Source organism: Gobius niger, assembly GCF_951799975.1.
Source record: "Gobius niger genome assembly, chromosome: 2".
Taxonomy (NCBI): domain Eukaryota; kingdom Metazoa; phylum Chordata; class Actinopteri; order Gobiiformes; family Gobiidae; genus Gobius; species Gobius niger.
In genome coordinates, this window is record NC_136853.1 from 41,841,302 (window position 1) to 41,985,480 (window position 144,179).

The window sequence follows — 144,179 nt, forward strand, 5'->3', positions numbered from 1 at the left end:
GTTTGAACACCTGTGTGTCACCACTGTTCTCTGGCCTCATGGAGAGACCTCTAAGGCTCTCTCAGACCCTCCACCAGGGCCTCAGCTAGCGGGGATTGTGTGCTCCCAAAGACAGTCTAGCTTCTTCTTCAGACGGGCTACACCAGGGGTCACCAACCTTATTTCAGCTGAGGGCTACTTTAAGAGCATTAAGTTGTTCGAGGGCTACCAAGTAAAAACAAATCCTAAAGACTTAAACGTACACTGTTCACTGATAGGATATTGACTCCATTTTATATTAAAATAGCTTTATTTTAAACTCATACCGAGTCACAAGAACCGAAATAACTGTAATTTTAAGAATTAGATTCAAGAAAATTAAGTCTTTTACACTTTAGAAAAAGTCCCAAGGGCTACTGGACATGCCCCAAAGGGCCCCTGGGTGCCCACGGGCACCACGTTGGTGACCCCTGGGCTACACTGTGGAACTCTCTCCCTACTGGACTAAAACGGCAGAGTAATTTTAACATCTTTGCCCGATTTAAGCCACTGTTTGAGCTGGAAGAGTTGTTCCTGTGTTAGAGTGTGTCTTGCTTGTTTAATAATGTGTATTTATTGTAACCTTAAAGCCCCCTAAGGACAGGTGTTGAAAATTTCACTTTGAAAATAACACTTTAAACAATGGATCTGGTTCGTCCAGTGTTATTGCTTTGTCCATTTTAAATAAATAAATGAAATGAAAATTAGTTCTTGTTCTAACTAAACAAATGTTGTAAAACACTTGCTTTTTTAAGAAAGGTGTGTCTTCATACTTTTTTTTTCACAATAGAGACAATCAACACCACATCGCTTTCTTTTGATTGTTTGATGATATTGGCCTGTTGCAAAAAACACAAGAATAGAACAGACAATAAGATACTTCAAGACAAGGGTTTTCATTTAATGCATGTATGATTATTGTGGGATGTTCTGATGCTGAGCTATGGAAGAACAGAACAGCAGAAACAGTCAATAAACAAGAAAACAAAACACAAAATGACAACTGAACAAAAACAAAATTGTATGTGCCATATTATATTTTTTGTTGTTTTGACCGGGCTGTATTATCGTGACATTGTTATGAAGCACATTCTCCCGTGCGTAATTCCCCCACCATTACGCAGTGGCGGTACGCGGTAGGGGCGGGCCGGAGCGCAGAGAGGCGGGAGAGTGGCTGCAACCTGTGGGAGGAGCTTCTCGCGGCGCTGGCTGCTGCAGCGGCTCCCCTCCACTCCTTCGCAGTTCATTCACAGACGCACACTGCTCCTTTCTGCCCGCGAGTGTGATTGTGCGTCTGTCGCCGCTGGTGTCCTTGCGCTCTTTCCACCGGCATCCCTTCACCTTCCCCCGCCGCCTCCTCGCGCCATGGCTCGGGAGAACGGAGACGTCGGCAGAGGGGAGACGTGGAAGAAGCAAGTCGATGACATTAAGAAGATATTTGATTTTAAAGAAGTCCTGGGCACGTGAGTGTACAATTCGCACTGGCTTGAACTTCGCTCTGCACTTGATCACAATTAGACACCGCATGGTTCAGCGCGCACGCGGGGCTGCGGGTTGATCCTCATCAGTGATCACAAAAAAATGTTCCTTATCAATGACACAAGACCTATCCAGTTGCTATCATTTGATTTTGCCTTTCGCTGTCTCTTAATACAAGCATTAACCACAGAGGAATTCGCCTATTCTTTTGCCACTTGTTCTTTGATACAAGTTCTGGAGAAATGCAGGAAAGAATGAGAATTGTGTACTGGGATGTCTGGTCAATGTATTTTCTCTTCTATTTTGTCATGATCAAGCTATGTAGACAAAAAAGTGTGTGTGCTTGGCCAACTTTAGGCTATCCCTGTGAGTGTCTATCTATTTACCTAGCCTATTTTTAATATCACAACAGCAGCAGTTGCCTTACTGGGCTTTCCATATTTTGCTGATTTGATCAAACACACTTTAGAATCTCTCTCGTTTGTGATTTTCAGACTGTTAAGCAAATGTCCAACAGTTGACAGTGAAGCAGCAGGTCCCTTGGTGCCTCATGTCTTTATACCTTCCTTCACGGCAAGGAAAAACAAAAAAGAAACATTGAGAACATTGCAGGAGAGACCCACTCATGGATGGACAAGAGGCTAGATGTGCCCAAAACCTCCAAATATGTGGCACAGCTTGGCATCAGTAAAGGCCATTCCTAATCCAAAATGGGACATCGCTATTGTGGGAAAGAGCAAGCTTAATCAGCTTTTAAGACATCGGAATATGATTATTCCTAATTCCAATCCACATGTTTTTTATGGATGGAGGTAGTGCAGCAATCTTGGCAATCATCGGACATTGTGTAAAACAGGGGTCACCAACCTTATTTCAGCTGAGGGCTACTTTAAGAGCATTAAGTTGTTCGAGGGCTACCAGTTAAAAACAAATCCTAAAGACTTAAACGTTCACTGTTCACTTACAGGATATTGACCCCATATTATATTAAAATAGCTTTATCTTAAACTCATGCTGAGTCACAAGAATTGAAATAACTGTAATTTTAAGAATTAGAATCAAGAAAATGAAGTGCTTTACACTTTAGAAAAAGTCCCAAGGGCTACTGGACATGACCCAAAGGGCCCCTGGGTGCTCGCGGGCACCACGTTGGTGACCCCCTGGTGTAAAACATGCCCAGTCCACTTACGGTAATGGCAGGTTGTGACAGGGAGGGCATCCGGTGGGGAAAATCTGCCAAATCGCCAAGTGGCTGCTCCATCGCGCGCACACCCCTGCTGCACAAGGGAACAGCTCATGACAACAAAGAATGCGTTGGGTTAGAAACATGTATCTAATGGAGTATGGCTTGTTTAAGACCTATAGCTGCAACTGGAGAGTCCCTGGATGAGTGCTTTGGGTGTGTGAAAGTTTTTGATAATGTTTTTTACCTCTAGAGGGATTGCTGCTGGTGGTGTTTGTTAAACCCCCCTGCTATGAGAGCGAGAGAGCAGCAAAGCTCTGTGCCAGATGCAAGGGAACATTAATAAAGTTCAAACAGTCCCAGTAGAATGTTTGCTGTAGGGAGTTGGCCATGTAACTTGGTCAAGGTGGAAAGGGCGCGAGAAGAGGCACAGTTTCTCGTCTCTTTATTTATGACAAGGGTGGATGCTTTAGAAATGAGTCCGTAGTTGGGGCAGCTCATGTGTTTTAGAAATAAATGTGTTCAGATTGAGATGGACATGTACAGAGGAGGGACATGGGGGATAGTCTTTACTTTTGCGTGTAATAAAATCGACAGAAAGGCTGTAGCTTGTGATGAACTCCCAGCATTTCCAACCCTTTCCAAGAAGCTCACCAAAGACTTTCTGTATTCCTACATGTGCTTGCATTAACTTGTATTTTTAGGTGCATTTTTGTTCTGAAGAAGTTGAAAGAGCAATGTGCTATTTCGGCCCAAATATAGAAAAGTATAAAGATGACAGTCATGTAGTTGTTTTCAAAAATCATCTTGGCCTCTCTCTGCTCGGTAAACGTAATGTAGTCTTCAAAGTATAAGCTATCTGCCACTTTTGTCAAGTAGAAGTAAGGTTAAGAAAAGGTCTCGGGGTAGAAGGCACTGCTGTAAGAGCTCAAGTCTAATGGAAGACCATTGTGGAGCTGTATGGATGTAGTGAAAGCGGAGTTACTTGGTGCGAGAGAAGATGCAGAGAGTAGGGCTTGATCGATGTGAATACATATATATGTTGTGACTAGCCTAGAGGCTGATGGGACTGATATTTGGGGATTTTACAGTTTCAGATATTGGCCAATCTAGCGCCGGAAAAAGCCGATATTTCCGGGACCAGAAATGATAGAGACTTACTTGGAAAGAGCAACGTCAGGGCTTTAAAACAAGTCCTCCCACGCCTTGTGTCATGTCATTTTGAAGTGCCGAATCTGTAAAATTCAATCGCTGAGTTAGTTTAACCTTCGCGATTGTATTTTTGGTCGCTACGCAAAATGCTGCGGCTAGTAACAATATGCTAATGCTAACGACAACTAATCAAAGCTGGGACAGAAACTATGATTGGATCACCTAAAGTAATACAGTAATCCAGTGCTGTAGCGGCCAAGTATTTGTTTTTACAGGAGACAGTTGAGAAATCGGTCAAAAATATTGGCTGAGAATATCTGCATTGGCCAATTAACATCTCAAAATATCGGCCTTAGAAAAACCTGTATCGGTCGGCCTCTAGACTAGCCATCAATTCTCCCATTAATTTAGCTATTCACTCCAAGCCGCCTGGTAGTAATTGAAATGTTTCTATTGAATGTAAGACTCCGGGGCGCTATTTTTTGCCCTATCATTTTCCTACGGGAACAGCATGAATCTGCGATATCAATTCTAGTCTGTCTGTCTGTAATAGGCTGCATGAGAGCTCTTGTAATCACTTCGCTAAGTGTCAACATGTCCTGCCGTTAGTGCGGGCTTAATAAGCACTTATGGAGCTGAGTGTACTTGTTTGTACGCTAGCTCATCTTAGTAATTCATATGTAATGGGGTCTTGTATGTGAGTGTAACAAAGCGTGGTCCGGTTCGTGGGGTTACACACACAATTGTATTTGATGCTATAAGGGAATAATTCAATTCACCCCTTATAGCATCACATACAATTGTCATAATTGTTCATTGCTATTGTTGACATATGTTAAATAACTGGAGTGTGTGGGTCAGTAGGGAGGGAAGGATTGGAATGAGGCCATTGCTCACGTCACCTTAATGTTTTGGAGTTTTTGTAGCTTTTTCAACAGCGAGAACATGGCTTGGAGATCTACAGCTTGGGGAAATGGATAGAAGAACAAAACCTCCCCTATCATCCATCATGTTCAAAACTTACTAACCCCATAGTAGGGCTGGATGATATAGCAAGAAACATATCACGATTTTCTTCCTCATATTTATCGATCTTTATTTTCGATTCGATTTTATCATTTCATAATAACAATTAATACATGTGGCTGATTCATGACATAATCTTCTATACAAACCTCAACTCAAACAATAACAAATTCTTTCCTCCAGTTTCATTTAACACGGAAATTGTCTCGAAATGGCTGTAAACCTGTCGATTATAAAGACCCCTGGCGATAATCGAGATTGAACCAAGTAGAGATTGCGAGTTTGATTAGATTTCGAGTTTAGCGCCGTACATGCAGGAGAATGAGAATGAGAATGAGAAAACTTTATTACTGTAATCCCGTGAAGGGCAATTCTTTCCAACAGCGACCCGACCGTACATACACACAGAACAAACATAATAATATATACAGTATGTGCCACAACGGGTTCACAAGGGTCACAACACAAACTCTATCAGTTCATATTTCAGTCTTCCCTCAGTATCTAACTTTGCTTTTCTATCGTGCCAGGCCAGAATGATGCAAGCCCTAATGGTGGGCGAAGTGTCCTGCTGTCTTTGTGGAGCAGATCAGCAGTTTCTCAAATCTTCAATCCAGCTCATCCTATATCAAGAATTTTACATACTCTGCGATGTTCATTTACACACAAGTGCCTGATTATGGCCTGCTGTCACCAAACTCCATCAGTAATGTGACAGAACGAGCTAAAAATACAGCCGTTATACTCTCACCTGTCTCAGCGTAAAGCCGCACACTCGTTCTGTGGAGGAAAGTGGGGACTTTGCCGCAGATGTGTTGCATGAGCTAATCCCTAAGCCTCTGATGGTAAATGAAGCAACATTATGGGCTGGGGTTTGAAGTTGAGTTTGGACTGTGGGGGAGTGAAACGCTACTTTTTTCATGGTGTTGCATCGAAATAATTAATTTGTTGCTTAGGATGAGGTTAATTTAAAATGTCTATCTTGACTATTGTTTATATCCTAGGGAAGAGCAGGGTGGGTTGGGTCCCATAAGACATTCATTCCCAATAGACATTCATTCTTAACTTTACTGCCAAGGCTTTCAAAGTGTTCCCACAATGAGACCCGTCTAAAATCATGTGGCTTTAATATTCAATAGAAACAGAATGATGCCAATTTTGGGTAAAGTGAGTCCTTCATATAGAAAACCTTTTAGAAACAGAAAATGGTAAACCGTAGTGTTGGTTATTATTTATCTTGAATTACTGCCATTGATAACCACTAAGATCTACAGGAAGCATAATAGATGGAGGAAACCTGTCAGCACCTCCTGCAGATAAAGGGAACTGCTTGAGAACAACAGTCTCCAAGTTCTGATATTGTTGTCCTTGTTTACAAAAAAACAGAAGATCCACAAAAACAGACCAGCCACCCCTCCTTCAATCACTCCTCAGAGGCACTTCCCCAAAACATGTATAACAGGTGTCAAGGATGAAAGACTTGGGACATCAATGTTACATTTACTCAAGTACTTTAAGTAACTTTTTGAATTTATTGTACTTCTTGGAGTAGTCTTAAAGCAGAACTAAGTAATGTGTTTACCTTAATAAATCCTTTTTGTAGTCCCTGTGGGGGTAATACAAGTGTTTATGGGATGATTGGAGGGTCTTTCATCTCCCCCTGGTGTCTCTGGCCAGAAAAACATGTTTGCAACTTGTCTGCCACCGGACCGGAGCCACCAATACACAATAATGGAATCACGAAGAAGAAGCTAACATGCTAACATGTCTACTCTACTCACCTCTGCCTTTGTGTGACTCAACCCCAACACAATTTGACCTAATGCCATTTGAGTTGTTTTCACCTACAGCCAAAACACATGGCATTTAGTCAATGATTAAGAACATAATTGGTCTTTAGATTAGTATTTTTCGTCATGGAAATTATGATCAATGAAAGTCAAGGTGTTCAGTGTGAAAGCTGACTCACACTTGACAACCAAAGCTTTGAAAAGTTTGTAGTTTTTTGCTCTCGTTTGCTCACCTTCAGGCAACTGCCATCGAGCATTCATAAACCGTAAGTGACAACACACTCAGTGACCATGACCTCTCAGTTTAGCCCGGTGTCTCTTTTTAGCACTAAAACACTGCGAGCCCTAACCCTCCCCGCTCTCTACTGTCCATCAACCTTGGACCAATAGACAAACCTATCCCCCGTGTTCTCAAAGCACTGCCTCTATGTCTTCCTGATGTCCTCTCAGTGTGTGGGCTCCCTCCAGTCATTTATCTGTCCGGTGTGAGTCTGTGGAGGAGGCAGGTGTCCGGTTTTCTCCTCCCGATGTGAGTGTGCAGTCTGTGTCTGTGTCTGTGTGTCGCCGCTCAATAATTCAGGAGCGACAGCCTGTGCTCTGAGAAGGGTCAGGTGAGCTCCGGTTCTCAGCGGGGGACCGGACTGTCGGGACAAGTGCAGGAGGAACTACGAGCTCGGCCCCGTAGAAAGGGGAGAGACTTGTGATTGTTTGAAAAGCTGCTGTATATGATTGACTTCCAGATGTTGAAGGGTTAATGAAAAAAAGGGGGAAAAAAACCTATATTATTCTTTCTTTTGACTTTTGTTTTTGCAGACATGCTTGTGTTTCAAAGAGGTTAAGGTGGGTGGTTGCGAGATCTTAGACGTAGTTGTGATCGACTATAATAAGGTGCGCTTGACCTCAGTTGTAAATATCCTCCTATAACCTTTTACTCTTCACAAGTGATTTAAATGGGAGCCATTTCAGATTTTAAAAGCAAGGGAGACATGCACGTAAACACTCTACACATTGTAATCGTAGTCATGGGCTAATTTGATATCACTAATATAATGAATCATAATAGGAGAATATCTTATGATATCAGAAGAGAAGAGGCAGAGTGCTCACTGGATCACCGCTTAGTAAAGTAAATTTGCTAAAAGGAAATGGCAAACAAACTTACAAATCAGGTGCTCAGCTCATCCTCATATCTTTTGATATCAATTTGACCTTGGCTAATCTAATACTTTTATTTGTACCAAAACTTAAAGTAGAACAGTAAGCAAGTGTTCGAATAGTGTCTTATGTCAGAGCAGTAGATCTTGGTGTTTTTGTACTTGAAAATCTCATTATCTAATATTTATATTATAAAATTCAGTGGCTCTTCTTTTCCAAAAACTACCACCTCAGAAAATAATTCATGTCTGTCTACACCAAGACGGACTAATGACTGTCTGAACCAGGTCATTTTTAAACTAAAACCAAGTTCAAAACGCTGCTTAAAGCTGTACTAAGGATATGGTACATCAAATTACACAAAGTTGATAATGTTTTTCACTTAAACTTCGCTGTAAATACTGTTTAAGTGGCGCTAGCCCGCATTTAGCTTTGCCCTTTAGCCTGATAGTGTGTATTTGGGGCCTAAAACCCGGAGGCAGCGAAGTTGCAATTGTGGTTTTCTGGCCAGAGAAACCAGGGGGGAAAAGGACCCCCCCAATCAAATCATTAACACTAGTATTACCCCCAGAGGCACTACGGAAAGGATTTATTAAGGTAAACAAGTTCCTTTGTACTTTAAACCAAGTTCAAGTATGGGACTTACAACACTGCAACAGTTCCAATAACGGTTCTAGGACAATCGGGGAAAACACTCCAGAGTCCCATAGAGGCAGCTTGTGTAATGTACCACCACCAGTATCCATAATGACGATCCATAATAATCCTTCTAACTATTGGCAAGTTCACATTCGTTCCCCCTGCTGGAAAGCATAGCTCTGATGTACTGTGGGACATGACGGTACCTTTGAGGTTACTCTGCCCTTAATTGATGCTCCACTTCTTCTGTTTTGCTCTGCTCCTTCTTTTACTGCTTGGCTTTGCGGCTTGCTGTTTTGGGGACCTTCTGTCCCACTGTATGTTCACCAAGATGTCCCTCCTGTCCCTCCTGCTCTTGTGTTTTACTGAATTTGAAGCCCAAAACCTACCAAATTTGCAAACAATGCTTTATTCACTCATTTTTATGTTTCTTACTATTTTCACTACTTCTGCTTTACAGTCAGACTTAGAGGTGGATTTATGTTTTTATAAATTAATGAGAATAAAATATGAAGTGGATATGTTCTAGATGACTGTGAAAGTGTTTGCTTGCGCTTGTTTTGATCCATGTTATAAATACCGTCCTAGTCACAGACAAAAGGATTTTATTTGTTGAGATCAAAGCAGCTTCGGCGAAAGTCCCGGTTTTTGCTGTCAGCTGTTAGCGACACTTTTATCACTGCTCGGTCTGTTGTTGCAGCTTGTGAATTCATGCATCATCTACATCCTTAGTCTGTGTATTGATCTTCTTGTCCAGCTTTTTTTTTATATCCGAGAATGTAAATTCCTGATCACGGCGTCAGCGATAGACCATACAACCGTTCTGTGTGCAGTGTGGTTGTTCTCCCGGTGCCTGTGTGGGTTCCCATCACTAGCACACACACACACACACACACAATGACTAATCCTCCAGCTATAGGTGCTCCCAAATATGGAGATCAATCAATAAAGTTGTTTTGTATAATCCAATATCACAACAGGGCTGCACAAGCATTAGCAGAATGAAACAAAAACAGAACAATTTAAAGATGGGCCCTCCAATGCTCCAAAACTGAAATCTCAAAATGCAGTGGGCACATTTCCCTAAAACAACAATAAAGCTTTATACTGTGCACCTCAGACTTCAGAGCAAAATAGAGCATAGTTGGACAGTCACAGTGTGCAAAGTCAAACAGTCCCATCTGCAATACCAGCTTTACAAATACAGTATTGAGCAGTGGGGGCTGGTGATGGACTGGTTATATCAGATCTTCTAAATGCATTTACCACCACTTGTCAGACTAAAATTAAGCATCTGACCACATATCAGCAAATACCAACGGAACAGGCAATACAGACAACTCTTATTCTCAAAGCATCAGACCAACAAGGCAAAAGTTTTCTCTATAGACGGCAGTCAAACAGCTCCAAAACATAATTTAAACAGCAGACTACTGAACAGTAGATTATCTGACGATGCATTTACTCTCAATAAATGATATGAGAGCCATGTATTTCCTAAAGTTAACAACAGCACTGAACCCGGACGCAAAAATATCTTTCCTTGGATAGTTGGAAGATCGGCCAGTCACTAGTCATGAGAGTGAAACGTCATACATATATCAACCATCTTACAGGGATATTTCAGGATTTTTGACATAGGGGCTCATTTTTAGTTATTCAGAGTGTTGTTGATTTCTGTAGATATTTTTTTTTGTAATTCATGCAGTTCTTATATTTGAAGATTTACGTGGCGCTAGGCTAGTGCTAGGCTAGCGCATTTCTGTGGTATCAGCTACACTGCATTAAAAAACAGTCTGACTCCACAATGCACCTGAGGCAAATCACTTGTAACTCCAGACTAACAAATAAATGTCTGTGTCAATAGAATAATTTTTGGAATACAGCTGACCTTGCATCACATGAATAATCGCATTTTGAGGGACTATTTTCTAGCAGATCACTCCGCCGCCGCGTAGCTTATACAACCACGAAGCTGATGCTGCTCAAATATAAGGTATTTTAAATGCAAAATGGTTAAAATTACTCTATCGACACAGACATTTATATGGTTAGTCTGGCGTTATAAGTGATTTGCCTCAGGTGCACTGTGGAGTTGGTCAGACTGTTTTTAATGCAGGCTAGCTGATATCATAGAAATGCTCTAGCCTTGCACTAGCCTAGCGCCACGTAAATCTTCAAATATAAGAACTGCATAAATTACAAAAAAAAATCTCCAGAAATTAGCAACACTCTGGATAACTACAAAATGAGACCCTATGTCAAAAATCCTGAAATATCCCTTTAAGTGAAAGAGGCCAATGAGGAGTCTTCAGCGGGGTGTGCGTGCTCTGTGATTGGGTCCAGGGCTAAATCCGGCTCAGTCCCAGAGCCAAGTGCATGTATGTGCTGGAGGCGGGACCTGCGGCGATCGATCAGTCATATTCATGTGCGTTCTCGGGACTAATCAGAACCAGCCCTTTCTTTTTGTTTTTGTGGTAACAATCGTGATCAGATGTATAAAACTACAATGGCTATGATACAAAATTAACTATAATGAATGAAAAATACAACTTATTCTTTCTCTTGTCAAAAAAATGACAGGAGGGGCTTAGCTCACCTAGCCCATTGATACCAGCCTTCCCTGGTATTGAGTATGTTTATTTCCAGAATTAAAGGCACCTTTTCCCAACACATTTACATAATTACAAACACATTCAATATATTAACCTATTGAAGAATTGCAAAGACACTACCTGAACCTGTTAACATGGCAGTTATTGAGTTGTTTTGATCTTGAATTCAGTTTTATGGGCCTATTCAATGCTTAAATCCACAATATCGTGAAATAAAGTATTTGACATTATATATAACTGATTTAATGCTTATTTGTGTTGCTTTGTATAATTAAGGTGACGGTGAGTCCCAACACCACGGTAACAGATGAGAATCATTGGTTTAAACTACCTTGAATGACATAAATGACTCAAACAATTGTAACCTTTTACGATTTGTGCAAATGATAACTTGGAGTTGACTGTGATCGATCTTACCGCCCTGTAGCAGGAGCGAGGTGATATCATATCTGAGAGTGACACGTGCTGCCGCTGTGGAGTATTAATGATCATAAACCTGAGTCCATTAAGGGATCAGACCTATTTTAAGCCCCAAGGCCCTGGGCTCAGAGGCTACAGTGGCGCACGTGCTGCAGCTGTGGTCATTTTCAAAACACACCCTCTGTCCTCGCCACCCCTCCACCCTCCAATAACATCAGCGGCATCAGCAGCCGGACAGTGAAGGTGACTCAGGGAAACACTGATGGGATGGGAGGAAATGCCCTTGTTGCAGTTTTATCCTGTTAGAGAGCATTTGTGTACGTTATCCCTGTGACTCACGACAGGAAATAACCAAGTAAATTTACTGTGTTGAAACACTTGATTCAAGGCATAGTTGAGGTTAAGGTTAAAAGATTGTGAATTTGAAAAATATTTAAGATATTTAGGTCTGCTGAAAGCAACCAAAAAGCTGGCCCTATAGGAATTTAGCAAAATCTTTCCAAATGTATTACTTTACTAGTTCATTTGTAGTTTTCTCAATAACATTATTCTTTACCACCCAGCCTTAACAGAGCACATTTTCTCCAGCTTGCTTTTACCCAAATCTAGCTCAAAAGCTTCTCGACTGGAGTTCCTGGCCTATGTGCCCATTTGAAAGCTAAGGCTGTGCTGTTACCGCGTCGTAATTTTTTTGCTGTGTATTTGTCGCGATTTTGTTCCATTCTCACATTTGTGTCACGTTTTTTGTCACGTTTTTGCAAAGCGACGTTTTTGTCGCTTTGCCTTTTCATTAGGCCTACAACTAACGATTATATTGATAATTGATTAATCTACCGAATATTTTTATGATTAATCGGTTGACTGTGAATGGTGTATGAAAATTATATTTTGCTTTTTTTTTTTTATCACATAATTTAGCAGCTTGAGGACATGCTGATGGAGTAAACTTAAAGTGAGTGTTTCAATTCTGATTTCTAATTGGATGAGTCAGATATTTATGAAATGTTCAATGTACAAAACACTACATACCCTAACTACAAAAACAAAGATAAAAATGTTCATGTCATTTTTTGTCTGTTTACTAGAAAACGCTTAGTCGATCGCTAAAATAGTTAGTCAGCCCTAGTTTTCATCCCTGTTTACGTCTCCTTTTCGTCACTATTTTGATGCTTATTTTCAAGATTGTTCATGATCATTGGCACACATTTCTCTTCTTTCTCATTGAATATGGGCCGTTCTTTAATCAGCTGCATTAATAAAACAGCAGCGCAAATGCTGTACAATGCCATTCGATCACATTGGCTTCAGTGGTGCCCCTCAGAGCACAGCACGCTCTGAGTGTGTACGGAGCAATGGCAATGATCCTACAGCCTGCATTTGAGCGTCTGTTCACTATCACTGGGGCACCTTTCATAAGCAGTGGACAACTGTGGTGCAGAGCCCAAAAACCCAGGACCAAAAGGTGAAAAACATAGAAACGGTGAAAATCAATCACAAGTTTGTGCTTATTTTACACATTTTATGTTGTAGACCTTTGTGTATAATTTCGGAACAATATGAGAGAGAGACTTAGGTTTTTTTGTTTTGGAATCTACCCTGTTAGGCGAGCGTCCCCGCTGCCCAGGCCAGAGCATATCTAGGCTGACCAGGTACAAGTCTTGGGACTGACCTCCGGCTGTGGCCAAAGTGTGCTGAGCTGATATTAATGTGACGGGAACAGACACTGGCCTCTGATTGGCCAGAGGAGAGAGAGGACAGCCCTCACTTACACATCGTAACACTGTTGAAAAAGGTGACTTTGCTGATCATAGCATTTAGCCACAACTTTAGCTGGTTTAGCATAGCATTAGCATGTAGCTTACTTTCATTGTTGACTTTTAGCTGTTTCTTTTCTCTAGTATTTGCCTTGGCACCTCTGAATAATTCCATAGACCTCACCAAAAGGCAGCTTTTGTCCACATTGTTGTCATCGCAGCTTATAAAACTTTTCATCGCTGTTCTGTTTGTCCTTCAGTTTTGTGTTGGCTATTCTGGCGTGCACATCCGTTGTTGCGCCGCCCACAATGACCGCGGTCCATTATTAGCGGTCCATTATTTAGTGAAACTCTACTCAGTGCACGCAAGGGGCGTGTCCTGAGGAGAGTTTCACTTAATAACACGAGGGGCGTGTACTGAGTAGAGTTTATACGTGAGAAGCCGAGTATTTTGACCGAGCCGTACTGAATAGATGCCTGGCATTAGTGGACGTTCCTTTATTTTTCAGAATGACGTAATGGTGACAAAAACATGATGAGATGTTTATGAGTTATTGTTAACGAGACAAGGCACAGATGATAGAGTGATAGAAATGAAGTGGTTTGTCAGACATTCACAACCTAAATTCATTTGTTGAAATACTTTTTAATTTTTTTTTATGAAGCTGACTAAAAGCTTTTCAGTTTTCATTGCCTCAAACTGTGGACTACGGGCAATCACTAAATTGTGAACGCTATAACCTTATAAACATCTCCCGAGTTTAAGAACCATTTAATATAGTTTTATGAATGAGGCACTGCATTTATACAGCAATGTTTTACTCTCCTCTTTCGAATCATCCATGAGTCATATTTGAAGCAGCTCTAATTGCAGCGCAGGCATCACACACGAAAGCGTGATTCAGCAATTCCTCTCCCTGACCTTGGAGTTCCCTTCAACACACACAGTCTACCAGGGCTGACGTGAACACTAGACGTCTGGCCAAACACACGTTGATTGATGTCGGCCCGTGGCACAAGTAGGATTACAAGCCACTGTGAAATATTTACGTACAATTGAACTGCTTCATGTCTAACTGCAGAAGCATCTCTCTTGCTAAGCTTAGGCTTAAGTTATATTAATAGGTTGAGTTCATATTCAAATTTAGATACTGAGGGCAAGACTCCATGTTATTCTATGGGAGTGGCTTGTTTGTCCTTAATGTTTGTTATCAATTGGTTCGACAAACTTGATCCATTTGTAAAGACCTGAAGGACTTTCACCTGATCTAAATGTTTGTGATGCCAGTGTTTGTCTCTAAGTTCACTGGTGCCGACGGAAAATGTTGAACGGACACAGCGTTTACAGAGATACAGTGGAAGGAAAAAGTGAGTACTCTGTCTGGAATTTCTCACATTTCTTAAATTTGTCATAAAATGTGTGCTCTGATCTTTATGAAAATCCATCCATCCATCCATCTTCTTCCATTTGTCCGTTGCCGGGTCGTGGGGGCAGCTGTTGGAGCTGCCCAAATCACACTGCACCAGCCCCTTATGGCTCCTCCTGCAGGTGGTGGGTCCACAGAAGGACGGCCTCACGATTAACCGGGCCTGTTGGTCTCTCATAAGGGGCTTCTGAACCGCTGTTTGTCTGACCCGTCACCTAGGACCTGGTTGCTATGGGAGACCCTACCAGGGGCACGAAGCCCCCGACAACAGAGCTCCCAGGATCATTCGGGTGCTCAAACCCCTCCACCACGTTAAGGTGGCGGTTCCAGGAGGGGCTTTATGAATGAATGGAGTGGAATAAGCAAGTACACCGCCTGAACCTCACTGAACTGCAGCAGTTTTGTAAAGAGGAATGGTCAATGAAGATTCATCCTGATTGTTGTGAGCGTGGGGAAAGGCAGTTATTGCTGCAAAAGAAGGATCAGCCAGCTATTTGATACAGGGGTTCACTTACATATTTAACTTTGGGTTAATCAGTCCACAGTATATTTATCCAGTAGTTCTGTGGAGCTGTCTTTGTGCTGTCTTTGCAAAACTGCTGCAGTTCAGCGAGATTCAGGCGGTGTACTTGCTTATTCCTCCCTCTCCTGTGAATGTTTACATGTTATGGCCAATAAAAATATCATAAAATGGAAGTATTTGGGTGGTATTAGTTCAAGCAGACACTGTTTAATCATTCCTGTGATTTTCATAAAGATCAGGCCACATTTTATGACAAATTCAGGCAGAAATGTAAGAAATTCCGCACGGTGTACTCACTTTTTCCTCCCCACTGTGTTTAATATCTCTGTACTTAGTGTAAATATTAAACAGTTCATCTTGTGCCTACTTGCTAATTATTTTTAGTGACGAGTGAATAAAGTTGTTGCTGTCAAGCCGTCTGTGCTGCAGAAGTGTCATAGAACAGGTGAATCAGGCTGAACACACACGCGGCGTCAGCACAAGGGAGTCCCACCAGCTCCGAACATGCTGAGATCAGAGCTTGCACTGCACACTGCCCCCGGGGAGGAGCAGAGACGGATGGGCTGATGTCAGAGCAACCATTAGGCTAAACTGTAAAAAGACCGTTTGCAAATGGTTTACAAGGAATCAGCGTGGATTAGTGGGAAAAGATTATCAAACTAAACAAACAGAGAGGAGACCGCGCTATTTCTGTTGTGGGTCCAAAATCATGGAATGAACTGTCCAGGCAGCTTAAGCAGGTCGACTCATTGCCTGTTTTTAAGTCGGCTCTTAAGACACACCTTTTTTCCATGGCTTTTGATAGTGATTGACATTTGGCTTTGTAATGTTTTTCTTATTGGCTTTTGTATTTGTTTATGCCTATTGTGAGCTTTTTTCATTTTTTTTTTTCACCTTTTTAACTGTTTGCCCTGTTTGCCCTCACTGTTCTGTTTGTACTGCACTTTTTCTTTTTTGGCCCATCCCAAACCTCAAACATTTGACAAAAGAAAAAAAGATGACATTAACTGAGAAAGAGTAATGTCCAATAGTCTGACAGGTTGAACTAATAAATGTGAAGTATAGTTCAAATCAAGATACCAAATTTACTCACGAGGACTAACCTTAAGCTTAATATATCAAATAGTTTGGGTTTATGGATAATAGTAAAATATTTACATATAAGTACTCTTTCTAATATAATGGCATAATATTCCTATCTGAACACACCTAAACTAACATTTAATTTAATTTGTCATACCGCACATATCTTTGCAAACTCTCTCTTCTTTTCTTTGTGACACATAGTTTATACAGGTTTGCACATGTCGCAGACCAAGGGGCATGTCATGGGCAGATCTAGGGCTGGTGATGCCTCCTGTCAAGCTTCTGTCTTTTGTGTGAGGAGTTAGTCAGTCTTTTCATTTGAGCAGATGGCAATTTGTTCATTTGTTCATGCTTTATTAAAGGGATATTTTGGATTTTTGATATAGGGGCCTCATATCCTAGTTATCCAGAGTGTTGGTGATTTCTGGAGATAGATAGATATATTTTTTAATACATGCAGTCCTTATCTTTGAAGTGTTTTGTGGTGCTAGGCAAGTGCTAGTGCATGTCTATGGTAACTATAGCCTGCATTAAAAACCTCTTCAAAATCATGGGGTCGTCCTCCAAACGTTGCCATATCTGATTTGTTGAAAGCTCCTTTGTGAATTCCACGTGTAGTAATGCCGGCCGCAGGTAAACAAACTACTGTAGATCCGGTAACCGAGCAGATCACTCCACCGCTGCGTAGCGTACAACCAGGAAGCTGATGCTGCTGAAATATAAGTTCTTTTAATGCAAAATAGTTTTTTTTTTTTTTTTTATCAGTCAACACAGACATATAGGTAGTCTGGTGTTACAAGTGATTTGCCTCAGGTGCACTGTGCTTGGGTCAGACTGTTTTTAATGCAGGCTACTAGTTACCATAGACATGCACTAGCCTAGCACTAGCCTAGCACCACTAATCTCTTCAAATATTCCAGTAATCTACAACAATCTGGATAACTAGGAAGTGAGGCCCTATGTCAAAAATCCAGAAATATCCCTTTAAGGACACAGAATCCTGGGCCACAGTATTAAAAGAAAAATCAAATAATGGTAATAAAAGTTTTAAAAAAAAATTACATCATACATTATTTACACTTATAAGCAGGAGCGCCAGTGCTTCCAAATTCTTGACGTAAACCTGTCCAAGCTTTTCCTCGGGCAGACCAAAGCTTGTATAATACAGTTATTCTGATTAAGAACTCTACACATAATGGTAGACACAATGCCTGATGCCAACTGCACAGGATCCTATTCCACATTTGACAAACATCTCACTCGTACTGCTGTGCCTCGGTGCTTTCAATAGAATTCTCAAAGAGTCACTGTATGCCACGTTCAGAGCTTGCATGTACAATTGCAATACAATTTTGACATCGGTAGATATAGAAAACGATGCTAAAACAATATGTGATATTAAGCCTAGTTAATGATATAAAGGTGATGTGAGAGGTTAACTTAAAGGGCCTGTCACAATTGGCGCATTGACCGCAGCGAGTTTGTCCCCCATTTGCTCTGCGCCAAAATTTGAAGTTGCCATCAGCCGCAACGATCGCAAAGTAGACTTTTAAGAAATCGCAGTCACAGTCACAATAGAGTACGGGCTGCGACTGGATGCGGTTGATTTTGGATAGTGTTCAAATGCGAGTGGTGCAAGGAAGAAAGCGACTGGTGAGCGGCTGGGGAGAGGCTGGTGAGCGAGTGTTTCACGGGCCACAGACACTGAATGCGGACAGTGGTGCGGACTAGAAAGAACTTATTTTCGGGCTCGGAGGGATCAGCGCGTTTTAATTTGTGGAGCCTTTTGTTTGGACAGCGGTTGTGAACTGCAGGTCGAGCCAAGGGAAACAAGGTCGCAGGTAGCCGTTAAAACAACACAATTATTATTTTACCTTTGTAAATGAGCCAGATATACATTTTTGTAAACGTTTAGAACACCACATTGCACCACAAACTGCATTATATTGTTCTGCGTGAAGGTTTGCACCTGCTTCTCCCACGTATTCATTTCTTACGCAGTTTTACTTCACACAGTCGAGATAAATGCGACATTTCCCTGCCTCAAATTTTGCGCACTGCCTTCGTTTGCATATTCACGAGGACCCGTGCGTGAAGTTTGCTCCGCGCTCTTGACCAAACGGGGGAAGAGGAAACAGTATCTAGCCACATATCTACTGCAGAAATCGCACGAGACTGATAGTGGCGCTCACCAGTGTCTCACCAATATCTCACCATCTGCGCGGCTGACACGATATATCTCTCGCCATTCTCACGACAGTAGCGGCCTGCTGCGGCTTTATTCAGTCGCAATCGACCGCCACTGAATTTTGTGCATGCATGACATTTAGCTGCGCCACATACGCCAACTGCGATTCACACCTTTTCATGCGGTCAATAGCGGTCGCTCATGCAGACGCCCGTGCCCCAAAAGAGATTGTTCGCACAACCTTCATATTTTGAGGCCGCAATTATTGCATAGTGCCCGTACGCCAATTGTGACAGGCCCCTAAGGAACAAAATAACAAATACAAGTCAATTTTGCCACTATCATTTGTATTTATGCAACACGTACATCGTACATCATATCGCTATTGCAAGTATTGTTCTTAACCCCCGCCTAAGCAACTTGTTTATCTTAATACATCTTTTTCGTAGTCCCTCTGGGGATAATTCAAGTGTTAATGGGATGATTGGAGGGTCTTTCATCTCCCCCTGGTGTCTCTGGCCAGAAAACAACAATTGCAACTTCCACCGTTGGAGGCGCAATACACACTAATAGAATCACGAAGAAGAAGCTAACAGGCTAACGGGCAAAGCTAGCTGCGGGCTAGCGCCACATAAACAGTATTTACAGCCAAGTTTCAGTGAAACAAATGATCTCCATTGTGTAATTGGATGTACAATGTCCCTCTCTCCCTTTGTCTTTTCTGTCAGTGTAGAATCTACTCTCACGGACAACGAGTAAAAAAAACGTGCTACGACACCTGCAGTGGCGTATATGGCCTCTAGGGGCATGAGTACTACTTTAACCGAGTACATTTTCTCCAGTTCAACTTTACCTAAATCTAAAAGCCTGTAGGCCAGGATGACGCCTTATTTGAAAGCTAAGAACTACAAAACTGATCCTAACTGTTTTGTTGTGTTGTTGTCCCGTTTTTGTCCCGTTTTTGTAGGGTTTTTTATGCTTTTTTGTAGGATTTTTTGTCTAATTTTCACCCCTTTTTTGTCATGTTTTTGTCGCTTGTACATTGTGTTATCGCTGCTTTTTTGTCACTTTTTCGTCACTCTTTTTGTAAAACCGAACTGGAGAAAATGTGCTCGGTTCAGGTGGAGGTTAAGAGATTAATGGTATAAATGCAAGACAAGAATGGTTGAAAACTACTGTGCTACAGGGGGAACGGTGGATGTTTTTGGCAGAACGCATTTTGTTTTACTAGTTTCTTTCTCCTTAAGCTTCTAGCAGTCAACTTCCTCTTGCTGTAATACGATGTTTTTGTCCCAGTCCACAGGTGACAAAGCCTTTGCTCAGCTAAAAACAGGTGTTAGCCCGAGCGTAACACAATAGGTCGTTACTCATTAAACCGAATCTTGGCCCCATTCAGCAGGATTACACATTCATTTAATCAGCGCCGACGTCACGGCAGTCGAAGCTAGGCACACAGACAGACAAGGGAGCAAATATGAGCAGAAGGCAGAGCACACCTGTTTAAGAGCTGCACGAGCCCCACGCATGTCCTCGATGGAAAAGCAATGTCATGATGTCAGACGGAAGCGATTCAGGGGAAAAATAAGACGCACTTAATGGGTTTTGCGCAAGGATAGACATGACTGTGAGTGACGTGTTCTCTGCATTCGTGGCTTGTGAGTAACAAGTGAGGGGACGAGACAGTTTTCTTGTATACATTTTTATAGTGTTTTCATACAGCCTTGCAATTAAATGTCATCAAAATCAATCTCAATTATCATCATAAAGTTTTTTTGTTTTGTTATGTCAACCTGGCAATTCTGTAGAAGTACCAGCAGTACGTTTTTCCATACTGAGATATGTTCTTACCTGAGCTTTGACGAGTTGATGCGTGCGTACCTGTCTGGTCTTTGAGCGTGCCCGTGGAAGAGCTTGGTCGCTTCCTACTTCACCCCCGTTTGGAGCTATAGGAATATGCTGGAAGAGGCCAACATCTTTGGTTGTCTTGCGTGACTGAGCGCACACACAAAGACCAGATAGGTACGCATCAACTCGTCTAAGCTCAGGTAAGAACATATCTCAGTATTGAAAAACGGTGGCCTGTTCCTTTAACCCCTTAACTCCCACCTGAACCGAGCACATTTTCTCACAGTTTGGCATTACCCCAGTCCAAAAGCTTCTGGAAAAAAGCTGTGAAAATAGCAACAAAACTGAGACGAAAACAATGATGGTAATGTGACAAAAAAGTGAGAAAACATTGACAAAAAAGTGACGAAAATTTGACGAAAAAGTGGCAAAAATGTCACAAGAAATTGACAAAATATTGACGAAAAAATGACAAAAATGTGACAAAAAATTACAAAAAAATTACAAAAATGTAGCAAAACAATGACAAAAATTTGACAAAAAAAATGAAAAAAAAAAAGACAAAATGTGACAGAAAAAATTACAAAAATGTGATAAAAAATTGACAAAAAATGGGACAAAAATGTGATTAAAAAATGGACGAAAAAATGACAAAAATGTGACAAAAAAAAGAAAAAAAAAAGAAAAAATGTGACAGAAAAAATACAAAAATGTGATAAAAATTTGACAAAAAATGGGACAAAAATGTGATAAAAAATTGACAAAAAAGAAAAGAAAAAAAGAAAAATGATGGAAAAAAAATCTGTGAGGAAAAAGATCCTCTCGGTTCAGGCGGGAGTTAAGAGGTTAAAAGTCTTATCTCAGGGATGCGAGAAATATTCTTTTTTTTTTTTGCTATTACAAAATGTTGAACATTTATAGTACCAGATGAGGTTCCCAAATTGTGGGCAAAGATCTAAGATGGACCATGGCACTGATCTGTGGTTAGGAACTGATTTCAAGGCCCTGTATTTAAAACAAGACCATATATAATGTAGAACATATTTTTTATTGATTTAATATTTTAATATCACACATTATTTTAAAGTTTCAGTCATGTGTCCAACGTAATATATTGTTTTATAAGCAGCTATGGCGTAGGTGACAGCAAGACGACAACACCCTAAGGCGAGACAATGGCCTAGTAATTAGTTTCATTAGGTCTTCTCGTGGTGATACTATTATTGTATGTTCTTATAGCCTTTGTTGATTTCGTACCTGTTAGTTTCGGCTCCCACTGTGGCCTTCCTCAGAGGTTGTCACGTGGTGTTGCTCTGACATGTCTGGCCAGCTGATTTAAACAGTTTTTGACTCTGTCTTGTTGTAGTGTGGCTGTAGTAGCAGACTGACAGCGCCATCTGCAGTCCGACTTTTTCAGTACTATGTTCCAGTTCACAGTCATATTTACGTATGTTTTGCTCTCCACTCCAGTACCAGGACAAAAAAGTATTTTTAATCCTCCTCCTTAACGGGGTAAGTTTAGCGTTAACCCTGGTTTTGCTGCACTACAAAGATAACTTTCTATCGCGGTAGATCTCCATGGAAACATGACCTTTGCACAAAACCTGCTCTGGACCAGGTTTAGTTCTCAGCTTAGATAAGAAGACTACTTTTTGACCAATCAGAGGAAAGAATCCTCAGAGAAAGGAAAGGAGGAAGCTGTGGAGAGAGATGTCCTTTATTTGAGTGTGCATGGATTATATAAAGTAGCGACATCGTGTTGTAACTTTTCCTACACATGTGGCTGACGCAGATTTTAGATGACTACAAGATCGTTCACAGGATAATACGAGCGTTGAATTTCAGTTGTAAAGATTAACGCATGTGAACATTCTCCTTTATGCGCAGTTAAAATATTCGTCATGAAATTTGGGGATAGATTTTGATTCAAATGAGCTGTGGCTGTGTCTCTTCCGTGATTGGCTGTTTGGCGCTGACTCTTCCTGTTTCAGCGCGCTCACAAATCCTGAGAGAAACCCAGCCAGAGTTAACTAAACTGACTGATGACGCGCTTTGTAGTTACCAAAAGTACCAAAAGTGCCATGTCATGGTTTATCAACCCTGGTTAGAGGAACTCATCCAGGTTATGTTCAATCACCTCACTGAGGGCTAGTATAGGGCTAATATAGCCCCCAGTGTGGTTAATGGTTCTTAAGACCTTGTCTTATATTTTTCATATACTATATTTATTTATTTTGGAAAATTTAAAAAAAATCCATAATGTTTTATTTGGCCAGATACATCATGAGCATGAATCCATCTGTTGAGCATGACTTGTGAACTGGAGCAGAAAAGCAGCTACAGTAGAAACAGCAACACCTGTGAAAGTCTGATTTACACTTAGGCCTTAATAATTTTATTTTTAAATAATGTATCATTCATCATGAGTTAGAAATTTTAATGTTTTGGTCAATTTTGACTGATAATAATAATGATAAATCAATTAATTGTTTTGTATAGCTCAATATCACAACAGGAGCATCGCAGGGATGCACCAAACATTGAAAGACAATGAAACAAAACTATGTAATGTTGAAGCAATTGTAGTGTCCAGGCAGTGAAAAACATTTGCATATCGACTCTGATTGGTCAGATTTGGTCAGAGACGACTGAAAGACACCTTTTGTAAACGCCACTATCCTTAAGGTTAGGGCTTAGGTAAGGTTAGTTTGGATTAGTGTAAGCGTTGTTTTGTTGAGGTGATGTCATGGTTGGAGTTCCACTTTATATCGGCTGCCAGTGTCGGCGACCGGCCAATCAGGGAGCGACTGGCCTCTCCCAGCTGGGGGGAAAAAATGTTTTCCTCCATGCAGACATAATGTCCAACAGAGGTAACGTCCAAATAAGCAGTCAGCAGCAGATGGTGATGAGCCTCAGGGGCGTCCCCCGTCCTTTGACTCTCCTACACGCCAAGGATTATAAAACTGCATCATTTTGGTGCAAAAGCATTGAGGGGTTCCTGCCCTCTGTGCTTTCCCTCGCTTGCTCCAAGTGGTGGTCGGCATCAAACCAGTGAATACTTGCAAACTTTCTTGAAGGCAATATAAAGATACTGACAACACGGGCTAATGACAGCAAGAATGATTAAATTGGGGTGTTTTTTTGTGTGTCTGACGGAGTTGCCAATAATGATAATCAAATTTTAGGAACAAAAAAGTACAGCATGAATCCTGTACCTTTTAAAAACTTCCCATCGACAATATATTGCAAAAAATAAAATAAAAATAAATGTTTGTTGCAGCTGATTGAATCTGTGGTGTTCTTAATATTATAGCAGAGACTGTATTCCTGTCCCTGAATCCCGCTCTCTCCTACAGAGTGTGGGTGTATTTTTGCATCATTTATTGTGCAGGTCTATATTTCATGTGCGCTCAGCCTGCTCTGAATTACCTGTCCGAAAGATAGAGTGAGCGCGGACTTACAGCTTCTATTAAGAGCAGCCATCATTCACGGTTTGGCAGCTGACGGCTCAATGCAACAGTGTGAATCAGCTGGCTGTCTGCTGCTGTGTCCATGCTCTGCCAGTAACATAAAGGCACAACATACTACATTAGGCTTTTGATCAGAGCCAGCATTTTACAAGCTGTGAAAAGCATCAATTATCTATTTCCACAAGGTGAAAAGACTGACATATGGAAATGGAAGACATACGGAGTTCTCTTTTAGAACAGAGATGGAATAGAATAGAGATGGGTGTTGGAAGGAAAATTGCATGATTACGGCCATAAGCTTAATCCCATCCATTGTCCCTTTCACTCATTTGGCAAAAATGAATCCAAGACTTTTCTTCCTTTCTTTCGATCTCCATTTCCAATGCAATTCTTTCTTTTTTTTATTGATTTATTAATTTACTAATTTGATTAATGACATTGCCCCTGTCCAAATATACCTCAATTTAAAAACAAAATTCTCTGGTACCATTTCACCCAAAATGGTTTCCATTTTATTTCCACTGGAAACAATGAGCCGTTACTGCCACATGATTGACATTTTTGATTGGGGACCGTAGTGTTAATCAAGATATCATGATTAATTGCATGGCCCTCGTTCACAAGCTCACACTCATACATTAATGATGAAAATGGATTACACTTGTAGTACTGCACATTTTACATGCCTGTCAACAAGTTTCTGTAAGCGCCACTCAGTAGTCATTATCAGTGTTGGGAACGTTACTTTTAAAAAGTAATTAGTTATAGTTACTCACTACTTGTTCCAAAAAGTAACTGAGTTAGTAACTGAATTACTCTATAATAAAAGTAACTCGTTACCAGGGAAAGTAACTATTTGTGTTGCTATATGTCAAAGAATTTTGTTTTTTTGTTGTTGCTGTTTTCACAAGTCAATTGAAATGGTTAGAACAGACAGGTGTTCAAAGATGTTCAAAGATGTTCATAGTAACTGAATGAACTGAATGGGGGGTGAGTGGGGGAGGCCCCTGTGACTGAGTGGTATTGTATTTGCGCCGCTGTTTTATTAATGTAGGAATATGGCCGTATTCAAAGAGAATGGGGAGGAACAAGAGTAACATGTGCCAACGATCAGGGCAGACTTTACGCACAAGCATGATGTCTCTCCGTGAAACAATCGACAGCAAATATAAGTTTACATGCCCCAGAAGGTTAGTGGCCTTGCACTGTTCTATGGAGCGGAGAGCGGGGAGAGAGGAAGAAGAAAGGCGCTGAGGGAGAGAGGGAGAAAGACGTGTCTCCACCGCGTCCACTGCGTCTTTGGGTTAAAAATAAGTTCCAACACTACTGATCAATGATCACCAACTTGATTCTCCCCTGCGGCTGCACCGCGCTGTGGGGATGACAAGCCGCGGGTCGGGGACACAAGTAGTTTATGGAGCAGAGAGCGCGATGCAGTACTCTGCACGGACAGTCAGATGTGCGTGTTCTGCTCCGTCAGACTCCGCCCACCCTCTCCACTGCTCTCCCCATGCTGACACCGCGGCGCTTCATTCAGCCCAATTGTAACGTGCCACTTTGTTTACCCAGTAACGATAACGGCGTTGTAACGACGAGGAGAGTAATGAATTAGATTACTCCGTTACTGAAAAAATAACGCCGTTACCTAACGCCGTTCTTTTAAACGGCGTTATTCCAAACACTGGTCATTATTAATTCAAGCCATACTCTGTGGTGGTAAGCTACTACTGAAGCCACAGACGCCTCTGGGGCAGACTCACAGAAGCGAGGCTGCCAATCTGCCACATCCGCCCCCTGACCACGCACGCACACACTTTCATTTATCCTGGTCTATTGTTCATGTTCTTAGTAGTAGGGGAAACCGGTGTGCCGGGATGAAACCTACGCAGGCACAGGTAGAACTTTCAAACTCCATCCCGTCCTTTCCGGGGATTGAACCCAAAACCATTTGCTGTGAAGCACTTTAAAGTGGACACATCATACAAACTTTTCTTTAGCTTGCGACATCACTATAACTTATTTCCTTGTCAAAAAAACGACCTGTAGTATTTTGCATAATTTTTTTTGCATAGTATTTTGCATAAACTGAATAATCCTATTTACTTTTTTTGTTCGGCTGAAACGCTATTTTATTCATGCAGTCCTTATATTTGAAGAGTGTAGTGGTGCTAGGCTAGTGCTAGGCTAGTGCATGTCTATGGTAACTAGTAGCCTGCATTTAAAACAGTCTGACCCAACCACCTGAGGCAAATCACTTATAAAACCAGACTACCGATATAAATGTCTGTGTTGACTGAATATTTTTTTTAAATATAACCATTTTGCATTTAAAATAACTTATATTTGAGCAGCATCAGCTTCCTGGTTGTAGCTACGCAGCGGTGGAGTGATCTGCTCGGTTACCGGATCTACAGTAGTTTGTTTACCTGCGGCCGGCATTACTACACGTGGAATTCACAAAGGAGCTTCTACAAATCAGATATGACAACGTTTGGAGGACGACCCCATGATTTTATAGAGGTTTATAATGCAGGCTACTAGTTACCATAGACATGCAGCCTAGCACTAGCCTAGCACTAGCCTAGCACTAGCCTAGCACTAGCCTAGCACTAGCCTAGCACTAGCCTAGCCTAACACTAGCCTAGCTCTAGCCTAGCACTAGCCTTGCACTAGCCTAGCACTAGCCTAGCACTAGCCTAGCACCGCTGAACTCTTCAAATATAAGGACTGCATTAATAAAAAAAGGGAAAAAAAATTTCCAGAAATCAACAACACTCTGGATAACTAGGAAATTAGGCCCCATGTCAAAAATCCTGAAATATCCCTTTAAAGGGAGCAGGGTAAGGAACCTCTGGGTGCCTCACGGTTTGATACAATCCGTCATCCATGGCTCACAATTCCCTTCTCGAAATACCGAATGCTGTTACTTAAGCGAATATATTGCCATAGCACAACGGTATCATGTGTGTCCAGTTGACTTAAAGGGGCTAGATGCAAGTTAGCCATTTTATACTCACTACTGCCACCTCAGGTCATACATGTAACTGCACATTCTATATAAAGCTCGTGCATGACGGCACTTCGGACCCGAATTAACACCTTTTTGAGTGACAGTGCAGGATTTTAGAGGCAGTTGTGGTGAATAGTTCTGGGCTCATTCTACACATTAGGACATTGTTGGAACATGTAGGGGGAGGAAAATACATTATTTTGACATTTTTAAGCTCTGTATAATCCCTTTAAGAGTTTGCAACGTCATAATTAAATAATGAAAACTAATTATTCCTGTTCTGCTTGACTCATATTTGCATCTGTAAATTCATAAGAGTGCCAATATGTATTCATCTTTTATTCATGTTGCATTTTGCCTTTTAATCGCCCTTGCCTTCCATCGCACATAAACCACACTATCATAATACTGGATATGTTACTTTATACCCATTGAATCGAAGGTCACAATAGCCACACTCGCCACCAACCTCGGGCATGTTTCTCCTCAGTGACAGTCTTATGGATCTCTCGAGCATTTCAATGTTTTCCTTAAGGCCTTGTGCGTGCCCCACATACCCCCACCCCGACACTTTCAATATCAATTCCAATTCCCGCTCCCCTCGCGCCTCCTCCCCCCTCTTCTCTCTCTCCTTTCTCAATATTTTGGTACATTTTGCCGTAGCGCTCAGTAGGAAGCAGCCGAGCCTCTGGGGAAATATGCTAAGCCGCTTTGAGACTTTGTGCTATTTTGTTCTGTGTTGCCTCTGAACAAAATCTGTCAGCAGGTATCGCAAGGCATCACTATTTTGTTTTTCTTCTTGCGCGGCGAATAGAAATAACTACTGACCTGGCACATCATCAGACAAGTACAAGCGCTTTGTCCCCCGTCTATTTTGCAAACAGATTAAAGTCGATGGAGAGATTTAAAAGTGCACACAGGATGCTCGGTGTGGTCTGAGGACAAGCTGGAAGAAAATAAACTATACTGTTTGCTTTTGCATAAGTGATTGATTGATAGTAATGGCTTGAATGATACGAAGGAAAGAGCTATCATACAAACACTAAATACAACCTGATGTAAACTGGTGGTGGTAGTATATTCAGTTTCACAGTGGTTTGTTTTTATTTGAAAACAGTCTGGTATTGTTTTTAGCCAAACCGAGCCCGATCTTGCGTTTTTAAACAGAATGTGGACTTTTGCTCTGCAATGTTCAGCTCCATACCTGGCACAGTAAGTAGCTGGACAGATGCCCATGGCGAGATTATGCACAGCAGTGACCCCCTCCCCAAGCTTTCCCTTCAATACTAGCACTACAGCGGGACCCATCAATATATTCTCTCTCGGGACAGTAACTCAGTGGGAGAAATAGATGTCATGCAAAAGCTTAATAACACACGCGAGGCTGCACGTGATGTTAATGTAAGAGGAGAGGGAAGGGAATGCAGCAAATGCTCAATAACTGTGTGGCACGGCGCCAGCACTGCCTCCTGCCGAAGGAGCCTGCAGCGCATTGTGAGAGCAGCAGAGAAGATCTGCGGAGCCCCTCTCCCCTCTATTAAGGAGATGTACTCCACCCGTCTCACCCGTAACGCCGTCAAAATCGCCAGGAACCCTTCGCACCAATCACACAGTCTCTTCAAGGTTATGCCTTCAGGGAGGAGACTGCGGAATCTACGGGTCAGTTCGGGAACAGTTTCGTACACAGGGCCATCGGGAAGCTGAACTCCCTGCCCTCCCTGCAATCCCTCCCACCCCTCTTCCCCCTCCCCCCGCTCCACAATCAAGGATGAGAGAAACATAATTTCAAACACATGGTTTGACAAATTCAAAAATCTTGAATCTTGAATCTTGTAGTCAGACTCGGCACTGCTTGTAGTGCACCCCTCAGCCGACCCCTTTTTTCGCCAAGTGACACCTCAGGTTACTGGCGAAAGCACTGGCGCACTACTGTTTGTACGCAGGGTATCGACTTCGCCTTTAGCAACACTGACTGTTGTGCCATGCAGAGGTTCGAGCCCCCGGACTTTGTTAAGGGCAGGGGTCCACTGTAGCTAAAAGTATTTGTTAAAAAAAAGGAAGTAAAAACATAATTGGCCTGATACATTATATTGTATTTATTGTGGGAAAACCCTCCTGCAAAATTGTGCCAACATTACATTGTCTTTAGCCTGGCCTTAGCCATCTGTAAACTCCGGTCAATTATAATTTCCTACATGTATGTCTGGGTCTGATCTTACATCGGTTGAATTTCTACCTACCATCCAGTCAGTGGGGGAGGCGTGTGTTGTAGGTGACGTCAATTATTTGCGCCGGATTTGCTGGTTGTAGTTTAGCGATGACGGCAGAGACGAAAGTAAAGGAAGCTCTTCAATCCGTTCTAGCTCAGCTCCCAAATATCCAGAAATTGGAAATTAAAGCCTCGGCTGCCCCCAAGACTTATGATAGCTTAAGCTTGCTTCACTCACTGGGGCACATTACATACATCACGACCAAACGCTGGCGATTGGGTAAAATCAGATGCAATCGTTTCAAATTTTAACCACTTGACTGCCACCTTAGGGTTAGGGTTAGTTATTTACATCCAAATATCAAAGCGTATTGACCGGAGAGCTTACAGCCTATGTGTCAGAGTGATACCTAATTTGAAAGCCAAGGCCTTCTAGTTTCTAAAAATATGTGTGAGATACTTGTGTGAAGTTAGCCCCCCCATAGTGTCAGATTTGCTTTAAAATAGTGTCATTCGTTTGTGCTTCGTTTGTGCACACAAAATTAGTGTTTGTGCGCACTTAGTTTTTGAGGTATTGATCATTGATTGGTAATTGATCAGCCCCCCCATAGTGTCTGATTCACTCCAAATTAGTGTCATTGTTTAGCATTTCGTTTGTGCACGTTTGTGCACATAAAATTAGCATTTGTGCGTACTTCGTTTTTGAGGTATTGATCGTTGATTGGTAATTGGTAACTGAAACCTGCACCTGACGGTTATTTCTGTCTTGCCACTGAAAATTAGCCAGCAAGTAGCCCAATTCGTTTAAGAATGTGCACATTCAGAGAACCAGAGTTACTGTAAGCAACGGCGCATGAGAACCAAAAAAAAAGTGCTACTTTTATGTGCACAAACAAAGTGCTAAACAGTGACACTAGTTTGGAGTGAATCGGACACTATGGGGGGGGCTGATCAATTGCCAATCAATGATCAACACCTCAAAAACGAAGTGCGCACAAACGCTAATTTTGTGTGCACAAACGAAGCACAAACGAATGACACTAGTTTGAAGCAAATCTGACACTATGGGGGGGCTAACTTCACGCACATCAGATTGAAACTTGCCTACAAACAGAGAGCCAGGCCTGGCAACAAGATTTCTCTCTTTGAGTAAATCTAAATAACCGACAGTCAGTCTCGCTTCATGGTTTTACGTGGTTTAGTGTTTTGGAAATCATTGAAGTGAAGTGAATGCTTTGGGGCTTGTGGATAGTGTTAATTCTATAAATCAGTTACGAGCAGTTTGCAAATGGGAAATAAAGTCTGTAATTTGGTTAAGTTTATTGCATTTTACAGGTGAATCCAATGTCTCTGATCAGTCGTTCTAATTTCAGTTTTGGTAATGAGTGTAACGCATCAATGTTTCACAGAATATTGGTTCATATTGGTTCATATTGCTAAGGACTACGACCCAAGGACAGAGAGCAACATGTGCAGTTTATTTGCCCTGAGCTATAGGGAAGCATTTATAAACAACTTTAAATGGTAAACTACAGCGAAAGTTGGGAAAAGGGAATTATTATGAACCTACTAACTTAATCTTGGAAATCATTTTGAAAAGTCAAATTACTTTACTGTGACAATAAAATGCATTATTGAGTAATACAATCTGAAATCTGATGCCTTCTACAGCTTAAGCCCGTGACCCCACACAATCAACCCATTACGGCCGGCCTACGGAGTTTTAACTTGATCAAAACATGCCGTGTTTGTGTCCTTTGGCTTTGATTTTCTCTGGAGCAGCACATGTTGTTGTCCAGACAGTTCAAGATTGTGTAACAGGCTTGAAACGAAATCACGTGTCCAGGAGAAACAGGCTGGTGTACTATTGCGTGTCCAGTTTCACCACACTTTGCTTTGGGTAAACAAGCTTTACATCTAAATATGCATACAGTATGATATTTGGAAACGAAGATGCTGATGGTCTGGAGGATTCACCTATTTGAACCGGCGATCTTCCTATCACGAGACGACCCGCTCATGTTTGTAGAAAATGCTGTAGTTTTTTTAATTTGTTTTGGCTGGTATTGCTACATACAAAAAAAAAAAGCTCTATAAAGGAAAAAGGTTGATGAGATAAACCAGGCTTTAAGGGGCTAGATGCAAGTTAGCCATTTTATACTCACTACTGCCACCTCAGGTCAGACGTGTAGCTGCACCTTCTATATTAAGCTCATGCATGACGGCAATTCGGACCCGAAGTGACACCTTTTTGAGCGACAGTGCAGAATTTTAGAGGCTGTTGTGGTGAACAGATCAGGGCTCATTCTACACCTTAGGACATTGTTGAAACATTGAGGGGGAGGAAATTAGATAATTTTACCATTTTTAAACTCTGTATAGTCCCTTTAATAATCAATTAATGTCATTGAAGGTTTACTGTAGGTTGGGTTGAAAAAGACATAGTTGTAAATATTGTGAGGTTGAGAGAAGGCAGCCTTTTGCCACACTTTAAAGATGGAGACACAGCAGGAAGCAGTGGCACACGCCGACTGCTTCCTGCTGTTTGGTGGGAGACGACCTGACCTGACATTAGGGGATTTGTTTGGAATCTTGTAAACAAACATAAAAAAGATGTGATCAGGGCTTTACATTAACACCCGCCAACCCGCCAAATGTGGGTAGATTTTGACTTTGGCAGGTAAAGTCGTCTCCCTAGAGGCCTATTCATACTCCACAAGACGCAACAACTTTGTTCTTGTTCTTTTTGCCTCGAGAACAAAGTTTGTTTGGGCTCTGACATTTTTTTTTAATTAATTGATTGATTGATTGTTTATTCCGAGTTCATTGTACATTACATACACACGTTTTTTTACATCAACATGTGCATTGTGCAGCTTCTACGAAATTTTAACATGCTTTCATGACATTTCCACATGCTTCCATATATATATACATAATTGCTGGGTTGCAGGTGACATCACAGCGTTCTAAAGGCCTATACTATTATATGGAGGAAAAATTATTTTGTTTTTGATGAAATTTTTGGTCTTGTACAGAGAGATCATGGACCCGGTGATATTAATAATATTTTTTTTAATTCATATATTTTCTTTTCAGCTACGACTTGTGAAAGTGTAGTGTTGTTAATAGGGGGGTCTGATGACATCATTTTCTAGAACCTGCAACTCACCAATACTGTACAAAAACTCAAACACGTGGGAGGAAGTAAACTTACAAGCTCCCACCCCTGTAAGTATCATAATTTCATTAATGTGATTGGAGCCAGTAGCAGGGAAATGTACAACAACCTGATGGCAACAGCACGACCACGCAATGACACACCAGCAACACACCAAAGCCGGTGACGCACAAACCCCCCTCCAACAAGTGACAGGACGCCACTTTATTTTTTAATTTTTTTTAAAATTCTTTCTTTATAACATTATTCCAGTAATGCATATTGGCTTGTAGTAATCAACCAACTATGGGTGCAATACTTGAATTTGCGTTTTCTTTTCCAACCAAGTATGCCAATCACATTTTTTTTTTCACGAGGCAACATGTCAATATAGTGGTAGAAAGATACGGCGTCCCCCGCACAACGACCTCACTACATGACCGGCACGCCACCACGCCACCGTCCCACCACACCCACACCCAGACCCAGGACCATCACGCCACACCACCAGCTCCTTCAGTGGTTGCTTCCTCTCACAAAAACAGTTGATATACCAGATAAATCGTTTACATACGAGAAATGTACTTTAAAGGGGCTAGATGCAAGTTAGCAATTTTATACACACTACTGCCACCTCAGGCCATACGTATAACTGCAGCTTCTATACTAAGCTCGTGCATGACGGCACTTCGGACCCGAATTAACACCTTTTTGTGTGACAGTGCAGGATTTTAGAGGCAGTTGTGGTTAATATGTCTGGGCTCTTTCTACACCTTAGGACATTGTTGGAACATGTAGGGGGAGGAAAATACATAATTTTAACATTTTTAAACTCTGTATTGTCCCTTTAACACATCATATATACATATATATAAAAAAAATATGATGCCAACAATGGTAAGCAATCACAATCTATTGTCAAGCTCTTCTGTAAACATTTTTTTTTAAGTCAAGTCTTATACCAAGAACACCTCCTTCATTGTTCACCCAGATACACCTTTCCAAGTCTATAAAATATGTAAAAATTTTAAAAAGTAGTCCGTCAGTTGTTCACATTCCTCTTCATTTCCATACTACACTTCCGTAACATGTTCTCTTTATATTTCCTTTTGAACTTGTAAGTATTTGTGCCATGTTTTATATGGTTCCCCAAACCATTCCAGAGTATTATTTCATACTCCATTAGACGTGTTGCTGCCAAAATGCCACTCCCCCTGTTTCAGCAGCCAAAACAAACAAGAAATTACATAAATGAAACTAGCCATTTGAGCTTAAACTATTATGAAATGTATGGTGCATGATGTTTACAAATCTCATCAAAACCAACCAACATGGTTAGTAGGTTATAAACAAAGCTGCCCGGGCAGGGAGGAGGCCTGAAGCTGTGCATCCCCTGCCCAACCTTTGTCCTTTCTTTCAATAACCTGTACAATCCAGGTTTTAGCTGCTCTTGAACGGTCTGAACGTGCTTAGTGGCATGATCATATCTTTTTCTTTTTAAGTATTCTCTTAAAAAAGCTGATTTCATTGGTAACATTCAATTTATAACACTCAACATTCGACACCTTTGTTGCTTGTAAATGTGATGGGGTGGTAAGGGAGCACTAAATAAATGTGAAGGGACATTAAATGAGCTGTATGACCATTTATTTATTATTGAATTAACCCTACTACGCCGTTACTGAAACAATACCCTTTCATATTTGCTCACAGGGACAGTAGGAACAACCCTCTGACATCTCCATGGCGATTAATGTAAACCGAGTCCCCCCTCCTGCGGTTTGGCAGTGAATCCACGCCGCCGCCTCCCTCTGCCTCTGTGCAGTGAATCCTCTGGTTCAAGCATTCGCATTCTAGACACAATTCCCTGTAAAAAAAAAAAAAAAAGAAAAGAAAGAAAAACCTGTTTGTTATTTCCTGGTACTTTGGTAGTCACACTACGTTTCACTGGTGCTGGTGCTGCATGAGCTTTGGGGCATGAGTTCTGCGGTTCCTCGTTATAAAAGCTACCAGTGAATCTTGTACCTGGGTTATGTCGTGAATTTAAAACCGGCCAAAGCACGTTTCTGGTCAACTAAAGGGACTCGACGGAGTTTAAAAATGTTAAAAGTCTGTATTTTCCACCTCCCCACATGCTCCAGCAATGTCCTAGTGTTGCTGGAGCATGTAGTAGGCATCCATAAGCAGAGCAAACGGGAGGTAACTTTTCAACACTGAGGATGGATTCTGCGGAAACCAAGAAGAGACCGGCCTCGAGCACCGCTGAAACTCCATCACAAACCCCAAGAAAACACACAAAAATTTCGAGAGCAACTAAATGACAGACCGGTGCAGGTCAAAGACTAGAGTAAATATTGGAGTTACTTTTCAGCAACGGAGATCACTAAGAAGAGATGCTCTTGGTATGACATAAGGCCCACCTTTGGCTTTCTCTTTACTCGAAAAGTAAGACATAATTACAAGTTTATGTGAAAAATCAATGCTAATGAATGTAAAAGCTATCAAGGCATATGTTACATGAAGATAATGTTAGCTTCCTGGTTAGCATTGTTTTTTTTAAGTATTTATGGGCCGCTTTGCTCCTCTCCATGGTTTTTCCCTTCTTTGTTTTCCCCCACTGACTGCTTCAAGCATGACCACACATGGGCAATTCCAATGATGTCGTCTGTGTGTGATTCCTAATTCATTCTTACAAAGTGCATAACAAGTTAGAAGGCCTAATTCATGAACGATGTAGAGGTCAGCAACAAAGTGCTGGTTATATTTGCCTGTGGTTAATAAAGCCAATCCTGCTGTGAATCCACCGTTTAGTCTCGTACTCAGCTTTAATTCCAACATTACCCTCTGTGCTCCTTGTCTGTTTGTATCTTCTTGCAGTCCCTGTGGTCTGCATGCGTGGGCCCTTCATGTGTTTGTCTTCATGTTTTATTCGGTCCTGCCGCGCTGTGCTTGCCTCCTCCATCTGCTGTGCCATCACATGGGAAAACTGCCCATTCTTCCCGAGCCTCGGGGTGTTGGTCCTGGGATGGCAGAACTATTGAGCTTTTAAAGGAGAAAGTTTGAGTGGATTAAAATTTGCTGTATTCAGTATCATGGTAGACTGTTGTGAAACGCATTTTTCTCACAACAGTTACAGTAAATTTTGACTTTGACATCGACACTGGGCCCGGCATCTCGTGGACTCTCAGGCGCACAGTATACAGTCATCTTCCTTGTATGTTTTTTATCTTGTACGGTTGGATCCACAGTGAGAATATGGGCTATTATTGGATCCTAATTGCTGCCAAGGCAACAGTGCTATTTCAGCCTGTGACAATGGCATATAGGGCACGTTTGCAAGAACTCTCTCATCATGATCTAGTAGAGTTTATGAATGCTGTATTGTATGTTGAAAATGTTAAATTAGACCTTCACTATTGACTATCTTCACCACTGGTTTGTTAACATACTATTAAAGCATGTTTTGAGGGTTTATGGCTTATACGAAGTAGTTAAAGCTGGAGTACCTGATTTTTTCTGTGCAAACTGAAATGTGTTGTTTTGGTCTCTAGCTTTCGCAATCCCTCCATCTAAATTTTTCAAGCTAATTAATTATAATGCTTATTTCATACACGGTGGCGCAGCGGTTAGCGCTCGTGCCTCACAGCTCAAAGATCCCGGGTTCGATTCCCACCTGGACGGGGCCTTTCTGTGTGGAGTTTGCATGTTCTCCCCGTGTCTGCGTAGGTTAGTGGTAGATTATAAAAACATGTGCAGCCAGGTGTTTCTGACCACCAGCCTGGCTCCACATCATGGAGCAGGGTCCCCGAGCGCCGGCCCACGCTGGCAGCTCCCTGCTCCAATGCGACACTGAGGATGGGTCAAATGCAGAGAACTAATTTCTTTACAGATATTTCTCTACAGAGATTAATAACGTATAACTTAACATAGTTTCATGCCCGTCTACAGCTTTGAACGGTGGTGAAGTGAAGTAGTGGGGAGCACCCCAAAATAAAATGGCAAAAATAAATTTACTCTACCACAACAAGAAATCAGGTGCCCCAGCAGCTTTAAATAAATCATCAATGACTGCCGATGCACTGACATGCTTCAGTCACCTACCAGACCTACTACTTTATTCATGCGTTATTAACTTTTTTCATAATTTGTTTGCAAATCACAATCTCTCGTGTCACACTCTGAGTCCGAGCAAACCCTTGCAGAAACTGATATTGATCTGGCTTTATAGCCGCTTTAGTCCTGCAGCCGTTCACAAACACACTTTGGCTCAGAGCTCTGACGCAAACAGCACGTCCTGCTGCCAAACGTGGCACTGCATCTGACTGGACTTCTTTACAGTGACTCTCTTTGGAACCGAACATTTTCATGTTTTGTATTGGCTGCAGTTCCCATTGTGATTCACATGAGCAAGTTTTAGCCTTGCAAAAGTTGCAAAATTTGACAACAGACTGGTTTAGAAGATCTTAGGTTTACGCCGTCCCCCAGGATACAGCCGTATGGGTGAAACAGGACACGTGGTCATGGACTAGAACAATGTAGGCTCCTAAATTATCTCTGTAGATATCCTTTTTGAACCCAACCCTCCGTGCCTCCGGAGACGTTTGTCAGGACAAGTGGACTGCAATTTACTCTGTGTGGAGTGGACTCTTTAGTCAGAATTGTGGTCAAGACTACTTAGCTGAAACAGGGTGTTTGTTGTCCGTGCTTATGCTTGATGAGAGCAGTGGAGTTTGGGATCAAATGTTATAGATATATCGACAGAGACAAAGATTGTAAGTGACGAATAAAACCGGCAGTATATCAAACTGTTGAAAAGAGATTTGAGGAACAAATCCTTGGTACTTGGTCACTGGTGGTTTGTTAATTTTATGTGTTTATTTGGTCGGGATGGTGTATATTAATAAACACACAAGACTCATGCTTGCAAACATCAATTTTCTTTTTCTCTTTTACCAGCGTTATGGCTAAGATTTGTTGTGTGTGTTTCAGTAAACATTTCAACCTGACAAGTGAAACACTGCAACTCCGATAACATAACTTTCCTCGTCAAGAGTCTCACCTCTGAGGAAAACTATTGCAGCAGACGCTTTTTGTTGTTTGCGTTGCCATGGTGATGTGTGAGAGAATCCTCCTGCTGCAGGTTCATCTGTCTCGGTTCAATACTTTGGTTTATGCTCTCTCTGTATGAGCCAACAGCAGGAAACGGGAAAACAACAACACTGTAGTGCAGAGGAGTTGTGTCCTCAAATTATACCAAATTCTTGGCATATTGGCTCAGCAAAGTACAAAATACTGAACCAATGCCGATTTTAAGATGCAAACTAGTTATCATTCACTAAAGGTTTACGTACGCCATGAGTTTTATTACTTATACATCGTGTAAAATGTTCACTCTGAGCGCTTACTGATCTTATTACTCTCGTGTGAACAGGATGTGCGGGAGGGTCTGTGAGAACACGTTTGGGCAGCAGCTCGGAGATTTTACTACCTTCGACTTTTGCGGTTTGAAAACAGGATAATTCAGGTCGTGCACCTTTTTAAAGCATGAGACTTTATAGATGTGATGACTGAAGCACAGCTACTCTCAACTGCTGATAGTGTGAAGATGATCTGAAGCCTGTAAGAACCCAGTGAATATTATCTGTGCAGAAGTGAGATGTCACTTTTGCACCTTTCCCCCTGCTCCAGCGAACACACATGCTATTATTGAACATGGAAATGTCACAAGTCGTGGCCCAGGTGGCAGCGTTATTTATGCCACATACGGAGTTAACATTTCAAATTAAACTTTGAGGATTTTTTTTGTTTTGTTTGTTCATTATAGTGTGCTACTGTGGAAATTAGTGTTGTCATGGAGCAAACATTTCATACATTATTTTGAATCATGGGGGGGGGTCAATGTTTCATAGCCTGCTGATTTTGATACCATGATGCATATTATGAGGGAAATACATTTATGTTGTCCTAATCCAAGTTTGTGTCGTGGAGGGCTGATTCTCTTCTCCCCCAAAGCGCCAAGGGCCAAACCTCTGTCAGTGTTGTACTAGCCTGGCAGTACTAAAATATCACAAATTATATTTATACTGGTGGCCACCAATTCATTTTTTCGTAGGAGAGGTGTGGTTTACAATCGTCCATAGCCGTTTATTGGGCGCTATGAATGTCTATCATGCGTCTGCAGGTAGCCAATCGTATCCGATGACGTATGACATACCCGTTGCAAACTTTCGAGCTAAACTCGAAATGATTCGAGCGCACACAGCAGTTCTGGTATTCCCAGGCTAGTGTTGTACATCATTCATGACCTATAGATACAGATGGCATCTCTGGAATCGCCCATATATGGTCATGTTTGAATACAGTTAAAGGGGAAAACAATTAGGAGAAAAATCTAAGCTTTCTCTAATTATTCAAAAACTACTTTAACAAATTAGGAATACAGTTTTCTACTAAATAAAGATACAAAGACATGGAGAGGAGCAAAGTGGTTCCACGGCCCATACATACATAAATAACAGCGAGTGCTAACATGATGCTTCATGTTAGCATCGGGCTAATGCTATCGGTTAGCTAGCGCTAGCTACAGCTGCCGTTTTTTCACTTCTACTGAACAATCTGCTGTGAGAAAATATCCATATGGGCCCGATTTACACTTGACTTTATTTATGTGTGATATATAAGTTCATATGCCACCAGAAAATGGCTGTTTCTCCAAAGATTCTATTTTCCCCCTCGACGAGGCCACACCCCCTTCTATGACGAGATGCCGTCTGTATCTATTGGGATGTCTTTGCCAGGAAAATTTAAAGCTATCAACAGTATTTTTCATCTCTGATTTGTGTAATAATATTTCTCTAAATCATTTTGGGGGCGTGAGGTTGTATGCTGGAGGTAGTGATGGGCAAAAAACCCAGCACTCCGGAGCTTGTCAGAGCTGCTTCGGTAACAGCTGGTCACGTGACTCAAGTGTCCATTGTCTGGAAAAGTGCTTCACACCGTGAGTTGCGTATCAGTGTCTCGAAGCTTGTCATCGGCTCAGAACGTTTCACTGTGCTGCCTTGAGCGGCACAGTTGCTTGTCATTATTGTATTGCATGTAGCACTTGTAAGAGAGTGCACAGAACATGTCTGTAATGGATTCTATTAACAGTTCACACACCACTGACGGGCAGCATGGGTTTTTGTAAACTCTCATAAAACGCCAAACACAAACAGGCCAGCGATGCCAAACGTATTTGACAGTTAAACACAGATACTCTTTTTTTCTTTGTTGTTTTTGTTTTGTTTTTTTGCTGTGGGAAATGGAAGAGAGCCTAATGTATTTAAATTTCATTTAAACTGTTTAGTTACCTTAGGCAAAGCCAACCTGGTGGGAATCCTTGGCTGTCACAGACATTGGTTCAGGAGTAAAGATTTGATCCTTCCCGAAACATGTCAAGAAATGTCAAACTGGATTGATGGGTTACTTTATTTCAATACTCTTTGTACAAGCCCCAAGCGCAGTTCAAAATGAGGTTGGCAGATCTTCAGTAATGTGTGGCACATTACTGAAGAGTTGTGCTAGACCATTTGGTTCCATTTTTTGTTACATCTTCAATTTGCCTTTAACCGTGCAGATGGTACCTTAATTGTGGAAGGAAGCACTCATTGTACCTGTTTCTAAGCGAAGCCAACCCAAAATCCTTAATGACTTGGAGCCAGGAGCCAGTCTGAGCTTTTAAAGGAAACAGAACACCTCCTCGACCCATTGCAGATTGCCTGTTGGGCGCAAAGAGGTGTGGAGTGTGCTGTAATTACCCTTGTGAACTTTCTTTTTAAACATTTGGAAGGCAGAAAAACTCATTATCTCCAGTTTGACATTACCCAAATCTACAAGCAAGAAAGTGTCAAAAGAGCGACAAAAACATGCCGGAAAATCAACAATAATTAAGTGACAAAATCACACAACTATGGAGAGGAAGAAGTGACGAGAACACAATGAAAAAACAACATAAAAAACACAAAAAAGCGATTAGACGAGAACACAACAGAAAACGTTCCAAAATGTGACAAAAACACGGGAAAAGAGTGATGAAAAATCAACAAAAAATCAACAAGAATGCCACGAAAGAGCAACAAAACAGTGACAAAAAAAAACTACAAAAACACGACAAAAATGCTTGAAAAAATTTACGATTTGTTTTGTAGGTCTTAGCTTTCAAATGAGGCTTTACTCTGGCCTATACGCTGTAAGGTCCAGTCAGAAGGTTTTGGATTCGGGTAAAACCAACCGTCCATCCATCCATTTTCTTCCGATTTATCCGGGGCCGGGTCGCGGGGGCAGCAGTCTCAGCAGAGATGCCCAGACTTCCCGATCCACTCGCACCTCCTCCAGCTGTTCTGGGGGGACCCCGAGGCGACACCAGGCCAGCTTGGAGAAATAGCCCCACCAGCGTGTCCTGGGCCTTCCACCAGGCCTTGTCCCTCAAGGTGTCCAAGGCCTCGTGGAAAACCAACCGAATTGGAGAAAATTTGCTTGGTTAAGACGGGGGTTAAGAGGTTAACTCCATCCAACCTCACATCTTACCAATAATGTTGATGGAATATTTTAACCTAATTTAGTTGGTTGAAATCAGCAACACTCTGGGTAACTAGGAAATGAGGCCCTATGTCAAAAATCCTGAAATATCCCCTTAAACCTTGAACATGGAGGAGATAAAGCTACAAAGGGCTACTTAAACATTGCGATTATCAAACTGCCCACATATCCACCATTTATTTAGTGATTTTTTCTGAAATTTTCTCCCATCCTCTTTGTACCCATTCTCTAGCTGTCATCTCCTTTGTGCACGCCTCAGTATGTGACATTTTGCTGTAGACAGTGAAGCAGCATCTCTCGTCTGTGTATTGAGCCCAGCAGTGAAGGATGAGGTGGTGACGTTTGCGGGCGCCCGTTCCAATTGTCTCCGATGCCGCTGCTTTGTCTCTCTGGTGCGTGAGAGAGTTCAGGTTCAGGCCCAGCGGTTTCTATCAGTGATTACGCTCTTCATTATTGATTAGACACAGGATGACGTTATAGCATTGTGAAGCTCTGTGTGCGGTGTATGCATATCGTTTTGAAGGGTGCTATTTTTCTCTATTGATAAGAGAATAAATTCCACTCGCTGCACACAATGACCTTGCCTCAGCTGCCTGTTTGCTGAGGGTTATACTACGAAGCTGGTTGAACATGTCCTGGATTAGTTCCTTTAGCCCGGGTTGACAAGCCCAAACATGGAGCCTCCGTGTAAGTGATCCTACAAAACGCTGGGTTTCTCTGGGGATATTTGTGAGCGTGTTCATGTGAAACAGGAGGAGTCAGCGCCAAGCGGCCAATCACTGAAGAGATGGGCAGTTAATTTGAATATCAAAATCTATCACTAAACTCATGACGAATATGTTATACAGCGCCATGAACGACACGAGTCTGAACCAAGCAGCACATCATCAGCACATTAACATGCTAAAGGGACTAAATGCAAGTTGGCAATTTTTTACTCACTACTGCCACCTAAGGTCATACATGTAACTGCACCACCTATGTTAAGCTCGTGCATGACGGCAATTCGGACACGAAGTTACAACTTTTTGAGTGACAGTGCAGGAGTTTAGAGGCAGTTGTGGTGAACAGGTCTGGGCTCATTCTATACCTGCTTAGGACATTGCTGGAACATATTTTAACATTTTTAAACTCCGTATAGTCTCTTTAACAATCTTTATTAAAACTTAAAAACACTCTTAATATTGCTGTATGTGGACGAGAAATAAGCCTTGTACAATCATGTAGGTGTTGCCATCCCATTTTCTACACGTCTTTGCACAAAGTATTTAAGCACTTTACTTTTATTATTGTTGGAAAATGGTTCACTGTAAATAACAATATATTTATTCATTGTTTGCAAATGTAATACACTGCCTTTTAATTAGATTTTATATATTGAAACTGGAAGCACGATCACACGTGACTTGCTAAAGCTAGTTTAAAAAAGCTAGGCCCACAGCCTCAGAGTAGAAGCTGTGGCGCATGAGTCGGGCCGTGGCCAAACCCTTTTTACACCTGTGGGACGTGGGACCTATGTTTACCTTTTTTGTAATGTTTTGAGCTCAAAATAAACTTTGAAAAAGACATCTGATTCTCCCTGGTCATTCCGAGGGGGAAACATGGTTATGTACTTCGTCACCCACATATGTAATAAATGGTAAATGGACTTGTACAGCGCTTTTCTACCTTCACTGGGCCCAAAGAGCTTTACACCAAGGGCTTTGAACCCCCGACCTTCCGATCATGAGACGACCCTCTCTAACAACTGCGCTACCGTTGCCCCAACATCTAAAAGTTCCAACACAATGCTGCCACTTTATGAAATCCATCTGTGTGTTTATCAAGTGACCTTGACCTTTTTGAAATGTGTCCATTCAGGGTCAGTTTTATATAAACAAATCAATTGCTTTGCATTGTTGATTCTTTCAAAAGCAACCTTAAAGGGGCTGGAAGCAAGTTCGCCATTTTATACTCACTACTGCCACCTCAGGCCATATGTGTAACTGCACCTTCTATATTAAGCTTGTGCATGACGGCAATTCGGGCCGAAGTGACACATTTTTGAGTGACCGTACAGGATTTTAGAGGCAGTTGTGGTGAACAGGTCTGAGCTCATTCTACACATTAGGACATGGCTGGAACATGTGGGGGGAGGAAAATACTTAATTTTAACATTTTTAAACTCCTTATAGTCCCTTTAAGACACATTTATTTGTTCAAGCGTTTAATTAGCTACTTCTTGGCTGCTATGATTTCTGTGTTGTTTTGACCCCTTTTATATATTGTATGTAATTTCTGCTTTTAACTGTGTTGTGAAGCACTTTGTGGCCTTTGCCTGTGAAAGGTGCTATATAAATAAAGATTACTTACTTGCCCTTGAGGGATCAACAAAGCTTTCTGAATCTGAATCTGAATCCATGCTTGCTTTCAAATCACTTCTCTGCTGCTGCTCAAGGTGCTTCCTCCTCTTCCCTCTCTGCTCCTCACTCCCTCCAAGGTATATCCCGGGGTTTGTTTTTTGCAAGCGTATACCGTACATGTTGCTTGGAAACCAGACTCGCTGCTAAACCAGCGATTTGGTGACCGTCGCATCAACTACATTTCCACAGCGGTACATACACAAGCAAACAGGAAGCAGGGTAAACCAATCAGTGAAGGGCGGGCTTCTGCCGTTGATGCAGTGTTATTAGCGGGTCTGCGTTAATATTTGCACAGGATTATGAATCACGGAACTCTCCATCTGTTTACGTATTTTGGATTCCACCGATTGGAAAAAAAAACTCACTCTCTCGTTCGTAGATTGTTTTTGAGGGGACGTGACCACAAATAAACTAATCTGAATATATGGGCTCATTTGAGTTTTCCACTGCCGCCAATGATGGCGTTGGTCCCAGACTGATAACCCCCTGTATAAAAAAAAATAGAGGCATCATTCTTGTCTCGCCAACTACTGTACATGTGCATTCCAGGATAAGTCAGATGATACCTGGACTCTGAGAAGCTTGAATGGTGACTCTGCTCGCTGCTTGACCACTGACTTCATTCGGGGGAGGGTGTGGGATGTTTGGCTCTCGTCTGGCACTGAGGAGCTCCTTTGTCTTTGCCGCATTGACTGACAGTGAAAACCTTCTGACCCCACTCATCCGCAGAGCCCTCTGCATCAGGCCGGGCAGTGAGCCCATCGGGAGTCCAGTCAGTGTGAGGTCATCTGCATACTTCACTGGGAAAACAGAGGAAGGAAGACGACCAGGCTGTTGATACAAATAACAAAAAGTAAAGGTGACAGTAGCCCCCCCCCTGAGGGACACCTGCAGGAACAGCACAGGGTGATAAAAAAAAACAGGAGCCCCATTGCTAGGTTTGTTCTCTGTTACTCAGGTAGCTCTTCACTCCGAGCCATAGGGTGACGCCTCACCTGCATCTCTGCCAAAACCTTCAGTATCTGACCATGTTTTACTGTGTCAAAGGCACGAGAAAAATCCGCAAAAATTGCATGCACATCCATTTTGGGACTGTTGTTAAGAGCTTCATGTCATTAAAGCAGTACTAAGTAACGTACTGCTACCTTAATAAATCCTTTTCGTAGTCCCTGTGGGGGTAATACAAGTGTTTATGGGATGATTGGAGGGTCTTTCATCTCCCCCTGGTGTCTCTGGACAGAAAACCATGTTTGCAACTTGACTGCCACCGGACCGGAGAAAGCAATACACACTAATGGAATCACGAAGAAGAAGCTAACATGCTAACGCGCAAAGCTAACTGCGGGCTAACGTCACTTTAACCCTTGTGTCGTCCCTGGGGTCAATAATGACCCCAGGGCCACTTTGTCGATGCGTATCTCTGTCATAGTTTTATCAAATGGTCTGAATTTTCGGATATGCGTTAACATCCATGACTTTTACCAGTAATTTTTTTTTTACATTTTTTGATTCAGTGATTACAATGTTATGAGAAAGAGTTACACTCGTGGTCACCTGGGGTCATTTTTGACCCCATTTTGTTTCTCTAATATCTCAGCCATAAAATAACCTTTTTCAACAAGTTTGGGTTCTATCTTTAGTGTAGCTTCAGACTAATGGCCTGATACAAAACTTTTGTGTTTTTTATTTTTTTTCAGTTTGTAGGCCTCGTTTATGTAAAAAAACACCAAATCCTGAACAAACAACAGTCATAAAATATCAAAAATCGAATTCTGAGGATAACTCGGACTATCTGGTCAGTTTCCAAGTGGAAATAGTCAAACTTTTGTGTTAATGCAATTTTTGAATTTTCTCATACATTTGAATGAGAACAAATAGTTACACTCGTGGTCACCTGGGGTCATTTTTGACCCCATTTTGTTTCCCTAATATTTCACTCATAAAATAACATTTTGAAATAAATGTGGTTTCTATCTTTAGTTTGACTTCATAAAAATGCACTGATAGTAAATTTTCCAGTTTTTATTATTTTTTGGGTCGGTGGGACATGTTTATGTAAAACAAGTCAAATTTTGAGCCAAAAATGGCCCTGTAGCACTGAAAATCCTGAAGTGGATATAACTGGAAGTATTTGGTGAATTGGGCACTGGGAGAGGCTCAAAGGTAGAGCAGGTTCTGTTTTTGAAAAATGTTTCATTTTTGAATGAGAGCAAATAGTTACACTCGTGGTCTCTGGGGTCATTTATGACCCCGGCAAAACCCCATTCATTTCAATGGAGATGAGCCGATCCTCCATGTTTTCTGTCTTTGACCTTTTGTACCGACTTCATTTGTGCTTCAGATATGAAACCATTATTATGTTTCCATCCCAGAGGACCTCCTTGACATGCACATTCACCAGATTTTGAATTCACATATTTTTACAATAGTTACATGGCCTAAAGCCTGAAAACAGCAGCAGCTCTCCATTCATTTCAATGGCAGTGTCCTCCATGTCTGTGATTCCAGCTATATTTTTGACTTTTGCCTTTCATACCAACTTCATTTCAACTCCAAATCCATAACTTTTTTAAATATACACTCCACAGAGCCTCCACTACATGCACATGTGCCACATTTTGAATTCAGTCATTTTTTCATAGTTTTAGGACCCAAAAACCAGTGCTATAACCCAGTTTCGAAATACAGCCAAACTGTGATTCTCACTCTGTTATTCCAGGAAAGTCTCTATATTCTCATAAAAAATCTGCTCAAAGTAGAGTTTACATCTTAATTCATCAACTTTTATCAAAATATTAAATGTTCAGTGCAGTTTGACAGTGAAAGTAAAGTACAGTAGAGCAGAATGTGTTTGGAAAAACAAAGCTGTAAAAGTTATACAAACAACTGATATTCTATAAACACCAAACAAATGCACATTTATTTATACAAAATCATCTTTTTTAATGATGATTTCTTCCAAAACTACTCAGACACTGAAATGCATCAGATTTTATGATCTGTGATAAAGTTTTGAGTGTTCACAGCATTTTGTCTCTGCAGGTGAACAGCATGTGTTATGTTCATGTAAACCTGTGTGGACTCTCGGACTTACTGTGTCAAATACAGCCTCAGAATGTGGAAATATGGTCAAATAAAAATAAAAATAAAAAAATGAAAGCGTTATAAATATTCACAAAAATAACAGGACATATAAAATGGAATATAAATAAATGTTTCTTAGAGCAGCTGGTGCAGATGTGGACTATGGGTCGGGACTGACCTGAGAGATTCTCTTTTGGACGTTTGTTTTTCTAACTGAGCTGTGATGGAGGAACGTCTGTTGGACGTTGTGTCTGTGTTTGAATTGTGTTTTTATTTGTTCTAAAGGCCCAGGAACATGTTCACTGTGATGTGTTGTCTCTGTGTTGGTGCTGAAGCTGTATTTGGTACAGTTTAGTTTGAGTGTTTATAAACGTCACCTGTACCAAACATGAGCTGCTCTACTGTTCACCTGCAGAGACAAAAGGCTGTTAACACTCAAAACTTTATCATAGATCATAAAATCTGATGCACATCAGTGTCTGAGCAGTTTTTGGAGAGATCATGATCAAAAAAGATGATTTTGTATAAATAAATGTGCATTTGTTTGGTGTTTATAGAATATCAGTTGTTTGTTTAACTTTTACAGCTTTGTTTTTCCAAACACATTCTGCTCTACTGTACTTTACTTTCACTGTCAAACTGCACTGAACATTCAATATTTTGATAAAAGTTGATGAATTAAGATGTAAACTCTACTTTGAGCAGATTTTTTATGAGAATATAGAGACTTTCCTGAAATAAGAGAGCGAGAATCACAGTTTGGCTGTATTTAGAAACTGGGTTATAGCACTGGTTTTTGGGTCCTAAAACTATGAAAAAATGACTGAATTCAAAATGTGGCACATGTGCATGTAGTGGAGGCTCTGTGGAGTGTATATTTAAAAAAGTTATGGATTTGGAGTTGAAATGAAGTTGGTATGAAAGGCAAAAGTCAAAAATATAGCTGGAATCACAGACATGGAGGACAATGCCATTGAAATGAATGGAGAGCTGCTGCTGTTTTCAGGCTTTAGGCCCTATAACTATTGTAAAAATATGTGAATTCAAAATCTGGTGAATGTGCATGTCAAGGAGGTCCTCTGGGATGGAAACATAATAATGGTTTCATATCTGAAGCACAAATGAAGTCGGTACAAAAGGTCAAAGACAGAAAACATGGAGGATCGGCTCATCTCCATTGAAATGAATGGGGTTTTGCCGGGGTCATAAATGACCCCAGAGACCACGAGTGTAACTATTTGCTCTCATTCAAAAATGAAACATTTTTCAAAAACAGAACCTGCTCTACCTTTGAGCCTCTCCCAGTGCCCAATTCACCAAATACTTCCAGTTATATCCACTTCAGGATTTTCAGTGCTACAGGGCCATTTTTGGCTCAAAATTTGACTTTTTTTACATAAACATGTCCCACCGACCCAAAAAATAATAAAAACTGGAAAATTTACTATCAGTGCATTTTCATGAAGTCAAACTAAAGATAGAATCCACATTTATTTCAAAATGTTATTTTATGAGTGAAATATTAGGGAAACAAAATGGGGTCAAAAATGACCCCAGGTGACCACGAGTGTAACTATTTGTTCTCATTCAAATGTATGAGAAAATTCAAAAATTGCATTAACACAAAAGTTTGACTATTTCCACTTGGAAACTGACCAGATAGTCCGAGTTATCCTCAGAATTCGATTTTTGATATTTTATGACTGTTGTTTGTTCAGGATTTGGTGTTTTTTTACATAAACGAGGCCTACAAACTGAAAAAAAATAAAAAACACAAAAGTGTTGTATCAGGCCATTAGTCTGAAGCTACACTAAAGATAGAACCCAAACTTGTTGAAAAAGGTTATTTTATGGCTGAGATATTAGAGAAACAAAATGGGGTCAAAAATGACCCCAGGTGACCACGAGTGTAACTCTGAATTATGGGGCACACAAGGGTTAAACAGTATTTACAGCCAAGTTTGAGTGATTTTTTTTTTTTCCATTGTATAATTGAATGCACAGTAACCCTCTCTCCCTTCGCCTTTTCTGTCAGCGTAGTATTTACTCTCCCAAGACAATTAATAAGTTTAAAAAAACGTAACTTGCTACTACACCTGCAATTGCGCTTATGGCCTCTAGGGGGAAGAGTTACTTAGTACTGCTTTAAGGAAGTATGTGGATTAGTGCGGTCACAGTTGAAGAAGAGAAGAAGGGCATCCCTATTATATTATATTACATTATATTATGCTATTATTATATTATATTAGAGTTTTGTAGGATTAGAGCAACATGAGACTTTAAAATAAGTAACGCTGGCCATATACTGTAATGTCCAAGGCGTTCAGAGCTCCCTATAACCTGGTTGAAATCTTCTGCTAGCGCCGTGTTAATTGTGTCACTGTCCTTTCCTCATCCTATTCTCGTCTCTTTTCATTTGTTCCCTCTCGTGTTGAACTATTCCCCACCGGATCAGGCCTTGATGAAGAAACTCTCTCTTTAAACTCTCAATCTCGATCCATTTCACTTTAGCGATGGGGGCAGCTGAGCTCGACTGACACAATTACCTGACTTCATATGGGAGGAAATGCAATCACTGTGTGTGTCGCTAGAAGCTGTAGCAGCGCTGTGAGCTGTGAGGTATTGACAGTTGAGCGACTGGGACAGAATCCAGATGTTCAACAAGCCCTGATCAAATAAAGCCCAGTGGTGGCCGAGCTAAAAGTGTTGTTGTGCACGCTGAGCCTCTGGTGCTCCTGTCCAATATGATCATACTCATATTCTCTCTCTCTAGCCCCCCCCCCATCTCTTTACAGAAGTAGTAATGGTAGAATTACACAAACCCTCTCTCTTGTTCACATCCGACAAGTAATAATCATGAATTTAGACCACAACTATTGACCACAACTGCGTTTAAAATCCTGCACTGTCACTAAAAAAGGTGTTAATTCGGGTCTGAAGTGCCGTCATGCACAAGCTTAATATAAAAGCTTCAGTTACACGTATGACCTAAGGTGGCAGTAGTAAGTGTTAAACTTGCATCTAGCCCTTTTAAAGTAAACAAGTAGTTTACTAGTAAAGGATGGACACCCCAGGAATTACAACACAGGCTGTAAGTTTAAACTCTCAATTTAGATTCAAGATTCATAGTTGTCGATTTCTGAATATGTTGAGACTAGGGCTGGGTGATATGATATGGAGTTAGACCACATCGTATATATCAATATAGTTCAAATTCAGATGCTATGCTAAGTTAACAAAAAGAAACCGGTAACCTCAAGCTGATATTTAAAAAAAAAAAAATTATTATTATTTATATAAATGCTGCCCTCAGTTAAAGATTGACCTATTTTATTTTATAGGCTATATTTATTTAAGACATCTTTTTATTTAAATGTGCACCTTACAAAGTTTTGTTAAACAGTGTTTGTTTACATTTTAAAGTGAGTTTTCAATAAAACTACTCGTATTTAGCTTTGACTTTGACTTTCACAGCTCTCCCTTTTTGCTGAAAAAATATTGGGATATATATATCATATATCGATATACAACCTAAATATATCAGGGTATGATTTTCTTCTTCTTCGTCTTCTTCTTTGTCTTCTTCATCTTCTTCTTCATCTTCTTCTTTGTCTTCTTCTTCGTCGTCTTCCTCTTCTTCGTTGTCGTCTTCGTCGTCTTCTTCGTCGTCGTCTTCTTCTTTGTCTTCTTCGTCTTCTTCATCTTCGTCTTCTTCATCTTCTTCTTTGTCTTTTTCGTCGTCTTCTTCTTCGTCTTCTTCATGAGATTTCTGTCAGGACATGGCAAAGATCGACTCACAAACATCTTATTTCAGCAAACCTTCAGCTCTTTTACCTCGCCGCTGTTTCCTCGTCTGTGGAAAAGCTTTAGTCTACTGTAGATTCCAGCGAGGCACAGACCTGTCAACCTCCCAGAGCTTTTCGCTGCACTGGCTGCGTCTGATACACACGACCTCCTCCATGTGCCTTTGTTGCTAATGTGCACTGACCGCTGTCTCTTTCATTGCTCTGTCTAATGAACCGCGGCTCCATCTGATCAACCGCTGTCTGAAGGATGAAAAAAAGTTGAAGAAATAATCTAACAATATGGATAAATCTCCTGAAATTGCAGTGAAATTGTTTTTGAATAATTACATTTGGCAAGTTTATTTTCAGTTGTTTTTTTCAAAGTTCAGTTTGTTGGAAGTATATTTTTAAAAGGGCTAGACGCAAGTTAGCCATTTTATACTCACTACTGCCACCTCTGGTGATACATGTAACTGCACCTTCTATATTAAGCTTGTGTATGACGGCACTTCAGACACGAATTAACACCATTTTTAGTGACAGTGCAGGATTTTACAGGCAGTTGTGGTGAACAGGTCTGAGCTCATTCTACACATTAGGACATTGTTGGAAAATAATTACTTAATTTTAACATTTTTAAGCTCCGTATAGTCCCTTAAGAAGTGTTGTTGTACACTTTTACTGAACATACTTTAACATAATATACTCAAGATTCCTGCCAGCACAGTTTATAGGAAGTGCTTTTTTTAAAAATCCTACTTGAAGTATAATGGGAAAAAATATAAAAAATCTGACTTAGGACTTATTTATTGACACACAGAACACATTTGAATTTACATTTTGGCGAGTTAATTTTGAAATAGTGTGATGGCAGTATGTTTTTGACAAGTTCACTATTACAATACATATATATTAGACTCAAACTAGAGCTAGAAAGCTAATTTTAAATAATGCACTTGCAATACATTTGTTTATTTTAAATCTACATATTGTCGTTGTAGTATATAAGAAAGGGGTATGGGTGCATCCAACACTCCAATTGCAGTTTGTTAATTATTTTTAGCATTCATTCTTTCACACATTTGTAGTGGCCATAGTTTTTGAAATGGGTTGGGAACCACTGGTCTACTTAGTGCGGGTCTACAGCTATACTGAGTGACGGGTTATAGGGACTATACTGGACATTTCTTTGTAATGCCTCATAATCTCAGAATATCAAGCTAGTACAAATATAATACAATTTGAGTAGTCATATGAATTACATTTAACCACAATTTCAAAACAAATACAATGAAGAATAGACCATAATGATGCTGTTAACATGCTACAAAAGAGCACATAGAAATGCAAAGCACTTAATGCACTTTGTTATGTGTTTCATTATACCGGAGTTGCTGACTGCGCCCTAAAGCATGAATGAAACATTGTGTGTGGATGGAACAAACAGCAGGACACGCTCATCTTATCTGCCTTTGACGTCATAGAGGTCCAGGAGAGCCATTATCAGAACAAGCAGGTGTTCTATGCCATGTGCTATGTCCATGTTATATGCGTGTACTGTGTATGTGTGGGGCAACAATGGCCCACCTCTATCGCCAGGGCAACGGGACGTACGATCATGGCTATGGAAGATGAGCTGATGATAAAGAGAGACATATGGGAAAAATGCATTATGTTGGTGGCTACGTGTCCAGTGAAATAATCTATTCTTCACTTATTCTGGCTTAGAATCAATCCGGGGATGCTGCAGATTGTGGGATGCAGCTAAACTAACTTAGCCTCAATTTTCTACTGAGTGAACAAGCACTGTGTTGGACCTGTCGGGAGGCTTGTATTCTCGTGTTAGCCACGTGTGCTGTGCTGTCCAGGTGTTGACATGTAAACTTAAGACCAGCCTCTCTGCCATTGAGAGCTTCAACTTTCAAGTCCCTGCTGCAATAGGTTGCATTCATGTGACATCACGGCATTCTAAAGAGCCTATAGTTTAAAGGGATATTTCAGAATTTTTGACATAGGGCCTCATTTCCTAGTTATCCAGAGTGTTGCTGATTTCTGGAGATATGTTTTTGTAATTTATGCAGTTCTTTTATTTGAAGAGTTGCGTGGCGCTAGGCTTGTGCTAGGCTAGCACATTTCTATGAAATCAGCTAGCCTGCATTGAAAACAGTCTGACCCGCTCCACAGAGCACCTGAGGCAAATCACTTATAACGCCAGACTAACAAATAAATGTCTGTGTCGATAGAATAATTTTTGGAATATAACTGACCTTGCATCACATGAATAATTGTGCATTTTGAGGGACTATTTTCTAGCAGATCACTCCGCCGCTGCGTAGCTCATACAACCCCGAAGCTGATGCTGCTCAAATATAAGGTATTTTAAAAGCAAAATGGTTAAAATTATTCTATGGACACAGACATTTATACGGTTAGTCTGGCGTTATAAGTGATTTGGCTCAGGTGCACTGTGGAGCGGCGGGTCACACTGTTTTTAATGCCGGCTAGCTGATATCGTAGAAATGCGCTAGCCTTGCATTAGCCTAGCGCCACGTAACTCTACAAACAGAAGAACTGCATAAATTACAAAAAAAATATCTCCAGAAATCAGCAACACTGGATAACTAGGAAATGAGGCCCTGTGTCAAAAATCCTGAAATATCCCTTTAAGATTAAGCCGGTGGGCAACTGAAAATTCCATGGTGGTAACTATGGTAACTGTCAAACTGGAGGGAAAAAATCGTTGTTTTTGTCTAATAATCTCTGCCGTTACTGAGAGAATCCACATGCAACAAAAACGGTCTCAAGGCTCATTGTCGTCTCTGTCAGCACATATTATTTTCTCTGAAAGGAGTGGCAGTATTCAAAAACAACAGCGTGATGTTGGCCAACGGGGTACAAGATTTGTCAACTTTTTTTCTTTAAAAAATTTGAATTGGTCCCCTGCCCTCCGTCTGAAATTATGACATCAAATTCTAGAGCGTGAACGAAACCTATTATTTTTAGTTACTTGAATGTAGGATACTTGAAACAGCCTGTTGTCCGATCTTATCACCACTGTAAATCCCCCCGTCCCTGTAGCCTGCAGTAATTTGCATATTGATATATTGTGCATCCAATGCCTGACTCAACCCTGGTCATTTATCTAATCTTGGGGCTACGGTCTTGCATCCCTTTCATTTGCTTTAAGTACAGAATGAAGTCATTTTAATGGACATATTCTACAGGATCTTGCGGGGTATTGATTGCAGATCTAAGACAGCAGCACTGTGATTTTTTTTTTTTTTTTCTCTCCTCGCCTCTCCCTCCCATTATCTTTCTCTGACTCTCTCTCACTCTCTTTACTCTCTAATCTCTCCTCATGAATGGTGTGAAAACGTTGGAGATGGTGTGTGTGTGCGTGTGTGTGTGTGTGCGTGCCATCCCCATGAACACTTTGGTCTCTTATCAATGTGACACAACCATTGACAGCCACCTCCCGCTCTCCTCCCCATGAATGAATGGAGCCAGGGACCCACAACGAGCCCCAAGACACACAACTCTGACACACACCGAATCAATGACGGAGTGGGAGCTGTGAAAAATTATGAAAATGCCGCGAATGTTTATGTGAGGATGAGGACTGGGATGTGACTGTGTTTCTGAAGACGTGTTACAGATTTGAAAACACTACTCTTTGATTTCTAAAGGTTTTCATGTTCATTTTGGGTGAGGTGGCACTCAATAATAACCGTTTGTTAGTGTTTTGCATGTGCTGGAGTGATCTGATTCTCTTCTCTACTACATACTGGCCAAAAACAAAACTGTTGTTCTAGTTCCCTGCTGTCAAAACTAGATTACAATTAGGGCTGGGTGATGTTGACAAATTAATGACTCCAAATTGTTTGATCGAATATTTTAGTAAACCATCAGAAATATGCAAAAATGTGCTGTTGACAAAACGTAATTTACATTGCTTTGTCGCTCATTTAAAAAAAAAAAAAATCTGTAAATTTTTTTAAGTTTCCCCACACATTTTGTCCCAATTTTTCCCAATTTGCCCACCAATTTGTTCATTTGTTCAATTTGTCCAATTTATTCAAACATGTCCCCACATTTCTTGACATTGGAGATAAACTCTCTCTATATAAATTTGCATATCTTCCAAACAGGACTTTCAATATTATCTTGTAAGTAATGTCCTTTGGAGGCGTCACAAGAGAGAAGGTGAAAGTTGCGGAGCAGAGGGAGCTGCGCAGAAGGTGGAGGAGGAGCTGACCAGTGCAAGAAACCACGCTCTGAAACGGAGACAAATCGATCAGAAACATCCAGTTCACCTTATTTCCACCCACCTAGTCATGAACCAGTGCCCGCTTTAAATCCCCCAATTTGAATTAACTTAATGAATGAAACAAAGAGTGATCTTACCTCAGAATATATTTTTGTGTTTTTTATTTCACATGACAGTTATGAGTTAACACCATTCCACAGAGACGTGGCGGATGAGTGACTCCTGACTCTACTCTGTGTTCGGATGAGTATGTCCCGGAAGAGAATAGTTATCTCAAGTTCAACACGGATGTTGCATAAGCAAGGGGAGTCTGATCACTATGGAGACTTGATCAGCAATAGGATAGGGTATCAATCAATTACAGTGGATACACAAGCCCAAGCTCAGTGTCAGCAATTGTTTGAAAGAAAGAAAAGTAGTAGCAGTAGAAATTTATTGTCCCTGTCGGGAAATTTATTTGCAGTGAGTGGAGATACACAAATACAACATTGACCACAGCAGACAGATCCAATCATTGACAATATACAAAGAACAAACCAAGGCCCGTCAACCTGAGTTTAAATTATGTTAAAATTCCTTAAAACCTTCTCTGACCGACCAGCTGTGCAGAATAGAAAAATCACTGTTGGTTACTTCATATTGTTGGTTTGTTTAATTGTAAAATGGCTTGTGGCACAAATGACTGCCTGGTCCTGTTTTTAGTCAGGGCGGGGCTCCTGTACCTTCGAGCTGAGGGAAGCTGCTCAAACTCTCTAAACAGAGGATGTTTTGAGTCCGATAATATTATGTCTGCTTTATCTAGAGCTCGAGCAAAATAAATGTCCTGCAGACCCTTCAGAGGAACACCTAGGATTTTGCTTGCAACTGTACATATTTTCCTAAGGGAGTTCTTTTGTGCCTCAGTCATGGCCCCGTACCAGCAGATGATACAGAAAGTCAGAACACTCTCCACAAAAGCACTGTTAAACATTTTCAACATGGTTTTATCCACCTGAAAGGACACCAGTTTCTTCATAAAATATAGTCTCTAGTCGAAAAGATCTCAAAGTGATGGACACCTCGGGGTGAGATTTGCTGGACACTGAGCAGGTTCACAATTTAGACACAAAGCATCAAAAGCATACATATGTCACTCAACATTTCATAACTTCCTGTGCATCTGCACATTGCGCCGTGCTCAGCTGTAGACGTGACTCCGAGCAGACTGTGTTTTCGTGATTTGTTTACTTAAGCGTATCAAGGGTCTATATTTTGATCATAATGCTGCTGAGGCAGCCCGGTCTTGTCTGTCGCTGGGAAGAACACAAGGTCACAGGTGTCACAGGTCAATTCTTGGTCACAGCACAGTGTTGCAAGGGAGATTTCGCACATCTCCAGTTTCCTTAACACTTACTTACTTACTTACTTCTTGTTGAATTTCATGTTTTTGTGCTCTGATAAGTCTCTCTCATATCATAATGATGTGGCTTTACAGTGAGAAGAAAAGGCCACCTCTATTACCCTGTTACCATACAGTATCTGTAAAGTATTGGGACTAAAGTGGGCTTGTATCTGCTGATGGAAGGTAATTGTTCAACAACAAGATGTCAGCGAGAGAAAACCACTGACATTGAGGAGATAAAGCTATTTACTCTAATTCCACATCAGTGAAGCTTAGGGCTCAACGATGGAACTGCCACAATTCACGCTGATTAATTGGCTCATCTCTATTCAATACACATACACCAGCACATCCACACGCACATGTAACAGGAAGACGAGGCTGAATGAGAAGCATCAATTACCACAAGAGAAACTGGTTTCATAGGATCAGTGGGTTTATGAATGTTGATGAAATCGTTTTGGATTAATAAACTATTATTGTTTAACATAAGACTTTATTGATCTCACGATGGAGAAACTCACTTGTTACAGCAGCTCTTAAGAACACACAGTGCAAATGGTTTAGGAAGTGTCCCGTGCAGGAGGTGAGAGGTGTTGTCTATTATGGATGTGAGTCCAGTGGGCAGCCCAGGACAGAGCTGGCCCTTCTGACCAGCTTGTTCAGTCTCTTCCTGTCCAGCTCAGTGTTGCTCAGGGTCCCAGTAGACGACAGAGTAGGGCAGCAGTTCCAACGTTTTTTTGTATTTCATACCACTTGAGTCTGACAAGCCACTACCTGGAAGATCGTGGCAACATTTTTACAAAGAGATTGGCCAGGTCACTTGCTGTTAATCTGTCTCAATTCTTCTCCTTGAAACACTTGACATAGCTGTAGATAAGCAGTGCATTTGTAACTCCTGTTTGTCTTTTGCGTTTTCCAGAGGGGCATTCTCCGAGGTGGTTTTGGCCCAGGAGAAGCTGACCGGGCGGACGTTTGCAGTGAAGTGCATCCCCAAAAAGGCTCTGAAAGGAAAAGAGAGCAGCATCGAGAATGAGATCGCCGTTCTGAGGAAGTGAGTGCTCAAAGTCACATCTGGTTCAGTCTTGAAGACACTACACATGGGTTTGCGCTTTAGTAGTCTTAGTACTGCCTCGAAGTGCAAGATTAATCACTTGACAAGTCCATTTTTTATGCTCCATGTGCCTCACAGCAACACAGAGACACGCATTTTAAAATCAACATTTGAGACGCACAATGAACACTTAAAGGGATATTGCAGGTTTTTTCGGAATAGGGCCTCATTTCCTAGTTGAGTGTTGTTGATTTCTGTAGATGTATATTTTTTAATTCATGCAGTCCTTATAGGGCAAGGCAAGTTTATTTGTAGAGCACAATTCATACACAAGGCAATTCAAAGTGCTTCACAGTTGAAAACAAATAGAATCAATAAAAACATCAACATAAAATTAATCAATTACAGTAAAAGGCAAGAGTGCAGATAAAATACTTTCAATCATATGCATTGGTAAAAAGAACTGTTTTCAGCCTGGATTTGAACATTGTCAGAGTTGAGGCCTGTCTCACATCCTCGTGAAGACTGTTCCAGATTTTAGCTGCATGAAACTGAAACGCAGCCTCACCGTGTTTATTATTGACTCTGGGAACCACCAGGAGGCCCCTCCCTGAAGTTCTCAGGGCCCGAGATGGTTCATACGGCTGTAACATGTCAGAGATGTACTTTGGTGCTAAACCATGAAAAGACTTGTACACGAGCAGAGCTGTTTTAAAGTCTATTCTCTGAGTGACAGGAAGCCAGTGCAGAGACCGGAGCACTGGACTAATATGGTCATATTTCCTGGTTCTTGTCAGGACTCGAGCAGCAGCGTTCTGGATGTACTGTAGCTGTCTGATAGCTCGTTTAGAGAGGCCAGTGAGTAGGCCGTTACAGTAGTCTAACCTGCTGGAGACAAATGCATGGATAAGTCTCTCTAAGTCTGGTTTTGACACTATTCCTCTGATCTTAGCAATGTTTTTCAGATGGTAAAAAGCTGCTGATGTTATTGCTTTGATGTGGCTGTTTAAGTTCAGGTCTGAGTCCATGATCACTCCTAGATTTCTAACCTGATTTTTTGGTTTTAGAGAGAGAGACTCAAGGTGACTGACAACACTTTGTCTTTGTGCCTGTGGGCCAAAAACAATGATCTCCAGTTTTGTCTGAGTTTAGTTGGAGAAAGTTGTTTTGCATCCACAAACTGATCTGTTGGATGCAGTGACAGAGTGTATCTACAGGCCCATGTTCACCAGCCGTCAGTGACACGTAGATTTGAGTGTCATCTGCATAGTTGTGGTACGACACATTGTTGCTGTTTATTAGCTGACCCAATGGAAGCATGTACAAGTTGAATAAGAGGGGTCCCAAGATTGACCCCTGGGGGACTCCACAGGTCATGGCAATTTTGTCTGAGACACAGTTGCCAATTTCAACAAAGTACGTCCTGTCCTCGAGATAGGACTTAAACCAGTTTAGAGCAGTACCAGAGATTCCCACCCAGTTTTCTAGCCTGTGAAGTAAGATCCCGTGGTCCACTGTGTCAAAGGCAGCGCTCAGGTCCAGCAGAACTAAGACTGAGACCTTACCTGCGTTGGTGTTCATGCGGATATCATTTGTCACCTTGATCAGAGCTGTCTCAGTGCTGTGGTGGGGCCTAAAGCCTGACTGGAAAGTATCAAACACATTGTTAGACAGGAGAAAGTAAGTGAGCTGCTGATATACTACTTTCTCTAAGACTTTTCCTAAGAATGGCAGGTTTGATATGGGCCGGTAGTTGTTCATTACCTTGGCATCAAGGCTGCTCTTTTTTAGAAGAGGCTTAATGACTGCTGTTTTCAAGGCCTTTGGAAATGCTCCAGTCTGGAGTGAGATGTTAACTAACTGAGCAAGTTGTGGTAACAAGCTGGTCAGCACAGACTTCAGAAATCTAGTGGGTAATTCATCAAGGCAGCATGTACATGAACTCAGACCAGAGATAACCTCTTCGATTGTTTTGTCAGTAACAGGTGTGAAATGTGTCAGCTCAAGGTGTTTATCTGGTGGCAGAGTTTCTTTTTGTGTTGTGGAATTTATGGCATTTTTAATGCTTTGGACTTTGTCATAGAAAAATATTGCAAACTCATTACACTTAGATGTCGAGATTAGTTCTAGGGGCAGTGAAACTGGAGGGTTAGTTAATCTGTTTACTGTGGAAAACAGAACACGAGAATTGTTTCTGCAGTTTGCAATGATTTTAGAGACTTCTCCCTTGCTCCACGCAAAATCTGGTTGAACACACAAAGTACTTCTTTGTAAACCTCAAAATGAACCTGGAGCTTTGACTTGCGCCATTTCCGTTCAGCTTTTCGGCACTCCCTTTTCTGTGCCCTGACCGAAACTTCACTTCTCCAAGGTGCCTTTTGCCTATTGTTAACCATTTTAACCTTGACAGGAGCAATAGTATCCAAAACATTTAAGACCCTTGATGTGTAAGAGTCCAACAGATTATCAACATTAGAACATGGGGCATTTTCAAATCTGATCATCTCCATAAACTGTGTCTTCGTTTTATCATTTATGTGTCTTCTTTGAATAACTCCAGGCCCGACCACTGGTTTAGGTGTAACACACAGGTCAAAGAAGACACAAAAATGATCAGATAATGCAACATTAACAACATTCACATTTGATATATTAACACCTTTTGTAATAACTAGATCTAGAGTGTGGCCTTTGTTGTGAGTCGCCTCACTCACGTGCTGAGTTAAACCAAACATTTCAAGGACAGCACTGAGTTCTTTTGCATGCCTGTCGTTGGTCACATCCACATGCACATTAAAATCACCTGAAATTACTAAACAATCGAAATCAATGCATATAAATGACAGTAATTGAGTAAAATCTTCAATAAAACAGTTCTGTGGTGGTTTGTAAATAGTCATATAAAGTATGGAAGATTGTTTTATCTCAATTTTGAATGACACATACTCAAACGATGGAAAAACCCCAAATGACAATTTTTGCAGGAGTAAATTGTCCTTGAATATGGCACAAACACCCCCACCCCTCTGGTTTTGGCGTGTTTCAGACACAAAATTGAAGTGAGATGGACTACACTCAATCAAAACTGCATTACCAGTGTTTTTGTCTAGCCATGTTTCAGTTAAAAACATAAAATCTAGATTATGAGAGGAAATAAAACTATTTATTAAAAAGGACTTGTTTTTTAGCGATCTGACATTGAGTACAGCATGTTTGAGATTTATCTGTGTTTGAGTGGGTGGAATCTTTTTGCAGGGGACATGGATTAGATTTCTTTGATTGGACGGTCTGACTGTCCCTCTCTTATCTAATCTATGTTGTTTGACAGTATTAATTGTCTTGTAAGAAGACACACCCTCTATGGACCTCTGGTTGGTTTTGAGTTTGCTATGTATGGTAGCAACGCAGAGGCCCCTAATGTCCTAGACAGCAGCAGTGAAGCTGCTGGAGATAACAGCTGTGGGCGCCGGTGGTGGGGGCCGAGCTGGGGAGACCTTGGTTTGTGAAAAAGGCGGAGGTGGGAGAGGGGCATGATGCTTCTTTGGGGATGAAAGCCTTGGTCTTGACGCAATTGGAGTGAGGGGAGTCATTTTAGTCCCATGTTTGATCAAGTTTTCAAGATGGTTGGAAAATCCCATAGGTGACTCTGGGGATGGGAACAATTCAGAAAAGTCTCTGGAGGGTGTAGATGTAGTAGTCGGGCTCAAGGCCTGTGGTGGAGTAAGAGAAAGTGCTCCTTCGGCTGAATCGTTTTATATAGGTGCAGGTGGTGCTGAAGCTGAGCTTTTCCCCGGAGATGCAGGTGGTGATGCTGCTATTGTTGAAACGCTTTCTGGAGATGCGGGTGGTGCTGGTGCAGCTAAATCCTTAACTGCTGCTGAGTCTATAGGTGCAGATGGTGCTGCTGTGGCTGAATCCTTAAATGTGGCTGATTCCATAGGTGCAGGTGGTGCTGCTATGGCTGAAACCATTACTGCAGCTGAGTCCTTTACTGCAGGTGCAGATGACGCAGTTTAGTGGTGCTTGCTAGCCTAGTGCTACCCCATGTGCTACCCCATGATTTTGAAGAGGTTTTTAATGCAGGGTACTAGTTACCATAGACATGCACTAGCCTAGCACTAGCCTAGCACCACTAAACTCTAGTATATGGACGCCATGAATGAAAATCAAAAAATATATCCAGAAATCAACACTCTGGATAACTAGGAAATGAGGCCCTATGTCAAAAATCCTGAAATATCCCTTTAATATCAATAAAATACACAATAGATAATTATAGTTATAGTATAAACCGACCTGCCAACCTTGAGTTCCACACCAAGGAGCATCTGTTCATATCATGTTCTTGTTATTTTTATCGCTGTTTGTTAATATTATTTATTTCTTATGTATTAAATATGTGTAATCATTGTGATCTAGCAACATATTGGGTCAAAGTGAGAGTACACGTCCAGCGTTGGATGTAGGATTGTCAAGTCAAAGCCAAGTGGTTGTAAAACAGGCCAATCAAAATGTGACAAGTGATTATTATAAGTACGATCGTCTCAGGTTTATTAAAAGCCCCTTTAGACAGGTGTTGAAAATTAGCACTTGTGATGACACTTTAAGTCAATGCATCTGGTTCACACAATGTTTTTGCCATGTCCATATTAAGTGAATAAGTAAACACATATTCAATATAAGCTCTTTACTCTGTGCCCTGTAAAAGTAGGAGACACTTCCATTTGGTTTGCCTTCATTTTCAGTGAGTGAAAACCAAAGAGAAAGACAAATGGTCTTAACTTATATAGCGCTTTTCCACCTACATTAGGCACTCAAAGCACTTTACAGCAAGGATCTACTCACCCATTCATACTCTCATTCATACACCAATGCACGCAGACACTGGGGGCAATGTGGGTGAAGTGTCTTGCCTTGAGCATGTCTGGTGTTAAAATTTTAGTTGTGCTGCCTAATGCATTGGTTTTTCGTTTTCTCAGCTTTTTGGTCAGAAAACAGTATTTTGGGTGATTTAACCTATTTTTAATAAAGAACAGAAAGAGGTACAAACAAACTTTTAAATGAAAGAAGAGAGTCTAATCTTTCTTTTGGTGGGTTTTGTATTGACATAGACCTAGACCTACATTTTCTGTGGGTCTTGAAAAAACAGTAAAAATCCTGAATAATCTCTGGCAGTGGGGAGCTCTCTGATTTGAAAATGGCTGGCAGTCAATGAGTTAATGGAGGGGTTTCTAAAGAGCAGGTCATATGATTTATGATATGATTTTTTTTATTGACATATGATGCAAATTCAATGGTAAATTGCTCAAAATGAGGAAGAAAAGGTTATTTTTTGACTCGAAATACAAATGATCAAGTCTGTGCAGGTTTGTGTTCCCCCCACATGTATGAACTCGGCTCATTCAGAAAAGCAGGCGCACGCTTGATGTAGCTAATACCTTGTTACCCCGGCAACCGAGTATCTTCGTTGAAAACCCGCTCCGCCCCCGGGTCACGATCGGCTACCCGCCAACCACAGCCATAGCAGCACCAATCCGACATCGAAACAAAACATCACGACCACATGCAGCAAGCAGTTAAGGGCCCGACGGTGCCAGATAGAAAGGGGCAATGTGTTAACGCTACACTGGAGTCAAAGACATGTGGCAAATGTTGACAGATGCTGTGCTGATGCATGAGCCACCAAGTTGGATCACTTTTTATGTGCAGTCTCCCATTAATGTGAATATTTGTAGTGTAACATATTCAGAAAAGAGGACGCTCTTCTTGAGGTTTTTATACTAAATTATCAAAAGATTTAATTCCCAACTTTACCTCCTTAAAATGAAATGGTTAACCTCTTACCTCTTAACACCTCCCGTTCGGCTTTACCCAAATCTCATAAGCTTCTCAAGTGGAGCTTACAGCCGCTAGGGCAGTGTTACACCTCATCTGAAAGCTAAACCCCAAAAGCCTGATCTAGATGGATATTTTTCCTTGTGATGATGCCTTGTTTTCACGTTCTTTTTCATCTCAGCTTTCACTTTTTTGTTGCTCTTTTGTGGCTTTTTCTGTCATTTTTTGATGCTTTTTTGTGGCTTCTTCATCCTCGTTTTCATCTCGTTTTTGTTGCTATATTGACACTTTTTTTTTCAAGAAGCTTTTAGATTTGGAAATGCCATACTAGAGAAAATGCGCTCAGTTAAGATGGGTGGTTAGAGGTTAATTCAAATTCAATATAAAAAAAATCCTTTTGAAAGTCCTTTTATTTGAAGAGTTTAGTGGTTCTAGGCTAGTGCTAGGCTAGTGCATGTCTATGGTAACTAGTAGCCTGCATTAAAAACAGTCTGACCCGAGCACAGTGCACCTGAGGCAAATCACTTATAACACCAGACTACCGATGTAAATGTCTGTGTTGACTGAATATTTTTTTTAAATATAACCATTTAGCATTTAAAAGAACTTATATTTGAGCAGCATCAGCTTCCTGGTTGTAGCTACGCAGCGGCGGAGTGATCTGCTAGCTTACCGGATCTACAGTAGTCTGTTTACCTGCGGGCGGCATTACTACACGTGGAATTCACAAAGGAGCTTTCTACAGATAAAATATGGTAACATTTTGAGGACTACCCGATTATTTCAAAGAGGTTTTAATGCAGGCTACTAGTTACCATAGAGATGCGCTAGCCTAGCACTAGCCTAGCACCACTAAACTCTTCAAATACAAGGACTGCATGAATGAAAATAAAAAAATATCTCCAGAAATCAACAGCACTCTGGATAACTAGGAAATTAGGCCCTATGTCGAAAATCCTGAAATATCCCTTTAAAATCAAAAAGGGATCAAAATAAAAAAATCCTTTTGAAAGAGCAAACAAAAAGTGGAAGTATTGTATTTGCACAGTCAATACAGCTAAGTGGCTGTTAACATCATAAATTCCCTCTGCCCCTATGTACTTTGTGTGGATGTTTTGTCTCGACCACAGTTGCTCCGCGAAGCATCAAGAAGCGGCAGGTTGTTTACACAAACAATAAATGGCCCGAAATTCCCTAAAGGTCTAAAGCATTTTAATGTGTTGCTTTTTAGCTGAAGCTGCCGCGAGGCGTATGTGAGCGATGACAATTCAACATTATGTTATTAAACACTATCATTAAGCTAATTCAACTGCACTGTGCAAATCACACAAAATGAGAAAGGCTCTCAGCCAATTATACAAATGGAGCCATTACAGTAAAATGACAGTAAGTGGATGGACCGGAGTAATGGGCCTCTCTGAGTGAACGGCACTCCACAAGCTCAGAAGACAACACATTTACATCCTATAAAACACATTGGCTGTTTTAAAAGGTGGAAGGGACACATTATAAGGTCATTAAAGAAGGTTTCCATGTTGGGAAAATATTCCTTTGTCCTTTGTCTTTTATTTGAAAATATGAAGTGCTGAAACCTAACGTAAATTTGAGGTACATTATATGAGGCAAAAAAAATTCGACTTTGACCCTGGTTTACACTGCGTTCCAAATTATTATGCAAATAACATTTTTCTAAGATTTTCTAAATTGTCAACTCAAATGAGAGTCAGCATAATTTTCAAGTCTTTAACTGGTAGAGGACCATTTAAATGTGGTTGAAAAAATCTCCCAAAAATTAATGTAGTAAAAACCTCAATCTACTTTTCCACATTATTATGCAACTCATCGTTTCAATACATTTTAAAGCTTGTAATTAACTGAAAATGGTCATTTGTTGAATTTGTAGCATTAGGAGGTCATATTTACTGAAATCAAAAGCTATTTCAATCAAAAAAATCTTAACAGGTCAAGTTATATTTTACCATAGGAGCCCTTGTGTGACTTCAAAATTCTTAAATCCATTAAACTTGTGCGTTTTTGGAGAGTCTCTGCTTGGATTTCTTTGCAGGATGTCAGAATAGCATCCCAGAGCTGCTGTTTGGTTGAAAACTGCCTCCCACCCTCATAGAAGTTGTTTTTGTTGAGGCTCCAAAGGTTCTCAATAGGGTTGAGGTCAGGGGAGGAGGGGGTCCACATCATGAGTTTCTCTCCTTTTATGCCCATAGCAGCCAGTGATGCAGAGGTATTCTTTACAGCAGAACGTGGTGTGTTGTCATGCATGTAGATGATCTTGATGCAGTGTGTTTAATATATATATTTTTTTGTCTTTCAAACTTTTGCGATGTTGATTTGATTGTGATTACTCTTGCAGCCTGTGATTGGACATTTTGAGAATTTAATCTTTTAAATCAACAAAAGCAACAAAAAGAAGCCAGTGGAAAGGTTAAGATGGGTGTTCATAGAGCAATCTCACCTGGTAGCTTTGGTTAGTCATTCATGAGAGAGTAGCCAAGTAAACAATGATGCCAACAGTTGGTGAGGCAAGCAACAGCAGCCCCGGATACAAAAATGAGATTGAGTGATTGCTAAAGAGGAGACATTATTATACTGTATTGTACAAAGCAACTTTTGTTTTGAAAAGCAGAGTGGGAGTGTTGCTCACTCTTCCTTTCCAGAGTCATGGAAAAATGTTTTTTGAGATGCACCGATCCAGCTTTTTTTGCTTCTGATACTTGGGTTTTTAGTGTCTGCTGATATTAACCGATACTAAGAGACTTCCTTTCTTTCTCTGGATGAAGAGGTGAATGATCCTCTTTACATTTCAATATCAAGAAAGCCTTATGTTCTCTTGCCAATGAGATGAATAAATCAATGTAAAAACAAGGATCATTGGACTTTTCTGCACTAAATATCCTTGGCTACATGACAGGGCTATAGATTGCATTCCCCTCACCATGACAGACTCTCCCACCCCCATCTCCATCGTGGAATCCTTCCATTTCCTGGGCACCACCATCACACAGGACCTCAAATGGAAGCCAACCATCAGCTCCCTCACCAAGAAGGCCCAGCAGAGGATGTTCTTCAGGGGCAGCTGAGGAAACTTCAGCCTCCAACCAAGATGCCAGTTCTACATGGCCATCCACACCTCCTCCATCACAGTGTGGTTCCCCGGTGCTACAGAACGGGACAAGCATGGACTGCAGTGCATTGTGCTGCCGCTGAGAAGGTGATTGGCTGAGAGCCCCCATCTCTCCAGGACCTGGAGATGTGTGGGTCGGATCACAGCTGACCCTTCTCACCCTGGACAGGGACTATTCACCCCTCTCCCCTCAAGCAGGAGGCTACGGTCTATCAAGACCCTTACCTCCCGCCACTTGAACAGTTTGAGCCCCTTCGCCATCAGACTCATGAACAAAAACAAGACCCAATAACTCTGTATCAGACTCGTGAATGTAATCTGCTCTATTTCACTATATGGCATGTCCACACTCGTATTTGCTGCTAACACTCAATGCTCCTGTACATCTGTAACACTCGCGCTGTTGCTCTATGTCAAATTGTTGTTTTCTTTATCATAGCTACTTACGTACATATGCCCATATAGTTTAAAGTTCTATAGTTTATTATTTAACTAGGATTTGTGTTATGTGTTTTTTGTTTCTTGTTGCACGATCGACCAAAAAAAAATCCTAGTTGTGAACCTGTTTTTTACCACGGAAATAAAACCGATTCTGTTTCTGAATATTAAGCGATTGAATTCTCCAGGTTCTGCCCTTCAAATGAGTCGCATGTCCATATTCACTTCGATTTAGCTGGTGAAAGTTGTGTTTTTAAAACGGTAAGAGTCAAAATGGGTATCTGTTCAGTATGGGATATTTGCAGCCGATACCCGATATTGTATTTTTTCCAATATCTGATACCAGTATTGGATCGGTGCATCCCTAATGGTGATATTAGACGAGTAAATGGGACAATTTCACTTTATACTGATTGTGGCCAAAAAGCACTTTTTTATTGTATGTCGTTATCATTTCAGAATCAAACATGAAAACATTGTGGCGCTGGAGGACATCTATGAAAGCCCAGATCACCTCTATCTCATCATGCAGCTGTGAGTACAAGTTCAAATTGAAAATTACCTGTGTTTTTTATTGTTTCCACTTTGAATGAACATAGATGGCTTTTCTTTTCTTGTGTGCGTGTGACAGCTACCGATTTATATCTTATAATTAATGTTATTTGCAGCCCACTCGCTCATATGCATCACACCTCCTCCTGTTCCCTTCCCCCTCTCTCTGTCGCGATGACCTGGCAATTTGAATTGTACATGACATTTCTCTCTCCCTGCCTTTTCCCCCTCTCCTCCCGCTCTCTTTCTTTGAAATGTCTACTCTAAGCTCCTCAGATTACACTGAGTAGGTTGAGTTTCCTTGAGCTCCACTGACCTCCTGCTTATACACAACACTGAGTTTAGCTTTGATTTACAACCTTGGATTACACAATACTGCTATATTTGCTTCTGTGCACTTATGGCCTGATTTACTGAGCCAGGGGCTGAATTGCGAGTAGTGCTTAAAATGAGCAAGTGCTGTTTTGTGGGCGTGTTCCATCTGATTTACCATTAGGAGCGGCGCGTTTTATAAGTGCCGCAAATTTGAAATGTAAATGAGTTTACACTGTGAGCAGAGCATGTGCAAAACTGCTGCTGCTGCACTTGTATACCTGAGCACCTTTGAGGGAACAGACACATTTAAAAAGTCATGGTGGATAAATGTCCGATTTTTATAATATTGCTATACTAAAGAAGAACGAAGTAACTTGTTTCCCTTCACAAATCCTTTCTGCAGTCCCTCTGGGGGTAATACAAGTGTTAATGGGATGATTGGGGGGTCTTTCATCTCCCCCTGGTGGAAAACCACAATTGCAACTTTGCATGCACTGGGCCGAAGTCACCAATACACACTAATGGAATCACGAAGAAGAAGCTAACAGGCTAACGGGCTAAGCTAACTGCGGACAAGCGCCACTTAAACAGTATTTACAGCCAAGTTTGCGTGAAAAATATGATCTCCATTGTGTAATTGGATGTACAATATCCCTCTCTCCCTTTTCTGTCAGCGTAGTATTTACCCTCACGGACAATTAATGAGTAAAAAAAACGTAACATGCTGCGACACTTGCAGTGGCTCTTATGGCCTCTAGGGGCATGAGTTACTTAGTTCAGTGCTTTAAATTTGACAATATTTATTTGTTATAGCTATTAAAGCTAAACTAAATCTTAGGCTTTAGAGCAGTGGTGCCTAAAGTACGGCCTGGGGGCCAAATGCGCCCCTCAGACCAAAATTTGGTGGCCCTCAAATTTTGTTGAATTTGCACATGTCACCAGAGATTATAGTTTTTACTGTAAATTTAAAGGAATAGGCCACCGTTTTTACATACTAAGATATGTTCTTAGCTCACTTTAGACGTGTTAATATATCCCCGTCTGGTCTTTGTCCGTGCGCTCTGTCACGCAAACGGAGCACATACGCAGCCTCTCCCACATGTCACATAGCTCCGAAAAAGCTCACGATAGAAGCTACCAAGCTCTTCCACGTGTTCCCTATTTAAATAAAGTTACGTGAAGTGTTTTCATGCGAAGTATATTTACACAGAAATGTAGCATGTCGACTTTATAAGCAAATAAAAAGGGGCACTATATTGTGAGGCGTAATGATACGAGGAGCAAAACGTCCGCGCAGTAACTCCTAAAGGTTATTGACGGAAGTGAGCGGGGGAAGTCTTTAGGAGTTACTACGCGGACGCTGTGCTCCTCGTATCATTACGCTTCACAATATAGTCCCCCTTTTTATTTGCTTATAAAATCGACATGCTACATTTCTGGGTAAATATACTTCGCATGAAAACACTTCACGTAACTTTATTTAAATAGGGAACACGTGGAAGAGCTTGGTAGCTTCTATCGTGAGCTTTTTCGGAGCTATGTGACATGTGGGAGAGGCTGCGTATGTGCTCCGTTTGCGTGACAGAGCGCGCGGACAAAGACCAGACGGGGATATATTAACACGACTAAAGTGAGCTAAGAACATATCTTAGTATGTAAAAACGGTGGCCTATTCCTTTAAGAATTCTACACAATTATGGCCTCAAAAACGTAAGCGGTTATGCTTCCAAGTAAAGGTGTGAGGCACAGTCAAAACCTCTCTTAAAAGCATCCAGTTGAATGTTTCAACGTGTTGACCCCTGCTTTGTGGCCGTCAGAGCCGTACAAACTTCAAAATGTGGCCCTCAATAAAAAACGTTTGGACACTCCCGTCTTGTCACCTTAGAGGGATATTTCAGGATTTTTGACATAGGGCCTCATTTCCTAGTTATCCAGAGTGTTGCTGGTACCTGGAGATATTTTTTTTGTAATTCATGCAGTTCTTATATTTGAAGAGTTGCGTGGCACGAGGCTAGTGCTAGGCTAGCGCATTTCTACGATATCAGTTAGTCTGCATTAAAAACAGTCTGACTCCACAGTGCACCTGAGGCAAATCACTTATAACACCAGACTAACCATATAAATGTCTGTGTCGATAGAGTAATTTTACCCATATTGCATTTTAAAGAACTTATATGTGAGCAGCATCAGCTTCGTGGTTGTATAAGCCAGTGGTTCTCAACCTGGGGGTCGCAAGACAAATTTGGGGGTCGCCAGATCATTTAGATAAAATATACATATTTTCATTAGCATATAATCTAATGTTTTATTGGAGCATGTGTTTGCTATTTTACCAGAGTGCCATTATTTGTCCCATCTTTGATGAATTTTATTTCAGCCATTTGTTTTTCTTTTCTTTGTTTTTTAAGAATTATGTAGGTTAATGTTCCTATTTCTCACATTGTGACCCAGGCGGGGGTCACGAATCCCTTTACCTGTTTAAATGGGGGTCATGGCTCCAAAAGGTTGAGAACCACTGGTATAAGCTACGCAGCGGTGGAGGGATCTGCTAGAAAATAGTCCCTCAAAATGCAATCATTCATGTGATGCAAGGTCAGTTATATTCCAAAAATTATTCTATCGATACAAACATTTATATGGTTAGTCTGGGGTTATAAGTGATTTGCCTCAAGTGAACTGTGGAGTCAGACTGTTTTTAATGCAGGCTAGCTGATACCATAGAAATACGTTAGCCTTGCACAAGCCTAGCGCCACGAAACTCTTTAAATATGAGAACTGCATGAATTACAAGAAAAAATATTGCCAGAAATCAGCAAAACTCTGGATAACTAGGAAATGAGGCCCTGTCAAAAATCCTGAAATATCCCTTTAAATATGGAGGTGCAGGGGAAAGCAAAGCATTCATCCGGCGCCTCCACAAAAGCACAGTTTGAAACGGGAAAATGTAATTGCACGAGCGAGCACGTATGGCACACAATGGGGACTCCAAGGAATAGGTGAACGGAGGTATCATCAATAAGCCGTGCATTATGCTTAAGGATTTAAAAGGACGTGGGGCCGACTCCTGTAAGCCATTTGATGGACAGCTGTTGTGCAATGTTCCTGCTAGGCTGCGAATGCAAAATCTTATTTCATTCATTTCATTAGGAAAAATGCTGAGAACTATTTCATATTTACAATGTTGGCCTGAAAATAAATTCTGAGTTGAGAAAAGCGCTTATTAACAGTTCTCACGGCGCTGGAGGGAGTCGCGTAATGTCTCATGGTCAGCTCAGCAAGAGTCAGCATCTCCCCGTCATATATGTAGGGGATGAACAGGGGTTGGAGAGAGCAGATGGACTTTATTCATTTAGCAGCACTAAGTTTTGGCTTTAGTTCTCACACGGTATAGCCTCATTTAGCTACAGCCTGTGAATAACAGGAAAAATACTTAGAATTGTTCCTACCTTACCATTTACTACACAGTTTAGCTTATAGTTTTGCACTTTATCTCGACCTCGAAATTTCAACTGGAACACGCACTCCGGAAACGGGGAACATAATCACCCGAGCAGGAGCGTTTAAAGATGGCTGTGACATGTAACAAATGTAAAGCTTATTTGGCAGATGTTTCCCAAATAAACTTGTTAAATGTTAACAGTTAAAAGGACATTATGAAGCTATGCAGACATATCACTGTCAATTATTATAAGTCCATTAACACTGTATTACTATATTTTATAACAGTACAATGAAGTTCCTTTGTAAACTGATCATGATGCTCTTAAAGGGGCTAGATGCAAGTTGGCCATTTTATACTCACTGCTGCCACCTCGGGTCATACGTGTAACTGCACCTTCTATATTAAGCTCGTGCATGACGGCAATTCAGACCCGAAGTAGCAACAGGATTTTAGAGCCAGTTGTGAATAGGTCTGGGCTCATTTTACACATTAGTAAATACATATACATATACTGGAACACTACAATTCGGAGAAAACGTTTGCACTTTCGAAAATTTCTTATGATTAATGTAATGATTATAATTTTTTTGAAAAAGATCATAGCTTTATAATTAAAGCCAAAAAAAAGATCAAAGAAGCTCAAAATATTTCAGTTTTAATATGAAACCACAATACAGAGAAGCCTCTCTGAAATAAAGAAAAACATTCTGCCAGGGAGGACCTGACTCTCCGCTAAGGGTCATGCTGGTCGGTGTGGCCACAGAGCGCACGTCACTCACAATGGTCCAAGGCACCGCTCAGGGTGTTTGTGTGTTTGCTCAGACACATAAGCAAAGGGAACGGTGCTGCTGTGAACTGCTCCATTTCATGGTTATACAGATGAGAACCAAGGCTAAAGTGCTGCAGGTGAAGTGTGTTTTCTTCCTCTTTGTACGTCCTCAAAACAACGCAATTATGAGATTAAAAAAACAGCTATGGGAGTGTTGCGCAGGGTCGTGATGTGTGTTGAATATAGTAAAGCAAATCATGAGGAAGGAAAATATTGCGATAAACGATATTATTGCGGACCACTTGATGCCACTGAAACCAGCTAAAAAATAATGAAAATCTTTGCAATTCCTTGTTCGAAAAGTTCATAGTAACCTTTCCTTTTTAACACATGAGTTGCATTTAGACCCGTCATGATTTTGAAGTTTGATATATTGTGTCAGGAAAATATCACGATAAACGATAATATCGACTCTGAAGATACCAGATACTTTCAATTTTAAAGCATGAAAATGACAGTAAATCTGCGTTCTAAAAGTGCTTTATCTCACCCTAAAATACCACACAAGCTGCAAAAACATGAAATATAATCTAGCACAATGTACTTCAGTTACAAATTATACTTTTAGACAGAAAAAATAGGGGGGAAATGCTAATAAACGTACAGACGATAAATACCCAGCCCAAAAATGCATCGTTTATCTAATTTTTCAAACGATAAATCGACATAGTAATTATCGTGACAACCCTACAATATACAAACATTTGAAAATATTCTTCACGCCCCATTGGTTTCACAAATTGCAATATTATGTGATAAATACAACAGCACCCGCTAAACTTAATCATTTGCATTTTCTCTTTTTCTTAATGTTCCTAGATAAGCTATTTTCTAGACTGCTATTCCTTAAATATTTTGGCGTCTACTGTTACCTCTCTCTTTGCCATAGCTGTTTTATAAAAAAAAAAAAAAAAAAAGCTTTTGTTGCATTTTACACAAGTTCCACAAGTGTCTTTAAAGCTGCACTGAGGTAGTTCTTCACTCCGGACTCTGTGACTGAAGCCTGACTGCCACAACCAACCACAACCCCATCCGATCCCACGCTTTACAAAGTTCCGCTGTTTTAGGAATAGATCAGTAGTTCTGAATATTCAAAGCTATCAAACCTATTTGCACGGTGGCGCAGCGGTTTGCGCTCACAGCTAGAAGGTCCGGGGTTCGATTCCCACCTGGACAGGGCCACTCTGTGTGGAGCTTGCATGTTCTCCCCGTGTCTGCGTAGGTTTCCTCCGGGTTTCCCCTATCACTAAAAACATGTACAACAGATTCTCCTCTGGGGCCAGGACTCCCCTGAAAAAGAGATTCTTAATCTCAGTGGGACTATCCTGGTTAAATAAAGGTCAATAAAGAATAACAAAAATAAATTTACTGTATTTGAAGTAATTTTTGGGAAAGGTTTGCAGCCCACTGAAAAGGGTCTTATAGTTAACGCTTGTGAGTTTTCGCATTTTAGTCTGAAATTATGCCTCTGGATGTGAATATATGTGACCTGAATCTTGTTTTTACAGGTAAACATGAATTGTAAATCTAATCCCAATCTCAATAATCGGAAGCTATTTTTCCAAACTTGTGCAACCCTATGGGTAGAAAAAGGAAACGATGCTTCTTCCAAACTAAAGCTCTTAAGTCAAGTAATTAAGTAATTAAGTAATTTAGGCCTGATTGGATTAATCCAAATGTGTTGCCAAAGCAGTGTCACAACAAACAAGTGGCCTGTCGCAACATGGGATTAAGCTTGTAAGAGGAAGATCAAATGGTCAACTGTATAGATTCCGAGGATTTGCGTAAGTATTTGCTAAAAATAAGATGATACTGACAGAATGACTTTTCCATTGTGTCCTTTTAAAGTCATAGTACCTAACATCTAACCCAATAGAATAATACAACACGTTATCAATCTGACTTGTGGAGACATTGGCATGATTCCGGAAATACGTTTAATTGAATTGAATATAAATTACAATCATAATTTTAGTTATGGTTATTTTTTAGGAGGAGGTGTGTGTGGATCGGGAAGTTTGGTTATCTCTGCTGAGACTGCTGCCCCCGCGACCCAGCCCCGGATAAAGCGGAAGAAAATGGATGGTTATTTTTTATTGTTGAACCGCTCTTATAATCGTTAATATAGTCCCATTTGCACAGATTACTTTGGGACTTTAAACTGAAATTACCTCAGGATGTAGGTAATGTTAATGGATATTCACATTCGCAAAGTATTCACATTGTAACGTTCGCCATGACAAGAAGTCATTAGGAAGGAGGGAGGGAAAGGAGCCTCAATGCTTCTTATCATACCTCCTTTAGCCTAGGGACCTCTGGTGGTTCCTCACCAGCGTTAGGAGCTATGTGCCATCCCATAAGCCACCGCTTTGGGATGCCATGATGAACCGCATCCGTAATATGTGGCTGGAATTTTACTCTTCTCCTTAAATAGGAGTCTTTTAACCTTCTCTCTCTGAAACAGCCTCCTTGATCTACACTTTGAACCAAACACATCCAAACTATTCCACAGAGCCTCCATGTTGGTTGAGCTATGCAATGTTGCCAAGACAATGGAGTTGAGCTTGCGATGTAATATCAAATGTTTGTTGCCTCTTTTAAACTTTTTAAATGGATTAAAAGCAAAAGTGTTATTAATATAGCTTAACCTCTTAACTCCCGCCTGAACCGAGAGGATCTTTTTCCTCACGTCATCAAATTTTTTTTCCATCATTTTTTTTGTTGGGTATTCAACTCATTTTTGTATCTTTTTGTCATTTTTTTCGTCATTTTTTTTTTCAATTTTAGTAATTTTTTTGTTACATTTTTGTAATGTTTTTGTAACATTTTGTCATTTTTTTGTCATTTTTTTGTCAAATTTTTATCAAATTTTTGTCACATTTGTCATTTTTTTGTCACATTTTTGTCTTTTTTTTGTCACATTTTTATCAAATTTTTGTCAATTTTTTGTCATTTTTTTGTCATTTTTTTGTCACATTTTTGTCATTTTTTTATCACATTTTTTCGTCAATTTTTTGTCGATTTCTTGTGACATTTTTGTTACTTTTTTGCCACTTTTTCATCCATCTTTTGTCACTTTTTTGTCAATGTTTTCTCACTTTTTGTCCCATTTCCATCATTGTTTTCTCAGCTTTTTTCCAGAAGCTTCTGGACTGGGGTAAAGCCAAACTGGAGAAAATGTGCTCGGTTCAGGTGGGAGTTAAGGGGTTAAAACATACATAAATGGATGGTTTTAAAGAAACAGGCACGCACAAAGACCAGACAGGTACACATCAACTTGTCTAAGCTCAGGTAAGAACATATCTCAGTATGTAAAAACGGTGGCCTGTTCCTTTAAAGGTTTCAATCAATATCAAAGTCTTACATGTTTATTTGCACAGGACTAGAATGACCTGACCTCTAAGTTTACCAAATAACCAACCGAGTAACTTTCCTTAGACCTGTCCCTGGAAGGAATAAAAATGTTGTATCTAAAGGAAATATATAGTGCATAGTGGATTCATTTAATGGTACCAAACCCTAGCGACTAGCACACATCTGGACAGCACGGTGGCACAGTTCGATTCCCGGCCTTTCTGTGTGGAGTTTGCGTGTTCTCCCTCTAAAAACATGTACAATGGGTTAATCCTTGCACCATAGCCTGGCTCCACATCTGGAGATGGTTCCCCGGGCGCCTGCCATCTGCCACTGCCCACTGCTCCTACAGGTCCACCAGATATGAAGGATGAGTCAAATACAGAGGACACATTTTCCTACAGGGATCAATAACCTATAGCTGATCATTCAGTTTTACACTGATGTCATAGTTATGTTTTCCGTTTTTTACAACAAACTAGTTGGCCTTTCTTAAGATAATCGGTAATGTTCTGCAGTGTGGCTATGACCTATGCCCCGTCTTCGTTTGTCTAATTCATGTCAAGCGAAAGTGGTATTAAATAAGAACAGAGCTAAAGCTTCCTGTTGTTTTAGACGATGGCTTTTCAAAGAGACAGTGAAATATCAGGCTGCCATCCACTGTCTCCAGCTGAGCATAGTTCCATTGAAATATCAATGCAGTCAGATCAAACCACGTTTATGAGTTACTCTAAACAATATGGCATGTAGTAAAGTGTATTTGGGTCATGTCAAGCAGTCTACAATCTGACTACAATAACAAAGAAGAAAGAGGTGAAACGTCCGTATGAGTTACGGACGTTTCACCTCTTTCTTCAACCCAGTTTTCTATACTCAGCTGGCACTGACCTAGACTGGGAGTGTTGTCGTGCGGTGAAAGGAGTACTTTGAGGATCTCCTCTATCCCATCGTCACATTTTCCATTGGGGAAGCAGCAACTGAGGACTTGAAGGGGGACGCCCATCACCCAAGCTGAAGTCACTGATGTTGTTATAACGTTCCTTGGTGGCAGGGCTCCGGGGGTGGATGAAATTCATTCTGAGTAACTTAAGTGTCTGGATGTTGTAGGACTGTCTTGACTGACATGTCGCGTGGCGGTCAGGGACAGTGCCTCTGAATTGGCTGACCGGGGTGGTGGTCCCTCTCGTTAAGAAGGGGGTTCGGAGGGTGTGCTCCAACTATAGAAGGATCACACTCCTCAGCCTCCCCGGTTAGGTCTCCTCCAGGGTGCTGGAGAGGAGGAACCTTGGATCCAGGAGAAACAATGTGGTTTTCGTCCTGGTCGTGGCACTCTGGACCAGCTCTAATCCCTCCATCGGGTTCTCGAGGCTTCGTGGGAGTTCGCCCAACCAGCCCACATGTGGTTTGGGGAGCTGGAGAAATAAAATTACATAATACAAACTTAGTGCGTGAAACAGAGTTAACAGTTTTCTACGAGAAACACGCAAAGGCAGTGGTACATTCAGTTCCGCTCTACAAAGCAGCTCGACAAAACTTGCGCTTGCGCTGCACGGCCATTAAACATTTTTCTCAGTACTTGGTATTGCGGCAACAATGTCTTGCAATATACTGAAAGGCAATATATTTGGGTCCCAGTCAAATACTAGGGCTGGGACAATGAGTCCCCAGAAAATTTAGTTTTGAGACCAGGCATCTGCAGTCACTCTGCCTAAGAGAGACATAAGGGTGCCTTGTGAATACCCGGTGAATAGATGTTGTTCAGCAGCATTAAATTGCGTTCATCTAACTAGTTCTCAAAGCAATTGACTCTAGTGATGGTGTTCCCTCAGCAGGCACACTCACTGTAGCCTTTCAATTTGATTCAATCCACTCAAAATGCTTATGATTTTTCCAAACAAGCTGAAAATAGCAATTGCATTTTTAATTAACTACACAGAAACCAATTATCAATGTGCTTAGTGCTATGATTTCATTTGTTCTATCGCACAAAACCATTATATCCAAAGCCTTTGTGCATTTTTGCTTTGGTGTAATTGTCTTTAATCTGTGCTTTCGTGTTGATACGTGCTCAGACCAATAATGAAAGGCAGGCACTTCACAAAGAAAGTCAGAGTAAAAAATTTAAGAGGCCTGAGAAAAAAGGCTCGTATTCATCTGCCCGTATATACGCTGCAGGCTTTTCATTCCCTTAGGTTTTTGATCAAGCATTTCTGGTCATTAGTCAAGATAACCTCATCACATTGCCAAGTGAGTTGTAATTGCGGCACTTGTCCCTGATCATTTGATACGGCGGGATTCAAAGCATTTGTTCACATTTCGGCTGGTTCTGTCAAATGAATCGAGGCCTGGTGAATATTTAACGTGCGATTACAAAGTGGCAAATCAATGAGGCTCGCCAATATCTCCCAGTTCATCACAGCTCAACTTACGTAAGCTCAGAGGGGAGAGAGTGAGGGAGACACAGGACAAGGGAGAGGGATGAGAAGGGCAACAAAGGCATAAATGGGAGGTGAGGAATAGATAGAGAGGGAGGGATGGATGGGTTGGTTGGTTGGTTGGTTGGTTGGTTGGTTGGTTGGTTGGTTGGTTGGTTGGTTGGTTGGTTGGTTGGTTAATGATGGATGAATGAAGACAGAGAGATGGATGTGACATAGATGGGAAGGTGGGTGAGGGATAGATTTAAAGGGAGAGCAAGAGGGTTGGTTGGTTGGTTGGTTGGTTGGTTGGTTGGTTGGTTAATGATGGATGAATGAAGACAGAGAGATGGATGTGACATAGATGGGAAGGTGGGTGAGGGATAGATAGAGAGGGAGAGAAAGAGATGGATGGGTTGGTTGGTTAATGATGGATGAATGTTTATGTGGTGCATGATGGATAGTTTGATGGAGAGATGGACGTGACATGGATGGGAAAGTGGGTGAGGGATGGATGGACGGATGGATGGATGGATGGATGGATAGATAGAGAGGGAGAGAAAGATGGGTTAGTCGGTCTGTCGGGCAGTCGATGATGGATGAATGAAGACAGAGAGATGGATGGGACATAGATGGGAAGGTGGGTGAGGAATGGATGGAGAGAGAGAGAAAGCTATGGATGGATGGATGGATGGATGGATGGATGGATGGGAGGGTGTGTTGGTAAAGGATGGATGGATGGATGGTAATAGAGAGATGGAGATAGAGACATAGAGATTTGGGCCTGACCGATGTATCGACCGGCTGATATATCCGAAACCTCAACTCAGAAGAGCTTTAAAATGAGCCCTCCCACAATTTCTGAGGCCTCAGGAGACCAGAGAAACATTGCGGTGAGAATCACAAGTTTGTACACTTACAGTATTTTATACATTTTCACCTATTATTTACAATTTAGACTAGTTTATAATTTCGGAACCGTGATAGATAGAAACTTACCTTTTTCTTTTGGAATCTACACATTTTTGTCTTTCAGACTAATTTTCTCTAAAGTACCTACTAAATATGAATATACAGCCCCCCCTGCTGTTACAGTTCAACACTGACAAGTGTAGAAGCATCATGCACAAGATTAACAAGACATATTCAAAAAATATCAGCGGTCCATTTAATTATCTGCCAATCATATCGGTATCGGACCCCAAAGATCCATATCGGTTGAGCCCCAATAAACTAGAGATAGATGAGAGAGGGAGAGATATGGCAAAGGGGAGAGAGGGGGATGGATTGAAAGAGAGAGAGGAAAAACACATAGGATCCAGTGTTGTGTGGGCTCAGAAGAGAGAGCTGCCAGTTGTAAATTCATGCACGCTGGAAGCAGAGCAGTTTGGATCATCTTTTTGATCAACAACAGGCCATTTAGCTGTCACAGATTCTTCGAATAAAGGAGAGGAAGGCACCAAAGCACTGGCACTGAAGATTTAGCGTTTTTTGTTCTTAAGCAAGAGAAATGATAATAAGTATCGTGTAGCTGATGTTTTTGAAGATAATGGCTAATATTCATCCATTTAAGGCTGTGACTGCAAACCCAGTAATTTCACACTTATAAAATGCTTTGAGAATGACTTCTTTTCCCCTTTCCTTCTGTGAGAACTTCCTTTTTTGAAAAGCGTGTGGTGATGTTACGAAGGGCAATAGTGGGGTGTGAGGGCCCAATGGGAGGAGACTGGCTGGGAGGTTTTGTGCCCACACCTGTTCCAGTCGCAATCCTGTTGTGGTTGAGGTAGCAGTGCCGTAGAAGCGCGTTTTCGTAAGGCCACATCGTGGTGCAACACGGCTTTTGTCATCACTTTAAAATCCCCCTGCGAGGCTGTGTTCCTGACCCCAAACTGATTTTATTGTGGCCTTCAGGGAAACTTAGAATGTCCAAAAGAAAGAAAGGATTGACAAGGACCATTACAAAATGTTGAAAAAGTTAATCTGTCTAGGCTGCGTTCTGCTCACAATGAACTAGGGCTGCACGTTTTAAAGTTTTTCATTAACCAAAATTAAAATTTGGCACGATAGCGATCTTGAGCACATTTATATAAGGACAGTAAACATTTTTTATGAAAATTAAAGTAATTTGACAAAAAATTTCATTTGGTTGTTCTGATCAAAAAAGTAAATCACACCATATCACGGTCTTGACGGTGTTGCCGTACCGATGACCAGAACGTCCCGTTTGATTAGAATTCATTATCGCATAATTCAGAGCCCTGCACTTTTTCTATCTCTTCCTCATCACCAAAACCTGGTTTGTGTGGTATCAAAAGTTTCTTGAATAACCTACTTGAACAAGCACAGCCACAAACCTAAGTAGAATTTTGATATTTTAAAATACTGAAATTTTCTCCAGTTTGCAAATACGTATAGGGCCAGATAGGGCGACGTTAGACAGGTGTCATCTTGCTGTTGTGCAATGTGCCTGCGGGGGCGCCATTTATAAAAAAAACAAGAGGTCGATTGAGGCATGTTTCAATCAGTCAGTCGTTATAATATTGCGTTTCAAAATTCAAATCTAAGAACCCTTGAAAAAGAAATACAGAAAACCTAAAGGCAGAAGCAATAATACCATAGTCTACGATTGAGCGCCCCCTTGTTTTTATTTATAATATATTCATAATTATTATAATTGATAATTAGACTTCAGAATGAATATAATACTGTTTCTTTTACAAAGACATCTATTTTGAGAAGTCCCACCTGCAACAAAATACCCATATCATGATGCTTTCTAGCCTTACAAGCTTCCTCCAAATGTAATCATGGCCAAACTGTTGTGTTATTTTCAAAAGGTTGAGTAAAATGGCCCAAATAATCTTCGAGTTTTGGGGGGAATTTGACAACTCAAAATTATCGTTGGTAAATCTCACTGATCATCCACAAATTAAATTTTGTCTGACCTGGTGTCAAGCACTGTCGTATTTAACCTAGCAAAAGCCAGACAGACATTACAGTGCACATTTTATTATCATATCATTGTAGACAGGCTATTTACTTGTTGATCAATTTGTCAGTCAAAGCTAGTCTCAACAAATACCTAAAGCAATGTGATATTTAGTTTTGTGCTTGTAATTCTGTAGCAGTACCTCTGTTTTTCTGTCATCGCTGAGTTGTTAAATGGGATGATTCTATACATTTCAGCAGCATTATTTAATCATCAGAAAGGTGTAGCCATTTTAATCGTTGCACTTTGCAGCAAAAATATAACAGCTTTTAAATTTGCTTTGTAGAATGAAAGCCGTTTCCAAAAATGTGAAGTAAAGCTGGACCCTCTCTGTAACTACACCACTGCAGCGTCTGTTCGTCTTTGACCTTTTCAGTATAGTCCCGGGACGTTTTGCTGCTCTCTTTGTCTCTGAAAGGATTAAGAGTTTATTTTGCTCTTTCTTTTCTCCTCAAACTTCATTACAGCCCAACTTTCCCAATCTCTAATGTAATTTGTGACTATAGCAACAGACTTACTGTAAGGCAGTGCTTTTGTGCTGCCGTTCTGTAATACTAGCACTAGCATCTGTTTTCAATACAGCGCTCTTCAGGCAAATACATCATCCATTAATAGTCAAATTAAGTTTAATAAAGAGTCTTTAATTACAGTTCATGTATAAGCCAAATCAGCATTGTGTGGTAATGTTCAGGTCTAAGTTCCTACCTACCCACGGTGTCAATTAAGCCCATTAAAACCATACTATCATAGAACAACCGGCTATTTAGTAACTATTACTTCGCTTAAAGTGGATTTATGGTGATATGCCAGGTTCACATTCATTCTCCATTGCAGTGCGACTGTCCACGTGGGCTTAATCAGTCTATGGAAGAGTTTTGTTCTATTCATGAGTACAATAAAGGAACCTCACAGCGTTGTATATGGAGCCTACTTACTCATCACATTTCCTACTGTAAGAAAAGATCCAGAACGTCGTGACACGAGTGGATTAAATTAGTAAGTTTGACATATAGCTAACTAGTAATGCTATTTGTAACCAATACGTCTATTTACTTAATACAACAATCTGCACTAGGACTGTAACTTTACACCCCAATATTCTACTTATATAACCTGTTCTAATTTTTATCCTATTTTATTCATTATTATTCCCTTATTGATATAACTCCACCCCCTGAGATTTTTGCTTTACTTATTGTACATAAGATACCTCGTTTTCTACTATTGAACTGTTTGCACATTTCCTGTCTGTTTTTTGCACACTCTGAGTGATCTTATTGAATGCCGATTGTAACAAGTGAATTTCTCCGTTGTGAGATCAATAAAGGATTATCTTATCTTATCTATTTTATCAACAACTGTTTTTTTATTTTTTTATTGGTTTAGCAAGGGCCACAAGTTATTTTTCTCCTCCCAGTAACACCGTGTTCCTGTTTCTTACAGAATTCTTATAAAACAACAATTTTCAACGCTCAATATATTCAATATCTGTGTCAAACTCGGTCATGTTGACAGTTTGGGATACGATCCGGGTAGGCCTGACCTTTAACCAGGACCAGCATGCTTTGCGCTCGAAGAGATGCCGAATCCGCTTATTAATTCAAATTGATTTTCACTTTAATGTTGCATCACTAATGATGGCCAAAAAGAGTTGGCACCAAATTTTTTTATAGATTGTTTTTGTTGGAGTCCCTTTAGCTTTGGTGGAGTCCCCCAAGATTCAGTTCTTGCACCTGTACTGTTCACACTTTATATTCTCCCCCCATCCAAAAAAAACATGGCATCTCCTACAATTTATGCGGATGACTGGCAAATTTACATGCCACTCAGGAAAACTGCAAATAGCCCCCTGACACCCCCACTTCAGTACTTGAGTGATGTCATGGCTAGGTTTTATCTCAATAAGGGAAAAAATGCACTTGCTTTCTGTTAATTTTAGAACTGATTTTAAGATGTGTTTGTTTTTAAATCTTTGAGTATATCACAGATCTTATCCAAATCGACACCGCACACTTTGAGGTCAGAGGTTCCAGCTCGTGGAGGCTAAGACGGATTGTAAAACATGGGGGGACAGGGCGTTCTCCTTTGTTGGCCCCGAGCTGTGGAACGCTCTGCCCCTCCACGTCCAAACAGCCCCCACAGTTTTAACAGTAAACAGGCTTTTAACACCTCGTGAGTTGTGTGGTCCTCTGTTTCTCTTAATTTCTTTTGTTTTTTTTAGAATTAAATTGTTTAGTTGTTTATTGTTTTATGGATTGGTTTGGTTTCACTTGATTTTATTTTTTAATACTACTGCAGCTGTGCAGCACATTGGAAACACTTGTTTATAAAATGTGCTATAGAAATAAAGTTGGATTGATTTCAGCGAGCATTCTCCACGGTTGTTTCGATAAGCTTCTACAGTGTCACAAGATTTATTTATTTATTTATTTTTAGTTACAACAAAGGTCTTTTTTTTTTTTTTAACAAAAAAAAAAAACATTACCCCAAATCACTCTGGCATAAGTAATAGAATTTACAATGGCACTAGGTCTGCACAATATATTGCAAAAAAGAAAAAGTTTTAAAAAAAAAAGATACAGCATTGTATCGCAATATGAAGTGATCATAGCATTACATTGCCACATTGTTAAAGTCCTCATCGGACATAGATCGACAAACTCAACAGAAACAGAAAAAAAAGCACTGGATTTATAAATGTCTGGAATTTCTCTTTTACTTACTTTTAGTACCACAGGTTACACATTACAGGTGCTGATGTATTGTTATTCAAGTCTTGTTATGGTCGGTGAGCGAAAAAAAAACACTAAAAAAACCTTCTCCTACAATTTGTCCTTAATTAAAATGGAATATCTCATGTTGAAATGGTGAAACATTGTAATAACATCATTATCCCGACACTACCATCGCAAGTTAACACAATTACAATTGCATTAACAAGATTTATTTTTTCACTAAGATCTTGTATTGATGATAGAGGAACCGTCCTTCCTGTTTTAATAATTATTTCATAGTTCTTGACCCACAAAGTTAATTTGCAGCAACTATGTCCTTTTCAAGCTCTTACACATTAATCTAAGCATAAAGATTGTTGTGGCATTTATCATTTGCAAACCATGATCACTATCCTTAATATGTGTTTATTTAAGCCACCGCTGTGAATTGTGAAAGAATGACAGTGTGTGTTGGTGTTTTCCCAGCAGAGGGAGCTATTTGCATGGGCAGCTAACATTAGAATGAACCACTGTGGTGCAACGTAATGTGCACGAGCAAGCCACCTCATGCTGTTTTTGGAGATTACAGAAATATGAAATGTCTATGAGAAGAATCTGCCCCGGGGTTGAAATGACACCCTTTTTATTGGGCCAATTTCCATTTTATTTCCAGGTGTTTTGTGATTGATCTTGACGTATTGACCTGCCCTCCCTGACACAACAGCAAGGAAGGGCTTGTAGCATGCACTCTAACCGGTTCAAATAAGGCACTATAGTCACTCAGAGAATACTTGCAGAGAATACTGGGGATTGATCATGTTTATATATGTATAGATATATTTGAACAATCCCTATAGGGAAGGCAAGTGATTTTTTTTTGTAGAGCACGCTCAGTTGTCATATCCATAGGTAAAAAGAACTGTTTTCCATCTGGATTTGAACATTGTCATACAGTATCTTCAGCTTATGCTGCTTATGTTAAATGCAATAAATGAAGGGCTGAAAGGCTTCTGTCTGTTGAAGCATGAAATGTGCTAAAATGCTGAGGTATTTATAGAGGCCAAGCTACTGAGTTTGCACTAGTTTGGAGTCTTGTTTGATCATGTGCCACAGTTGAGTATAAATATTAAAGCATTGCAATCGATACACAAATATTAAACTTGGAAATTTCAAGGTAGAATATCATTTATGGTATCAGCTATATTTATGACTTAATCACATGCAGTAAACTGAATTTTTTTATAATTTCATGACTTGACATAAATGCATTTTATGAGCTGCTATATTAAAAAATGCCCTCACTACTAATGAAGGAATAGCAATGTGCTCATACAAAATAGTCTTTCATATGAGAAGAATTGATACTCACCATCTTGTGTGATATCTTTTTGAATCCATTCCCCTGTCATGCACTTTATTAATGTGTTCTCTTGGGATACTTCTCATTATTTTCAAACTACTGGGTTATATGGGGATTTTCCTCACCTTTATGTATATGTGTGCCTGGAAGCGTAGGTCATAGGTGAATAGGTGAGGTGCTTTTGCGGGCTGTACTTGGGCTCTGCAGCATTTGGTCCACATTACTGCAATCTGTTTCAGACGCTGCAGGCTATAGGTCTCTTGCGCGAGCGTGTGTGTGTGCGGTTCAGCCTTGGCTTGATGCATGTACTGCTCATAAATTATCAGACGCATCGACCCATGGCCCTGTCCACGCAGTTACTTCTTACTACCAGGTGGAGAGAGGGGAGCAAAAAAAAACAACAAAAAAAACATGTTAGCCCTTGTGAATGCACTTAAACTGACACTGTTGTTTTGTCCCTTTTGTTCTGCAGTGTGTCCGGGGGCGAGCTGTTTGACCGAATCGTGGAGAAAGGGTTTTACACAGAGAAAGATGCTAGTACGTTGATAAGACAAGTACTGGATGCAGTCAACTACCTGCACAGAATGGGAATAGTCCACAGAGACTTAAAGGTACAGTACATCATTATTCATTCATTACATTCTCTGTGCTGGTAGGCTTCTATTATAGTCACAGCTGCCCTGATGTACACATGAAGCTGCCCATCTGTGCTGTCAGCCCCACTCAGCACTACCATCACTAAGTAGTTTATTATCTCCTGTTGGTTTTTTGGAATTGTTGTGCACTAGATAGAATCAGTTTGCCTTTTCCCAGGAAATGCTCCAGGATTTTTCCAAATGTGGACAGGAAATTCTTTTAATTTAGTGTTCAACTTTATTCCATACGAGGCAGGTGTCTCCTCTTAACCATAAACACAGCTAGCACCATTGCCCCAGTGACATGTCCTCAGTTCCTTTGGCGCTGACAGCCTATGATTTACTGCCACAATAAAAGCTCTCTCACAATGCACTTGGGGTTATTGGTGGCGCGAGGCAGATGTTTTGGGCAATCTGATTGGTCTAAACCTCCCCCTCCGTGTTTCGTGATGACAGGATGCCAGTATAATGTCTCACAGCAAAACCCTGAATACCTCTAGGGGTGACGGTCAAGGTCGTAGGTCAGTGTATGTGTGCGTCCAACTCACATCCTGTAAATTTAATGATTTAGGGGAGCTTTGAGGTTAATGGTGCACAGTTCAAAAGTGAAATAGGCTGTTAAAAAAGTGGGTTGCCTCTTAACATTTAGGACATTGTGAATAATTACAATGTGTCTTAAATGTCTGTCGGGCTCTGCTTAAAATAGGAAAACTGTTTATGCTGAAGATGAAAAAGAATAACATTAGGTCAAAGGAGTTTGAATTGTTTTTCTTTTTTGAAATCAGTTTGGGAATTTTAACAGCAAATAAGATATCAAACTAAAAAGCTGGATTTTCCATCATATCATGCTTGAGACAGATTCGGACACCTACGTTTGGACACCTCAGCCTTCACCTTTCTTGTTTTAACTTGAAAAAGATCGATGAAAACATTGTTGCCAGGAAAAGGGTGCCGGCACTAAATCAATATCAATCAAACCTGTGTTCTGTTTCTCTCCACAGCCGGAGAACCTGCTGTACTTCAACCCTCAGGACGAGTCAAAGATCATGATCAGTGACTTCGGTCTGTCCAAAATGGAGGGCAGTGGGGACGTCATGTCCACCGCCTGTGGGACGCCTGGATACGTGGGTGAGTGAGACACGTATAAATATACAGAAACAACGTTCACCTTATGGAGTTTATTTTACAGAAAAAATAGATGAGTGATACGTACCTGTCTGGTCTTTGTGCCCGTGGAAGAGCGTTGTAGCTTCCAACTTCACCCCCGTTTGGAGCTATAGGAATACATTGGGAGAGGCCAAATGCTAGCAACACCTTTGGTTGTTTTGCGTGACTGAGCGCACGCACAAAGACCAGACAGGTACACATCAACTCGTCTAAGCTCAGTTAAGAACATATCTCAGTATGGAAAAACGGTGGCCTGTTCCTTTAAAGAGGGGTATTATGCAAAATCGTCTTTTGCAAGCTTTACATCATGTTATTATGTCATTCCCTCATTAAAAACATGCCTGAAGTGTTGCCTCGGCACATTCACGTATTTTTGAGTAATCTGTAAAAACTCTGATGGCGGCCATTTTAGGGATAGGTTTGCCTGAGTCTTCCTAGGAACGCCCCCACCTCCTGGAGACGCCTCCGAGCTTTCGTCACCAGCCGAGTAACCAACCACTGCTCCTCAGCAGAACCCCCTCCCCACTGATGCCACAGACAGCGTGTGGAGGGGGCGTGTCGGAAAGGGTCAGTCAGAGGTTTTTAAAAAGACAGAGGCCTATTTCAAGACATTCACTACAGCCATTTTGAGAGAGCAATTTTATACAAGGCAGTTATTCTAATTTACTGCATTTACAGACCGACAGAAGGTTTCGTCATCATTGTCGTGTGATATAGACTGGTGCTATGTGATTGAAAAAAGCAGAATACCCCCGCTTTAACAATGCATTTGTTCTGGTGTAACGCTTTTCTGGACTCTTGGGGCAGGATCTTGTGTCTCAAAACGCAGACGATAGCGTGACATTTTTCACTTTGTGATCTTGCCACTCCAGACTTAGCGCATTTAAGTGAGTGACACACATTTTCCTCCAACCAAATCGACTCCACGGCCGGTGGAGGGGTTGTGGGGGAGAGGGTTTGAACATGTGCATTTGTTTTGTTTTGGGTTGTTTAGCCCAGGATTGGGTAAATAAAGGTAAATATTTAGTTTGGCAACAATTCACTATAAAGAGACATCACCAGATAGAACTCATTACATTGAGTTTTTTTCTTTGGTAATTAAATCTCTGCCAATTACCTATACACTTTACTGCCCTTTATTGAGTTAATTTTGTCATTCGTGCTTTCTGCCTTTACCACACACCATTACACGTCAGAATCCGACTAATTTAAATGTAAATCAAATTGAGTTTCTGACTTCCGGCTGTAATCCCAGAAAAACACACGGAAATTCAAATGAGCACAGTTTTGGTTCGATGTGATCTGCCTTATCAGTGCCTCACAGCTGCTGCGGTGCTGCGTGCGTACATACATGACTGGCATATTGAGTACAGATGACCCAGAAAAGAGAAATATCAGGGTTGAAAGGATTTTTAACTTGTGGTTTTCTGCTTGTAGGAGACATAAAGATTTAGGTCAGGATAGGACTTTGCAACTGTAATCAAATCGTGATTAAATCTGTTCCGGGTCAAGTCTCGGGCAGGAGCTTTGAATCGACAGGTCTGCAGCCTGTGGTAGTAACACCACCTGGTATGCAGGAGAATGTGGAATTTGGAGGAATAAAAATTTTTAACTAAATATTAAGCTCAAAAGTAAAAAATTCCCGTCATTCTTTTGTTTGACGGAATGTTTGCAAATCTTAAGAATGTTTTGAGCAGTAAGAAACATGGGATTAAATGGCATTGCTTGTAGAAACATGTCAGAAATACTGTCTAGATAGATGCAGTCTAGATTATTGAAAAAATAATAATCTCGATTATTTTAGTCATAATAGAAATCACGATTATTTGTTGCCTTTAAAAAAAATGTCTTTATTTTATTTATATATTTATTGATGAAAAAATTATGCTGAATATTTTTTGTTTTCTGAACAATCATAAAAGTACAAATGATTTCAAGCTTGCCTCGATTAAGGACAGGTCTCTGTTTCACACCTGCCCCCTGCTGGCCAGCCCTCACACCTGCGCAAGTAAACTGAGCAGCGCGGCCTGATGACATCATCACACAGCGCTGTTTGTTTTTATGTCAGGCAAAAGCATGAGCCATGGCACGTGAAATGCGAAGGGAAGATAATCCCAGCGCCATGAAATAATGCAAGTCTGCTTTTTTTTCGATTATGCTAATTTTGTAATAGTTTAGTGAAATAATCGAAATTGTAATAAAATTTTGATTTTGCACAGCCCTAAGTCTAGACATTATTAATGTTGTGAATGCCCATTCTAGCTGGAAACAGGTGATATTTAATGGAATTAGGGGCAATTATGCTAGCACTGCTGAAAACTGTTGTGCTGATTAGAGAAGCTCTCTACAATTGGCCTGGGTGGCCCCAAACTTTGGGGTGGTTGTGTATATATATATTTTATTTTATTTTTACCATGTTGCCCAGCCCTTGGTCAAGACCCGTGGGTCCTGTCGCCCATAGGAATAAGCTCAGATGGTTGAGAGGCCTTCATTGTGATGGTTGTGACACCAGTCAGCTGCAGGACTCTATGAAGTGCCTTTCAACCATAAGTGAGACTTAGGGCTTAATGGGGTTTATAGAAGTGCAGTATAACTCCACATTATGATTTCAAACTTTAACCCAATGTTATAAATTAGTCAATGCAGTGTAAACATGTTTGTGATAGGTTTTCCTCTTTACATGTGAAACATTGTATTATTTATTAACACTGAGATGTATCAACCTCTAAAAACTCAATTGCATTAAAATACCACATTGTTCAACATTATTGTTCCGTTTCTTCTGCTACTGAGCAGCCTCAGACGTGCCTATACCCAACTGTTGTTCTCAGACCCAGCTGTTCAACACAAACAGCGCAGTTGAATCTGACATGCTCTATAAACAATCCCCCCATAAAGACCTATAAACTCATGACAGCCCATATCTTCGACAGCAGAAGGTTGTAGTATTTTGTGTTGGCACCGACTAAATTGACTTTATCTCCATATGCGTGGTTCAAAAGCTGCCAGACTTTGACTATAAATGGTCAGGTTTTGCTCTGTTTCTCTCCGACTCCTGCTGCTTCGCCTCCTGTGGAGATGTTTGTGACCACAAGGCATTACTGCTGCAGACAGAAATGACACTCTTCTAAATATATCCACTAGAAATCAATCAAACGAGTGTCAAAATAAGTCACAGCAGCAAATGGTCAGGTAAGAATTCCATGATCGTAACCGTGGTAACTCATGGTTCTCATTAAACTGGCCATAAGTGGTGACAACATACAAAAACATGTGAGTAATGTTGATCAGTTAAAAGATAAAGGGACTTTGAGCAATACGATGAATGTGGCATGTTTGTGAATCCAATCACTACCAAATAAAGAGCAATTTAACTGTATCTTTCCTATAGAGTTGTAAAGTCTCCTGCCCTCCATCTGAGATAATGATACCTCACCAGTCTGGAAAGCGAAGACAATCTATTACTTGCAAAATGTCCAAATAATTCCACACTTTTTAAGCAATTCCACAGAGCAGCGTCGCCATGCAGCTCTATTTACCGGGTTAATGATTTGTGAGCTCCTGATTCATAATTATTGTTGTGGTGTTGGTATCACACAAGTATTAGTGTCTGATTTTGTACTGGAAAAACACAGTGACTGCTAAACCACTATCGCTTCCAAATGCTGCTTCCAAGTGCTTTCCAGACATGATGACTGATGTGTAAAAAATGTTTTCCAGTAAACTTGGGTTATTATAAGCTAAATACAACCACACGCAGTTATAGCGAGACACTACGAGCATGTAAACATCACCAGTGATTCAGCAGAAGTATTTAGCTCTGGCCCAGATTTGAGCCATTACTCCTATCTGAGAGGCAATGTGTGCCAGGCCTAAAATTCTTACAGTGTGTGTGTAAATGTATTAGAGACAGCGGCAGAGCTGAGCTGACCTCCCTGTCTACTCTCATTTGCTGTGTCCAGTCTCAATAATGAGCTGCACAGGAAGGTCAGGCCGGGCCAACTCTGCGCACACAAAAAGGGAAACGGGGTTTGCTTTGAAATTATACAGCAAAGAAGCAAAAGGCTGCTTTGGAGGTTTCTATTGTAAACAGGATATCCCTCAAAAACGGCCTATTTCTCATTGGTTTCTTCTCTCTTCTGGCTTTCAAATGGACAGCCTCACAGTATTTCTCTGACTGACCCCATGCTAAACTTCCAATTCCGGTCCCAAGTAACTTATTAATTTGTTTTAATATCCACAGAGACCTTTTCTTTAAAGGAACAGGCCACAGTTTTTCCATACTGACATATGTTCTCACCAGAGCTTAGACGAGTTGATGCGTACCTGTCTGGTCTTTACGTGTGCGCTCAGTCACGCAAAAAGACCAAGGATGTTGTTAGCATTTAGCTTCACCTTCTCTCCTCTCCTATGGGGCCAAACGGGGGTGAAGTAAGAAAATATTACTGCGCACACGTCGAAGTGCTCCTAAGGTGTTATTACGCATTTAGTTCCCCTTTTTATCCGCTTAGAACATTTTGTGTGACTATACTTGGATCGTGTAACTACTCGGATAACTGTATTTAAATAGGAATAACATGGAAGAGCTTGTTTGCCCCTCCCCCCCTCAAATTATCAGCAATTGCCAACATAAACATGAGTGATTGTGGAAGAATGTGTTGTTTCTGTGCACTTTCCAACCAATAAAAAACATAAAAGGCACACAGTAGTTTTAAATAGATCATATGAGGAGCGTAAGGGGGAGAAAGGTTTTGACAGCGCAAGGTTTGCTGTAAAATGCATTGTAATTTTACTGTGGTTTTGTTGGGCAGTCATCAATATCTGCTATGATAAATGTCTTTGTCTGTACTGAACTCTGATCTATATCGGCCTGTGTTTCAGCTCCAGAGGTGCTCGCGCAGAAGCCTTACAGTAAAGCTGTAGACTGTTGGTCCATTGGAGTCATCGCGTATATCCTGTAAGTTTTACACTATTTCAGGCGCAGCACTTTATAAATAAAAGGGGGCGATACATACATTACATACCACATGCATTGTCGCCGTGGCTGCCTAACTACCTAACGTTCCGGACGCATGTGTCCATAAAAACATCCAGAATTGCCATGCTCAAAAACGTATTTATTTCTTCTCAAAGCTCAAATACGTCCAAAACTGTTTCACAAACATGCTCCACGAACATCAAGAAACAGTTTCCTCAATAGAAAGCAGCTGCTTCTAAAATTTTGTTAAAATGTCTACCGTATTTTCCGATATATTTAGGGTGAATATCGATATAGGATATCTATCCCACATTTTTTCCACAAAATGAGAGCTGTGAAATTAAATGTTCATTCAAAGTCAAAGCCAAATACGAGTAGTTTTTTTGAAAACTCTCTATAAAATATAAACATAAACAATGTTTAACAAAGCTCCGTAAGGTGCACATTTAAATAAAAAAATATCTTAAATAAAAATAGCCTATAAAATAAAATAGATCAATCTTTTTTTGAGGGCAGTATTTACATATAAAGAGATAACAAAATAAAGTGCTCAGTTTAAGGTCAACTTTTTTAAACATCAGCATGAGATTACCTGTTTCTTTTTGTTAACTTAACAGTTTATATGAATTTGAACTATAATTATATATACGATATGGTCTAATTCCATATCCCATTTAAAAATATATCGATATATCGCCCAGCCATAATTTCACGTTTGTTAGTTTCACACTTACAGTCGCTAGAGGGCACTCTATGCTTGTTGTACAATGACAAATAAAGCACTTACTTACTGTACCACTGGAAAAGAAAAAAGGTTATTGAGCAGCAGCAGAAGGAAAGTTTGGAGTGAGTGGGAAACGTGAGACTGATGCAAAGCAGAGGTTTCTCTTACTGCAATGAAGAAAACAAAAAAAGCTAATAGTGGGCTAAAAGCTAGATGGCCACAGGTAGAGGAACTAGTTTGCAAATAGGTGCTTTAACAACATGCTGCCGGGAGAGGCTTGTCAATGGTACAATGCGACTTATACTCCGGAGCAACCGAAATCAGGTCACGGAGACCTTTTCTTTAAAGGAACAGGCCACCGTTTTTCCAAACTGAGATATGTTGTTACCGGAGCTTAGACAAGTTAATGCGTACCTGTCTGGTCTTACAGTGTAGAAAGTGGCCTATTCCTTTAATCAGGCTGAATATTTACCGATTGAAGGAGTCACAAAGGGACATGGCCACCTTCGCAAATAGTAGCAATTGATAAACTAGCTCTCTTATAGGACAGTGCATGTTAAAGAATGCGCCTCACCCCCCCACTCGCACCGTCAAATACACTCTCACTTCTCATCCTGGCCTATTGTACATGTTTTTAGTGGTAGGGGAAACCAAAGTGCTCGGAGGAAACCGACGCAGACACGTGGAGAACATGCAAACTCCACACAGAAACGCCCTGTCCGGCCAGGGATCGAACCCGGGACCTTCTATCTGCACAAGAGCACAAGAGCTAACTGATGCCCCACTGTGCTGCCCGTCTGACAGTGAACTGATGTGTTCGTGAGCAAGACTGGCCATTTTCCTGTAGTTCTGATCACCGGCTTGGAATATGAAATGATCCGAGATTTCCTTTGGGGATGGAGACCCAGCAAAAGTGCCCAAATGTTTCTCCCAAAGATACAAAATGTATCTCTAATAATGGCACCAAGGAAGCAAAAAGAAGCCAATTACCAACCTCCCATTTTTGTTTTTTGAAGAAAAGCGATTCTGCCCTGTAGTTTTCATACTTTGGCATCTCTGTCCCGCCACTCAGCATCACTCCACTGGATTGTATTGAGGACACTGTGATTATCATGGCTGATTACCTAAAGGGATCCTTCCACCTGAGCTGCTTCTAAAAGCTAACGAGACCTGAATACAGACACTATTACTGACAAGGAGACTCACAAAGGTGAACGCTATTATTCCAATTAGCTGAGTGCCTTCTATTGCAGATTACTGGAAATATTGTATATACGAAACTATGATCAGAAATTGTCAACAAAAGGGCACTGGTTTGAACGCATTATAGGCTGTACAACTCTCATTTGTTTATCAAATTCCTCTGAAATTGGGCATAGTGTGTATAGTAAAACATACAAATTCTGAACCTGGACATTTATTTTTCCTGGTCTTTTACAGCATCCCCTTTCCCTCTGCAAACTGAGCAGAGCCTGTCCCTATCTAGCTTGGCCAGCCAGCCACTACTACTTTCTGTTGCAAAAGCATCTGGGAATTTGCCCACAGCCAACCCCAAAAGGTTTTTAACCCCTTAACTCCCACCTGAACCGAGCACATTTTCTCCAGTTTGGCTTTACCCCAATCCAAAAGCTTCTGGAAAAAAGCTGTGAAAATAGCAACAAAACTGAGACGAAAACAATGATGGAAATGTGACAAAAAAGTGAGAAAACACTGACAAAAAAGTGACGAAAAATGGATGAAAAAGTGGCAAAAATGTCACAAGAAATTGACAAAAAATTGACAAAAAAATGACCAAAAATTGACAAAATGTGACAAAAAAGTACAAAAATGTGATAAAAATGGATGAAAAAATGTGACAAAAATGACAAAAATTTACAAAAATGAGTTGAATACCCAACAAAAAAATGATCCTCTCGGTTCGGGCGGGAGTTAAGAGGTTAATTGCTCCAATAAATCACGGATCAACACGTCAATCAAATGCAGAAGACTCTCACATCCTGTATCCTATCTCACTTGTTCATTTGGCAAAAGATGGCACAGTTTCCCAACCTTCAGTGCAATATCTGTTTGTTATTTTTTTCTGATTTCACACTTGAGTACACAGCAATCCAACGGGTCTCTTTGGTCCGCATCATGGGGAGCTGACATTGCTGCAATACCACCTCCTGGTTGCAAGGGGCGACTCCAAAGGACACTTTGTAAACAGGATTCCAATGTACACTTTGCCCCCCCCCCCGGCACTGATTTAAAAACCTGGCTCCAAAGCGTTTCTTTTAAAAAAAAAAAAATGTTATGACCCATGTGACAACGCTGGGCTGGGGATCATGTTTTGCTGCAGCATCGGCAAAGGTAGCACCAGGTCCCAGACTACACATCTTTTTTTAAAGAACAGGAAAAGCATCGGTGCCCCTCTCCCCTTTGTTCAGGAAATGTGCTGCACCCGTCTCACCTGCAAAGCGCTCAAGCAGCACGGCTGATCCCATGCACCCTTCACACAGTCTCCAGGGTGTGCTGTTTGGGAAACGCTGACCTACAAATGAAAAAAATGATTTGACTGCCCCCATCTTAGAGGCCTATACAATCTCACAGTGTAATCTGTAACCCAGTATTAATATCTGCTTCCCTCTTGCAGGCTGTGTGGATACCCTCCGTTCTACGACGAAAATGACTCCAAACTGTTTGAGCAGATTTTAAAGGCAGATTTTGAGTTCGATGCTCCGTACTGGGATGACATCTCGGACTCAGGTCAGGTTCTTTCCAGTTCTTCCAGTTTTAGAATAATGTTAATGTGGGGAAACTTGGCAAACACAAACTCCTCTTTGATTTCTGTGCACATAAAATCCCATTGTTGCCAGCACAGGGTGAATGGACTAGAGTTACATGATTCATTTCGATATTTTTGTCGTGGTAGTTTGAGATCATCTAGTGAATGACAGACTCTACTGTAGACGTAGGCAGGCTTCTCTGTTCATCAAAATGGAGTCCAGAATGCATGACTTTGGGAATGGCTGATCCAGTGAAGACCTATTGCCTGGCCAGCCATCCACTCCTGCTTTTGTATCTGTTCAAAGCAGGAACATCTGGAACTTAAACAGCCGATCATATCTCTAAACATTTTATATCGATCCAATCACAGAGCAGGTGGTCACGGAAGGAAGACGGAATTAACTACAAGTATTTTCTTCTTGTTGCCGAACGTCTTCGTCCCGTTCCAAACCAACATTGATTGAAACAGCTGTTGAGCATTCGTGTTGATTTCGACGTAGATCATTCACGTTTGTCTCCATTGTCTCCACTCCGCTGGCCGATGCATCGTAGGAGACGCATGGACTTAAAATGACAGAGCAGCACTTTCTAGAATGTTCAGTAGTATTTTTTTTTGAATATCTTAAAGCCACACCGCGTAGACTTTTACCCAAAAAATAAAATTGAAATACAAGCATTTATTTTATGACAGATATTTTCATAATTGAAAAATACCTCATAAATGTACAAACAAACATGAGCTTTTGCTGTGAGCGGCTCAGCTCTCCTACGACATGAGTGCAGCTTTACCGGGAGTGGGGACGTCTCCAGCTCGTCTCCATGGAGATGTGACTAAAGTCAGCAGAATTTGAGATTTATACGGGCTAGGTTCTCATCCAAATCCATTCTTTGATTATCCACTGAAGAAATTGCATTTTCTGTATCAAGCTGGTCATTAGAACAGTGAAGATGGCGTCCGCGACACAACGATCTTTCACCAAAGAAAAAAAAGAGTGGAAAAAGAGTGGTGCGCACTGAATGGGTGCTGCTGCCGGATGCTCTCTCATCAAATGCAATTTCTCCATCTGTGAGATCAATAAAGTACCATCTTATCTTATCTTAGAAGTTTTGTACTGATGGCAACAGTATAGTCCAAAATGTTACGCAGTGTGCCTTTGAGTAATATGCAGATCATTTTACACCAGTGATGTGACCATTTTTAAAGTCAAAGAAACATGCTCTAAAGCAGTGGTTCTCAACCTTTAGGAGCCACGACCCCCATTATAACAGTTAAAGGGGTTCATGACCCCCCGCCCTGCTCACATCGTGAGAAATAGGCACATGAAGATCTTTAGAAGAAGAGAAGATCTTTATTTACATGAGTCTACATAATTCTTAAAAACACAGAAAAAAAACAAATGGCTGAAGTATAATGCATCAAATTACGTTCAAATAATGGCCCTCTAGTAAAATTGCACACACATGCTACAAGTATTAGATATATGCTAATAAAAATATGTATATTTTATCTACAGATTCTGGTGACCCCCCAACGTGTCTCGTGACCCCTTTGGGGTTCCCGACCCCCAGGTTGAGAACCACTGCTCTAAAGCACAAGTGTCAGAGGCAAAGGGAGAAGGATAGCGCTGGGTCTTGCACGCTTATGTTTTGTTGAAATGGGTGGTCTACTCAAAATAGTAGTAATAATGATAATAATAACCACTCTTAGTATTCCCTCTCTCCACTGTAGAACAACTCGGGCACATAGGTCCTCTAGTTGTGTTTTGACCCAAGCCTTTCTTATAACACTGTTCATTTTTGTTCTCACAGCCAAGAATTTCATCAGCCGACTGATGGAGAAGGACCCAGCCAAGCGGTACACTTGTGAACAGGCTCTCAGACACCCCTGGTATGGGCACTTCACTCATATAGAAAAAGGCATTCAATCAATACTGCCGCATGGGATACTGACCTACAGAAAATTGAAATGTTTCTTATTCTGCGTGTGTGTGTTTTTTGAAGGATTGCCGGCGACACCGCCCTCTGTAAGAACATCCACGAGTCTGTGAGCCGGCAAATGAGGAAGAACTTTGCCAAGAGCAAGTGGAGGGTAAAGTTTGTATTTGTTTTCTGTTGTTTTAATATTTAATGTTTTATTGGGATTGCCTACTGGAATCTGCTACCACTGCAAGGCAAGGGTTTAAGGGTGTTTCCGAGGAACACAATGACTCTGGTGTCATAAACCCAGTGCTTAATTTGTAGATTAGTATTTTCAGGAACACTTTTGGTCTGATGTGATGGATTGGGGGAACAGGCCAAAACATTTGCCAGAACACTCTCATTAGACACCATTATATCAGATACATTTTTTGCTGGATCCTCCTAAATATTTCCCGGATCCTTTACCCTGTAAAAAATCTGAATTGTGGGAATGCGTTCCCCAAAACGGGGGATCAAATTTAGCACTGCATAAACCATGCGAGTCAAAACGCCTTGGCTGTGCAATGAAGGGCGACTGATAGAGTACTATCAGTTGAGTCAAATTCTTACCTCTATTTATTTTGATTGATTGATTTTGTCGGGACAGTGCACGTGAATGAACATACATGGATACATGCATGGAATGAATGGCTTAAGGTTTATTCGGTTACAAAACATAGAACAAAATGTATGTACAGCAAATTCATTGCAAACAAGAAAGGTAACCAAAAAATGGCTTACCCTAGTTACAGAACAACATCTGCCCATCAAAAATTAAACTTTTTTCTTTTTTTTTTTTTTCAATTGATACATAAAATGTTCTTAAGCATCCATATATATATACTATATATACTATATATGTATTTTATAGACACCCAATGAAACATCCTTTAAACTGTTACACTTATATACTTCATACCACTATAAGCTCATTTACTAAACCGCCTTCTGTGTTGAACTGTCTTGTGTGAATCTGTTTCCAATGATCCGACATGTGCTGTCTATATGGTCTCTGCACTTCATTTCAAACACCTTCAGTAAGACACCTGCGCTCAGCGGAGGTATCGCGCCCGTGAGGGAGCGGTGGTATATCAGTGTGATGCATATATATAGGCTTTGTGATATATTGCACCTTTTGTGTTGGAGCTTCTGCAGGAAAATTAAAGCAGCTGTTGAGATGTGCATAAATCGATCATTTTACTACCATTAGGATTTGAAGTTTGCCATTGTGGACAGACGTGGCCAAAAAGAATAACAACCTTTGGATTCAACAAAGTAAATAAATGAATTTACATAGAACCTACCATTGGATAATCGGTGCATATACAGTAAAAGCCTGTCAACGTCATCTTGTTATAGCGATTGCTGTTGTTGTTGTTTATGTCCGTGATTGCACCTGATGTTTTTGTGAATGGTCGGCAACAGCTGATGCCCTCGGGCCTGTGCAAGGGAAGCAATGTCCTGTTAATGAGCAATGTTCATGTAAGACATTAAATTGCCTAACACAGCCTTCGGACATGACGACGTCGCAATCGATTGTAAATGTTCATGCCCTCGATGACTGGCTAAAGTCTGGTCATTCAGTACATTGAGATAGTCAGCTGACTTTGTTCTTTGTGCACATAAGGTTCTTAAGAAATCACACTACAGTATTGTCCATTTTTTTTCTAGTGTTGGAATAAAATGTGTTTGTCCTTTAGTGCAGTAAATTGTTGAAGGAATAGAATAAATCAAATAGACCAAAGATGTTGTTAACATTTAACCTCTCCTATAGCTCCAAACTAGGGTGAAGTTAGAAGCTACCGAGCTCTTCCTTGTTTTCCCCATTTAAATACAGTTACGTGAAAAGGTACACGATCCCAGTATAGTTACACAAAATTAAACATGTCGATTTTGTAAGCCGATAAAAAGGGGGACTATATTGTAAGGCTTAATGATACCTTAAAGGGACTATAAGGAGTTTAAAAATGTTAAAATTAGTATTTTCCTCCCCCTACATGATCCAGCCATGTCCTAATGTGTAGAATGAGCTCAGACCTGTTCACTACAACTGCCTCTAAAATCCTGTACGGTCACTCAAAAATGTGTCACTTCGGCCCGAATTGCCGTCATGCACGAGCTTAATATAGAAGGTGCAGTTACACATATGGCCTGAGGTGGCAGTAGTGAGTATAAAATGGCGAACTTGCTTCTAGCCCCTTTAAGAGCACTTCGACTTTACTGCTTCGAAGTGCTCCTAAGGTATTATTACGCCTTACAATATAGCATAATCCACTTTTGCACATGCTACTCGCTTTGCACATGAGCAAACGTCTGGTAAATGAGCCCCTAATGTGCCGCTAATTTGCATTGTTGTATTTAATTTTTTCTCTCTTCTGTCCTGCAGCAAGCGTTCAACGCCACAGCCGTAGTGAGACACATGAGGAGGCTCCAGCTGGGCAGTAGCATGAGCAGCAATGCGGACTCCTCCAATGCTGCAAACAGACAGAACCAGGTCCAAAAGCCCGTGTCAGTCCAGAGTCAGAGTGGACCAAACCAGTCCAGCGCGATCGCTGTCACCGTGACGACAGCGGTGGCCACAGAGAGTAAGACCTCTGTCACAGAAAACAGCATCACTGCTCCACGCAAGGAATGTGAGTATGAGACGGGACAGTAACGTAGTCTATGAATTACTTAATGATTGGCTCTTATTACTTAATGCAGCAAAATGATAATTTCATGCAAGGAAATGAAGATGTTATATACAGACACAGTCTTTGCACATGCTTACTTGCCAGGGTAACTTAAAACCAGAACCCCATTCTGACGGTGCAGCATGTAACAGACAGCTGTTATGTTTTTTTGTTAGGAATTAGCACTGTTTTTTATTAGCAATAATCTGTGTGCAATTGAATGCCACAGAGCCGACATCTGTGTGGCATACACTTCCTACACAGACGTCAGTGTTGATGCATGTGCATTTATGTGAGTTTGTGTGAGCATGTGAGTTTAAAAATGTCAAAATTATGAAAATCATCCCCCTACATGTTCCAGCCATGTCCTAAGGTGTAGAATGAGCTCAGACCTGTTCACCACAACTGCCTCTAAAATCCTGCATTGTCACTCAAAAAGTTGTTACTTCGGGTCCGAATTGCCGTCATGCACGAGCTTAAAGGAATAGGCCACCATTTTTACATACTGAGATATGTTCTTACCTTAGCTTTGACGAGTTCTTTCGGACCTGTCTGGTCTTCTGTCACGTAAACACAGCGCAGACGGCGTTAGCATTTAGCCTCTCCCTCTCTCCACTATAGCTCCAAAACTGGTCAAGATAGAAGCTACCAAGCTCTTCCACGTTTTCCCTATTTAAATACGGTTACGTGAAGTGTTACACTACAAAGTATAATTACACAAAATTAAACAATGTGGATTTTCTAGCGGATAAAAGGGGGAACTATATTGTAAGGCGTAATAATACCAGGAGTAGTTCGAAATCCGCGCAATAATCTTCACTTTACTGCGCAGTAATCTTCACTTTACTGTGCGGATGCCAAATTACTCCGGGTATTATTAGGCCTTACAATATAGTCCCCCCTTTATACGCCGTCTGCGCTGTGTTTACGTGACTGAAGGCACGGGTGAAGATCAGACAGGTCCTAAAGAACTCGTCAAAGCTAAGGTAAGATCATATCTCAGTATGTAAAAACGGTGGCCTATTTCTTTAATATTTAAGCTGCAGTTACACATATGACCTGAGGTGGCGGTAGTGAGTATAAAATGGCCAACTTGAATCTAGCCCCTTTAATATAAACGGTAAATGTTTACATAATAATGTGACTACGGCTGCTCTTGTGGTAGTGGTACGGAATCATTGGACACACACTCATCCAGCAGCACTTTGTGATACAAGCCACACTTTTTTTTTTTCTTTCTGAAAGAGTAGAACCTAGAGAGCGGCCCCAAATCTCTGCTTCGCTCTGTCCAGAACTTTACCCTCCTCATCAACGGTCACAATGTCACCCTCTCCCCCTCTGTATGCAACCTCGGCATCATAATGGACTCCACCCTCTCATACAGAAAACACATCAACCATAAATGTAGTGTTTATTATGATAAACACTGCCCACCAAAGAAACATACTATCAAGCAATCAAGCAAACAAAACAAACCGTGGATTACAAAAGGCATAGCTAATGCGTGTAAAAAGAAAAACCATTATTACAAATTATTTCTAAAATCACGATCTAAAGAAGCTGAAGAAAGATATAAAACATATAAAAATAAATTAACCAACATAATAAGATCATGCCAAAAAATATATAATAATAAGCTATTAGAGAAACAGAAAGATAATATTCAAGGTACTTGGAAAGTTCTAAATGGTATACTTAAGCACAAAACAAAAAAAGCTGATTATCCTACATATTTTGTTAAAGAAGGAAAAATCATGGATAAAAATATAGAAATAGTAAATGCATTTAACCAATTCTTTGTCAATGTTGGGCCCGCTATAGCCCAAGAAATTGCTCCACCACCAGAAACCATGGAAGTGGACATAAGCAATATCAAAAGTAACATAAATTCATTTTTTATTAGAAGTGTAGATGAGAATGAAGTTATAAATGTGGTGCATACGTTTAAGAGTAAGAGGTCCACTGACAGCTTTGATTTTGATATGATGCTGGTAAAGGAGATCATAGATAGCATTGTAATACCTTTAACATATATCTTTAATCAGTCTTTCCTTACTGGTATCTTTCCAACTGCAATGAAAATATCAAAAGTAATACCTATTTTCAAAACTGGCGACAAACACAAATTCACAAACTACAGACCAATTTCTTTACTTTCCCAATTTTCCAAAATTCTAGAAAAGCTGTTTGACACGAGAATGAACGAATTTTTAAATAAGCACAAAATAATTAACGATAGGCAGTTTGGTTTTAGAGCAAATAGATCAACCTCTATGGCAGTCATGGATCTGGTGGAGGAAATTACAACTGCAACAGACAATGGAGAAAATACAGTTGGTGTCTTTATAGATCTAAGTAAGGCCTTTGACACTATTAATCATCAATTACTTTTATCAAAAATGCAAAGATATGGTTTTAGGGGAGTCGCGTACGAATGGCTAAAAAGTTATCTCAGTGGGAGGCAGCAATATGTACAAATTGATCATGTTAATTCTGAAAAACACACCATAACTCATGGTGTCCCGCAGGGATCTGTTCTTGGGCCAAAATTATTTATCATGTACATTAATGACATCTGTCAAGTCCTTAAGAACATGCAGTGTATTTTGTTTGCTGATGACACCAGCCTCTATTGTTCTGGACAAAATGTTGAACAGTTAATGCATACAGTTGAAAAGGAACTAGAATTGCTAAAAAGATGGTTTGACTATAATAAATTATCAATGAATGTGAATAAAACCAAATATATTATATTCGGTAATAAGAGAATTGATAATCCAACAACACTAAAAATTAACCAAATGGAAATTGAGAGGGTGTGTCATACAAAATTTTTGGGAGTACATGTTGATGAAAGACTAAATTGGAAAGTGCATGTAAATTATGTGAAATCAAAAGTATCAAAAATAATTGGCATATTGTGTAAAATCAAAGCAGTTGTAAATCAAAAATCACTCCATTTATTATACAATGCTCTCATTCTTCCATACCTAAATTATGGTGTGGTACTCTGGGGGAATAATTATAAAAGTACAATCCAACCCATTTTTATCCTACAAAAAAAAGCGGTCAGAATAGTCAGCTATGCAGATTATAATGCCCCAACAAATCCTTTGTTCATTAAATTAAAAATACTAAAACTACACGACTTAGTTGATCTTGGCACAGCTATTGTTATGTATAAGGTGCATAACCATAAGCTTCCTGAATGTATACAAGAAAGGTTTAAACCCAGAGAGACTGGCTATAATCTCAGAGGAACTCATATCTATCAGAAAAGAGCATTTGGAACAAACACCAAAGCCAGATGTGTCTCAGTCAGAGGAGTAAACGTCTGGAATAGTCTGAATGACACCTTAAAAAACTCAACATCCTTAAACGCTTTCAAAAAAATGTTCAAATCTGATGTAATTAGTAGTTATAAGGCACTAGCGCAAACTCGCATATAAACTCTCCTGTGTACATTATATTTTGTTTTTACGTTACATTATTGATTGATGTGTGACTTGTGCGAATTCATTTTGTAACTAATTGATACAGAAACATAATCATTTGTCCTCATCTTGCAGATGATAAAACTGCTGTAGACTCTAAGTTGCTATAAGTTGCAATAGGGTTTGGCTTTAGATAAGTGTTTCACTTCAGCCAAAACCCTTTTCAGTCATTGTTTCTGTGTTTTCATGTTTTGGAGTAAATCGTGTCTGTGTGAAGATACTGACTGAAATAAACTAAACTAAACTAAATCACTAAAACATGCTTCTTCCACCTCCGCAACATTGCCCGCCTGCGCCCTTCCCTTACCCAGTCAACAGCTGAAATCCTCAGTCACGCATTCATCACTTCCAGACTCGACTACTGCAATAGCCCTCTCTACGGACTTCCCTGCACTCATCTCCAAAAACTGCAATACCTCCAGAACTCTACTGCCCGCCTCCTCACCCACACCCGGTCCAGAGAACACATCCCCCCGTCCTCCAACAGCCCTACTGGCTCCCTGTTCAATATCGCGTTCAGTACAAGCTCCTCACGTACAAGTCGCTCCATAACCTGGCCCCGCCCTACCTCACCGAGCTCCTGCAACAACACCAACCCACCCTCCGCCTCCACTCAGCCGACTCCAACCGCCTCACTCCCATCGCCCGCACTAACCGCCGGACCTTGGGGGACCGAGCCTTCACCATGGCCATCCCCACCCTCTGGAACTCACTCCCACAGCCCATCAGAAACACAGACTCACTCCCAAACTTTAAATCAGTCCTCAGAACACACCTCTTCAAACTGTCTTTGTCTTAACACATTGAGGCCACGCTGTTTTGGGGATTTAGCTGTTGAGTGCCAACAATCCAGACCATTTTTCATGATATTTGTAGCACCGCAGCATATTCTATGTTATAGGAATGGACACATGCTATGGCTCGTTGAGACTCTAAGCTCTCCGTAGGTGAAAACAGTTTAATATTACGTGCCTCGGTTCTTGAGAAATCCAAAGCTAAACAGAGGCTAATTTTGAATAAAAATTACAGATTTTTTTCCAGATCCGGAGATAAGGTTTTTTTTTTTTGTAACACTGTCCTTTCTGATTAACTCCTCTCTCCAACTCTCTCCTCCTCTCTCCTCTCTGGATGGACACTAACTTCATGGGAAGAGGCAAATGCCTAAATATCTCCGTTTCAAGTCCATTTTCAACGACAACATTGTTGACACGTCTTGAAACACCGCGTATTATCGATCGCTTTAAACAGTCTGGTTCTCGGCTTGAAGTCTTAACCCGGATGTTTCTGAGTCGTCCTTGGACCAATTTTGACCATTTAAAAACTCAGAAATATTAAAATCTCGATATCCGATCTGTACTTGGGAATTTGTCAAACGCGCTCCAGAGAGCGAGAGAGAAGTGTCGGCTTTACAGCTGTTCGCTACGCAACACCATGCCCCTTCGGACTTAAGAAAGAAAAGAAACACTTAAAAGAAACGTCCAAATTGTGACTCTTTACAAGTTTTTGATTGTCATTTATTTCACTGCTGTTCATCACAGAGCTACCAAAATCACACATAAGGTGTATTAGAGTGTCTACTTTTTCCGTTTTTGGCACTCAATGTGTTAAAACTGTCTGTTTTCTTTTTCTTAGACCGTCGAGAGACGTTTTACCCTACTGATGTGTTGTTGCAATAGTAATCCTGCGTCTTTGAGTGTCAAGCGTCTTTGTGTTTCCAAAAAAGTGCTATATAAGTTTGATGTATTATTATTATTAGAGCATTCATACCAATGTTGCTGCTTGTATCACAAAGTGAACTTTTTGTTTGGCCTAATCTGCTGTTAATTTACTCTCAAATGAAAGACCTCAAGCACATGACCTCATCTGAATTTCCTCCATGTGTTTCTTAGTCCTCTTCTTTATAACATAATACACAATAAACGCTGTCATTATTACTTCTTGTCCACAGGCGTTCCCACCCCAGCCACGCCCTGCAGCCTGGCCTCCACAGCCGCAGCCGCCTCTGCTGGGACGGAGCTGAGCCGACCACACCCCTCCGCGGTCCCTGCCCCCGTCCTGCAGGAGACCAAGTGACGTCAAGTCCAGCGGGGAACCAGTTGGGAGGCCACTGCACTGTAAGCCTGCACATAGTCAAACATAAAACTGAAGAGGGAGGAGATGAGAGCCAACCTCCTCCTGGGCATACTGAGCCTCCTGCCTGTTCCTCGCCCGGCTCCAGAGAGGGCACAGGATTGGACTGTGCCATCCAAACGTCCTGACTCAAGTGGCTCAGAGTTGTACGGAGATGTGCATGAAGCGGTACTGTCCAGTTTGGTGGCGTTTACATTTTGCATAGTCTGTGACAAAGCGAATCACGGACTGATGGTGGAGTTACATTTTTCACGCTTCATGACAAGCAGTCTTAAAATTCTTTACTTTTTTCCCCCCTCGAAGATGCTGTGTTTTTTCTGCGCTTTAATTTGTGGTACTACAAGGGAATCGTTTTGCACACATATTAACTTAAATTTTAAAGCCGTACTAAGTTACTTGTTTACTTTAATAAATCCTTTCCGTAGTCCCTCTGGGGGTAATACAAGCATTAATGAGATGATTTGGGGGTCTTTCATCTCCCCCTGGTGTCTCTGGCCAGAAACTAAAATTGCAACTTTGCCTGCACCGGGTAGGAGCCACCAATACACACTAATGGAATCAGGAAGAACAAGCTAACAGGCTAACGGGCAAAGATAACTGCGGGCTAGTGCCACTTAAACAGTATTTACAGCCAAGTTTGAGTGAAAAAAAATCATCTCCATTGTGTAATTGGATGTACAATATCCCTCTCTCCCTTTGTCTTTTCTGTCAGTGTCGTATTTACTCTCACGGACAATTAATAATGAAAAAAACGTAACATGCTGCGACACCTGCAGTGGAGCTTAAGGCCTCTAGGGGCATGAGTTACTTAGTACTGCTTTAAGATGATTGCAAGGATTTTCTGCTATTACACCTTTTTAAAATTCTATTTTTATTACCACTTTTGATAGAAAATCATTTTTACTCATTGTGGGATTCGAAGACTATAGAACTATAACTAAATAATACATCATCGATCCAACTAATCCCCCTATTATTTAAGAATTTCATACAATTTTGTGGTCAAACATTTCCTTCTGTCTTTGAACTCTACAGTACAATTTCATTCAGAAACCATCCAAACCAAACTGCTCCGTGCCGCTTCACAGTCTTCTTCACAGCAGGAGCAGAACCACGGGACCGGCCTCTCTGTCTCTATGATAAACGCCTGTGCTCTGCTCTAGGGTCAAGGACTAATCTATGGCTCGAGCCTGGGCTATTGCTACGATATTATTCAACGCATTCTTCACTCTCGTCTGTTTCTTCTTTTTTTTTTTTTATCTGTTAATAACTGGAATGTTTTTTTTAATGTCGGTTAAAAAAAAGTGTGTATTGCATATTGGTACATTGATGTTGCCTTTTTAGCGCAAACTTTGTAGCTATAGAGACTTTTGCTTTGGTTTCTCTCATAGTCCAAACGTGTCCTCTTAGTTAACATGCTTGCAGTCATATATTCCTCAGAGGTGCCATGTGAGTCTTTTCCACGTGTTCTGTTTGGTATTGACTTGTTTTGTCTGTGTATGTGATTTAAGAAGTGCTTTAAGAAGTACCACTCAAATGTTGAGGTGGTGTCGAGTCGTGAGTAATGCGGTATTCCATGACGTTTAGCCGGATCTGTTGAATGTAGTGGCATCATAATAGACAGATAGAGGACACCAGGTTTCCAGTGACATCACGCATAGTTCCGGCGGCCATTTTGAACACTGAAGTACCATTATGCCGTACTACAATATCTCTACTAGAATGAAATTGAAAGACAACTAATTGACAGTGGCATTTTTATGCAATCGTAGTCATTGCTCAAGAAGATAACAGTTAACAGTCCGAATCAGTGTTTAAGCTGCTCAAGACGTTAGCATGCTACCGGTTAGCATGCTACCGGTTAGCATGCTACCGGTTAGCATTTAGCTTCAACACGATAAACACATGTGTGGCTCACATCTATGTACACTGAGGAAATACTACAATAACAGCGCTGACCTCTGTCACACAAAAAAAGAGTGTCAGGCTCAATCTCTCAAGGCACGATGGTAATGTGATGGACTGAGACATGAGAGAAGAGGAAAAGAGCTCTCGTGACTTACAGGTTTTAGCTACTGATGCCTTTTGTAATCAAGGAAAATTTGCCTGGGTGCCCAAAGATTCGGGATCACCGCCTGTTGACGTTTTAATAATAAAAACTTAAACATTTTCAGTATCAGACTTTATTATAATAACATAAGGCTAAATAGAGGCTTATGAGTATTTCCTGAACCCACTGTAAGAATTCACACCTGCCCAAAGATGCAAAACCCTATCTTTGATGTGGAGATCGGTAATTAAATCTAAAGCCTTCTATATTTACCTAACAAAACAAAATTAACAAGCATTTACTTTGGGACAACAATGGGATTCTGGGACTTCAACCAACCCCTTATGATGCCTTTACTGTTTTGTTTTTTTGTTCGAACGGTGGGCTGAACTCCATGGGATTACTGCATTATCGTTCTTGGCACAGAGTACGCTTAGAAATGCAAGATTGTATAAGATATTGTGGATGTCAGAGGAATGTACAGCTTATAAATGAAAGACTCAAAGGGGTTTCAACAATCACAATGATTACATGCAACAGGTGGTGATATAAAGGTGTAAATACATAGATATGGAAGTATATTTTACCGCCAACCACCGAGAATGTTGACTTTCCTAAGCAGTGCAATGCAATCCAGCTTGTCTCGCAATCAGAGATGCATTGTATGATACTATTTAGTTGCAGATTATTTGAGTTGCACTGAGCGGTTACTTGATTATTCTTAACTTTAAGCCATGATCTCGCTCTTTCTCGCACTCTTTCAAACCCAGTTGAGAAGCGCTCAGGGAAACCTCAGCTTCACTGTACGCTGGCTTTCCGTCATAGGTTTCATGTTGTTTTCTGTCAGTATTGCCAAATGTACAGGCTTCACTGTTAATGATCCAGGGCTCTGACTTTTGAAGAAAAAAAAAGTTTTATTATGACTCTTTTTATGATGATAATCAATGCAACTTTCAAAGCTTGTTTCCTCTGGAGTGCTCTGGGTCTGGTTGGTGTTTCCTAAGTAGGGCTGGGTATCGTTAAACAATACCAGTCTGGTATCGGAAAAAAAAGAGGTTTAGGTACTACTGGTATCGGAAAAAAATAGAAGTATCAAAAGCAGCTACTGAAAATAAATCTTTGTATCCACATTCTGATGCTGTTGGTCAACAAAATTTAGAAGAAATAAAAAAGTGACACAAAAATGAGAATAGTGGGAAAAGTGGACAAAAATTGGGTAAATTTGGGGGGAAACAAAATCGAAAAATTGGAGGAAAAAATGTATTATTTGGGGCAAATAAATGTGGGGAAATTTAGGGGAAAAATATGGAAAATCTTGAGGGGAAAATGATACAAATGTAAAAGAAATGAAAGCAGTACTAAGTATCTTGTTTACCTTAATAAATCATTTTTATTAGTTCCTCTGGGGGTAACACAAGTGTTAATTGGGTGATTGGGGGGTCTTTAATGTCACCCTGGTGTCTCTGGCTAGAAAACCACAATCGCAACTTTCCCTGCTCCGACCTGGAGGCCCCAACACACACAAAGAAGAAGTTAACAGGCTAACGGGCAAAGCTAACTGCAGGCTAGCGCCACATAAACAGTATTTACAGCTAAGTTTGAGTGAAAAAAAATGATTTCCATTGTGTAATTAGATGTACAATATCCCTCTCTCCCTTTGTCTTTTCTGTCAGCGTAGTATTTACTCTCACGGACAATTAATGAGTAAAAAAAACGCAACATGCTACGACACCTGCAGTGGCGCTTATGGCCTCTAGGGGTACGAGTTACTGAATTCTGCTTTAAATGGAAGGAAAAGGAATAAATTAAAATTATTCATCTGTTTTATGAATAAACATGACAAATGTTTTAGTATAGGTATTGAAAAATGTATTGTTCAGGTATCGGTATCGAAAAACAAGTATCGTTAAAGTACTTGTATCAAAAAATGACATAAGATAGGATTATGGACAATAGTTACTCGCTGGAGCCTGTTTTAGAAGCTAGAGCACCCAGAGGAACCACACAAACGTCTTGGGACAGAATCTGGGACCGATTTTGCTGTGGGGCAAACAAAAAAAGTACAACCCTGATCTGTAATGCACCATTCAGAACAATTGGTGTAGTTTAATCAAGTGATGTATTTGGTTAAAGTAGAAAGTGTAGAAAAATGTCCACCATGTCTTGCTTAGCTTATTATTAGCCCAGTTTAAGATATCGAATTCGCATTGTTTATTGATTTCTTAATCCTGCTGGAAATCAATTCTCTTCAGTTATTTTGGTGGAGGTCTCGGGGGGCGCTCCCTCTACATATCAGATTGTCATGTCTGTATTGATGCAAATCTGCCGATCCCTTTATTGTGACGTACAACCAAAGGCTGGATGTCTATTGGTTCGTTTTTGTAACTTAGAAATAGACAAACATGCTCTTAGAGAAATAGTTAATCACACCGAGGGCTAACGATATTCAGAGTCTCTCCTTTTTATCTCAGTCTGTGCAAACTGAAAGCCTATTTTAACTACTGTTGGAAAATGTTATGTGTTTATTGTTAAAAAATGCTGAAAATACTTGTTCAATGTTTGTAGTCTATGTTTTGTCCTGGAGTGTTTCTGCACAGCAAAAGTTTACAAAAAGTGATCATTTGGACTGGATTATGTAGTAATAATGAAGCTTTTTCGGTTCCATTGTCCAGTTTTCAAACCAGTGGAATCAACCGCGTGAGTAAAAGGGCTTCGTGAAGGAGTGATGAAAAACCCAATCCAAATTCTCACTTATTGCTATTTTTGTTGTGTCTGTTTAAAGCTTTGTCCACACTCATGTAAGTCAAAGGCAAGTTTATTTGTAGAGCACAATTCATACACGAGGCAGTTCAAAAAGCACACAAAATTACAAGAAGGCCATTAAAAAACAACCCATAAAACACCAATATAATCATGAATTAATTACACTATAAAAATAAAAACTTTCTATTCTCATATGCACTGCTAAAACGATCTATTTTCAATCAGGATTTGAGCATTGTCAGCGTTGTCTTCTGGAAGTCTAGCAGATTTTAGCATAAAACCAAAACAGCCCTACTGTGTGTAATTAAAGGGACTATACAGAGTTTAAAAATGTTAAAATTAAAGGGGCTGGATGCAAGTTGGCCATTTTATACTCACTACTGCCACCTCAGGTCACATGTGTAACTGCGCCTTCTATATTAAGCTCGTGCATGACGGCAATTCGGGCCGAAGTGACACCTTTTTGAGTGACAGTGCAGGATTTTAGAGGCAGTTGTGGTGAACAGGTCTGGGCTCATTCTACATATTAGGACATGGCTGGAACATGTAGGGGGACCAAAATACTTAATTTTAACATTTTTAAACTCTCTATAGTCCCTTTAAGTATTTTCCTCCCCCTACATGTTCCACCAATGTCCTAATGTGTAGAATGAGCCCAGACCTGTTCACCACAACTGCCTCTAAAATCCTGCACTGTCACTAAAAACGGTGGTACTTCGGGTCCGAATTGCCGTGATACACGAGCTTAATATAGAATGTGCAGTGGTACTGAATGGCAGTAGTGAGTATAAAATGGCCAACTTGCGTCTAGCCCCTTTAACACAAGCAGAGCTGCTTTCAAGTCTTTTCTTTGAGCAACAGGAAGCCAGTGCAGAGACCTGAGCACTGGACTAATATGTTTCTATGACCTCAGCCTAGTCAGGACTCGAGCTGACTGTTATGAATGTTCTACTTTGAAATAACCGAGTGAAGCTGTTTTGGAATTAAAGATCTTCTGCTTTATTCGGCTCTTTAAACAACATTGGACCAACTTGGCTTCATTTGTTTTGCTTTACGACTTGTCTCACAAAAGGGGGTTTGTGTTGTGAGCTCTTGAAAAGGAGACGGACTCAATGTGATTTGCGATTATTGCCTGCATTAGCTTGAATGTACGATTCGTGCATCAGTGTGGACTTAGTGCTGTATTTGAACGTCACTGTTGAATGTGCTGTTCTGTGTGACGTCTGGTGAATAGTTTTAAATCATATAGGATTTCATCATATACATCTTTGAATGTCTAATGGAAAAGGCTGCACTTGTGGCCAATATTTATGTTGTTTATAAATGCCTTAGCTCATAAATTAATTTCACTAGATTGGTCCATAAGCACTTAAATTATGCAAAGGTTATAGAAAATGATATTTGCTCAATGCGGAATCAGAGTCTGCTGTCCGCGCTTGCCTCAACTGCATTTATTTGATAATAGACACGAGTATTGGTAATAAAGCCGACAGGAGCAAGAAGTGTGGCTTTGAAGTGCCCTGCGATCCAAGTAAATAAAAAAATACCCAAATACAGCCCACGCGCTGTCTGCCACTCAGTTCTCTTATCTGTAATTATAATATTTGTGGTTAACTAACTTACCTGAATCGTGTTTTTACTTCACTGAAACAATGGCACTGTCAGACTGAATGTACAAAATTTGGGTCATATTTTGTCTAAATTTACCATCTTCATGGCCTGGATTGTATCACTTAGGTTAGGGATGCACCGATCCCATACTGGTATCAGATATCGGAGCCGATACTGCAAGAAATACGATATCAGGTGTCGGTATATGACACACAAAAGTGACACACAAGTTTGAATGAAAAAAAGGGGAAACATTTTGGAAAAAAAGTGGGGGGAAGAATTGGCAAACAAACTGAAAAAATGTGGGTACATTGGGGAAAGAAATTAAAAATTTGTGAAAAAAAATTGAATTTGTTAATATATGGGGCAATTTTTTTTTATGTGGGGAAGTTTAGGGGCATTTTATGGAAAAACTATGGAAAATGTTGTGTTTTTTCCGCCCTTTTTTAGTTTCTTTGTTGTTTCACTTGATACAAATGTAAGGAAATTAAATGGAAGGAAAAGGAATACATTATTAATTAAATTATTCATCTGTTTTATGGATAAATATGACAAATATTCTAGTATAGGTATTGAAAAAAGTATCATTCAGTTATCGGTATCGAAAACCAAGTATCGTTGAAGTACCCATCCATCCATCCATCCATCCATTTTCTTCGCGGGGCAGCAGTCTCAGCAGAGCAGCCCAAACTTCCCGATCCACACACACCTCCTCCAGCTGTTCTGGGGGGACCCCCCGTAAAATAAAAATATCCGATACTGAACCGATACTCGTTTTGGCTCTCACTGCTTTACAAACACAACTTTCACCAACTAAATTAAAGTGAATATGGGCAGCTGTATATCATTGTGAAGCTGGATTGAAGCTTCTGTAAATGTATTTTTGATCGCCGCATAAAATGACGCGGCTAGCAACAGTATGCTAAAGCTAGCTATGACACACTAATTAATGTACTAACCTAAATAGCTTGTCATAGAATACTGTAGAACATTCCAGTAATTCTTGTTTAATGTTTTTCTATTAGTTTATTAATAATTGATCATTATATACATTTGCAAGAGAAGATCAGATTGTATTGATCTCACACTGGAGAAAAGACGACCATTCACTTTTTCACTTGGAGAAAGTCACAATATAAAATCCAATAAAATGTATTATTTTAATATGTCTGCAATAAACCTTTGTCAAATGTTCTCACGTTGAACAGTTATCAAATCTTTTACTCAAGTAAGAGTATTGTTGCTTCATAACAATATCACTTAAGTTGCAGTAAAAAGTACTCACGTATTAAATGTCCTATAGCAGCCTCTCCATGTACGTTTAGTCTACGCTCTATGCTCTCTGATGAGAAGGGATATTTGCAAATTGTCATAACCTGGATTCGAACACACAAAGCTGAGGCAGGAAATGTGTCATTTGTCAAAAACCTAGTTCTATGTCCAGCAAGAGATTATCACATGTCAGGGATGTGAACCATATCTTTTTGCTGTGAGGTAAAACTACATAACACTTTGAATTTGTGGCATCACACATTATTTTAATAAAGTTGTTAAACATGCTAATGGCTTCTGTATGTGCATTTAGAAGAATGTTGTTGATGATGTAGAATTTTAGAAATAGTTTGGAATCAATATACGTATATATAAGGTGTTGAAACAGACAATTTCCCCAAAAAGCTGCTTGAATAGAATGACACCTTATATATACGTATATATAAGGTGTTGAAACAGACAATTTCCCCAAAAAGCTGCTTGAATAGAATGACACACATCTCAAAAAGACTGGCCTCTTCATAATGGCTTTATTGAATATTACATTTGCAACACAATTGCAAAAATACATTAAACTGAAACTTCTACACTGCCATTAATATGGTTCTTTCCACAGATGGACATATTCACACTTGTTGGTCAACCAGACTCTTCCCGGTTAATCCACATCAGTCATTCGTCTGGATCGTGATCACAGGGCGCAGTAACAGGTCTAGCCAGCAGGGGGGAAACATGTCAATCCTGGGAAGAAGCACAGAAGTAGAAGTTAACTTTCACAATAACAGAATGCATAAGCCTTATGTAAATACTGTGCACACATGTGGCGGTGATGTGTTTCTCCTCTTCGCTCAGTTCATCACACTGAGCCCTGCTTAGTGCTGGTTTAGCCCCGGTTTAGTTCAAGTTTAGTCCAGGGCTAGAACCAGGGCTAAACCTGGACTAACCCTGGGCCAAACCTGGAGTAAACCTGGACTAACCCTGGGCCAAACCTGGAGTAAACCTGGACTAACCCTGGGCCAAACCTGGAATAAACCTGGACTAACCCTGGACTAAACTTGAACTAAACCAGGACTAAACCAGCACTAAGTAGGGCTCAGTGTGATGAACTGAGCAAAGAGGAGAAACACATCACCGCCATATATAGTGCACACAGTGGTTACATAATATAGGCTTGCATATAAACGTCTTCTTTTTTAGATAATTAGATGATTGATAGATAGTCTAGTGACATGCTGTCCAAGTTGGTGGGTCGTGTTGGTTCTCATCGACCCAAACGCAGCTATTCCTTCCTTCCTTCAAGCCCGTAGATGTCGGCACACAATTTGTCGGCGTCTTCTGCATCTGGCTTTTATGGCAGTGGTGAGTCTGACAGAATACAATTTTGCGTTTAAATTCTTCAACCTGTGACCATATCTGTAAGATCAGATCTTTGCTTTCCACGAGTCGAAGGTGGGTCTGTTCCTCTCGCTGTTTGAGCAGAGCAATTTCAGTGTCCTTCTGCTCAACGAGGGAGTTCAGAAGTTGCATCTTTCCCATCAGTTCCTCAGAGCTCTTTTTGTTCATCATCTTTTCTTGATTGAGAGTCTCTATTGTGGTTTGGAGTTCTGCCATTTCGGTTTGAGATGACTCTACGTTTTCCTCCAATGTCTTCATCACAAACTCAAAGTCCTCCTTCAGGTCAGCAATATTCTCGTGAAGACACGTTTTAAGATCTTGAAGGGCTGCAACTGTTGACCTAAGGCGTTCTGTTTCTCTGACAGAATCTTCATTTCTCTTCCTTTGGATCTGAAGCTCATCTTCCAGACATGAAACTTCATCTTCCAGAAAAGTTTTAGTTTCTTGGAGATCGGCGTTTTCAGATTTGAGATCTCGGCTTTCCGTGAGACGAAGGGGGGTCTGTTCCTCTCGCTGTTTGAGCAAAGCAATTTCAGCGTCCCTCTGCGCAACGAGAGAATTGAGAAGTTTGATCTTTCCCGACAGTTCTTCAAAGCCGTCATCGTTGATCGAAGACTTGGTCATCTTTTCTTGATTGAGATTCTCTATTGTAGTCTTGAGTTCTGCGATTTCGGCTTGAGATGTCTCTACGTTTTCCTCCAATGTCTTCATTACAAACTCAAAGTCCTCCTTCAGGTCCTCCTTCAGATTTTAGCCAAGTGACTACTTCTGCATAATCTTGAATCATGATTCCCTGAGAAGCTATTTCCTCCTCCTGTTCGGCTTGATCTGCCATCATTTGGGTTTCAAGCGCAGAAACGTTTTCTTGGAGGTTGTCGTATGCAGCTTTCATTTGCAACATCTTCATCGCACTAATCTCATTCCTCTCCTCTTCAAGTTTTGAGTATTTCTCATTTAGTTTAGTTTGGAATTTTAGTTTCATCTCCAAATCCTGAATGATTGTCTTCTTCTGCGTAGTGCTAACATCACGATGTTGAAGCTGTATGTTCTGACTTCTCAACTTTGCATTTTCAACTTCAGTTTCCTGAACCACTTTGCTCAGAAGACCAACGTCGTTTTCAAGCATGGTTTTGGCCACACTGAGGTCATTGTTTTGTGATCTGAGAGTAGAAATCTCCAGGTCACTTGCTTCTTTCTGGATTCGTATTTTTCCCTCCAGATCTTCGACTTTTTTGTGCATCTCTGCGTCGCTGATCTTGCAGTGGTTAGAGACACAGATTTTCTCCACTGCCTGAAGGTCGTGCACGACAATCTTTAACTGCAAATTCCACTTCTCTGTGTCAGCCTTCTCTTGTTGAAGCTGTGAAATGGTGGCTTCATAATGAGTTTGTTGCCTTATCAAATCTTTGCACAAAACGCTTATGACTCTCTCATGACTGTCTATAAGAGTCTGGGGGTCAAAAACGTCTTGTTGTGTGTCCTGACTGAGGTCCTGGAGGTCCCTATTCTCCGACGTTTCGTGCCCGACCTCTTTTTTAAGTGAAGTCTTTCTCTGTTTGAGATGCAGCCATTTCCGAATCTTGGTCATGGCTACTCTTGGTAATTTACCAAACTTCGAACGACCACTGGCAGAAGTGTGGTTCTTTTGTGGCTTGTGTGTTTCTAGGTCCTTTACCGCCATGCCACACAAGCCAGCGTCCCCGTACTCCTCCGCCATGTCGTCTTCACAGGGAAAACCCTCGGCGTATTCCCAATTCTCAACGTCTGCCCCAAACATGGAAACAGGTGAGTAGATCCAGGAATTGCAGTGGTCTTCCATGCTTTTTGTGTTTCCGGTGAGAGTATTTCACTTGTTTGTCAGTTAAACAAAGGCTCTGCTCCAAAAACGTGTGTCTGTCTGTCGAAATGAACGATCAACAATGAGGGTATATGAGGAATGGATTTGGCTTGCTCGCACTGACACCTATGATGTCATGGAGTAGTACTGTTGTCAAGGAGATAGAACTGGTTTGCAGATTGTAGAACATGATGTCACGCCATAACTTATAATAGAACTCTTGTGAGGTCATGGCAACAGTCACCGTGGCAAATGTGGCGGCCATCTTGGAATCGTAGGATTAGTCAATAATGTAAAACCCTGACAGGTGTTTTATTGAATAGAAATACAAAAAGCAGACACAGTTAAGATGTGGGGCGATGGTGGCGCAGATTGTACAACTAAAGCATGTACAATAGGTTCCCATCTGGACCAGGACACCCCTGAAAGAGATTCTTAATCTCAGTGGGACTTTCTTGGTTACTTTTGGTTGGTAAAAGTCAAATAAAAAAGTAGCAAATTATGAACAATCCAGATGTTTTCAACGGGTCCAGGATTTTAAAAAATGTGCGCATTTAGAGCAGTGGTTCTCAACCTGGGGGTCGGGACCCCCATGGGGGTCGCAAGATGAATTTGGGGGGTCGCCAGATCATTTAGATAATATATACATATTTTCATTAGCAAATAATCTAGTGTTTTATCGTAGCATATGTTTACTATTGTACCAGAGTACCATTATTTGTTCGTAGTTTCATGAATTTTATTTCAGCTATTTGTGTTTTTTCTTTGTTTTTTAAGAATTGTGTAGTCTAATGTTCCTATTTCTCACGGTGTGACCCGGCCGGGGGGTCACAAACCCCTTTACCTGTTATAATGGGGGTCGCGGCTCCAAAAGGTTGAGAACCACTAATTTAGAGGCTCAGAAAGCTAAAGGCTTACTTTCAGGAGCAAAACTAGCAGTTATATAAATGTAAAAGTCAATTAAATTCAAAAGAAATCAATCTAGGTTCGTTTAGACTTGACAATCACAATATACTGTTGTTCCATTATTTTATTATGGCTAAGGTGGGTGTATATGCTGCCTGCTGCTAACAGATTATTAGGTGCTGACAAAGCTGCGTAGATGCGAGGTCAAATGCCCGCAACAACAATAATAATAATGCATTGGTTTTAAATGGCGCTTTTCTGGACACTCAAAGATGCTTTCCAATTTCTTGCATTATTTATTCACTCCATACTTGGTGGTGATAAGCCACAGCTGCCCTGGGGTAGACTGACAGGAGCGAGGCTACTAGTCTGTGCTATCGACCCATCCGACCACCACCACTCACTCACACACACACACACACACACCATTCACCCTAGTCTTCCTGGTGTTCCCAAACGGTCTCCCATCCAAGTACCAACCAGGCCCTTCCCGGTCCGCTCCCAAAGGGGGGTCCAAACAGCTCCAGTCCAGCCATAGGGTCTGGAACGGTTTGCGAACTAGACCGGTTTGGGGGGAAAGGGGATCATTCTGATTGGTCAGGCCTTTGACAGACAATAGTTGGCTTGCATATTCAAAGCTTTCTCTTCACAAATTTCAACCAGGCTCTATCATGACTTGTTCACAGAAAATATAGGCAATTTTGGCCATCTCTACTCATAGCCTACATGCCTGTTTTGCCCAACAGTTTTCCCATACATTCCTTCTTCTTGCCTAAACAACAGGAGCGTGGCCTCATACATCCCTCTTTTATTTTGGACTCAGAATAAAAACACAACAATGACCAAAACAAGTAGGCTAATTATTATTATTTTTTTCCCCTCAATAATTGTTCTACTGGTGCTTGAAAACCCACTCAAACTGCTCAAGTAAAGAAATAAAATAAAGACTTACCGGTGCTGGTTTAGGCGTGGAAGAAACGGCTACATCCAAGTAAAGTCTATAAGTGAGAGAACAGATTTGTAACATGGTGAAATGCTCTGAAAAATCGATTTGGCTTAATAACCCCTTTAAGAAAGCTTGGTGGTATCGGTTAATATCGGATATCGGCAGATACTCAAACGTCCAATATCGGTATAGGAAGCTGTAAAGCTGGATCGGTGCATCTCTACTTTCAGTCTTTACCACTTGGATAAAACTGCTTTCCCCACTCCAAGTTCCTATATCTGAGGAGGGGAAAAATTGACAGTGGCTTCAATCAAACATGTATTCGGCGCCTACTAAGTATTTTCAGCGTCACTCGAAAATTGGAAGTAGTACAATAAAATGCAGTAGAAGGACTTTCACTGTCTCCTTAATGTGAATCTATACGTTACTTATAATCCTTTTTAGGGCTTTATCGCAGCCTATCATTACCATATATGCATTTAACTCCTTTGTGTCCTCAAAATGAGCTCCATTTGTTTAAAGCCAGGACTAGAAACTCCCATTCTCAATTCATCCAAGACTCATTCTTCTCTCCCCCTGAAAGTAATCAATATTTTGTTGTAGCTGCTGTCTCTAAATGTTGAATCTTTGAGCCATTGGACTTTTACTGTGAGGCAGGCTTTTGTTTCTATGTATTAAAAGAGTAGAAGTTTAAAAACACTGCTGTAAATAGTATGTACATGTAAATGAAATGAAATTTGTAATGATTTTTTTTTTTGGGGGGGGGGGGGGGGGGGATTTGAAATGTCCGATGTGCAGGAAGTCGATTGTAAACTTGTTCTTTATCAGATGTTTATTGTAAGCACGAAACTGAAATCCCCTTTATTTCCTCTGCTGTATAATCTCAGTCAGCACTTTGTACCGAGTCTACTGTACATTGCAATGCTATTGTATGTGAGACCAGGCCAAGACCAGCACCAGTTTATCGCTGTACCTCATCGAATCATTCATTTATCCGCATACTTTTACTCCCCTATAACTTCACAGTCGGATCAGTCACCTTCTCTCCTCGATCTCTCTCCTTTTTGCTACTGCAGGGATTTTTGCATTAGGTATATATGTTTCTGTATATATTTTTCAATCCTACACACACTGGTCTTGCTCTTCTCTCTTTCAATTATTTACTCCCATCAAAGTTTAGCCAAGCATCCAACTCAGGCTTACGTTCTTGCCATTCAGAAAATGTATTATATCCAAAGCTGTGACTTGAAACTCACTGTTAACGAACTACAATCCGCAACTTTTTCAACTGGAAACAGAAGATGCCGCTGAAGCGCATTCAGATGAAGCATGTGGAATCGTCATCATGTGTTGCATTGCCCGATGCTCCCTGTGTGGTGTTGGCGTCTTTGTATTGAGAAACGGACAGTGGGGGAAGCTGGGTTTGACGATTTGTTTTAGCAAGGGGAAATTTCAGTTGGAATTTGCATTTGTTTTGCGATATATGTCATTTTAAATGTTTTTATGTAAGTCATGGGTAAATTTGACCTTGGTATTTGACCCACACTAACCATAAAAACGACCATCTATAATGAGATAAACACTCGGGCTGGACGATACACTTTTGCGATCCAATACGTATCACGATCATAGACATATTATATTAATAAACCGTCATTACTCGCCCCTCCCTGTTTGACAAAATCACTACATTCAAGTGAGACATCATGGCCGATTTGTAGACTCCTCCTCTCCAGCTCTGACGAAGCCTGTTCCTAAAAAGGGCATGAGGGCGGGATCTTCACTGTAGACCCGGCCCCCACGTAGTAGGGCTGTCACAATAATTACTATATCGACTCATCGTTCAATAAATCACAGCTAAACGATTTATTTTTGGGCTCGATATTTATCGTCTGCATTTATTAGCCTTTCCCCCTATTCTTTCTTTGTTAAACTTAGATTTATTGCAGCTTGTGTGGTATTTTAGGATATGATTATGCACTTTTAGAGCAAAAGTTTACTGTCATATTTATACCTGAGAGTTGACAGTAACTAGCATCGTTGGAGTCAATAATATTGTTTATCGCGATACTTTTCTGCCTCAATATATCGAACTTCAAATTTGTTTTAGGCCTACCCCTACGTGACATGTAGTTCACGCAGCCCCGATGCTAACAGTCCGGCCCTCATTAGTACGGGATTTCGAATATTTTTCTCACGAAAACCAGCTAATTCCACCGATAACATGTAAACATTCACAGGACAGCGTGGAATAAGTAAGTGAACCTCCTGGCTAAGAAGATAACCGGTGGACAAGCAGTGTTTTTTAGTGTCAGTTCAAGTGGGAAAAAAGAAGCTTATTTTCCCTGTATTTTATGTGGTTCTATGCTGTTCCATTGGCAATTCCATTTCCGAGACAAATCCAAACCAATTCTCAAGCAATTTTAAATCAATGATCTCATTATAGATGGTCTGATTTTGGGTCGCTCTTGGGCAGACCTGGGCAAAGTACGGCCCGCGGGCCACATCCGGCCCGCGAGATGATTCAGTCCGGCCCATAACTTGTAGGGCATAAATTCATAAGCATGTCAAAAAAAAAGTAAGTCTCTAGCTCATTCCTGTGCGGAGTTGTGATTTTTTATTTTTATTACCAGAGTGCTCACTCCAGCCACTAGGGGGCAGATTAAATAAGAATAAAAGTAAAGAATTCCACAGGTGTCCAGCAAAGGGCACTGGCATAATAAGATATAAAGATATAAACAACACATTGTGTGACTTGCAAGTGGGAAATGGACAGTCTGCCCCTGGGCAGCTGTGGCTACAATAGTAGCTTACTACCACGGAGTGCGGAGTGAATGAATATTGACTACAATGTAGCAGAGACTTGTGACACAGGCTTGTAAAGTGTAAGCCGTTTTTATGAGGCTACAGTCCTGCCAGGCTCATCATTATAGATTATATAGATATAATCTATAGATATTGAAATAATTTATAGATATTGAAAAAAAGTCCTCAATGTATTTTCCCAATCAAAACATTTTTTTTTATTTTGGAGCTTTTGTTCATGGACCCCAGCGATACACTCCCGATATATTATACTTATATCCCGATATAAGTTTGAGTTATTGTTGGTGCGGCCCTCCGACTCAATTCAGGCTCCTCATGTGGCCCCTTATGAAAATGAATTGCCCACCCCTGCTCTTGGGGGACATGTATCTAGAACTTGAGCTAATTTCTGGTTTGGGATTGCTTAGCTGACATAATAAAAATATTTAAAATCCATCCATTACAGTGAGCTGTGAACAAACGCGAGACTCCTACCTTTCAGCTTTATTTTCGAGTTTCCTCTCAGATCCAGCTCCCCCCTAATATCTATCCTCCTGCATGTTGACCCCGCTCTGTACACCGTCTCATAGTGTCCGCTCAGACTGCGTTCCTGTGTTCTCGGGAAGTATCTCCTCTGTGTTTTCTTGTGCTGTATTGATGACTTCTGTTTCTGGGGCTTGTAATCGAGATGCCTTCGACAATCACTGCACATATCAGAGTTCCCATCCGAGCCGAGCCCAGACCGAAGCTGTCGCGTTTGTCTCTCGCTGAAATAAAATTGAATGAACATGACATTACTTTTGACGTGTTGGGTTTTTATTTTCTGAATATAGCGATAGCACCTTTACAGACTTAACAACTTTGTGAGTGGTGAGATCTGAGCAGGTTCTGACCCATGATTTTATGTGTTGACATTAGACTGGATTTTCTAAGTTTCTAAACCCTGACTATTTGCTCTCCACAAAGACGTTCTGTACTTTGGCCCTACAGAACTAATATAGAAAAAAACTTATTTAGTTACTTTTTCAAATTAAGTGATAATGAGCTACTGAACATACAAGCCAAAATTACTTCCACTAGTCTACTTATAATGATGCTCTTGTCTGCAAAGAGCGACTATTGAGGGGTCGGCAAAACTTAATAGGTGTCTCCCAGTCACGTGACTAGAAATGCAAGTGCTTATGGTAAATTATGGTAAATGGTCTCAACTTATATAGCGCTTTTCCACCTACATTAGGCACTCAAAGCGCTTTACAGCAAGGATCCACTCACCCATTCATACTCTCATTCATACGCCAGTGTACGCAGACACTGGGGGCAATGTGGGTGAAGTGTCTTGCCCAAGGACACAACGACAGTGTATACTTTCAGGAGGTGGGAATCGAACCCCTTACCTTCCAATCATGAGACGACCCGCTCTACCATCTGCGCCACTGTCGCCCTAGTGCAGTGTTTTTTCACCTACATCTGTTACAACTCACGTACATGGAAATGTGGCACTTCTATATTCAAGCAAACTGTCATTGTTGGATATTACAGACCCAGACACGCTTCCGGCCGAGTTATTTACTGAGGTGAAGTTCTCAGTCAACATACCTTCACTCCAGTTTGGCGATATTTAGTACATAGTTACTTGATAGACTTTCCGTCTTCATACACAGGAAAATCATTAAAAGCATAAAAGCCTTTCTGCATACAGATATTTTGAGTCAGGATGGGTATCGAATACATCTGTATGGCAACCAAAAATATTCTCATTGTCATGAGTAAGGTAAGTTACTTGACACTTCGCTAAACCAGCAGGCTAATAATGCTGTAAAACACATTGAATTGGACACCCAGCTTGTTGTATAGATCGCTCTTTCACAGATTAACGAACAGTAAGTCTCACATTGACAGTAAATCCTTCTATGCTACAGCAGTTTTCAATAGGCTAATAATTTGATGAGATATCTGATCGAAAAGTACAATGGGACCCCATTAAAAGAGTAAAGACATGTTTTGTCTAAATTTACCATCTTCATGGCCTGGATTGTATCACTTAGGTTAGGGATGCACCGATCGCATACTGGTATCAGATATCGAAGCCGACACTGCAAAAAATACGATATCGGGTGTCGGTATATGACACACAAAAGTGACACGCAAGTTTGAAACATAGACATCTTTGGGGGAAAAAAGTGGGGGGAAGAATTGGCAAACAAACTGAAAAAATGTGGGTATATTTGGGGAAAGAAACTAAAAATTTGAGGAAAAAAGTTTAATTTGTTTATATTTGGGGCAAATTTTTTTATGTGGGGAAGTTTAGGGGCATTTTATGGAAAAACAATGGAAAATTTGGAGTGTTTTTTCCGCCCTTTTTTAGTTTCTTTGTTGTTTCACTTGATACAAATGTAAAGAAAATTAAATGGAAGGAAAAGGAATACATTATTAAATAAATTATTCATCTGTTTTATGGATAAATATTACAAATATTCTAGTATAGGTATTGAAAAAAGTATCATTCAGTTATCGGTATTGAAAACCAAGTATCGCTGAAGTACCCATCCATCCATCCATCCATCCATTTTCTTCCGCTTTATCCGGGACCGGGTCGCGGGGGCAGCAGTCTCAGCAGAGATGCCCAGACTCGTTGAAGTACCCGTAAAATAAAAATATCCGATACAAACACAACTTTCACCAACTAAATTAAGGTGAATATGGGCAGCTGTATATCATTGTGAAGCTGGATTGAAGCCTCTGTAAATGTATTTTTGATCGCCGCATAAAATGACGCGGCTAGCAACAGTATGCTAAAGCTAGCTATGACACACTATTTAATGTACTAACCTAAATAGCTTGTCATAGAATACTGTAGAACATTCCAGTAATTCTTGTTTAATGTTTTTCTATTAGTTTATTAATAATTGATCATTATATACATTTGCAAGAGAAGATCAGATTGTATTGATCTCACACTGGAGAAAAGACGACCATTCCCTTTTTCACTTGGAGAAAGTCACTTTTAATATAAAATCCAATAAAATGTATTATTTTAATATGTCTGCAATAAACCTTTGTCAAATGTACTCACGTTGAACAGATACCAAATCTTTTACTCAAGTAAGAGTATTGTTACTTCATAACAATATCACTCAAGTTGCAGTAAAAAGTACTGTGTTATAAAACAACACCAAGAAGTCCAGTCACATCAATAATTTACTCATGTACTAAATGTAACTGAGTCCTATAGCAGCCTCTCCACGTACGTTTAGTCTACGCTCTATGCTCTCTGATGAGAAGGGAGAGATATTTGCAAATTGTCATAACCTGGATTCGAACACACAAAGCTGAGGCATGAAGTGTGTCATTTGTCAAAAACCTTGTTCAATGAGCAGCAAGAGATTATCACATGTCAGGGATGTGAACCATATCTTTTTGCTGTGAGGTAAAACTACATAACACTTTGAATTTGTGGCATCACACATTATTTTAATAAAGTTGTTAAACATGCTAATGGCTTCTGTATGTGCATTTGGAAGAATGTAGTTGATTTTTAGAAATTGTTTGGAATCATTATTTTAGGTGTTGAAACAGACAATTTCCCCCAAAAAGCTGATTGAATAGAATGACACACATCTCAAAAAGACTGGCCTCTTCATAATGGCTTTATTGGATGTTACAAAATTGCAAAAATACATTAAACTGAAACTTCTACACTGCCATTAATACAGTTCTTTCCACAGATGGACATATTCACACTTGTTGGTCAACCAGACTCTTCCCGGTTAATCCACATCAGTCATTCGTCTGGATCGTGATCACAGGGCGCAGTAACAGGTCTAGCCAGCAGGGGGGAAACGTGTCAATCCTGGGAAGAAGCACAGAAGTAGAAGTTAACTTTCACAATAACAGAATGCATAAGCCTTATGTAAATACTGTGCACACATGTGGCTGTGATGTGTTTCTCCTCTTCGCTCAGTTCATCACACTGAGCCCTGCTTAGTGCTGGTTTAGCCCCGGTTTAGTTCAAGTTTAGTCCAGGGCTAGAACCAGGGCTAAACCTGGACTAACCCTGGGCCAAACCTGGAGTAAACCTGGACTAACCCTGGGCCAAACCTGGAATAAACCTGGACTAACCCTGGACTAAACTTGAACTAAACCAGGACTAAACCAGCACTAAGTAGGGCTCAGTGTGATGAACTGAGCAAAGAGGAGAAACACATCACAGCCATATATAGTGCACACAGTGGTTACATAATATAGGCTTGCATATAAACGTCTTCTTTTTTAGATAAATAGATGATTGATGGATAGTCTAGTGACATGCTGTCCATGTTGGTGGGTCGTGTTGGTTCTCATCGACCCAAACACAGCTATTCCTTCCTTCCTTCAAGCCCGTAGATGTCGGCACACAATTTGTCGGCGTCTTCTGCACCTGGCTTTTATGGCAGTGGTGAGTCTGACAGAATACAATTTTGCGTTTAAATTCTTCAACCTGTGACCATATCTGCAAGATCAGATCTTTGCTTTCCACGTGTCGAAGGTGGGTCTGTTCCTCTCGCTGTTTGAACAGAGCAATTTCAGTGTCCTTCTGCTCAACGAGGGAGTTCAGAAGTTGCATCTTTCCCATCAGTTCCTCAGAGCTCTTTTTGTTCATCATCTTTTCTTGATTGAGAGTCTCTATTGTGGTTTGGAGTTCTGCCATTTCGGTTTGAGATGACTCTACGTTTTCCTCCAGTGTCTTCATTACAAGTTCAAAATCCTCCTTCAGGTCAGCAATATTCTCGTGAAGACACGTTTTAAGATCTTGAAGGGCTGCTACTGTTGACCTAAGGCGTTCTGTTTCTCTGACAGAATCTTCATTTCTCTTCCTTTGGATCTGAAGCTCATCTTCCAGACATGAAACTTCATCTTCCAGAAAAGTTTTAGTTTCTTGGAGATCGGCGTTTTCAGATTTGAGATCTTGGCTTTCCGTGAGACGAAGGTGGGTCTGTTCCTCTCGCTGTTTGAGCAGAGCAATTTCAGCGTCCCTCTGCACAACGAGAGAATTGAGAAGTTTGATCTTTCCCGACAGTTCTTCAAAGCCGTCATCGTTGATCGAAGACTTGGTCATCTTTTCTTGATTGAGATTCTCTATTGTAGTCTTGAGTTCTGCGATTTCGGCTTGAGATGTCTCTACGTTTTCCTCCAATGTCTTCATTACAAACTCAAAGTCCTCCTTCAGGTCAGCAATATTCATGTGAAGAGAAGTTTTAATATCTTGAAGGGCTGCTACTGTTGACCTAAGGTGCTCTGTCTCCCTAACAGAATCCTCATTTCTCTTCATCTGGGTCTGCAGCTCATCTTCCAGACGTGAAACTTCGTCTTCCAGAAAGGTTTTACTGTCTTGGAGTTCAGTGTTTTCAGATTTTAGCCAAGTGACTACTTCCGCATAATCTTGAATCATGATTCCCTGAGAGGCTATTTCCTCCTCCTGTTCGGCTTGATCTGCCATCATTTGGGTTTCAAGTGCAGAAACGTTTTCTTGGAGGTTGTCGTATGCAGCTTTCATTTGCATCATCTTCATCGCACTAATCTCATTCCTCTCCTCTTCGAGTTTTGAGTATTTCTCATTTAGTTTAGTTTGGAATTTTAGTTTCATCTCCAAATCCTGAATGATTGTCTTCTTCTGCATAGTGCTAACATCACGATGTTGAAGCTGTATGTTCTGACTTCTCAACTTTGCATTTTCAACTTCAGTTTCCTGAACCACTTTGCTCAGAAGACCAACGTCGTTTTCAAGCATGGTTTTGGCCACACTGAGGTCATTGTTTTGTGATCTGAGAGTAGAAATCTCCAGGTCACTTGCCTCTTTCTGGATTCGTAGTTTTCCCTCCAGATCTTCGACTTTCTTGTGCATCTCTGCGTCGCTGATCTTGCAGTGGTTAGAGACACAGATTTTCTCCACTGCCTGTAGGTCGTGCACGACAATCTTTAACTGCAAATTCCACTTCTCTGTGTCAGCCTTCTCTTGTTGAAGCTGTGAAATGGTGGCTTCATAATGAGTTTGTTGCCTTATCAAATCTTTGCACAAAACGCTTATGACTCTCTCATGACTGTCTATAAGAGTCTGGGGGTCAAAAACGTCTTTTTGTGTGTCCTGACTGAGGTCCTGGAGGTCCCTATTCTCCGACGTTTCGTGCCCGACCTCTTTTTTAAGTGAAGTCTTTCTCTGTTTGAGATGCAGCCATTTCCGAATCTTGGTCATGGCTACTCTTGGTAATTTACCAAACTTCGAACGACCACTGGCAGAGGTGTGGTTCTTTTGTGGCTTGTGTGTTTCTAGGTCCTTTACCGCCATGCCACACAAGCCAGCGTCCCCGTATTCCTCCGCCATGCCGTCTTCACAGGGAAAACCCTCGGCGTATTCCCAATTCTCAGCGTCTGCCCCAAACATGGAAACAGGTGAGTAGATCCAGGAATTGCAGTGGTCTTCCATGCTTTTTGTGTTTCCGGTGAGAGTATTTCACTTGTTTGTAAGTTAAACAAAGGCTCTTCTCCAAAAACGTGTGTCTGTCTGTCGAAATGAACGATCAACAATGAAGGTATATGAGGAATGGATTTGGCTTGCTCGCACCGACACCTATGATGTCATGGAGTAGTACTGTTGTCATGGAGATAGAACTGGTTTGCAGATTGTAGAACATGATGTCACGCTATAACTTATAATAGAACTCTTGTGAGGTCATGGCAACAATCACCGTGGCAAATGTGGCGGCCATCTTTGAATCGTAGGATTAGTTAATAATGTAAAACCCTGACAGGTGTTTTATTTAATAGAAATACAAAAAGCAGACACAGTTAAGATGTGGGGTGATGGTGGCGCAGATTGTACAACTAAAGCATGTACAATAGGTTCCCATCTGGACCAGGACACCCCTGAAAGAGATTCTTAATCTCAGTGGGACTTTCTTGGTTACTTTTGGTTGGTAAAAGTCAAATAAAAAAGTAGCAAATTATGAACAATCCAGATGTTTTCAACGGGTCCAGGATTTTAAAAAATGTGCGCATTTAGAGCAGTGGTTCTCAACCTGGGGGTCGGGACCCCCATGGGGGTCACAGGATAAATTTGGGCCGCCAGATCATTTAGATAATATATACATATTTTCATTAGCAAATAATCTAATGTTTTATTGTAGCATATGTTTACCATTTGTACCAGAGTGCCATTATTTGTTCGTAGTTTCATGAATTTTATTTTAGCTATTTGTGTTTTTTCTTTGTTTTTTAAGAATTATGTAGTCTAATGTTCCTATTTCTCACGGTGTGACCCGGCCGGGGGGTCACAAACCCCTTTACCTGTTATAATGGGGGTCGCGGCTCCAAAAGGTTGAGAACCACTAATTTAGAGGCTCAGAAAGCTAAAGGCTTACTTTCAGGAGCAAAACTAGCAGTTATATAAATGTAAAAGTCATTAAATTCAAAAGATATCATTCTAGGTTCGTTTAGACTTGACAATCACAATATACTGTTGTTCCATTATTTTGTTAAGGCTAATTTGGGTGTATATGCTGCCTGCTGCTAACAGATTATTAGGTGCTGACAAAGCTGCGTAGATGCGAGGTCAAATGCCCGCAACAACAATAATAATAATGCATTGGTTTTAAATGGCGCTTTTCTGGACACTCAAAGATGCTTTCCAATTTCTTGTATTATTTATTCACTCCATACTTGGTGGTGATAAGCCACAGCTGCCCTGGGGTAGACTGACAGGAGCGAGGCTACTAGTCTGTGCTATCGACCCCTCCGACCACTCACTCTCACTCACACACACACACCATTCACCCTAGTCTTCCTGGTGTTCCCAAACGGTCTCCCATCCATGTACCAACCAGGCCCTTCCCGGTCCGCTCCCAAAGGGGGGTCCAACACAGCTCCAGTCCAGCCATAGGGTCTGGAACGGTTTGCAAACTAGACCGGTTTGGGGGGAAAGGGGATGGGCATGTCATCACTCTGATTGGTCAGGCCTTTGAAAGACAATAGTCAGCTTGCATATTCAAAGCTTTCTCTTCACAGATTTAAACCAGGCTCTATCATGACTTGTTCACAGAAAATATAGGCAACTTTGGCCATCTCTACTCATAGCCTACATGCCTGTTTTGCACAACAGTTTCCCATACATTCTTTCATATTGCCTAAATAACAGGAGCGTGGCCTCATACATCCCTCTTTTATTTTGGACTCAAAATAATTAGCCATTGTTGTGTTTTAATTCTTTTTTTTCCCCCTCAATAAGTGTTCTACTGGTGCTTGTAAACCCACTCAAACTGCTCAAGTAAAGAAATAAAATAAAGACTTACCGGTGCTGGTTTAGGCGTGGAAGAAACTGCTACATCCAAGTAAAGTCTATAAGCGAGAGAACAGATTTGTAACATGGTGAAATGCTCTGAAAAATCGATTTGGCACAAAACCCCTTTTAAGAAAGCTTGGTGGTGTCGGTTAATATCGGATATCGGCAGATACTCAAACCTCCAATATCGGTATAGGAAGCTGTAAAGCTGGATCGGTGCATCTCTACTTTCAGTCTTTACCACTTGGATAAAACTGCTTTCTCCACTCCCAGTTCCTATATCTGAGGATGGGGAAAAATTGACAGTGGCTTCAAGTCAAACATGTATTCGGCGGCTACTAAGTATTTACAGCGTCACTCGAAAATTGGAAGTAGTACAATAAAATGCAGTAGTAGGACTTTCACTGTCTCCTTAATGTGAATCTATACGTTACTTATAATCCTTTTTAGGGCTTTATCGCAGCCTGTCTTTACCTTATATGCATCTAACTCCTTTGTGTCCTCAAAATAAGCTCCATTTGTTTAAAGCCAGGACTAGAAACTCCCATTCTCAATTCATCCAAGACTCATTCTTCTCTCCCCCTGAAAGTAATCAATATTTTGTTGTAGCTGCTGTCTCTAAATGTTGAATCTTTGAGCCATTGGACTTTTACTGTGAGGCAGGCTTTTGTTTCTATGTATTAAAAAAAAATAGAAGTTTAAAAACACTGCTGTAAATAGTATGTACATGTAAATGAAATGAAATTTGTAATGATTTTTTTTTTGGGGGGGGGGGGATTTGAAATGTCCGATGTGCAGGAAGTCGATTGTTCTTTATCAAATGTTTATTGTAAGCACGAAACTGAAATCCCCTTTATTTCCTCTGCTGTATAATCTCAGTCAGCACTTTGTACCGAGTCTACTGTACATTGCAATGCTATTGTATGTGAGACCAGGCCAAGACCAGCACCAGTTTATCGCTGTACCTCATCGAATAATTCATTTATCCGCATACTTTTACTCCCCTATAACTTCACAGTCGGATCAGCCACCTTCTCTCCTAGATCTCTCTCCTTTTTGCTACTGCAGGGATTTTTGCATTAGGTATATATGTTTCTGTATATATTTTTCAATCCTACACTGGTCTTGCTCTTCTCTCTTTCTATTATTTACTCCCATCAAAGTTTAGCCAAGCATCCAACTCAGGCTTACGTTTTTTTGCCATTCAGAAAATGTATTATATCCAAAGCTGTGACTTGAAACTCACTGTTAACGAACTACAATCCGCAACTTTTTCAACTAAAAACAGAAGATGCCGCTGAAGCGCATTCAGATGAAGCATGTGGAATCGTCATCATGTGTTGCATTGCCCGATGCTCCCTGTGTGGTGTTGGCGTCTTTGTATTGAGAAACAGACAGTGGGGGAAGCTGGGTTTGCATTTGTTTTAGCAAGGGGAAGTTTCAGTTGGAATTTGCATTTGTTTTGCAATATGTCATTTTAAATGTTTTTATGTAAGTCATTGGTAAATTTGACCTTGGTATTTGACCCACACTAACCATAAAAACGACCATCTATAATGAGATAAACACTCGGGCTGGACGATACACTTTTGCGATCCAATACGTATCACGATCATAGACATATTATATTAATAAACCGTCATTACTCGCCCCTCCCTGTTTGACAAAATCACTACATTCAAGTGAGACATCATGGCGGATTTGTAGACTCCTCCTCTCAGGCTCTGACGAAGCCTGTTCCTAAAAAGGGCATAAGGGCGGGATCTTCACTGTAGACCCGGCCCCCACGTAGTAGGGCTGTCACAATAATTACTATATCGACTCATCGTTCAATAAATCACAGCTAAACGATTTATTTTTGGGCTCGATATTTATCGTCTGCATTTATTAGCCTTTCCCCCTATTCTTTCTTTGTTAAACTTAGATTTATTGCAGCTTGTGTGGTATTTTAGGATATGATTATGCACTTTTAGAGCAAAAGTTTACTGTGTCATATTTATACCTGAGAGTTGACAGTAACTAGATTCGTTGGAGTCAATAATATTGTTTATCGCGATACTTTTCTGCCTCAATATATCGAACTTCAAATTTGTTTTAGACCTACCCCTACGTGACATGTAGTTCACGCAGCCCCGATGCTAACAGTCTGGCCCTCATTTGTACGGGATTTCGAATATTTTTCTCACGAAAACCAGCTAATACCACCGATAACATGTAAACATTCACAGGACAGCGTGGAATAAGTAAGTGAACCTCCTGGCTAAGAAGATAACCGGTGGACAAGCAGTGTTTTTTAGTGTCAGTTCAAGTGGAAAAAAGAAGCTTATTTTCCCTGTATTTTGAGTGGTTCTATGCTGTTCCATTGGCAATTCCATTTCCGAGACAAATCCAAACCAATTCTCAAGCAATTTTAAATCAATGATCTCATTATAGATGGTCTGATTTTGGGTCACTCTTGGGGGACATGTATCTAGAACTTGAGCTAATTTCTGGTTTGGGATTGCTTAGCTGACATAATAAAAATATTTAAAATCCATCCATTACAGTGAGCTGTGAACAAACGCGAGACTCCTACCTTTCAGCTTTATGTTCGAGTTTCCTCTCAGATCCAGCTCCCCCCTAATATCTATCCTCCTGCATGTTGACCCTGCTCTGTACACCGTCTCATAGTGTCCGCTCAGACTGCGTTCCTGTGTTCTCGGGAAGCATCTCCTCTGTGTTTTCTTGTGCTGTATTGATGACTTCTGTTTCTGGGGCTTGTAATCGAGATGCCTTCGACAATCACTGCACATATCAGAGTTCCCATCCGAGCCGAGCCCAGACCGAAGCTGTCGCGTTTGTCTCTCGTTGAAATAAAATTGAATGATCATGACATTACTTTTGACGTGTTGGGTTTTTATTTTCTGAATATAGCGATAGCACCTTTACAGACTTAACAACTTGGTGAGTGGTGAGATCTGAGCAGGTTCTGACCCATGATTTTATGTGTTGACATTAGACTGGATTTTGTACTTTTTAAGTTAATAAACCCTGACTATTTGCTCTCCACAAAGACGTTCTGTACTTTGGCCCTACAGAACTAATATAGAAAAAACCTTATTTAGTTACTTTTTCAAATTAAGTGATAATGAGCTGCTGAACATACAAGCCAAAATTACTTCCACTAGTCTACTTATAATGATGCTCTTGTCTGCAAAGAGCGACTATGGAGGGGTCGGCAAAACTTAATAGGTGTCTCCCAGTCACGTGACTAGAAATGCAAGTGCACGACATTTTGAAGGGAAGCAAAAATGGCGAATGCAACAGAAAAATAGATCGCGATTCCACACAATTATGCAGTGTTTTTTCACCTACATCTGTTACAACTCACGTACAAGGAAATGTGGCCCTTCTATATTCAAGCAAACTGTCATTGTTGGATATTACAGACCCAGACACGCTTCCGGCCGAGTTATTTACTCACGTGAAGTTCTCGGTCAACATACCTTCACTCTAGTTTGCCGATATTTAGTACATAGTTACTTGATAGACTTTCCGTCTTCATACACAGGAAAATCATTAAAAGCATAAAAGCCTTTCTGCATACAGATATTTTGAGTCAGGATGGGTATTGAATACATCTGTATGGCAACCAAAAATATTCTCATTGTCATGAGTAAGGTAAGTTACTTGACACTTCGCTAAACCAGCCGGCTAATAATGCTGTAAAACACATTGAATTGGACACCCAGCTTGTTGTATAGATCGCTCTTTCACAGATTAACGAACAGTAAGTCTCACATTGACAGTAAATCCTTCTATGCTACAGCAGTTTTCAATAGGCTAATAATTTGATGAGATATCTGATCGAAAAGTACAATGGGACCCCATTAAAGAGTAAAGACATGTTTTGTCTAAATTTACCATCTTCATGGCCTGGATTGTATTATCACTTAAGTTAGGGATGCACCGATCGCATACTGGTATCAGATATCGAAGCCGACACTGCAAAAAATACGATATCGGGTGTCGGTATATGACACACAAAAGTGACACGCAAGTTTGAAACATAGACATCTTTGGGGGAAAAAAGTGGGTATATTTGGGGAAAGAAACTAAAAATTTGAGGAAAAAAGTTTAATTTGTTAATATTTGGGGCAATTTTTTTTATGTGGGGAAGTTTAGGGGCATTTTATGGAAAAACAATGGAAAAGTTGGAGTGTTTTTTCCGCCCTTTTTTAGTTTCTTTGCTGTTTCACTTGATACAAATGTAAAGGAAATTAAATGGAAGAAAAAGGAATATATTATTAAATAAATTATTCATCTGTTTTATGGATAAATATGACAAATATTCTAGTATAGGTATTGAAAAAAGTATCATTCAGTTATCGGTATTCAAAACCAAGTATCGTTGAAGTACCCATCCATCCATCCATCCATCCATCCATTTTCTTCCGCTTTATCCAGGACCGGGTCGCGGAGGCAGCAGTCTCAGCAGAGATGCCCAGACTCGTTGAAGTACCCGTAAAATAAAAATATCCGATACAAACACAACTTTCACCAACTAAATTAAAGTGAATATGGGCAGCTGTGTATCATTGTGAAGCTGGATTGAAGCCTCTGTAAATATATTTTTGATCGCCGCATAAAATGACGCGGCTAGCAACAGTATGCTAAAGCTAGCTATGACACACTATTTAATGTACTAACCTAAATAGCTTGTCATAGAATACCGTAGAACATTCCAGTAATTCTTGTTTAATGTTTTTCTATTAGTTTATTAATAATTGATCATTATATACATTTGCAAGAAAAGATCCGATTGTATTGATCTCACACTGGAGAAAAGACGACAAAGACATTCACTTTTTCACTTGGAGAAAGTCACTTTTAATATAAAATCCAATAAAATGTATTATTTTAATATGTCTGCAATAAACCTTTGTCAAATGTTCTCACGTTGAACAGTTACCAAATCTTTTACTCAAGTAACAGTATTGTTACTTCATAACAATATCACTCAAGTTGCAGTAAAAAGTACCGCGTTATATAACAACACCAAGAAGTCCAATCACACCAATAATTTACTCACGTATTAAATGTAACTGAGTCCTATAGCAGCCTCTCCACGTACGTTTAGTCTAGGCTTTATGCTCTCTGATGAGAAGGGATATTTGCAAATTGTCACAACCTGGATTCGAACACACAAAGCTGAGGCAGGAAGTGTGTCATTTGTCAAAAACCTAGTTTTATGTCCAGCAAGAGATTATCCCATGTCAGGGATTTGAACCATATCTTTTTGCTGTGAGGTAAAACACTTTGAATTTGTGGCATCACACATTATTTTTATAAAGTTGTTAAACATGCTAATGGCTTCTGTATGTGCATTTGGAAGAATGTAGTTGATGATGTAGATTTTTAGAAATTATTTGGAATCAATATATATATATATAAGGTGTTGAAACAGACAATTTCCCCAAAAAGCTGCTTGAATAGAATGACACACATCTCAAAAAGACTGGCCTCTTCATAATGGCTTTATTGAATATTACATTTACAACACAATTGCAAAAATACATTAAACTGAAACTTCTACACTGCCATTAATACAGTTCTTTCCACAGATGGACATATTCACACTTGTTGGTCAACCAGACTCTTCCCGGTTAATCCACATCAGTCATTCGTCTGGATCGTGATCACAGGGCGCAGTAACAGGTCTAGCCAGCAGGGGGGAAACATGTCAATCCTGGGAAGAAGCACAGAAGTAGAAGTTAACTTTCACAATAACAGAATGCATAAGCCTTATGTAAACACTGTGCACACATGTGGCGGTGATGTGTTTCTCCTCTTCGCTCAGTTCATCACACTGAGCCCTGCTTAGTGCTGGTTTAGCCCCGGTTTAGTTCAAGTTTAGTCCAGGGTTAGAACCTGGGCTAAACCTGGACTAACCCTGGGCCAAACCTGGAGTAAACCTGGACTAACCCTGGGCCAAACCTGGAATAAACCTGGACTAACCCTGGACTAAACTTGAACTAAACCAGGACTAAACCAGCACTAAGTAGGGCTCAGTGTGATGAACTGAGCAAAGAGGAGAAACACATCACAGCCATATATAGTGCACACAGTGGTTACATAATATAGGCTTGCATATAAACGTCTTCTTTTTTAGATAAATAGATGATTGATGGATAGTCTAGTGACATGCTGTCCATGTTGGTGGGTCGTGTTGGTTCTCATCGACCCAAACGCAGCTATTTCTTCCTTCCTTCAAGCCCGTAGATGTCGGCGCACAATTTGTCGGCGTCTTCTGCACCTGGCTTTTATGGCAGTGGTGAGTCTGACAGAATACAATTTTGCGTTTAAATTCTTCAACCTGTGACCATATCTGTGAGATCAGATCTTTGCTTTCCACGTGTCGAAGGTGGGTCTGTTCCTCACGCTGTTTGAGCAGAGCAATTTCAGTGTCCTTCTGCTCAACGAGGGAGTTCAGAAGTTGCATCTTTCCCATCAGTTCCTCAGAGCTCTTTTTGTTCATCATCTTTTCTTGATTGAGAGTCTCTATTGTGGTTTGGAGTTCTGCCATTTCGGTTTGAGATGACTCTACGTTTTCCTCCAGTGTCTTCATTACAAGTTCAAAATCCTCCTTCAGGTCAGCAATATTCTCGTGAAGACACGTTTTAAGATCTTGAAGGGCTGCTACTGTTGACCTAAGGCGTTCTGTTTCTCTGACAGAATCTTCATTTCTCTTCCTTTGGATCTGAAGCTCATCTTCCAGACATGAAACTTCATCTTCCAGAAAAGTTTTAGTTTCTTGGAGATCGGCGTTTTCAGATTTGAGATCTCTGCTTTCCGTGAGACGAAGGTGGGTCTGTTCCTCTCGCTGTTTGAGCAGAGCAATTTCAGCGTCCCTCTGCGCAACGAGAGAATTGAGAAGTTTGATCTTTCCCGACAGTTCTTCAAAGCCGTCATCGTTGATCGAAGACTTGGTCATCTTTTCTTGATTGAGATTCTCTATTGTAGTCTTGAGTTCTGCGATTTCGGCTCGAGATGTCTCTACGTTTTCCTCCAATGTCTTCATTACAAACTCAAAGTCCTCCTTCAGGTCAGCAATATTCATGTGAAGAGAAGTTTTAATATCTTGAAGGGCTGCTACTGTTGACCTAAGGTGCTCTGTCTCCCTAACAGAATCCTCATTTCTCTTCACCTGGGTCTGCAGCTCATCTTCCAGACACGAAACTTCGTCTTCCAGAAAGGTTTTACTGTCTTGGAGTTCAGTGTTTTCAGATTTTAGCCAAGTGACTACTTCCGCATAATCTTGAATCATGATTCCCTGAGAGGCTATTTCCTCCTCCTGTTCGGCTTGATCTGCCATCATTTGGGTTTCAAGCGCAGAAACGTTTTCTTGGAGGTCGTCGTATGCAGCTTTCATTTGCATCATCTTCATTGCACTGATCTTATTCCTCTCCTCTTCGAGTTTTGAGTATTTCTCATTTAGTTTAGTTTGGAATTTTAGTTTCATCTCCAAATCCTGAATGATTGTCTTCTTCTGCATAGTGCTAACATCACGATGTTGAAGCTGTATGTTCTGACTTCTCAACTTTGCATTTTCAACTTCAGTTTCCTGAACCACTTTGCTCAGAAGACCAACGTCATTTTCAAGCATGGTTTTGGCCACACTGAGGTCATTGTTTTGTGATCTGAGAGTAGAAATCTCCAGGTCACTTGCCTCTTTCTGGATTCGTAGTTTTCCCTCCAGATCTTCGACTTTCTTGTGCATCTCTGCGTCGCTGATCTTGCAGTGGTTAGAGACACAGATTTTCTCCATTGCCTGAAGGTCGTGCACGACAATCTTTAACTGCAAATTCCACTTCTCTGTGTCAGCCTTCTCTTGTTGAAGCTGTGAAATGGTGGCTTCATAATGAGTTTGTTGCCTTATCAAATCATCGCACAAAACGCTTATGACTCTCTCATGACTGTCTATAAGAGTCTGGGGGTCAAAAACGTCTTTTTGTGTGTCCTGACTGAGGTCCTGGAGGTCCCTATTCTCCGACGTTTCGTGCCCGAGTGAAGTCTTTCTCTGTTTGAGATGCAGCCATTTCCGAATCTTGGTCATGGCTACTCTTGGTAATTTACCAAACTTCGAACGACCACTGGCAGAGGTGTGGTTCTTTTGTGGCTTGTGTGTTTCTAGGTCCTTTACCGCCATGCCACACAAGCCAGCGTCCCCGTACTCCTCCGCCATGCCGTCTTCACAGGGAAAACCCTCGGCGTATTCCCAATTCTCAACGTCTGCCCCAAACATGGAAACAGGTGAGTAGATCCAGGAATTGCAGTGGTTTTCCATGCTTTTTGTATTTCCGGTGAGAGTATTTCACTTGTTTGTCTGCTCCAAAAACGTGTGTCTGTCTGTCGAAATGAACGATCAACAATGAAGGTATGTGAGGAATGGATTTGGCTTGCTAGCACTGACACCTATGATGTCATGGAGTAGTACTGTTGTCATGGAGATAGAACTGGTTTGCAGATTGTAGAACATGATGTGACACTATAACTTATAATAGAACTCTTGTGAGGTCATGGCAACCGTCACCGTGGCAAATGTGGCGGCCATCTTGGAATTGTAGGATTAGTCAATAATGTAAAACACTGTGTTTTATTGAATAGAAATGCAAAAAGCGAACACAGTTAAGATGTGGGGCGATGGTGGCGCAGATTGAAAACATGTACAAAAGGTTCCCATCTGGACCAGGAAACCCCTGAAAAAGAGATTCTTAATCTCAGTGGGACTTTCTTGGTTACTTTTGGTTGGTAAAAGTCAAATAAAAAAGTAGCAAATTATGAACAATCCAGATCTTTTCAACGGGTCCAGGATTTTAAAAAATGTGCGCATTTAGAGCAGTGGTTCTCAACCTGGGGGTCGCAAGATAAATTTGGGGAGTCGCCAGATCATTTAGATAATATATACATATTTTCATTAGCAAATAATCTAGTGTTTTATTGTAGCATATGTTTACCATTTGTACCAGAGTGCCATTATTTGTTCATAGTTTCATGAATTTTATTTCAGCTATTTTTGTTTTTTCTTTGTTTTTTAAGAATTATGTAGTCTAATGTTCCTATTTCTCACTGTGTGACCCGGGCGGGGGGTCACAAACCCCTTTACCTGTTATAATGGGGGTCGCGGCTCCAAAAGGTTGAGAACCACTAATTTAGAGGCTCAGAAAGCTAAAGGCGTACTTTCAGGAGCAAAACTAGCAGTTATATATCTGTTATATCTGTAAAATCAATAAAGTACCATCTTATAAATGTAAAAGTCAATTAAAGGTTTGTTTAGACTTGACAATCACAATATACTGTTGTTCCATTATTTTATTATGGCTAAGGTGGGTGTATATACTGCCTGCTGCTAACAGATTATTAGGTGCTGACAAAGCTGCGTAGATGCGAGGTCAAATGCCCGCCACAACAATAATAATAATGCATTGGTTTTAAATGGCGCTTTTCTGGACACTCAAAGATGCTTTCCAATTTCTTGCATTATTTATTCACTCCACACTTGGTGGTGATAAGCCACAGCTGCCCTGGGGTAGACTGACAGGAGCGAGGCTACTAGTCTGTGCTATCGAACCCTCCGACCACCACCACTCACTCTCACACACACACCATTCACCCTAGTCTTCCTGGTGTTCCCAAACGGTCTCCCATCCAAGTACCAACCAGGCCCTTCCCGGTCCGCTCCCAAAGGGGGGTCCAAACAGCTCCAGTCCAGCCATAGGGTCTGGAGCGGTTTGCAAACTAGACCGCTTTGGGGGGAAAGGGGTTCACTCTGATTGGTTAGGCCTTTGAAAGACAATAGTCAGCTTGCATATTCAAAGCTTTCTCTTCACAAATTTAAACCAGGCTCTATCATGACTTGTTCACAGAAAATATAGGCAATTTTGGCCATCTCTACTCATAGCCTACATGCCTGTTTTGCCCAAGAGTTTTCCCATACATTCTTTCATATTGCCTAAATAACAGGAGCGTGGCCTCATACATCCCTCTTTTATTTTGGACTCAAAATAATAAGCCTACTTGTTTTGGTCATTGTTGTGTTTTCATTCTTTTTTTTCTCAATAAGTGTTCTACTGGTGCTTGAAAACCCACTCAAACTGCTCAAGTAAAGAAATAAAATAAAGACTTACCGGTGCTGGTTTAGGCGTGGAAGAAACTGCTACATCCAAGTAAAGTCTATAAGCGAGAGAACAGATTTGTAACATGGTGAAATGCTCTGAAAAATCGATTTGGCATAAAACCCCCTTTAAGAAAGCTTTGTGGTATCGGTTAATATCGGATATCGGCAGATACTCAAACGTCCAATATCGGTATAGGAAGCTGTAAAGCTGGATCGGTGCATCTCTACTTTCAGTCTTTACCACTTGGATAAAACTGCTTTCCCCACTCCAAGTTTCTATATCTGAGGAGGGGAAAAATTGACAGTGGCTTCAAGTCAAACATGTATTCAGCGTCACTCGAAAATTGGAAGTAGTACAATAAAATGCAGTAGTAGGACTTTCACTGTCTCCTTAATGTGAATCTATACGTTACTTATAATCCTTTTTAGGGCTTTATCGCAGCCTATCATTACCATATATGCATTTAACTCCTTTGTGTCCTCAAAAGAAGCTCCATTTGTTTAAAGCCAGGACTAGAAACTCCCATTCTCAATTCATCCAAGACTCATTCTTCTCTCCCCCTGAAAGTAATCAATATTTAGTTGTAGCTGCTGTCTCTAAATGTTGAATCTTTGAGCCATTGGACTTTTACTGTGAGGCAGGCTTTTGTTTCTATGTATTAAAAAAAAAAAGAAGTTTAAAAACACTGCTGTAAATAGTATGTACATGTAAATGAAATGAAATTTGTAATGATTTTTTTTTGGGGAGGGGGGGGATTTGAAATGTCCGATGTGCAGGAAGTCGATTGTGAAACTTGTTCTTTATCAAATGTTTATTGTAAGCACGAAACTGAAATCCCCTTTATTTCCTCTGCTGTATAATCTCAGTCAGCACTTTGTACCGAGTCTACTGTACATTGCAATGCTATTGTATGTGAGACCAGGCCAAGACCAGCACCAGTTTATCGCTGTACCTCATCGAATAATTCATTTATCCGCATACTTTTACTCCCCTATAACTTCACAGTCGGATCAGCCACCTTCTCTCCTAGATCTCTCTCCTTTTTGCTACTGCAGGGATTTTTGCATTAGGTATATATGTTTCTGTATATATTTTTCAATCCTACACTGGTCTTGCTCTTCTCTCTTTCTATTATTTACTCCCATCGAAGTTTAGCCAAGCATCCAACTCAGGCTTACGTTCTTGCCATTCAGAAAATATATTATATCCAAAGCTGTGACTTGAAACTCACTGTTAACGAACTACAATCCGCAACTTTTTCAACTGGAAACAGAAGATGCCGCTGAAGCGCATTCAGATGAAGCATGTGGAATCGTCATCATGTGTTGCATTGCCCGATGCTCCCTGTGTGGTGTTGGCGTCTTTGTATTGAGAAACGGACAGTGGGGGAAGCTGGGTTTGACTATTTGTTTTAGCAAGGAGAAATTTCAGTAGGAATTTGCATTTGTTTTGCGATATATGTCATTTGTATTATTTTTTTTATGTCATTGTTAAATTCATCCTTGGTATTTGACCCACACTACCCACAAAAACGACCATCTATAATGAGATAAACACTCGGGCTGGACGATACACGATCATAGACATATTATATCATTAGACCGTCATTACTCGCTCCTCCCTGTTTGACAAAATAACTACGTTCAAGGAGGACATCATGGCGGATTTACAGACTCCTCCTCTCCAGCTCTGACGAAGCCTGTTCCTAAAAAGGGCATAAGGGCGGGATCTTCACTGTAGACCCGGCCCCCACGTAGTAGGGCTGTCACAATAATTGGTACACCGACTGATCGTTCAATAAATCACTGCTAAACGATTTATTTTTGGCCTCGATATTTATCGTCTGTACATTTATTAGCCTTTCCCCCTATTCTTTCTTTGTTAAACTTAGATTTCTAACTGAAGCAATTTGAGTTTCATTATATTTCATGTTTATTGCAGCTTGTGTGGTATTTTAGGATATGATTATGCACTTTTAGAGCAAAAGTTTACTGTCATATTCATACCTGAGAGTTGACAGTAACTAGTATCGTTGGAGTCAATAATATCGTTTATCTTGATACTTTTCTGCCTCAATATATCGAACTTCAAATTTGTTATCGTGACAGGACTACCCCTACGTGACGTGTACTTTATGCAGCACATACATACACAACATTTTTCTTAGGAAAACCAGCCTCCATCCATCCATCCATCCATTTTCTTCCGCTTTATCCGGGGCCGGGTTGCGGGGGCAGCAGTCTCAGCAGCCTGGTTTCTTTAATTGTAACTAACCCAGCATTATCACAGGAGAAATATCTAGCTGTAGAAAGTTTAAGAAAAATTAGAAACCAGGCTTTAAAGCTGTTTTTAATGTGGCTAAAGTGCAATGCTTTCCAATGGGAGACTGGCGGCTATATGGAGGTACTACAGCAATGGCGGCCCCTAGTGACATATTGCCATATGCAGTGGGAAGAAAAAGTATGTGAACGTAAATTGGTCATAAAATGTGGTCTGATTTTTATTCAAATCACAAGAATGGGTAAACAATGTCTGCGTAAACTAATACCACCCATAACATGTAAACATTCACAGGACAGCGTGGAATAAGTAAGTGAACCTCCTGGCTAAGAAGATAACCAGTGGACGAGCTGTGTTTTTCAGTGTCAGTTCAAGTGGAAAAAAGAAGCTTATTTTCCTTTGGTTCTATGCTGTTCTATTGGCATTTCCATTTCCGAGACAAATTCAAACCAATTCTCAAGCAATTTTAAATCAATGATCTCATTTTAGATGGTCTGGTTTGGGGTCGCTCTTGGGGGACATGTATCTAGAACTTGAGCTAATTTCTGGTTTGGGATTGCTTAGCTGACATAGTAAAAATATTTAAAATCCATCCATTACAGTGAGCTGTGAACAAACGCAAGACTCTTACCTTTCAGCTTTGTGTTTCCTCTCAGATCCAGCTCCCCCCCTAATATCTATCCTCCTGCATGTTGACCCCGCTCTGTACACAGTCTCATAGTGTCCGCTCAGACTGCGTTCCTGTGTTCTCGGGAAGCATCTCCTCTGTGTTTTCTTGTGCTGTATTGATGACTTCTGTTTCTGGGGCTTGTAATCGAGATGCCTTCGACAATCACTGCACATATCAGAGTTCCCATCCGAGCCGAGCCCAGACCGAAGCTGTCGCGTTTGTCTCTCGCTGAAATAAAATTGAATGATCATGACATTACTTTTGACGTGTTGGGTTTTTATTTTCTGAATATAGCGATAGCACCTTTACAGACTTAACAACTTTGTGAGTGGTGAGATCTGAGCAGGTTCTGACCCATGATTTTATATGTTGACATTAGACTGGATTTTCTAAGTTTCTAAACCCTGACTATTTGCTCTCCACAAAGACGTACTGTACTTTGGCCCTACAGAACTAATATAGAAAAAACCTTATTTAGTTACTTTTTCAAATTAAGTAATAATGAGCTACTGAACATACAAGCCAAAATTACTTCCACTAGTCTACTTATAATGATGCTCTTGTCTGCAAAGAGCGACTATGGAGGGGTCGGCAAAACTTAATAGGTGTCTCCCAGTCACGTGACTAGAAATGCAAGTGCACGACATTTTGAAGGGAAGCAAAAATGGCGAATGCAACAGAAAAAACGATCGCGATTCCACACAATTATGGTAAATGGTAAATGGTCTCAACTTATATAGCGCTTTTCCACCTACATTAGGCACTCAAAGCGCTTTACAGCAAGGATCCACTCACCCATTCATACTCTCATTCATACGCCAGTGTACGCAGACACTGGGGGCAATGTGGGTGAAGTGTCTTGCCCAAGGACACAACGACAGTGTACACCTTCAGGAGGTGGGAATCGAACCCCTTACCTTCCAATCATGAGACGACCCGCTCTACCATCTGCGCCACTGTCGCCCCAGTGCAGTGTTTTTACACCTACATCTGTTACAACTCACGTACATGGAAATGTGGCACTTCTATATTCAAGCAAACTGTCATTGTTGGATATTACAGACCCAGACACGCTTCCGGCCGAGTTATTTACTGAGGTGAAGTTCTCAGTCAACATACCTTCACTCCAGTTTGGCGATTTTTAGTACATAGTTACTTCATACACAGGAAAATCATTAAAAGCATATAAAAGCCTTTCTGCATACAGATATTTTGAGTCAGGATGGGTATCGAATACATCTGTATGGCAACCAAAAATATTCTCATTGTCATGAGTAAGGTAAGTTACTTGACACTTCGCTAAACCAGCCGGCTAATAATGCTGTAAAACACATTGAATTGGACACCCAGCTTGTTGTATAGATCGCTCTTTCACAGATTAACGAACAGCAAGTCTCACATTGACAGTAAATCCTTCTATGCTACAGCAGTTTTCAATAGGTTAATAATTTGATGAGATATCTGATCGAAAAGTACAATGGGATCCCATTAAAAGAGTAAAGACATGAGAAATTCTGACACCACTGATTTGCATCCAACTGCGCAACAAGTTTCAGGCATTTCAGCGGTTTTGAAATGTAGATTTAAAATGAAACGTTGATGTGAGTTTATCTGGAGTTGATTAGCATGTATCCCGTCAAGATGGAGTCACTTAGTTGGCGTGACGTCATGCGGAAGGCATACTTAATTTTAACATTTTTAAACTCCCTATAGTCCCTTTAAGTATTTTCCTCCCCCTACATGTTCCAACAATGTCCTAATGTGTAGAATGAGCCCAGACCTGTTAACCACAACTGCCTCTAAAATCCTGCACTGTCACTAAAAACGGTGGTACTTCGGGTCCGAATTGCCGTGATACACGAGCTTAATATAGAATGTGCAGTGGTACTGAATGGCAGTATTGAGTATAAAATGGCCAACTTGCGTCTAGCCCCTTTAACACAAGCAGAGCTGCTTTCAAGTCTTTTCTTTGAGCAACAGGAAGCCAGTGCAGAGACCTGAGCACTGGACTAATATGTTTCTATGACCTCAGCCTAGTCAGGACTCGAGCTGACTGTTATGAATGTTCTACTTTGAAATAACCGAGTGAAGCTGTTTTGGAATTAAAGATCTTCTGCTTTATTCAGCTCTTTAAACAACATTGGACCAACTTGGCTTCATTTGTTTTGCTTTATGACTTGTCTCACAAAAGGGGGTTTGTGTTGTGAGCTCTTGAAAAGGAGACGGACTCAATGTGATTTGCGATTATTGCCTGCATTAGCTTGAATGTACGATTCGTGCATCAGTGTGGACTTAGTGCTGTATTTGAACGTCACTGTTGAATGTGCTGTTCTGTGTGACGTCTGGTGAATAGTTTTAAATCATATAGGATTTCATCACATACATCTTTGAATGTCTAATGGAAAAGGCTGCACTTGTGGCCAATATTTATGTTGTTTATAAATGCCTTAGCTCATAAATTAATTTCACTAGATTGGTCCATAAGCACTTAAATTATGCAAAGGTTATGGAAAATGAAATTTAGTCAATGCGGAGTTTGCATTGTCTGCTGTCCGCGCTTGCCTCAACTGC

General features: G+C 40.6%; 1 protein-coding gene across 1 annotated transcript; it reads left to right on the plus strand.

The window, feature by feature from the left end:
* Positions 1-1,238: 1,238 nt before the first annotated feature.
* camk1da (calcium/calmodulin-dependent protein kinase 1Da) lies at positions 1,239-104,895 on the plus strand. The gene is made up of 11 exons (XM_079552500.1): positions 1,239-1,481; positions 56,568-56,699; positions 66,571-66,645; positions 84,553-84,691; positions 85,717-85,843; positions 90,764-90,839; positions 94,217-94,329; positions 96,160-96,238; positions 96,352-96,439; positions 98,696-98,942; positions 104,424-104,895. The coding sequence occupies exons 1-11, from the start codon at positions 1,384-1,386 to the stop codon at positions 104,546-104,548; spliced, it is 1,299 nt and encodes a 432-aa protein (XP_079408626.1). The 5' UTR covers positions 1,239-1,383; the 3' UTR covers positions 104,549-104,895.
* Positions 104,896-144,179: the final 39,284 nt, after the last annotated feature.

Bases quoted from the DNA above. Each gene is read 5' to 3' on its own strand.
- camk1da (XM_079552500.1), top strand. From the start codon at position 1,384: ATGGCTCGGGAGAACGGAGACGTCGGCAGAGGGGAGACGTGGAAGAAG. The intron at 66,646-84,552 runs GTGAGTACAAGT...TTTGTTCTGCAG, and splicing joins CTCTATCTCATCATGCAGCT to TGTGTCCGGGGGCGAGCTGT. The intron at 90,840-94,216 runs GTAAGTTTTACA...TCCCTCTTGCAG, and splicing joins GGAGTCATCGCGTATATCCT to GCTGTGTGGATACCCTCCGT.